The sequence below is a fragment of the Pavona decussata genome, unplaced genomic scaffold, assembly GCF_977016875.1.
Source record: "Pavona decussata unplaced genomic scaffold, jaPavDecu1.1 SCAFFOLD_11, whole genome shotgun sequence".
Classification (NCBI taxonomy): Eukaryota; Metazoa; Cnidaria; class Anthozoa; order Scleractinia; family Agariciidae; genus Pavona; species Pavona decussata.
Window position 1 is genome coordinate 1,572,674 of NW_028145434.1, and position 112,142 is coordinate 1,684,815.

The 112,142-nt window shown below is 38.8% G+C and overlaps 10 protein-coding genes, 3 long non-coding RNA genes and 1 other non-coding gene across 17 annotated transcripts in view; 6 read left to right on the plus strand and 8 right to left on the minus strand.

Moving 5' to 3' along the window:
- The window catches only part of LOC146488131 (uncharacterized), a 7,811-nt gene extending 2,521 nt beyond the window's left edge, over positions 1-5,290 (minus strand). Inside the window, exons 1-4 of one of the 2 annotated variants that reach the window (XM_085121288.1) lie at positions 5,141-5,284; positions 1,889-2,067; positions 1,050-1,218; positions 196-228 (exon numbers count right to left, since the gene is read on the minus strand). In XM_085121288.1, coding sequence (XP_084977414.1) covers positions 196-228; positions 1,050-1,218; positions 1,889-2,067; position 5,141 — 382 coding nt within the window. In that variant the 5' untranslated portion in view covers positions 5,142-5,284. Of the gene's footprint in view, positions 1-195; positions 229-1,049; positions 1,219-1,888; positions 2,068-5,140 lie in introns of both variants that reach the window. The other variant, XM_085121294.1, reaches the window with a different exon arrangement.
- Positions 5,291-17,642: 12,352 nt separating this feature from the next.
- LOC146488132 (uncharacterized) lies at positions 17,643-26,262 on the minus strand. The gene is made up of 5 exons (XM_085120655.1): positions 26,178-26,262; positions 21,167-21,345; positions 20,316-20,448; positions 19,169-19,201; positions 17,643-18,065 (listed from the first exon to the last, which is right to left on the minus strand). The coding sequence occupies exons 1-5, from the start codon at positions 26,239-26,241 to the stop codon at positions 17,800-17,802; spliced, it is 675 nt and encodes a 224-aa protein (XP_084976781.1). The 5' UTR covers positions 26,242-26,262; the 3' UTR covers positions 17,643-17,799.
- A 6,650-nt stretch (positions 26,263-32,912) lies between these two features.
- On the minus strand, positions 32,913-35,742 carry LOC146488133 (adenosine receptor A2a-like). Its single transcript, XM_085121318.1, has one exon. The coding sequence runs from the start codon at positions 35,133-35,135 to the stop codon at positions 34,179-34,181; it is 957 nt and encodes a 318-aa protein (XP_084977444.1). The 5' UTR covers positions 35,136-35,742; the 3' UTR covers positions 32,913-34,178.
- A 203-nt stretch (positions 35,743-35,945) lies between these two features.
- On the minus strand, positions 35,946-51,455 carry LOC146488134 (uncharacterized). The gene is made up of 4 exons (XM_085121307.1): positions 51,413-51,455; positions 50,306-50,661; positions 42,914-43,159; positions 35,946-37,362 (listed from the first exon to the last, which is right to left on the minus strand). Exons 2-4 carry the CDS (start codon positions 50,540-50,542, stop codon positions 36,865-36,867), a joined length of 981 nt encoding a protein of 326 aa, XP_084977433.1. The 5' UTR covers positions 50,543-50,661; positions 51,413-51,455; the 3' UTR covers positions 35,946-36,864.
- Positions 39,024-39,096, plus strand: Trnas-uga (transfer RNA serine (anticodon UGA)). Its single transcript has one exon. It is a non-coding gene; the product is annotated as a tRNA-Ser (tRNA).
- Positions 45,723-47,257, plus strand: LOC146488136 (uncharacterized). Its single transcript, XM_085121329.1, has one exon. It carries the CDS (start codon positions 45,782-45,784, stop codon positions 46,328-46,330), a length of 549 nt encoding a protein of 182 aa, XP_084977455.1. The 5' UTR covers positions 45,723-45,781; the 3' UTR covers positions 46,331-47,257.
- A 5,493-nt stretch (positions 51,456-56,948) lies between the features above and the next one.
- Positions 56,949-59,252, plus strand: LOC146488137 (macrophage-expressed gene 1 protein-like). The gene has a single exon (XM_085120666.1). The coding sequence runs from the start codon at positions 56,949-56,951 to the stop codon at positions 59,250-59,252; it is 2,304 nt and encodes a 767-aa protein (XP_084976792.1).
- Positions 59,253-59,671: 419 nt separating this feature from the next.
- Positions 59,672-75,430, minus strand: LOC146488138 (STING ER exit protein-like). Of its 2 annotated transcripts, none has more exons than XM_085121476.1 (8): positions 75,190-75,430; positions 70,510-70,624; positions 68,486-68,527; positions 68,316-68,380; positions 66,679-66,740; positions 65,595-65,684; positions 61,310-61,405; positions 59,672-60,510 (listed from the first exon to the last, which is right to left on the minus strand). In XM_085121476.1, exons 1-8 carry the CDS (start codon positions 75,380-75,382, stop codon positions 60,457-60,459), a joined length of 717 nt encoding a protein of 238 aa, XP_084977602.1. In that variant the 5' UTR covers positions 75,383-75,430; the 3' UTR covers positions 59,672-60,456. The 2 variants fall into 2 exon arrangements, with proteins under 2 accessions (XP_084977602.1, XP_084977598.1); XM_085121472.1 differs by having other exon boundaries at positions 70,510-70,627.
- A 153-nt stretch (positions 75,431-75,583) lies between these two features.
- LOC146488139 (uncharacterized) lies at positions 75,584-85,023 on the plus strand. Its single transcript, XM_085121342.1, has 6 exons — positions 75,584-78,924; positions 79,456-79,723; positions 80,719-80,914; positions 81,899-82,104; positions 82,976-83,224; positions 84,023-85,023. The coding sequence occupies exons 1-6, from the start codon at positions 75,732-75,734 to the stop codon at positions 84,471-84,473; spliced, it is 4,563 nt and encodes a 1,520-aa protein (XP_084977468.1). The 5' UTR covers positions 75,584-75,731; the 3' UTR covers positions 84,474-85,023.
- On the minus strand, positions 84,975-94,816 carry LOC146488140 (uncharacterized). The gene is made up of 2 exons (XR_014866940.1): positions 93,280-94,816; positions 84,975-86,129 (listed from the first exon to the last, which is right to left on the minus strand). It is a non-coding gene; the product is annotated as an uncharacterized LOC146488140 (long non-coding RNA).
- On the plus strand, positions 88,247-92,320 carry LOC146488141 (uncharacterized). Its single transcript, XR_014866939.1, has 2 exons — positions 88,247-88,526; positions 91,933-92,320. It is a non-coding gene; the product is annotated as an uncharacterized LOC146488141 (long non-coding RNA).
- A 156-nt stretch (positions 94,817-94,972) lies between the features above and the next one.
- LOC146488142 (uncharacterized) lies at positions 94,973-96,648 on the plus strand. The gene is made up of 2 exons (XR_014866937.1): positions 94,973-95,942; positions 96,134-96,648. It is a non-coding gene; the product is annotated as an uncharacterized LOC146488142 (long non-coding RNA).
- A 1,475-nt stretch (positions 96,649-98,123) lies between these two features.
- Positions 98,124-103,884, minus strand: LOC146488143 (uncharacterized). Of its 2 annotated transcripts, XM_085121558.1 has the most exons (2): positions 103,160-103,264; positions 98,124-102,819 (listed from the first exon to the last, which is right to left on the minus strand). In XM_085121558.1, the coding sequence occupies exon 2, from the start codon at positions 102,809-102,811 to the stop codon at positions 99,278-99,280; it is 3,534 nt and encodes a 1,177-aa protein (XP_084977684.1). In that variant the 5' UTR covers positions 102,812-102,819; positions 103,160-103,264; the 3' UTR covers positions 98,124-99,277. The 2 variants fall into 2 exon arrangements, with proteins under 2 accessions (XP_084977684.1, XP_084977675.1); XM_085121549.1 differs by having other exon boundaries at positions 98,124-103,884.
- A 5,136-nt stretch (positions 103,885-109,020) lies between these two features.
- On the minus strand, positions 109,021-111,491 carry LOC146488144 (transmembrane protein 163a-like). Its single transcript, XM_085119960.1, has one exon. The coding sequence runs from the start codon at positions 110,098-110,100 to the stop codon at positions 109,189-109,191; it is 912 nt and encodes a 303-aa protein (XP_084976086.1). The 5' UTR covers positions 110,101-111,491; the 3' UTR covers positions 109,021-109,188.
- Between the last annotated feature and the right edge of the window lie 651 nt (positions 111,492-112,142).

The following is a 112,142-nucleotide window of genomic DNA, read 5'->3' on the forward strand; positions in this document are numbered from 1 at the left end:
GATTTGTACTTTACCCGATTATTCTCTCCAACGACGGCATTAAGGCTTTATAATGACGGCGTTGGGAGAAAATACATAATTTAAAAAAGATTATTATTAATTATTGAAATAATAATAATAATAATAATTGACCATATTATAACAAGTGCCTTTTTTACGACGGCCATTTATAATCCCTTTAATGCTCGAACTTACCAATACTAGTCAAATGTTCTCTGTCCATTATATCTGAAATAAAATGCAAATAAAGTCCATCAGAATATTTTTCTTTTGGAGACAACTCTAATGTCTGTTTATCGTTCTCAATTGGACACATTTCATCGTGGAATTTTTGCGATTACCAAGCAATTACCGTCCCAGTAATACTCCCCCGGGGGGGGGGGGGGGGGCAGTATTGTGCGTTGGTTTGGCATCGTTTGTGTTCCGACGCGTTTCGTCAGCTAATCAAAGCCGATATGTGTACAGGAAAAAGGGAAGCGGACCTCTGTGATTGACTCCCAATTAATTAGCATAGCTTAAAAGTTTCTTTTCACTAATTCCTTGTGCACAAGAGAGGATGAACCATCATTATTTTACCTTAGAGTGTGAAAAAGATGTATGTATTTCTTAATTATCTTTAAAAGCATTGTCAGATATTTGCTTAAACAATCATTCAATTTATATCTGGTAACAAAGGGTTTTTGTTACCTTTAAAAGTTTTCTTTTACACCTGAAGAACCATCTTCATTTGCAGAAAAAAAAAAATAAAATTGGATCGCATCTGATTTGCTAGAAACACTCAACATCTCAGTTTAAAGGCTGATCTCCAATACTTTGCTTGATCTTCTTGGATACAAAACGCGCTATTCCCTCAAGCTATTAAGAAAATATAATTCTTAAACAGGGATCAAAAATCCAAGAGGAGAATTCTCAGTTACTACTCCCTTCGACCATGGGGAGGGTGGGGGACTTAATATCGAAGGTATTGGTTTCTTAACAATAACTTCTTTAAAAAGGTATTGGAAAAAAGGTACCTGCTGTCTTCTACTATTTCGCGAGCAGAACCTTACCAGATTGTTTCACCAGCTCCTTCAGTTTCTTGTAAGGTAGGTTGCAGCTCATCGATTCCCTGGTAAGAAAAACTCTTTCCAGCTGATAAGCACGGGCAAAATCCAATATTTTGGCTTCACTGGATTCCAGCGATGATTCCAAAGGTTCTGTAAGGCACACATCCACTTCCTGGTGAATAATGAAGATATTTCAGTCACTTTTCAATGATTATATACAATTAAGATAATTATTAATAGTGCCTCGTTTATTTATTTATTTATTTATTTATTTATTTATTTATTTAATTATTTATTTATTTATTTATTTATTTATTTATTTATCTTTTTTAAATATCCCCGCTAAGATGACTTTTAGCTGATTGTTTTGGCTGGCAAGAAATCAGTGAAACTACTCAGACAAGAAAGCCTCACAAAATACGCTTTCTTAAAACGTTTGGGCGCTAAAAGGCGTTAAAGTTAATACATTTCTGGTGGAACGTTTGAAATCTGACATTTCAGTTCATTTTTGACTAAATTCAGTTCCTTAGCTGGAAAATATAAAATAATACCAGTTGAACAAAATATCCGAAACATGCAACTTAGAGAAGTCTGAGATTTTCAACTTTCTGGGACGTAGTAAGGTTACGGATCGTAGAGCTTTCAAATTTATGTATAATTACAAAATTGTCAGATAATAACCTGACCCTTTAGAACTCGATACAGTTATGAATCACTGTCGTCCAATCGTTATCTTAATTTCGTCGGTTTTCTTTCTTTAATTATTCTTCTAATTGCAGAAAATCGGTGGCGTTAGTTTTAAATAACATGTTTTCTTTACATTGTTAAACGTGGCTCTACACCTTAAACCTATCACACATTTGCGTTTGAGATGGCAGGTTCGTTCCCTGATCTTCATGCATTCCTTTAGAAAAGCATTCAACAACTCTCTCATAGGCTGCATTAGTCCTTTCAACTCCTCTGGCACATGAGGAAAGCAACACGATGGCGGCGAACATGAACAATGGATTCATAGTGATCACTGAAAAAGAAACCAGCGTTACAATTTCTATCAGTTTAGACCTGTACAAGATAACAAAAAAAATGTCACTGAAATTTATACACCATTTAGTTAAAGTAGTGAAAACGAAAGGAGTGATTCTCGGTTTTAAATGTCTCGTTAAGGTAAACCTTGCATTTTTGACATATTACATGCAGGTATGGTGTTATTTTGCAACTCTTATCGGCAGTGGTTGATAGCAGATGTGTTGCAATGGAAGAGGGGAAACAATCCAATCATGTACATAAAGAGTTTGCCATTGTCTTCTCCTTTATGACACTATTTTTGTAGCAAAGAAGTCCCTAGAAATCTCCAACTAAGCAGCTGTCAAACCAAAACAATGTTTTCAGAAGTTTACTTGTGACAGCTGGTCGGAAAATTGAGCTGTTTGCAACGCCTTTTCAATGGGGAAAGCCTCGTCATTGTGGAATTATTTCTTTTCTCAGCGTTTAAATTGCGTTAATCGATTATTTGTAACATCAACACAAAATCACATATTTCTGCTTAGTACTCGCTCTTCTGGTAATTTAGTGGAATTCCTTCGCGAACTTTTTTCCACTAACTTGACTTTCGGGAATTTTCTTAATTTTCAGGAAATGTAATCTAGCGGTGAACAAACTCCGTGAGGGATGTTGTGACATTTTAAAAGTTCAGGTAGAGAAAAAAATGTGTACAGCTGCTTCCCTATAAACCAGTTAAAATACTCAGAAAACGTGAGATAGAATCCATGTATCGATGGTACGGCCAAAACTGTAGAAAAGACGTTGAATAGAGGGAACAAAAAAAACTTCAATTGAACGAAGTCCTTGTTGAATATGATTAACGGCCTAGCACTTTTCCAAAGGGGTATTTTTGTTTGGAGAAAGGGTTTGGGCTAGCAAATGGTCTCTAGCAGACAACAAACTCGGCGTAATAGTTTGTAATTTATAGTAAAGAGTGGGTTATCAGTTGTTCAAAGTGTTATTTGCCGATTGAATTTTTTTGTTTATCAACAGCCTAAATCGTGTTAATTTAAGGTATTACAGAAGGACAATTAGAATATATCACGAAAACAATTCTCGCTATCGCTATTAAAGTATACATTTTCTTAAAGCTACTAAACCCAGATTTCGGATATTTAATTTTTTTAATCGTTTTGACCATTTCAAAGGATGAAAGCGTATTCTTTCTCACCGAGACGCTTTACAAGATACGTTTCTTTGACGACCGTTAAATCAGCACGTATTTTTATGTTTAATTTCCGCGAACCTGATAACGGATGCGCTAAAGTGCTGACGACTATAATCCAACCCAGAGTAAAATAAAAGGCATTACATGGTTTCTAAAAGCCGAAAATTTAAGCATCCTCGGTGCGAAAATTCAGTGTTCTTTGGTAAAATATACTCTCATGATGTACAGACAGGTTGGAAGACGTGACTCGTCGAGTCAAGCTTTTGGCGATGGATGCTAGGAGATAAGAAACTCGGTTTGGTATTTTTTGATGTCTGATTATTAAAATTGAAAGTGACTTTAAAAGGCTAGCTATAACTGATTTCAAAAGACCTTCTTAAAAGAAATTTTTGTGAAAAATTTGTAAAAAAGAAGTTATAAAACAAGGATAAGACAACCAGGGGATGATACTGAATTATTTTGTAACATATAATTCGTATAGTTAAAGATTTACTGGAAAGCTTCGGTACAAATATTAAAATTAAAGCCATCCGACGTTTCAATGGATGCTAGGAGATAACAAACTCGGTTTGGTATTTTTTTTGTATCTGATTATTAAAATTGAAAGTGACTTTAAAAGGCTAGCTATAACTGACTTCGAAAGACCTTCTTAAGAGAAATTTAAAATTGCATCTTTTCAAATTCACACAGTAGAAAACGTCTTGTTATTTTTATGATATACGTGGTGAGTGCACGACCACTTCGCAAATTTGAATGCTTAGTCACATTGAACGTGCCGTGAAAAAAACAAAACAAAAAAACAATGAGCTAAAAGCCTAAGGGTATGCCTGTGAAAAATTTGTAAAAAAGAAGTTATAAAACAAGGATTAAGACAACGAGTGGATGATACTGTATTATTTTGTAACATATAATTCGTATAGTTAAAGATTTACTGGAAAGCTCCGGTGCAAATATTAAAATTAAAGCTATCCGACGTTTCGATGATGCTATCATCGTTATCAAGGCAAACTGGCCGTTTCTTCGTGGTTGAATATGAATAAGTGAAAACCATATAGTAGGCATTTAATTTCTTTGTTATTGGCGTGAGCCTGTAACCTCTGTTCACAAGCCGAAATATCGGAGACGTGTTAAAATCCAGGGAACCGAAACAAAAAAATCATCGATCAAGAGTGCGTTGTGCATCAATTTAAATGTGTTCCAAGCGATATGGACTATGTCCGGTACACCGACCTAGACTTAAGCAGCGTGTTGCCGAACACAGTTCACTGAATTCTTCAATTGAAAAGCACATGCACGATGTGCACGGGATACTAAAACCGAATTTAACTGACAACTATTCAGCGCTGAAAAAGTGCCGCAACAAGTTTGACTGCTTAATTCACGAAAACCTAAAACGTGCAAGCTGATTCCATCCGCGCCAATTTATTTATATAATCACAAAGAAACTAAATGTCTACTATATCGTTTTCACTTATTTATATTCAAACACGAAGAAATAGCCTCTTTGCCTTGATAATGATGATAGCATCATCGAAACGTCGTATAGCTTTAGCTTTAATATATTATTCGTATACTGATAAGTCATTGGTTACATTTTGATGCGTTGCACGATCTTTGGCAACATGAAGACCGCTCAAAAAATAAAAAATAATCTTAAAGTCTTCTTTAAACCCTTTCAATATCCATATTTCAATGTAGTCATGCGCACGTGTCTGCAGATTAGGCTTTTCACACGCAAAATTAGACTTAGTGGTTTCTTTGTCTGGTTATAAGGTCGCCCACCAAATATATCTTCTTCCTAGTTCTGTGTGCACAATGCACGACCGTATGGCGATGTGAAACTCACAGTTACCGAAAACTCGTTATAAAAAGACTCGTTACTTACTTTGCTCTCAGTGGGGTTCTTTTATGAGAATGCAGCTATGTGCCTGACTCCGTTAAACAACAGACCCGAGAAAACTCTGTTAACAATGCCTTGAAGTATATCATTACCTAAACCATGCTTTAATAACTTGGCAGGCGGTGTGCGTCACGAAATTGGACCAATCAGTGGTCTTCGCGCCCAAGAACATCAGTCTGGAGAAATTGGCGTGTCGAAAATTTACGAAGTCTGTGATATTTTTTCCCGGTTGAAATTCGCTTCAAAGTTAGAGGAACAAATTGGCTTAATGCTGGTTAGGTTACTTTTTTAAGCTGAAGCGTTTGTTCGCGTTTGAAGCCATTTCAAATTAAAGGTGACGACCTCGTGCGTGCCTCCTTGTTGTTTTCATCGTTGATGTAACTGTTTTTCTTGGGGCTAAAGCTACTTACTCTTGCTAGGTTTGACCAATAGTTTTGCACATTTAGCTAATTTATCCTTTCTACTTTAGAATTTTCGGGGTTTACCCGTTTCTACCCTTTACGGTTTTCCCGTTGAAAGCCGTTGAACTAATAAAGAATCTATGGAGAGATCGTGTAAACCAAGTTTAGCTCAACTACCGGGAAACCGACCGGAAAAGCCAACGGGCAAATGCTATTTTTTTTCTAAGAAATCCAGGAAGGAAATGTAGATCTCTCTCACCCTGAGGTAAAAAAGCAAACTAAACTTGAAAACGAGCGAAAGCAATGAAAAATAGTCTGCGAGCAGTCGTACTTTTTCCTCAGATCACGCGCGCGAAGTGATAGTAAAATATTGCAATTCGCGGCTTGCGGCCTCAACGCTCGCTAGATCCATTGCGTGGTACAGAACTTAGGAGAAAGAGACCGCTCAACCTCTCGCGGTCTAAATATATAAAAGCCTGGTTTGAATAAGAATAAACATCGAAAATTCTCGCCTTCGGTTTTCTCCGGACCGGGAGTAACTCAACGAAATCGCTTTGTGTATCCAACAAGAAGCATCTACGCCTGCCACTAGACCGTTAAAATTTGCCAAATTGATGTCTTTAGTGATACTTTTAGAAAAGAAAGCAAAGTCTGAATAACTAGTTTCATTGCGAATGTAAGTCGACCTAAGTCTTACGTTCGGGAGATGTTTACTCGATCGTGACCAGAGGCAAATTAACCATTCCATATTTTTACTCAGCACCGTTTGTGGGTGGTGACGCACACCGCCTGAAAACTAGGAATAGCAATTCTCGTCACAGTGATTTCCATACTAGGTAATTTTAATGGCCGCCTTCAGCTGTCAAACCAAAACAATGTTTTGATATGAGAAGCTTTAATAATCGTAACAGCTTGTCAGAATTGAAATATCAACAACACCTTTTTAATGCGAAAAGCTTCATCATTGTTCAAGTGTGTTAGTCCATGACTTACAGGTCAACACAAAATCTCATATTTCTGCTTAGCACTCCATTTCCTTGTAATTTTCTGCAAAGATGACTCCACCAACTACCTTTCTCATTTAATTTATTTTAGATTTCGTTCAGTTCTATGTTTTTTCTGTTTGCATTTTAATGTCTTTCATTGTTGTTTCATTGCTAATTAATTACGTAAATGACACATGCATTAACAAATTGATTTTGCTAAATCACACATTCTAATTATACCTCTTCGGGCTAAAGTTATGTACTGTTAAATACGGACTTACCATTAACGAAAATAAATTATTATTCCTGTACTACTGCATTTGCTATTTCGTCTAATGTTAAATCATTTTCATTGGTTTTCATGGCCACCGAGCACTCAGCAAAACAATCAAGACACTCTTTATAATAAGTAAGAAGACCAACGGGAAGTTTCTTCAAGTCTAAGTTACAACAAAGAACAAATTTGCCTCCCACAGATTTCAAATAGTAAGACAATATTTTTTTCCAATCGCTCAACTTCTCATTTGCATATTTTTTAAGCAACACATCAGTCTTTGTGTTTTAATTATTGATTCCAAATGTGGAGCCTTAAGACCTCCATGTCCGATGTCACTAACAAGCGAAGATCGTTTTAGATAGTCTTTACCTTTCCATATGAAATCAAATATGATGCTATTGGCTTCCTTTATTACTTCCTTTCCTATCCTTTTTGAAATGGCACGATACATTAATACTGGAATAATAAACGTTTTGACATTTTGACTTATACCCAAAACTGTTAAGTTCCTCCATTTCCACATCTTAAGTTTTCCTATGATTTAATCAATGATTTCTCCGAAGTTCAGTTTCTGTCTAAAGATCTTATCATACGTAAAGTTAAGTGCACACCCAAAATCTCCACTATTTTATTAACTTTATTTAGTTCCTCTTATTGTATCTTTGTGTACATGTATGGGAGTTAAATTACCTACAAAAAGTATTTTTTTTTCTTTTTTCCCAATCCCGATAGCCTGTTTTTTTGTGTGTTCGATAATTCTCCGACGTCATGTGAAGAGTTCAAGCTATCAACAAGAAGCCTAGCTAAAGTGTCCCAAAATGCGATGTACAACTCGAAGGTCAGGCCTTTATTTCCCGGCGATTTAATTATTATTTATTTGGAACGTTTGAAGGTTTTTCCAGCATTCTGAGACAGTTTGTTTCTCCTCACACATCGATACTTCCTGGTTCGATAGTTTATGTATTGCTTGACTTTCTAAGAAGGAATTTAGAAGGTTTTCAGATGGATAAAGAGGGTCCAATTTATACAAATCTGAATAAAATTCCTCTATTTCATTCATGATTTTGCGTGGATCAGATGTCAGGAAACCACCCTTAGTAAAGATTCTCCGAATTGCACTTTTGGCTTTCTTATGGTTTTCAAGGTTCAGGAAGTACTTGTTACTCTTGTCACCGAACTCGTACTTCCTGGCTCTATGTTCGGTATTTAAAGTTTCAAGTTTAACCATGTTTTCAGGTAAGGGATTTATGCTGCAATCCTCTTCACATTGTCGAAGTGAATTTTCAATATCTATTTTTTTTTTCTCTTCTCAAACGGGCTTTTTCTTAGCATTTATAATCGTTACTTGTCTTATCCTATACCTTATAAAGTCCCATAGTCGGCTCTTTATTATTAAATTCAGCGAATTCATTAAACCAATCAGAGATACTTTCTTTGATGAGCTCTAAATAATTAGTATCTTCTAATAGGCTAGCGTTGAACTTCCAATATGATGGCCCATAGTGTTGCTTTTCTGTGCTATTAAAATGAAGAAAAATTGGTGAGTGGTCAGAGTTAATCGACGGAATTATGTCCGCTTTTTCTACCTCTTCTTGATAAGTGTCACTTATCAGCAAGTAGTCTAATCTTCTTTGTATGAAAGGGCTTTTTTGCCGCCATGTAAACCGTTTGCATTCAGGGTTTATATGCACCAAATCAAAATCAGAACAATTTTCCTCGATACGACTTAACGAGTGTTTCTTTGTTGGTTTAACGCCGGAACAGTCGAGGTCTGAATCGAAGGTGACATTATGTTCACCACCTACAAAATTTTTTGTTGTTCATTGCTATAATCATGGTCTAACAGTCGGGTTCAAATTGTCGAATAAATTGCATTGCTCTTTGACATCATTCGGCGCATAAATTAACTGAGTAAGAGGTCAGAGCGTTGAACTTTAGCATCAAGCGAGATATAACTGCCTTCGCTGTCAGAACTAAGTGATTTGAGATCAAATTCTAAATTATCTCTTACAAGCACCAGCACGCCTCAACTGTGGCTTGTATTATGTGAGAAAATCATCTTACCTCTCCGTTTAGTCTTCCATATAACATCTACATCTTTGGTACTGTAGGTTTCTTGGAGGAATATGATGTCTGCATTTTGTTTGTTGAGCCAGGGAAAAAGTGCTTTCCTCTTAACAGAAGAATGAATCCCTCGAACATTCAAAGAAAGTAAACTAAAATCAACATTGTCTTTTGTGAAGGATCATCACAAAAAATGTCTACATAACTTGTCAAAACGTGCAAATAACGAAGTAGTACCAAATCAGTAATACTAACGCATGACAAAATAATAAAACAAAAAAGCATTCCACAAAAACACAACACAATAACATTTTACACAATGATCTAAAGGCAGCAGATAATTAGTACCTACGATGCTGCTTTGGAATTTAGAACTTATTACTCCTATGCTTATTCTGTACACGCCCTCCCGTTACACAAACGAAACAAATGAAAACAAAAAAAAAGTCGAACACAAATGATTGGCAAAATCTCCTGAAATCATAGATGATATCTACTTTGGCCAGAACGAATTCGCCATCAATAAACAGTTTGTCGTGCCCGGGTTTACTAAAAAAGGCTGTCTTCCCCTTTTGTCTCGCTTTCTTCATATTTGGCCATTGCTTTGGCCTTCTCTATCTGATTTCCTTAGGATAATCCGGGTAAACTTTGACATCGATATCCGTCCTCAAGCTTTAGCTTTCGCACTCTTTTGAACACTAGTTCACGTCCTGGGATTACCTCACAAAACGGACGATAACTGGTCTCGTCTCTCCCGCCTTCTTTTTCCCAATCCGGTGAGCCCTCTGAAATTCAATTTCACTTACGTTGTCGATATTCATCTCTTTACTGAAAAATCTGTGCATGTCACTTGAAACGTGTCTTCTGCGCCTTGGCTTGCTTCAGGAATCTCGAAGAAACACAAGTTCTCTCTTCTATTGTACACTTCCTGGTACATCAACTTATCCTCGATCTCTTTAATAATTTTTTTCTCATTCTCTTGATCTTTCTTCTTTAGGTCTTCTATTTCTGCGTTCGCGAACTCCATCCCCTTCTTGGTTTCATCAACTTTCTCCTTCATCGTGTTTGACTTGTCGGATAACGTGTTCACCTTCATTTTCATACTTTTAATGGTCGTCTCCAAAGCGGAAAATTTCTCGAAAAATTCGTCTATTTTCTGTATTTTGGTTTCCACGCTTACCAGCCTTTCAAGGATCATTCCAAGTTGCGAATAAATTCGTTCCGTCATTTTCAGCGCTGGCAGAGCTTGGTCTTCTTCGTCAAAAGATACTGGGCTTACAATGTCCTGTTCTGAACGTGGACTACTGCAAAGTTTCTTGCCTTCTGGGGAACAAATATCACTCTCTGGACTGTTGCTTCCACTTGCCTTTGTTTTACGCTTGGAAACTTGAGCCCTGAACAAAATAAACTGCAAAGTGGAAAAGAAAACTTGATATGCCTTTTTGTAATGAGTAATGATGAGGGTCCGCTTATCGAAGCCTAAATTACACCATCATCCTACTGACGTTTAGTTTGAAGAAACTTTAAAGTCACGATATTTATCAGTATTTCTGTATTTCTCAAATTCATGAAAATAGGCAAAAATCAAGCAAGAAGTTGACTCCTTTCTGGTCTCAAATTCGTGAAAATAGCCAAAAACTGATCAATAAGTTGACTCCTTTCTGGTCTTGAATTTGTGAAAATAACCAAAAATTGGTAAATAAATTGACTCCTTTCTGGTCTCAAAGTCGTAAAATTTGCCAAAAATTCATCAATAAGTTGACTCCTTTCTAATCTCAAATTTGTGAAAAAAGCCAAAAATCTAGCAACAAGTTCACTACCTTCTGGTCTTAAATTCGTGAAAATAGCCACAAAATGGAGAAATAAGTTGATTTCTTTCTGATCTCAAATTTGAAAAAATAGCCAATAATAGAACACTAAGTTGACTCATTTCTGATCTAAAATTCGTTAAAATAGCCAGAAATCAAGCAATAAGTTCACTCCTTTAAGGTCACAAATTCTAGGAAATAACCAAAAATTGAGATAGAGGTTCACTCGTTTTTTGTCTCAAATTCGTGAAAATAGCCGAAACTCGAGGAGGTTCACTCCTTTCTGGTCGAAAATACTAACCTCTTACTAACCGAGTGCGAGGGCCGTACTGGGGAATATTGGCCCGAGGTCGTGGCAGTACGGACCGAGCGCAGCGAGTTCCGTACAAAAACGACCGAGGGCCAATATTCCCCAGTACGGCTCGAGCAAGCTAGGTTAGTCAGTAGTTTATTATATGGCACTTGGAGCACTTCCGGTCACTTGAATTCAAAGGGTTTCCGTCGTGACGTGTTTTTGATGACGCGAGCAACTCAGAAAGAACAAGCTACGGTACCCCGAGTTTGAAAACAAATTTACTGAACGTTTACATATAATAATGTTGGTTATAGAAAAGACTTCAAGAACGATTTGTAGCGGAATTTGACGAAAATCTTAACAGCTGCGGTTGTGTTTGAAACTCACAAAAGGGTTTCGTCGATCCCAACAAAATTTACTAGCGCATCACAAAGTACGGATCAAGAAAAGGTTGCTGTAAAATTGTATTCAACTTCAAAAGAAGCAGCATTAAGTCAATCGTCCTCATCGCTCTCATCTCTGGCTCGGAAACCCAAGTGTAGGGATAAAAACCACCACACAGTTCTTCGAAGTGCAACTGGATTGGAGTCGCCGAATTCTCTTGCCTCAAAAAGAGCATCTTCTTCGTTTTCGTCAATCGCCTGAGCGGCTTGTTTCCTTTACCGTGCTTGTGAACTAGTGACTTGTGCTTCGCAGCTAGAACTCTTCTCGATTTTTCAAACTCATTATCCTTGAGTATGTTGAATGGATATTTCTTGTCAGATAAATATCGCTGTATATTGCGCTGAAAACTGGAAAATGTTGCTGGCTCGTATTCACCATTTTTCCTGCGCACGTTCATAAGCAAAACAATTGACAATAGGTGGTCAAGCTCGGACGCAGGTATAGGCTTTCAACTGTTTGACCATTCAAGCCATTAGCTTCAATAAAACGGAGTAGAGTGTTCATATCAGTAGACGTCTTGGAGCAAAATATTTTCTCTGGTCTCAGCGTGAAAATAGCCAAAAATGGAGTAATAACTTCACTCCTTTCTGGTTACAAATTCGAGAAAATATCCAACAATCAAGCAAGAGGTTCGCTCCTTTCTGGACTCAAATTCGCGAAATATCCAAAAATCGAGCAAAATCTACATTCCTTTCTCGTCTAAAATTCGTGAAAATTAAAAAAAAAAAGCAATAAGTTCACTCCTTTCTGGTCTGAAATCCGCAAATGAGCCAAAAATTGAAAAATAAGTTCTGCTCTTTTTAGTGTCAAGTTCTTCAAAATGGGCAAAAACCGAGAATAAGTTCACACCTGTCTGGTCTCAAATTATTCAAAATAGGCAAAAATCGAGCAACATGTAATTGTCTCCTTTCTGGTCTCAAATTCTTGAAAATAGCAAAAAGTCGAGCGCGAGGCTCATCCTTTCTGGTCTCAAATTCGTAAACGTAGGTAAAAATTGAGCAATCAGTTCACCCCCTAGTCTCTAGTTCTTCATATTAAGAACAAAAAATCGAGCAACGAGTTCACTCCCTTCTAGTCACATACAAGCGAAAATCGAGCAATAACTTCACGCCGCTCTGATCTCAACTTCGAAAAAAAAAAAAAAAAATCTAGCAATAAGTTGACTCCTTTCTGGTCCGAAAACCGTCAAAATATAATAATATAGCAAACAGCTTTTCAGTAATTTTCTTTCACTGGTAGCAGATCTATCTAACTTCAGTTTTTGACGGTTTCAGTTAACGAATTAGAACGATATCAAGATTCGCGTACGTTACCGACATAGAGTATACGTAGTGGCAGTAAAGTTTTATACCGTTAAATAAATCATTATCACACGATCCTTTAATCTTCATACAGGAATCGAACACAAAACGTTGTGCCTTTAAAACGTCCAACCGAAAGGCAGTTGAGTTTACTCAACAAAATGACGTTACACTGACTATTAAACACAATTTGCAATTACCGCAACGCACCAGCGAACCAAATTTGCCAAGAAACCTACCTATGGAAACTCTACCAAAGGTTGTTTCAGGTCGATTTTCAGAAGAATCTGTGATTGAATTTTTGTATTGAAATAGCTCAATATGTCTTAAATCGTAAGCATCTCACGCAAATTTATTTATTTTCTTATCTGGTGGGAAAGTTTACCAAACGCGAATATTTTCGCCGTTGTTGTTGGTCTTTGTACATTCTCTTTCTATTGTTTAGTCACTTAATTTAATCCATTTTAATTATGTCAAGTTCTTCACATTAATTATTTCTATTGCTTCTTTCCTGTTGGTTAATATGTGATGACTCCACTCGCTTGTGATTGGTTTGCCACCAAGCTATTGTTATTTGTCTATATAAGCGCGATACCACCCGGATGGTTGGGCGGAATCAGTAAACTAAGCGCTCAGTATGCGGAGCACAACACTAGAAGGCAAAACAATACAACACAAAGACACAACATCCAATCCAAAGAGGCAGTGCAACACAATAGAACACAAAACAATGCAACCCAATAATACAAAACATCAGCACACAACCAAACACAACACAAACGAAAAACAATACAAGATAATGACACACAACATCCAATCAATAGAGACTGTGAAACACAACAGAACTCAAATCGATCGCAAAAAAGAACAAAACAAAACAACAGAAGACAATACAACACAATATAATGACATACAACATCCAATCAATAGAGACTGTGAAACACAACAGAACTCAAATCGATCGCAAAAAAGAACAAAACAAAACAACAGAAGACAATACAACACAATATAACACAACACAACACAATACATCACGACATTCAATCAAAAGATCCAATGCAACACAACAGAACACAACACAAATACAAAACAACACAAAACACACAAAGTTATCGAACACAAAAACAACAGAAGAAAACAAACACAAAACGTTGTTCAGTTGCAGTTGTTCAATCACTTTTCAAAGTATCCATCACAACACAATGACACACAACATCCATATACAAAGAGGCAGTGCAACACAATAGAACACAAAACAATACAACCCAATAATACAAAACATCAGCACACAACACAAACGAAAAACAATAGAAGATAATGACACGCAACATCTAATCAATGGTGCCTGTGAAACACAACAGAACTCAAAACAATCCCAAAGTTACACAAAAAAAGTCGAGCAATAAGTTCACCCCTTTCTGGTGTCACTTTTGAAGATCTTGGCAAGTTCTTCAAAATAGCCAAAAATCGAGCATCGAGTTCAGTCCTTTCTAGTCCCATATACGTAAAATTGAGCAAGAGGTTCTGTTCTTTGTGGTGACAATTTCGTGAAAATTGCGAAAAATCGAGCACTAAGTTGACTCCTTTCTAGTCTCAAATTCGAGAAAATTGCCAATATTCAAGCAAGAGGTTTACTCCTTTCTGGTCTCAAATTTGTGAAAATAACCAAAAATCGAGAAAATAGCCAAAAATCGCGCAAGAGATCGATTCCTGTATTGTCCCAAATACTTTAAAATAGCCAGAAATCGACCACGAAGCTCACTCCTTTGTGGTCTTAAATTCGCACAAAAAGCAAGCCAAAAATGGAATGTACGTTAGATAGTCTAGAAGCACATATATTATTGCCAAACTTGAAGAAGAATACTATTTATTATATAAACACCAGTGAAATACCAGGTGAGCTTTCGCGCGAAAACATGATATCTTCACACGTGAAAAGATCACCGCTGCTATGGTTACATAATAAATCGCACCTTTTGTAATGATTTGGTATTTCATTGGTGTTTATATAATAAACAGAACATTGCATGGCCGCTTGGAGATACGAAATTTCTCTTCTCGTGTTGAAAAATATTTCACTTGTTCGCTGCGCTCACTCGTGAAATATTTTTCAACACTCAAAGAGAAATTTCGTATATATCCGCGCGGTCATGTAATATCCTCTATAACCGAAACGAATATTTTCAAAGTGTTCAAACCAGTCAAAAAGTATTATTAAACTGATAAAAAAAAAAGAAATGGTTAAGAATCATCTGCATGTATTTTATGATCTCCGTACTAGCAATAATCATGGATTAGTAAAGTGCATTCGATCTCTTGTAAAATAATATGGCACCCAGACCAAACCGAGTCAACCCGCGGGACTTCATTTAGCCAGCGGGATTCAAAGCTCTCGTTTGAAATCGAGGCGCCGTGGTCAGCCAGTCCAAAATGGCGCTCAAACCCTGAAATCGCACAGCATCCAGAAAGAAGCCACACGAATAGTATGCGTTCTCCTAACGTCGAACACAATAATTAATTTTAAGGGTTATATTATATTCTGGATTGGATTTATTAAAATATGGTAAATTCATCAGTACAGAATAAAATTGACGAAATTTGTCGTAAATATACTAGTTTTCCTTGGTCGTCCACATACTTCACACTCAAAGCATCTAGAATTTATTATAAGTTTTGAAGGTTGTTCTCCTTTGTCAAAAGCCAAAAGGAAGCCTAAAATCGAAGTGTGTAAGTAGTAGGGTGAAAGTTATACTTCATCTGAACGGAACCCAACACTAACTAGATCCCCAAACCGTCTAGAATTTATTAGGCACATGATAAGGTTTCCTTGGCCGTCCGCATCGCCAATAGCGAAAAGGAATCCCAATGAAAATAAGAGTTAACGAGCTCCAACACCAACTGGTCGCTCAGCCGTCTAGAAATTGTTATTGGCGAGATAATTAGGTTTTCTCGGCCGTCCACATCGCCAATAGCGAAAAAGACAAAGCCAACAAAAAGTTAGAGTATATAATATTAGTGGGAAAGTATGCCAAAAACTGCAATTTGATCCCTACAAGAATTTCTTATTGGCCATAGAATTAGGTTTCCTTGGATGTCCGCATCGATCACCAATACCTAAAAAGAAGGAAGAATTTAGAGTGCATAGTACTAAGGTGTAAACTTAAACTAGAACCAACTTAATTGAACCCCAAACCATCTAGAATTTTTAATTGACTACAGGATATAGGTTACCTTGACCGTGCACAGGGGAGAGAAAGCAGTCAAAAACAGTCTAGGAGTTTTTATTTTGCACAGAAGTAGATTTCCTTGGCAGTCCCCACGGCCAATAGCGAAATTAAATTGCGTGGTGTTAGGGTTAGAACTATGCTTTACCAACCTTAACCAACCAATTGATCGCCAAATCGTCCAAAACTTATCTGTAACTGGCCATAAAATTTGGCTTTCTCGTCCGTTTGCATCGCTTATAGCGAACAAGAAGCCGAGACTTGGAGAATATTAATTTTAGCGTGAAACAGCCACGTAAGATTGGGGATAGAGGAAGGAATACACGACTTCTAGTCGCATGTTTGCACGGTTTCCGTCTCGGTCTTTTGACCAGTGTAGCTTCTGGTCTGTTTTCAGTGGTTTAGCAATTGATAATTTACCGGGAGGATTTGGATTATAGATACCAAACAGCCATCTGCTTAACTGACGCATACCTCAGTGTGTTTTGATCCCGAACGTCATTTCTGGGTTATGGGTTGTGCTTTAATGCCTGTTTATTTCACCTCTTGCTGTGTCTTTTTAGCGCGACAGCCGTTCTTATGCCATATGGGGCATTTTATTTAGGTTTGGTTTGACTCGTTTCAGTGCGTCCGGTGAAAGTACAGCCTCTCTTGTTATCTTTGTAAGGACGGGATTCGGGCCATTCTTACGGATATTTTTTCTTATAATTCAGAATAAAACACCTTGTCAATTATTACGGGATATTCTACGATGAATTTTGGTTAAAATTTACCATTTAAATTTTACTGTGTGGAGAAATGGTAAAATAACCATTTTTATCAACAAAACCAAAACATAAGGACAAGGTTTACGTGTTAAAATAATCTAATTGTTATACCGTTGGAGGGGGGAGGTGGGTATGGAGAACGTCGCTAATATTCTTAGAATTTTTGCCATATCAACATAAAAAGGATTTTAAAGATTATTTCTCAGGAGGAATAAATCATGGAAAATTGTTCAAAAAATACAAATGAATTTTGGACAAATACCAATTACTACAATTCCTTGCTGCAGTACCCTTGAAAATTAAAAAACGAAACATTTTAATAAAAAATGCATTTTATTTTAGGTCGACATCGAAAGCTTCTCTGTTATCTGGTCGCTAAAAGCAGAATGTCAGCGGAAATTTCCACAAACGTTTTAATGTCAAAGGAAAAACGTCGATTGAAATTTCCACTTAGCCATATCCCACAAGTGTTATACTTTTACACATCATTTATGTTGATAAACGTGTGTTGGACCACGTAGTGTTGTAACGCCGAGGATACTTAAAAAAGGCCGAAACAGCTGTTCGTTGTGTAACATACAACTTTGATTCAACGAGACGGTGATCGCCTTGAAACTTTGAGGTGCTTCAAAAATTTTGCCAATATGACTTTTCTGCAGATTTTTGATATCAAAGCAATGTCCATTGGACTTCAGTTCCAGATAATTACGTGTGTGTGGAACTTTGAACCATCAAGTGGCCTTACGTGGCATTACACATCGTTTTAGTGGAAGAGGCACCTGCGAATTAAAGACACCTCAGTTCTTTAGAACAGGTAGTTCCCTAAAAAAATCGGATTCGGGTTTTCTATCAAGCATAAAATAAATCAATTGCAAACAGCCTTGCTGTACGCATCGCCCTGAACACAACATATGCCATGATGCATTTCCCTGTAAAGGGCACACAATACTTTATTCTTCAAACTATAACTGTCATATGGTTATACAATGTTTCAAAGTCAGAAAAAATTGGATGGCTCGGCTGTTAAAATTAAAGGTTCTTGTTACTCTCTGTGCATTTAATTTACTTTATTAGTTTTCAGAGTTCCTCATACATGTTAATCTTTTCTACCATACCACCAAGCAACCCATGTTTTTCTTGCAGATGCGTTTTGAACGCCTGCAAGACGGCGTTGTAATGCTGAGATATTGGGAAATTACATTCCTTTAGCTCTTCGTTGTAGCAGTCAAGGTAACCCAAGAACACATGTAGGGCATCAGTGGTATGGTGGATCCACTTTTCCGAAGAGAGTTTGATACATTTGAGGTTGATTTCACCTGCACATTCCACGTAGGTGTCCCCTTCTGAAATGTAGGAAACGTGTTCACATTTATGTGTGTAAATTTCTATTGTCCTTTAATCCATTTCAACCGTATCTAGACCGGAGGAGGGGAAAGGGGCTTATTGCGTCATCAGCGACTTTGAATAACTTTATTAATATTTGGTGTGGTTTGCTAGTGTTGATTAACTTTGATGTTACCATGGCAGTCAATTTTTGACAGGCGGGTTTTTTTAGTTAATGTAAATTCCCTTTTAAAAATTATTTCCTTGGCTTATTTTCATGTTCCTTTATTGTTTATGCTTACTTTTCTTTCAATTTGTGCACTTTCTTGAAGTTTTGAAAAAAAAAACCAGAAATCCAAGATGGCGGATTCAAGATGACCGGGGTTGACAATCATGACCTAATTACTATGTCATGTGACGTCATCACCTCGCGATACTGCATTTAAAGGAGACACCTGTGGACGTACTCTTTATGCTTTAAGTGTCACTGTCGGCTTTAATACTTGCAAAGTTATGGAGGGGGACAATGAGTCCCAGAAGACAAAAAAAAAAACGGTCTAGATAAGGTTAAAGTCAGGGAAAGGACCAAAAAGAAAAAAAAAACGAACAAACAAAGAAAAAGTAACAAACGCCATGCTCAGCTGCAGTAAATCATGTATTTTTGTTCACTAACCATTTTGTTAAAATCTAATATTTAGGTGGGTTGAAAAGGCTAAAATAAAGTTTGCAGAAACACTTTCCTCATAAACTTTTACGATGATGTAGCTCACTAGTAGCACAGACACTCCAGCTTCTCCAGTAGCTTCCTTTTTTTCTTTTTCTTTTTTGTTCTTGTTTTTGTTTATGTTTTTTTTTTGCTCAGGTTAGAAATAAAAAGAACGAAAACAAGAGGCCACGAATCATAGATCATCTTGTAAACGAGGACACATCTAGAATTACTCGTCTGAATAGTCTTCCTTACCATAGTTTAACGCACCCTCTACGGTGTTCAAAACGCAAATTCTTTTGATTCTTTATGACTTCTTTTTAATGATGATGATGTGTATATTTTGGAAAATGGCCATCGCATAACAAGTGCCTTTTTTAAGGTGGCCATTAATTATTCTTTAATGCTCGAACTTACCAATACTAGTCAAATGTTCTCTGTCCATTATACCTGAAATGGAAATGCAATTAAAGTTCATGATTCTTTTTCCTTTTGGCGACTGTAGTGGCAGGTTTTCGTCATCACTTAAACACATTTTTTTAATGAAATTTTCGTGATTAGCAATACCATCCCAGTCATACACCACCCCCTCCTCTGACAGTATTCTGACTTGGCTTGGCATCGTTTGTGTTCCCACGCGTTTCGCCACCTAATCAAAACGGATCCGTATACAGGCAAAAGGGAAGCCGACCTCTGGGATTGAAGCCCCATTTTTTTAGCTTACCACCGATTTCATTGATACGCGACCCTCGAATAAAAACTCCCGCGAGCATTTGGCGATTCGCTTCCGTCAATCATGTACTCCTAATATGGCGACCACTTTGTTGCCTGTTCGTTCGACATGGTTGCTTCTTATTCTTCAAGTTTACGTTGGCGACTGGTGTTTTGCTCGTGTAGGGGTTGAGCGCGATCGCTATAGCAAGACTTCTGAAAGTGGGGTTGACATTAATTTTGTGAAGAAAATTCGGAAAAAAACAGAAATACCTCCACAGTTGATTACACAGCCCGGACGGGAAAAGCAAGACAAATGGACGGTAGTTGAAAAAGAATCGCATAAATCGGCATAAACAAACGAGCATTCAGTAGATGACATTGATCACCTTTTATCGTTTACAGCACATGACGTGTTGTTTATAAGGAGAGTAATTGAGCAATATCCAGGAGTGTACGAAGATGAAAATCATACAGGGATGGCTCAGTTCAGTACGCAAGAGGAAAGACAGTTAGCGCGGTGGCTTCCATCAATTGATGTTCAACTCCATGCGCGAGCAAATAGGGTAGTAACTGATTAGTTAGAAACACTCAGCATCGCAGTTTAAAAGCTGATCCCCAATTAATACCTTGCTTGATCTTCTTGGAGGCAAAACGTACCATTTCCTTAAGCTTAAAACCCTAAAACTTCATCAGAGATCAAAAATCTGGTAGCCGAATTCTCAGTTACTATTCCCTTAGACCATTGGAAGGGTGCGAGACTTAATATCTAAGGGATAGGTCTCCTAACAATGAAGAAAGGTCTACTTATTTCGCGAGCAGAACCTTACCAGATTGTTTCACAAGCTGCTTCAGTTTCTTGAAGGTAGGTTGCAGGTCATCGATTTCCTGAAAAGAAACACTCTTTCCAGCTGATAAGCACGGGCAAAGTCCAATATCTTGGTTTTACGCGATTCCAAAGGTTCTGCAAGACAGTCATCTACTGCCTGTTGAATAATGAAGATATTGCAGTCAAATTTCAATGATGATATGTAATTAAAATAAATCGTGCCTCGGCCACTCGATCGTGACTAGTCAAATCCTGTTTTGTGTGACGATACAAGCAGGTAAAAGATGACACTGCCGGAAAACCTCTTTAAAATTAAAACGAAATGTTCTTCTCATAAAATATAATATCGCCAGAAATATATCGGCAAAAAACCGTATATATGGTAAAGAGACCTTATTGAAATATACCCGCTATGATGACTTTTAGCTGTTTGATTTGGTTGGTAAGATATCAGTAAAATCACTCAAGAAAGCCTCACAAAATACGCTGTCCTGAAAATTTTGGGCGTTAAGGGCGGCGTTAGAGTTAAGTAGACTTCTCTAGTGGAGATTTTGAATTGGACTTAAGTCAGTTTCTTAGCTAGAAAATATAAAATAGCAAAATCACGCAAACGACACTTTGCAAAGTCTGAGATTTTCAACTTTCTCAGGGAAGTAAGGATACGGATCGTAGAACTTCTAAATTTTTGTATGATTACAAAATTGCCAAATAATAACCTGACCCTATAAAACTCGATATAGCTCTGAATCATTGTTTTCTAATCTTTACCTTGATTCGGTCAGTCTTCTTTACTTAATTATTCTTCTAATTGCAGAAATTGGTGGTGTTAGTTTTGAATAAGGACTCTTCTTGACATGGTTAAACGCGGCCCTAACCTTAAACTTATCACACATTTGCGTTTGAGGTGGAAGGTCCGTCCCCTGATCTGTATGCAATCCTTTAGAAAAGCATTCAACAACTCTCTCATAGGATGCATTAGTCCTTTCAACTCCACTGGCAGAGGAGGAAAGCAAAGCGATGATGGAGAAAATAAGCAATGGATGCATAGTGATCACTGAAAAAAGAAGCCGACGTTAGAGTTCCTATCAGTTAAGACCTTCACAAGTTAATAAGCAAAATAATATGACTGAGCCACAGTAAGCTCTCATGGAGCTCATAGAATTTTTAAAAATGTCAACCGATTGCGCTCTTTTACAAGTAACGTTATAGGTATATTTAGCCAAATACAGTTAAAGCTGTCGTAAGCGGGCACCGTCAAAACGCGAACAAGGTATCCGTAACTGGTGCTGGCCTCTTACGAGAATGGTTCTCCAAAGCAGCCACTAGAGATACAAGGGATAGATGGCCGCTTAGTAATACGGGAACTTGCCCAGCTAACAATAAACATTGGGAGGGCAAAACGAACAAACATAAACCCTAACACCGAACAAAAAGATTTTTTTTTTACTTTATATTGCCTTATGCAATGCCGCGATAATGGTAATAACTGGAATGGATGCACAGTAAATCATTGTGACGAACAGCGATGTGAGGTTGATTGATTAAAATAACATTCAAAGGCTAATGGGATTTCCTTTGGGGTGTCTGTTTACAGGAGCTTAAAAACAAAGGAAAATTCTAAATCGTAAGCCCCGAAAGTACCCGCGGCCACTTACGGGAATGTGTAAACACATAGTTTGTATGGGAGTTCAAATGGGGTTTTGTAAAGGTGGTCATAAGTAAAGCTGTCTGCTTTCAAGAATGTCTGTTGAGACAGTTTCTACCGTACTGCAAAAGGTAGGGTTTTTTTCGCGACTTAAATCAGGATGACTGGACACGTAAGTTGCAAAAAAAAGGGAAACAAACTTGTTTAGTCTTGGGGATAAAGAGGAAACAGCTAAGAACGGGTTGACATTCTTAATTCACCGCCATATTTCTTTAAATAAAAGGGAACGCTTGCTTGGTGTGAGGCCCTTCATCAGGAATTCATCCGCCGAGGTCGGATTCTAAAGAAAATAGGTTTCGCTGTTTTTGTTTTGTTTTGTTTTTTTTTTCCCCATTTTTTTTTCCTTTATGTATTGGAGAAAAGACTATGACATTTAATCTGCCGCAATCAAGGCCATTCAGCGAATACTGCATAAATGAAGACTATCCGAGTGACAGAAGGGGAAATGAATGAACGAACGAATAAATGAAAGCGTAAATGGATGGATGAATGGATTGATGAATGGATGAATTACGTGCGAATGTTAAACACGACCAATATACAGTAAATTAATGATTTTTCATTGAATTTGCTTTGTTACCAAAGATCCAAATTGCTCCAACTACTGTAATAAAATGTTAAATGCCCTGTTAAATTTACAATAAAGTGACCTTTATTTCAGGGTGTCACTTGATATATGAGGATTTGTGATAATCAAGATAAGCCTTTCGAACAGGGATGTGTTTATTAACATATGTAACTAGATTAACAAGAAATCATGCAAATTAAAGTTTACGTCTAAAATGCAATAAAATTGCAATAAAAAACAATAAATAAATAGGTAAAAAGCTGAAACTTATGAAAAAGTAAAATTTTTGTGTATTTCCTATAGTAATTATTATTAGTAACTATTATTATTCCTTGATACCTAAGGCGCCTGATGAAGTGCACAAACTTATTCAAGTCATGAAAAATTAACCAATTTTCAAATGCAGGTTCAATTAGTTGCAAAAACTAGTTGATACACTCTTACGCAATATTTTTGCAGTATTTGGCGCCCTGCGTTCAATGTCACCCCCTCCCCACATACAGTGATGCCTTGCTACCCAGGCCACGTGTAAAACGTAAGACGACCACATTAAATGGGGGAAGGGAAATTGTATGGGAAATGTTTCCTTGTGTCTTGACTCGGGCCAATATTCACTATTCAGTGTTGGGTTTTTCCGATAGTGTCTCATCAATTTTTCAACTAACTGTAGTTTTTTGCCCATAAATTGTCTTAACTGTCTTCGTTATTGTTTTAGGACAGCTCAATTACGCCAAAAAAAAAAAATTAAATTGGTTTGTATTAGTTTTAATCTAGGGGTGAAAGTCCGATCTTCCTAATTATTCTTTCAGTCGTTTCGCACGTATCATCTCAGGTAAACCGATCGTTACAGCTACATCAATATTAAATCTCGGTCGTACTAGTATAAACGACAATTATTTTCTTCGGGACTCTACAAAGAAATCATCTTTCAAATGTACAGTGAAATACTGACTGAAAAAAAGAGGCAGCAAGATAAGTGTCCAGCGACAGACAACACTCAGTTTTCAAAAATGGTTGATATAATTAGACAAACAGACTTCGACAGAAAATCACGAAAAAGGTCGAATTAACTTACCACGCTTTCCGAGTTAATCGGCCCAACAAAGCGGTCCGTGCGTATGAGTGAGAATAGTAGAAAGCGATAGTAATATGCGATCATATATGATAATTCCAATTTAAATCGAAGTTTTCACAGCTAAATAAATAATAAATTATTTGTCTGTTCAAAGACGTGATCACTGCCACACAATGTCCAATTTTGTAAACGTGCATGACACGAAATCTGAAACACGGGAATCCAGACTGGAGACCAGAAAGGAGTGAACCTCTTTTTTCGATTTTTGGTTATTTACAGGAATTGGAGACCAGAAAGGGGTGAACCTCTTTGTCGATTTTTGGTTATTTACAGGAATTGGAGACCAGAAAGGGGTGAACCTCTTTGTCGATTTTTGGTTATTTACAGGAATTGGAGACCAGAAAGGGGTGAACCTCTTTGTCAATTTTTGGTTATTTACAGGAATTGGAGACCAGAAAGGGGTTAGCCTCTTTCTCGATTTTTGGTCATTTTCAGGAATTGGAGACCAGAAAGGAGTGAACCTCTTCTTCGATTTTTGGTTATTTTCTCGAATTTGAGACCAGAAAGGAGTTAACCTCTATCTCGATTGGGTGAGCGTTGTATCCAAGACTGACATCTGAGGTTAAAATGTTCAACCTCACCAGTGGCAGAAACTGGTTCTGAGTGAACGCTGTTTCCAAGACTGGCATCAGAGTCCTACTGCGCATTCTTACTAGTAGCTGAAACTGGTTCTGAGTGAACCCTGTTTCCAAGACTGACATCAGAGTCTAAAATGCGCATTCTCACCAGTAGCAGAAACTGGTTCTGAGTTAGCGCTGTTTTCAAGACTGACATCAGAGTCTTACTGCGCATTCTCACCACTTGCAAAAACTGGTTTTGGGCAAAGCGCTGGTTCCAAGACTGACATGAGAGTCTAAAATGCGCATTTCACAAGTAGAAGAAACTGGTTCTATGAGGTTATCCTTTGTGATTTGTTTTTGTCATGTTCGTGTTTGCTCAAACTAGAAGCTATATATAAACAAGTGGAGAATGCGTAGGTTCTGATCCTTGATTACAGCGCTGCGTTCTAGTTAAATACAAGAAAACAGCTTATAAAATAGAAAAGACAAAAAGGGTTTCTAAGCGGTCATAAAATAGTTTTGAGATAATTTTGATTAAGGAATCTAAAAATGTTCTGGCGGATTTTAATTAAAATGAAAATAAGCCATGGTGAAAACTAACAGCGTTTTGACATCCGCATTAGTCTTGAGAACATCCAAACGTTGTTCATTTTCATTTTTAAAATGTTTCTTAAAATCGTTTTTGATGTTAATTTAATTCGGAAAAGTAAGCATGCAGAGGGAAAAAGGCATATCTGGTGCTCTGACACTTTGTTTTGAATTTTAATTTAAATAATTTAATTGAAGTTTGTACATGTTGATTAGTAGACTGAGAACTGTTCGTCCTAGATTTTTAGCGGAGGTTTTCAGTTAAATTCTTGGTTGTTCGACGTCATGGTACATTCGCTTCAGTCTGAAGAGGTTTTGATAGCGCTTAAGCTAAGCGACGTACGCGCCGAAGAGTGCATTCCAAATGCAAATATTCATACGGAACACGTCAGGGGGTGACACTTTACGCAGACAAATAGACAAGTCTTCAACTTGCATGAAACCCATTACCATCTAACTATTAAAGGAGATGTTTTTATGCCGTAAAGGTGGTTGTTATCTTGTACATGACATCCTGTAAAAGCCCTCGACAACGATCAATCATTTTCATCCAACCAAATAATAATACAAGGACACCGTGCGTCTCATTTCAAGGGATATCCGTTCGGGATTAGACCTTAAACCGGCCTCAGAAAATTCGGATTTAGTTCTAGAGAAAATCTAACCGAATCTTCTTCGGCAAAATGTTAGCTCTGAAAATTTCATAACACTGGAAAACTTACAATTTCTTTCGTTTTCCGGGGCAGACTTTGTGTGGTTAAAATGCGAAAAAAGGTTCAGCTAGCACTTTAGTAAAGCCAGAAACAGCTCAGTTGTAAAATTAGGCCATAGGGCGCAGTTCCCTGAAAATTTCTGCGATGTAAATTTCAGCTGAAGCGATGCGAAAAGATCATACTAACTATTGGCTTCCACAAAACGATCTGGGAACACAAAAGATCGACAACATTCTAAGTATAAATTGTGCTTAAAGATTCTCGTTACTGTCTCGATTGGTACCCCTTCGCATTCCATATGTGTTTAGCCAGCTGTTCGTTCCTGACAAATGTGTCCCAAGACAAAGCTGAATGATGGAAACTATTCATCGCGTATCCGGGGCTATAAAGACTGAGATTTGGCTGTTGTGAATGAAATTCTAAACTCTCCTTAAACCTAAGCAGTAGGCTTCCCACAAGTACATATATTGTCCCTCAAATAAAAGTTAACTGACATTTAAACCTTAAGGTTGCGTTCTATTGACCGTACTCCGGAATTAGAACAAGCGGAATAGCAGTTGGATTTCTCGTTTAAGGTAAATTTTTTTACCTTACTTTTTCTGAAGCCCAATCTTTACCTTTTCTTTTAAAATGTGAAATGGGAGTCCAGGTGAGTCCAATATGAGTGTGGATCAAGATCATGTTCTCGACAAATGAAATGGACGAAACTAGTAATGTACCGCCTTGTTTACCGCCCTAAACAGTGGAACATTTAATAAAAGCAAATTAAATGACACCCTAGATTGACGTCTTTAAGGTGAAGTACATGGCAACATTTTAGGTCGTAACTGCCCACTGTGTGATCAAATGTAAAGAAGCTTTCTGAGGATCCGATTACGAAAACGTTTTAACGCCGCGGGAAGTTTCAGCCCGGCCAAGCAGCCTGAAAAACTTAGGTGAAAACTTACCAACCGGGCTGAAATGATTCTGTGATTTTTTATTTCGGTGTGTCAAATCGATATTATCGATTTTTCATGATTTTATCCGATTTATGACGTAAGACTGACATTGCTGTTATTTGGCATGTATGTAATAATACAACTGGGAATACAGTGAATAAATCAACAAACAAAGTATTCTACCATTCAGAAAACTGCGTTAATGTATTCCCACATTTAAGATAAAACCTGAGCTATAAACAAGAAAATTAAATGAGAAATGTGGAAATCTTTATATACACGCACAAATTGGTATAGAGGCACTACCACAGTCATCATGGACAAACAAGATAAAGCAGAGGAGGGGCAAGTCTTATTAGACAATAGGGTGTGTGCACGACGGCCATGCTGGAGGACCGAAACAATACAATGATTTTCCTTTGGGAAATATTTTCTATTTTTATGCAAATATCTTCTATTGTTTTAGTCCTCCAACATGGCCGCCGTGCACACACTCTATAGAAACAACTACACGCCCCTCGAAGAACCAATGGTAGAGAAAACTTCCTAAAAGGTCAAACAAATAACCGAAGTTGACGAAATGACTGTCAAGTGGTTATCACCAACTCCCAACCCTTCAAGAGTACCCGTGTTTTTGCACTCTCACAAAGATACACAAAGCAACCCCGTTTTGACGGCCAATAATAGGGACTTTAAGCAAGGACTACGTAAGTGTCTAGTACGGTGACCGGAAGTAATATGTATTCCCTCCACGCGTAAATGGCCTGGTTTCTAGCCGTAGTGCGCTTCCCGAATACGTAGGAGATCATGGCGGGACGTAGTGGAAAGTGCGTAAGTATTTTGTACTTTCCATGCTAATACGAACGTCAATGTTTGAACCTACATTATTAAATGGCAAGATATAAATATTTTATCCTTTTCTAGTCGTCCTTGGTTATTTCTTAAAAATTATTTGTCAATTTTGAGCTCAAAATTTGGTGGCAGGCTCGAAGCCCAAACAACGTGTTTTGGCGAGCTGAAGCTTTGTCAGCTTTCACCTGTTTCCGACCATAGCTTTCACGATTTTTCTGAGCTTTCACCATTCTTGGAGCGGCTTTTCACGTGTCTTTTCCCAAAATGGAGGTATTTTAACCATTTGCATGATTTCATATATCAGCATTTAAACGAGGAAAGCGAATGAGGAGATCAAGTTCGATATTTTTTTACGTTATGCCTATAATTTTGTTTTTAGGTGCCTGGAATGGAGTCGACAAAATGATGTTTTGTTGTATACAGAAATAAGGGATCGTGAACGAAACGAAAGGGGCAAGATTTGGACTGAAATTGCGTCGACGCTTAACGGTAGGTCTTATCACGGTTTTCGACGCCATTTTGACGAAAAGGCAAACAGGCTTGAAATAACAGTGTTTGTATGGAAATCCGATGTCAAATAATTTTCATAAAACATCGCTTCTGAAAAATTCATGAATTGGAAACGTTTGGCACTAGGAAAAGGACTTTAAGAAAAAAAATTGGAGGGATGTAGTTGTGCCAGAAAGCGTACAGTCGTGTTCTGAACTTTCCATACATTTGTCTGTAAAGCGAACTAGCCGTGAACTGCTACTAAAAATAGTTCGCGGGAAAAAATACAGGGAAATGTATGGAAAGTTCAAAACACGACTGTGCGTCGAAAACCGTGATAAGGCCTATAACGAAGAAGTCAAATTTCATGTTACTCAGAGGGGCGTTCGTGAAAAATACGAGGGAATCAAAGCAAAATATTTGGAAAACATCAAAAACGAGGAGAAAGCTAGTGGAATTTCCCCTAAAGTCACGGAGCTGGATAACCTGTTGGAAGAGTGTGGAAAAGACAAGTTGGCAGACTGAAATTTCTCGTAAAAAAAAAAATTCCTCTTCCAAAATAAATTAGAACCGTGCAAAAGAAGGAGCAAATCTCTTATTTCTCGAAAAGATGGCATAGCAATTACCAACCGAGAAAGAGCATAAACTTTCCGAGCTACTACGCGACGTACTACGGCTTGCTTAAGGTAAACAAGGGCTTTGAATTTTGGTGGGATTCTACGAGCTCGTCCCATTCTTGGAACAATACATTTTAAAATTGTATGCAAACATAAGCCGAAAAATAGAGCGGGTAAATCGGAAAACTAGGCGAAACTTTGATAAGATTTTGTTGTTTAGAGCCAGCAAGACGAGGCTAAATTAAAAACGTGAGCTTCTTCGGCGAACCTGAGAAAAACACGTTTCTGAACTGCTCTTAACACTTAACGCAACTTTCACTACGCTATGATTTAAATACAGTCATTGAAAACCTAGAGAACTAATCAATTTAGTACTGGACTTGAGACAATAAGGTTTACAAAAGCAATCTGTCTACACACAGAGCAACTCACCGATTAAACTCACATTCATTGTAGCTGAAACAAAATTTTCACTACATCAGGCCCCAGTAATGTTCAAAGAGGGGATAACTTTATCCACCGGATAAGTCACTATCCAGCGGTGCAGATGTGCTCCAACTAATGCTTTTGGCAAGTTTTCCACACAATCCCGTACTTAAATTTGACATATGCTTCTACTCTATTCACAAATTATGGGCTATCGGGAAAATCTTACGCACATTTCATTGGTCGGATAGCGACCTATCCAGTAGATAAAATTATCCGCTCTTTGAACAACTGGGTCCAGGATGATTCCATTCTCTTTCCTTTCTTCTAGGTAAATGTTGACAGTTTACCGAACATTTTAGTGAGCATTTTTCCCCAGAACAACGCGAAAATCGAACAAAAGAGTGCATTGTTGCTCGGGATTAAACTTTTGATGCCAAGCGGACGGGCAACGGGTAATCCCGAGAGGGCAGGATAGCTCCATCTTGCCCGCTCGGGTAGCCAATCATGGTGCATGCTTTGACTCATCTTACCCGCACGCGGAGCCGGCCATACAATAAAAAAAAGATTAAAGAGCATTGTGGTCTTATCCAAATGTAACCCTTAAAGGGGTATTATGACCTATTTTTAGCGTCACTTTGAATAGCCAAAAATATAGTTTTATCGCATTGTACAGTATAGAAGAATCAAACTTATAACACTGAACTCCCGTCTTACTCGTGACTAGAGCAATTCTCTGAATGGTCTTGTAAGTCTTGGAAACAGTGTTCACCCCAAACCAGTTTCTTCTACTCGTGAAAATGCGCATTTTAGACTCTGATGTGAGTCTTGGAAACAGCCTTCACTCAGAACCAGTTTCTGCTACTGGTGAGAATGCGCAGTAAGGCTCTGATGTCCGTCTTGGACACAACGTTCTGGATTTCCCCAGAAATTCAACGATAGGTAACCGAATCAATAACGGAATAATAATATGGGCAAAACGTTAAAATTAAAAGGAAAAGGTAATTTTTATTCATTTTCAAAATGGATTTTCCACCTTCTGAAAAAACATTACCTGTCTAACTGATTGATTATCATGGCAACATCAATGTAAATGACAAGTAACCGATGACATCAAATAGTTTTCAAAACCTCAGGAAACCATCCAACACATTGACCCCAAAAATACTCGTAATGAAAACAAAATGCGAAAATGAAATTGTAACTCTAACTGTAAGAAAGGTAATTTTTCCACATTTAAATTTTGAAATTTGGAATACGTGAATACCGACGCTTATCGCCGAGGAAGGGGGAGGGGGTGGGGGGGGGGGGGAGGTCGGGTTGGGTTGTCGGTGTGGAATTCACTACTATTCCCTCAAATATACAAATTTTATATTTTTAATTGTGGGGATGGTGGTTATGGATAGATATTTCTCGAAAAAAGTCAACGTTCCAGGATCCGCGTTACTGTAAGTTAAAAAAAGTGACACTAATACTTGAACGTCGATTTTTTCGCGGAAAAAAACAAAGCTAGAAAGGTGGGCTCTCGTATCTCTTGTACACTCTTTAGGCTGGACGAGGTCTTCATTAGCAGGGTAGTCGTCGCTTGGCCCACGAGCAGTACTTTCACTATTTACAGTTTCTAAAGGATCACGTGCGCGTCAGCCAGATCAGCTCAGTGAATATCGAGTTACAGTTGTTTTGTCACACTGGCTTATTGATTTGAGCCGTCGCTGCTAAAACGAATACTCAAAACAACACGGAAGGAACAAAGTCACACGTTTTTCTCCATTTTACTGATCGACTGCTTCATTTAAGAATGCCAGGATGAGGTGTTGATATGAGGTTTTAATTCTGAAAATCTGTTTATTTGCGAAGTTAAATATATTTCCGAACTACGGATGAAGAAAAATATTCTTCTTTTCACTTTAAGATGGAACGAGGTAAGAAAACAGCGTCAAAAAACATTTTTCGATGTTTGACGCTGAGGACTGTTCAAAGAAATTACCATTGTTCATCTTTATGTTCAGATACTGCATGCCTCCAATTTGTTCTTAATTTCATGATTTTATAATTGAATGAGTGGATATTCCGCCCACATTAGACACATTATATCTGACATATTAACGAAAAACTCGCGCGCGAAATCCAGTCTAATCGCGGGTGCCGGAAACTATTACGTAGCGTTTGAGCAGCCAATGATAACAATATCCACTAATTTTATATACAGTCATTTCAACTAACGTTGTCGGTTCAAAGCATGAAGCTAAAAGACAAGACCGAAAGTTTACGTGGGATTTTTATGAATAAATTCATCAAAATCAGCCATGCCTGGAGAAAACAAAAGGTTGTAATTAGCAGTACAATGATCTGCACGTGCAGGGATGATTTTGATGAAATTATTCATAAATAATAATCCCACAAAACATTGCGGTCTTGTCTTTTAGCTTGATTTTAATCCGACAACGTTAATTGAAATAGCTGTATACCAATCAATGTTATTCCTTTTCAGAGAAAATGGCGAGGGGAAATCTGAAAAGTATTCATTTGGTAAGTTAGCTTAGATAGGGTTGAGAAACAAACGGCTTGTTGTCGTGCGTGGAGTCGTCAGTTTTTCTTCAGATCCTACCCGCGCACAAGAATGAACAAATTATGCCACTGAAAGGTTAAATCGGGAAGGGATTAGCGAGAGGGCGATTACACCTTGGTTTTTCGGAAAGCAGCTTCAACGGACGCTCGATAAAACGCGTACTATCCACTGACTTGGTTTGTACGAAAAGTAGTTAATGTAAATGACAAATGAGATATGCATCTTAGAGTGCCTTATCTGAAAAGATTTTTAAAATTATCGTTATCTGATTCGATGCATTTTTTCTTCGTTTTCATTGGCCGAGAGCAAACCACGCGACCTGCAAATAACTGCCTACAAATAATAGTCTGCTCATGCGCAATACTGTCCAAATCACGATATTTTGCTCAGTTTCGTCCAATAATTGTTAATTATCATCTTCTTCATCGTCACTCTTATAATCATTTTGGTTGTTTGATTAACAAGAAAGTTTTGTTGTTTCTATGTTCCAGAAGGAGACAACTACGTCCCTTGCACCGGTCAGATCAACAGAAAGTGCTTTCCATTTTATGAGACTTTACTTTCTGGGAGCACCATTCCAATGTCTTCACTGTGATCATCAGCATCAGCATCAGAGAGACAAAGCAGTGCGATGTACCTATAACTCGCCACTACAAAAACGCTTTGCAGTTCTTCAAGGAACATAACTGTTGGCCTTGTTGGTGAAATGATCAAAGAAATCCCTCACTTAGTACCATAAGTAAAGCTTTCTTGAGCTAAAATGCCATAATAGTTTGTAAGAAGGAGATATACTGGTAATAAAAAAAAATAATCTTTCTGAAATGCGTTTCTAGCCGGAGACTGCAAACTCATTCAAATATTTTAATCACGAGGAAGCATAGGATACAGCATCATAACTTCAACAATAAAGGAATCACCTTACGACATGTGGTTTATGGAAGTGGCCACACAAGGGTGGATTAAACAGACCACACACCTCTACCAGAAATCTGAAGGACTTTCAAGTTCGCCGTTCATGCGAGACTATACAAAAAGACAATCGAAAAAGGCAAATTTATTTTTATGCAACATACCTACTTCGGAATGAAAGTTAAGTAAAACACACACGTCAGTTCTTTTCTTTGTTTTGTTTTGCATTTCAAATTGGAATCCTTTCAAGAACGGCTTTTCCTTCCATACCGATGAGAATAATCGCCATCTGAGGCTTTCATTCCTATTCTACATTTTCTGATTTTACTCACGGTCTGTAAAGTGGCCAATGCTAACCTTAACACAGCAATTCTTTACATATTTTCTTAAAATAACAACAGCAATTTAACGTACACTGAGGAAAAGGAAGAAGCCGATTAGAAATTAAGCAATCTTTCTAATTATTTTCCACACGACCACTTCTAAATGGATTTCGGCTTGTGAAGAAATTGTCAGGGATGGACCGTCACAAATAAAATAGTAGATCTCTTATGTATACCGCTAGGAGACTGAATCCAATTTAGATTTTTATTTTTATCCATCAAAGAGGTAGCCTTATCAGAAACTGTTTTATGTTTTAGTGTTTTAATATGAATCGAGTCCATTTTCTCGCACGTTGAAGAAGATAGAAATCAGAAATGACGTCAATATGTGGTAAGAGTCTGCTCACGAGACTTAGCCATTGGCCTCCGTTTTTTCTGACTTAAGTGCTTTGTTTACTGTTCTTTACTTTTTATGTTGAATTGTACAGGGTTTTTGGTTTGCCTTTACTTCACTTTAAAAGGATAAAACTGAGATCTAAGTTGAAATAATCGACGGAAACTACAGGACCAGCGCCCAAAATCAAAGGACTGGTTCAGTCGGGTAATCGCTTCATTGTAGATAAAACTGTGAAAAGATTTGGACTCCAAATGAAGATGTAGATTATGTAGATTATTTTACAGAGAATCGAATAAATTCTTGCATCTCAACTGAATAAATTCAAGACCACTTAACAAAAAACTTGAACCTTAAGCTTAGTTTAATTTTTCCCAAGGAACTTTTACAAGTTGGTGAAGGAAGTGACCTGCAACTACAAGGAAAATTTAATTGAAGGGCCATTCACGAATCCAGCATTGAAAACAAGCCAATTCTGATGCTATTCACGTGACTAATCTTGGAGCTTGAGTTCTTGGTGTTAAAGATATTGATAAAAGGTTCTTTCTGAAAATCACTTCGATGACAGAATCTCCTGGTTTAAATATTATTATTACGTACTTAAGACCTCCTCGTGCCTCGTAAAGCCAATAGGACCTAGTAATTAATTTAAATGGTGACAACCGTCTAACGCCCTCCAATTGCTATAAAGCTGCTTTAGTGATTCCGTTTGGCCTTTTGGTCCAAGTTAATTTATTTCTCGCGTTTCCTCATACTTCTTCTTCCCTCTCCTTCCGTTCACGTCATGGGAAAATTCCGCCAAAGGAAAAGGCAAATTCGCACACCTCACAAACCATAATGTTGGACCAAATGGCTTTTCCTCACACTTCATTTTTATTAATGCGCGGCTAACACAAAGCTGGAAAGGAAAAATATTTTAAATTTAAAATGCCTCATTTTTAATTTTCTGACAAACATCTCATCAATAAGTACCGTCGGTAAATTTCAACAGTGTCTGTATTTGTTGAAGGCGTAACAAATACCTTAAACTGAAGCGAGATGATCTACGGCCGCAAATATTTAACACGATTTTCCTATAATTTCATTTGTTAGCAGCATTAGTTAAAACACGCTATTTTCTGTTCTCTTTTGAGAGGTCCTCCTATCTTCCAGTGCCTCTATATCTATGATCCTGGTTGTGTTGTCGACCGTTCCTCTCACGCATTCTTCCTTCCAGTTCTTGAAGTGCTGAGTCGTCGCAATGTTACTTCTTGTTCGAGCTCGAGAGAATCCAAGTGTCTTGAACAGTGCCAGTCGAAACTTTTCACTCCTCCACACGTAAACACAAGGATTTAAAAACGAGCTCAAAAACATTGTCGTGAAAGCCCCGCGAAATCTCGTGCGGTCGCTGCTTCCCTTGAGTTGGAACACCAAATCGGGCAAGAACAAAACCACCGAATTGCCAATTAGAATTGCCAATGTTCGCGTTGTTAGGTGGTCGTGTGTTACCTTCCCTACCCTGTAGTTGTGAGAAATAGCCTCAAACTGGGAGGCGATCTGACGACGTTGCCTTCTGGCGATGGTGAAAATCTTGGTGTACATCATAAGAAACATGAGAAGCATCATTAAATGAAAATACGGTGCGGGTTTTTGCATAGGGGTTGAGGAAAACAATATCGCCATGACTATCGATAGCACCCATCCAAAACACACCATAACGGCTATGTTCTTCCCGCGCATCACGGTTCCATACTCGAACGACAACCAGACCGCAAATAGTCGGTTCACCGTCAGCGATAACAGATTCAGAAACGAAGCATGCAGACAAATGTACGAGACAATCTTGAAATATCCAAAGGCTTTGCCGCTCCATTCCTGGTTCAAGTAGTAGATGTACAACGGTTGGGCGACGGAGCACACGGTCAAATCTGCGACGCTGAGACTCAAGATAAAGTAGTTGACACCCGTTTGAAGCTCTTCATTCCGGTATATAACAAAACACACCAGCAAGTTTCCGATCGTTCCCGCGACGGAAGAAAATGCATTGATAATCGAGAGAACCGTTGAAAATGTTGCCATGACCAAGAAACGATTCGGGAAAAAGGACTGCCTCTTTTTCTTCTGCACTAAAGTAGTTTCTTGGCTCAGGGTTTCACGTTGGTGTTCGCAGGTTGTTTGAGAGATTTTAAAGACGGTTCCTTATTTATTTTTATTACAGGAAACTCACTGCGAACTCCCCTGGCGTTGTAATTAAAACAAAAAAATAGCGCTTCCTTTCCCTTGCGTATTAAAACTTTCTGTACTTAATCTGCGTCATCGGCCTTGCGTTTTGTTTTACATTTTAACTATGTGTTTTTATTCATTTTTATCCTGACATTTAACAGGTAATCTTAAAGACCTCCAAACCTCGCGCACCTGTGAATATTAATGAGAGCAAATCGCTTTCAAAACAGTTCGTTTCACTGACGGCAATAGTAAATAGACCAGACGTTTCCGGTCCATTCGAAATAACAAGTTCTTTTATGCCACTCTTCAAACTTCTTCTATATTTGGTCATTTCTATAAAAAAAAAAAACACATACAAGATAACATAAGTTTTGATTTCTGCCGCGACGTTCGGGAATTCACTAGACCACAACTTTGTTCAAGTGTAAAAGATTATTTTCCAAATCTACACTGCAGATTGATGTGTAAAGTAGTAATGTAGGATCTGAATAAAACCGTTGGGCGTGCTATATTTCTCTTGTAGATCCCCCTAATTTGCATTGACAGCTTCCCTTTTGTTTTTTTAGCTGAAAGCTGTAAACACGTACGATAAATTGGTATAATTTTGGGATTTTGATAAAACAAGAAGGTAAAATTGCACGCAAAGGGACTAAATTGGAAACTACGGGAGACAAGTTTAGCCCAGGATCTGTCACCTAGCTTCTTGCCAATCCCGGATCAGGCGAACAGCAAGCAGCAATTGTTCGTAAAAATACCACGATATATTGAGGAAACCAAGCGTATTTATTTAAGGTTCAGTAAATTGTACATCATGCAAAGGTTCATTCCGATTGGTTCTCCGACTGAAAGACCCAAATTGTATGACCGCTGCAAAAACGTCTCAGATTTGTGTGGACCTTTACGAGTTAAGGAGGACCTATTGTCGTGTGTCTAGCCTACACATGTGGCGGAAAATCTTCGAAAGAGTTATAACAAAAAAAGTTAATTGCCTTAAATTTCTACTTCCATATTATGAGTATTATGTGTGTTTGCCGTAGCATTGTACATGTACTTGTGCTCCTGGCATAGAAAATAGAAAAGCATAATAACAAAAACCTTATTAAACTCGATTGTTCTGTCTTTATTAAGGAAGAATGGTCTCGTTTCTTTACGAACAAAAACAAGTAAAAAACATTTGCCCAATGAAAACAATAGCCCAGTCACCTCTATATTTAACATGCGTCGCAAAAACAATTCTCGTTTCGAGGACACTTCCGAGAACTTAAGCTTGCAACGTAATGAAAGATGCTAAATAATCAAATGAAGAACATGAAACGCATGTCTTTAATGGGTGCTTGTTAGCTTTCAATTCTATTTGACACGGAAAATATATATTTACCATTTCAAAGAAGCAACACTTTTCAATTTGAAAATTTCGAATGTAAATCTACCCTCATTGGTTGGTTTTAAGGGTTTAGTTACATCCTGGGGATGTAAGTATTATGTTGTGGCTCTTTATCATCAGCCAAAAACAATCTTTTCGTAACAGGAACTGAGATCAGTAAAACTAAAAAGCCTAAAATTTTAATCATTAAAAATTATGTTATGGCAATGCTTCTTGTTGTTGGCCATTTTTCGTCTTACAATTCGATGTTTCACTCCAATCGAACACTCCATCTAAGTCAATTTTTAATTTCGACGCCAGCTGCCGAAACAGTCCTTTTAAATATTCATAATCTGGTTCCTCGTCGAATTTCAATGCCCTACAATAGTTAACATAATCCTTTAATTCACTGGGTAGCTCGTGACAAAGCCTCTCCACTGAAATGGAAAGCTTTTTGTCTTTAATCAGCTTATATCTCTCGTGGTCATTGCGAGCTTGAAGTCCCTGCCAAGGTAAGGATCCTTTAAGGAAGGATAAAAGGACATAGCCAATGGACTCCAAATCGTCCCTTCGACTCAGCTCCATGCCTTTATGTGCATTCATACTAGCGTATCGAGCTGTCCCTGTGATTTCGTGATCTTCTTTCTGCCTAAATCGAATGTGCCTAACGCGTTTGTCTCGGTATTTCTTTGCGAGACCAAAATCGATTAAGTAAACCTGAAATATGAAATAAATAGATAAGTTGATAAATTTCGGCAAAATTATTTTTGAAAAGGTTTAAAATTTGACGGCTTTCTGTTTACTTTAAACCTGATCATTCTGATATAGCTTAGAGGCTGTGCGCGCCCCGGGTGGCTAAAATATCATGATTTATCAGAGTACGAAGCATGAGAAAAAGGTGTTTATTGTATTTTCCGGGGTGCGTTCCTAGAGATAAAACATTTAGATATATTTTTTTGGCAGTATACAAAAGAATGTAAACAATGTGATTCTGAAAACCAAATTGATGTTAAGAACTCTTAAGAGATATGAAAGGCACTCGCACAGTTCTCTCATGGTCTCAAATAGCCTGCGAAACAAACATTTTGGTAGGGTTTTGGTGTACGTTTTTCGCTGTTTGAGTGCGGGGAAATTGGGATCCGCGCAGTCAAACAGCGAAAAGGACACAAAACCCAACTAAAACTCTTTGTTGCGCAGGCTAGCTCTCAAATATTACAAATTGAATTAAATACCTCAATACCCCAGACCAGCTCCCATCGACCCCTTAGCTCAGTTGGTTAAAGCGAGATCTAAATCCAGAGGTCGTGGGTTTAAATCCCGCCGCGGTAAAATATTTTTCCTTGACCACGACAAACCCAAATTCCCTCACAGGGAAGGCAAGTCTCGGGAATTGTTGAACAGAACTCCAATAAAAAAAAATTTATCATAGCTCTCAAATAACAGCCGTGTTTTCATACAATATATGGTCTGGCTTGATTCATTTTTTAAGGACATTGGTAAAGGCTTTAAATCATCTAAAAATATTTCTTCAGTGGTGCATGAAAAGCAGGAGAATTTCGAGGTACAATTGAAAGAAAGCGAAATGAGCTGAAAACCGAACCGATCACATTATTACCTCTTTGCCATTTTTGGCCGCCGCCTTTCCTTCCCACGGATACACAGAGCTAAGGAACTTTTTTTTCTGTCAAGCCTCACCATTTTATTCATGAGATTATCGCGCGATTCGATGATAGAGACAAAACATTTGAGTCATTTTGCAATATTTTGACTTGAAATGGAAAATCCGTGGAGAAAACGTGATCTCTTTTTATTTGCAGATACTCTTGGAATATACCGAAAGATTAATAATAAAATATTTATATAGTGGCAAATTAAAAGCCACCCATGGTACTTAACCAAAAAAATATCCAAAATTATTAAAATACAATGTTAAAAACTATGTAAAAGCCTAAGAAAATTAACAGTATTAAAAAGTTTTCAAAGCCCACTCGGAGAAGTTATTCTTAAAAAAAATGGTGGTAGAAATTACAATATTTCTCACAACATGAAAGTGAAAAACGTTTTAATTCCCCCTGTGCTCAGATAGCGCCGCAATTGACACCAGGAGATATCTATCTGTGTTATCGGATTTCGTAAAACATAAGCCTTCTAGTCAAAATTATGTATCACAAATACGTGACCAGCAAGAACTTCGAGACGCTGACTCAACTGTTGATATCACGTTAAAACTATTGAAGAACCTTCTAAAATGGGCGGAACCTTCACTTTGTCACAAAGTTAATTAGAGGGAGCTAAGACAAAACAGTTTTAATCCTTAATGCAGTCCAAACAAACACTTTTTAAGAAATTTGTTAACCCTTTGGCGCTTTCGCCAAGGAGGCGGCGTGGCCCAGTGGTAAGGGCGCCGGACTTGAAATCTGGAGGTCCCGGGTTCAAGTCCCGCCTCTGCCACGCTTGTAAATAGCCAACTGACTTGCCTCCTGCCAGTTGGGATTTTTAACATGTTATGTTCGATTTGATTATTATTTATTTTCTTCCTGGAATGCCTGTGAATTAGCTTTGGGTAGCTAAGTGTATTTCCACTATAAACAAACTAGATTTTTTTTTCGCTTTTATTTGGGGGAACATTTATCCTCAGGCATAAATTTTCAGCTTTCACGGAATACCTGAGCGCCATTGTGACTTACATTTCTAACTATTAACCTCGTATTCAGCGCTCTCTTTGCTTGGAAACAAATATATATGGCGAGGTCCGTATTCCCTTGTTTCCCAGTGAATAACGAAATCTAATTTAACGAAGACATGTACACATCATTTAAACATATCATCAGAACATGAAGCAATTTCAACACCTTTATGATGTACTCTGGAAAAGCGAATATCAGAAAAGAAAAGCCTTCGCTCAAAATTAATTATTCGTAGCTATTTAGTTTATTAACTCAGAAGGATTACGAAAACTAATTGTAATGAAATCTAACTGAATATCACAGAACAAACAGCAAGCAAATTTGCTATTTTGGTGAATTACCGAGGTATAGGATGTTTACTTTATAAGCTGATTGAAAGGCTTCATCGTATCGCGAGAGCACAGGGGACATAACTTTAAGCATTTTACAGAAATATTATCATTGGTGCTCCTGACAATTGCACGACGTCATTGATTAAGGTAACGTAACATGGTCTCAGGATTTAGCTGGAAAATACATGAAATCGCCATTGAAGTTTCCGTTACAAATAGTCAACTTAAGTTATGTTTAAGGGCTAAACTCGCCAGGCCAAATGAAGAGCCTTCATGGTTTCAAACAGCCAATATAAGAAGACGCAGCTCATTGTCCTTTCTGACTTTAGCCCTTTTCTTAATAGCACGGGTTTGCAAAGCTTACAAAGTTTGGAGAGTAAAGGAAAAAGAGGGTGATTAGTCTTTCAGCCAGGTTTTCACCCACGAGGTATATACAAGGGAGAATGACAAGCCATGGGATATGACTTCATACACCTCGTGGGCTTTACCTTATTGCAGGAAATTAAACGGCGCTCCATGGAATTGAATTCGCGTTAATTTAAGTTGCGTTATTTTTTGTTAGCTTTAATTTCTGCGACTTAAATAAAGCTTAGTGGAAGTTCATTTCTGTGACTGTGACTTTTAATTTCTATTATTTCTTTCCAAAATTCTTAGGCCAAAAGCTCTCTTGTTTTATCATATACCAACCTTCCAACAGATCGTTTAAGAAATTTAACTCTTGGATTAATTTCCCTCTTCACCATTCGTTTCATTGTATTTGGAAAGAAATTTCTTGGAATCATCAAGGTCTGCTCTCACGTTAATTTCTCTTACTTCAAACTAAATTTCCTTTCAATTCGCATTAATTTAAGTAGTCATGCGATAATTTTAAATCTCCCTTGATTAAAAATGTACTCGACCAAAGGATGAAAATGACAATTTCCTGAAGGAAAATGCGGCAAAGCAAAAGAGGAAAATAAATTTTCCAATAGGCAAACCCCCATAATAGGCTATTCCCAGGTTGCTTGGATCCTCATTATGAAAATCGAGGCCAAGTGCAAATTTTTTATTTTGAAAATTAGTTTTCATTTACAGGCAAACAAAAAGCTTTGCACTTACCCTCGCTTTCGAAACGAGGTTTACAGCAACTTGGGAATGGTTTTCTTTTTCCATATTTACTGTGAGGGGTCCGCCATTAAATGGACGCGGAAAACCTTAAAAGTGAGTAAAGTGGTCATTTCTATCGTCCAATATCTGCAACTCTTGAGAAAGATGCACGTTGTCTGTAAGTAACACCCATACAGTGACACTCCTGGAATAAAATTTTATTTTTTTCTAGTCGAATATTTCACCTCTAATCCTTGCTGTATGGATCTGAAGTATGGGTAACTTTACCACCACAAGAAAGGTGTAGTAATGAACTTCAACAGAGAGGAATGAAACAGAAAGAGGAGTACGATTCAGAGACAAAAAGGCGACTGATGTCCTCGCTATCAATGAAATGATCAACTCTCGTCAAATAAACTGAAATGTCATATTTCAAAAAGTAGAGCCTAAAGACGACAAATTTTACGAATCTGTGGAAATCATTGAGAGATGTTCTTTTTTCCTGTTCAAGAACCTAAACAGTCTACAAACGAAGTTTAGCTTTCCTTATTTGATCATCTGTACCGATAGTGGCACATTCACATTCAGAATGTTGCCTGTAATTGATTGAACGGACAGACACTAATCGTTGAACTTCCTTACAAGTCAAATGCTCATGACATCAAATATCATTTATTCCGTAAGAGACTGTTTCAAGCGGACACACTGTAATAAGGGGACACGATTAGAGCATTTTCGTGTACGCTGGCCTTAGTGCCAGTGCTTGCCCCCCTCTCTTGTCCTCCGATAAAAGGAAGGTTTCATTCTCAGCTTAGGTGTCCGTCCAATAGTTTGGCTGTATTGCAGTTCAAACTGCAGACTTTCTCAGAATAAGGTAGCGATGGTATACTGTGTCACATACCTTGAGTGGGGACTCATGCGATTGTTGCGATATCTACAAATGCCCGTGTTGAGTCCATTATAATCAACAATTATTCCACGAAAGCGCGTTGGATATGATATGATAGATAGCCAACGAGGCACATTCCGGATCCACAAATGACCCCCGGCCAGAAATCATCCCCAAATAAATCGCAGCTGATCCACATTTGCAAATGATCCCCAGAAAATTGGTATGAAATGATGACGCTGGATAAACAGTTTTAATTTTCGTTTTCATTTTCACCGAGACGCTCATATGACCTTTGATTTCTAGGCTTAATGTCTCTCGGATTTCTCAGTGGCTCTCGAGAGAAACTGATACTGCAACACCGAAGAAAGTACTCGAGAAATATTGAATTTGTTTTTTAATCTGTGGTCGGTTTGTTCCCTCAAATTCATGACTCATACGTAATATGCGGTTTGGTTCCCTTTTGTCACATAAGTTCCGATCCTTGTTTTTCCACGGGGTCATTTGTGATCCACTCTGCGGATCATTTGTGGTGCAATTTGGGGATAATTTCTAGTCGGGGATCAATTCGGCGGCGCGGTTCATAGGCCAAAGTTGGCTATAATATTCTCATATCCAACAAACGGGCATGGAATAATTGTTTTATCAAAAACAATCAACCCAATGTTGCTAGTTGCAGCTGATTTCATTTTGCAAGACTCCAAACAGAACACGATGTATTGAGCCGCTGTTTCTCCGGCATAGTCAGATATTGGCTTATATATTATGGCTGCTAAACCAATCAAAGCTTTGGAATTACAATGTACATGATTTTGGCGCTCGAGTTTTCCCTCTGGTTGTCCGAAATAAGCTGATTAATCCACCGTAAGGAAAAAAATTGCGGCTGTAATTTGTTACCACAATACCTTGCATAACCTTACAGAGCCAACAGGAACAAAGAGAGCCTTTTTTTTTTTTCGAAATTCGTCCCTGCACTAACAACATTCTGTATGCTAGGTTTGAAGTTTTTAGAACTTTTTGTACGTTTTTATGAACGTTTTTAGGGTTTTCGTTCCCTAAGGAGTATGGGTAAATGCACCATTCGCCAGCTGGGTAATTCCACTGGTTTAGTGTACACTAACATAAATTGAAGGGTTCCTATTTTGAAGTTTTAGGCCGATTTTTAATTTGCTCAACCTCCACTTTGGCCAATAATATTTATTAACATACGTCTGCTCGGTAGGTCATTCTACCAATCAACAATAAAACACCCACCAACCTCTTGTTAGGCTTACCTTATTCCTTTTGTCGCGTCGTCCCATCAGAAAATTTTCAGGTTTGATGTCACGGTGCAGATAGTCATTATTGTGAAGAAATTGAATTCTGTCGATCATCTGATCCGCTAACTGAATCACGGTTTTCAAACTAAACTTTCCCGTTCCCTTATGTAACAGTTGATCCAAGTTGGCTCCAAGTAGCTCCATGACTAGAATGTTGTTATTTATCTCTTGTCCGGACCATAGAACTTGAGGAAAGCCCTCCTGAAAACCAAACCCGCAACAAAAGGGTGAGAAATATAGCGCGAATCAAAGTTTACTGGAGATAACTACCCTCCCCTCCCTGCCCTTTTTCCTTTTTTGAAAGGGTCCTGGTCAACCACAGTGCTTTGCATCCAACCATCACTTTTTTGTCGTCATGAATTAGATATAATTAAGGTGAAATTATTTAGGTGCACGTGCGTTTGAGCGTAGCGTATTAGAACTTAAACATTTAATGTTTTTTTAGACAGTGACTAGTTAAAATCCCGTTACGTCTACGCTGAAACAGCCGGTTCAGAAAGCGTTCGAAACGTCAGCACTTGGATCTTTATGCGGTGACCAAATTACCTTATCAGCTCTTCAACCAAACATGCATTTCAGTTTACATTTACCTCAACTTTAACTCTCACGAGACTGGCTACGAAAACTGACTAATAAAATTAAGTTGAGTTAAAGTAACTGTTGTCAGTTTTTAGTGATCTATCTAAAGATATCATGGGTCAATTGCGGAATTGCAAATTTAAAAGAGAAAGAGATTATAGAAAAAGCTCCCATACATTCCTATTTATTGTAGGGGACTCAACGCCAGAGAATCATGGTTGAGAATTCTCGAAGTTCTGTTAACTTTCCGGACCCGATGAGTAATTTGATTTCTTGAAATTCGCAGCCGGTTTTTTAATTTAACCTTGTCAATATCTTGCGTAAAAATATAATCACTGAAAACTCAATAAATACTGAATCTATGATGAAAAATATTTTGTTCCCGTACTCCAAAGAAAAGGAAGAACAACAACAACAACAAGCAGAAGAAGAAGAAGAAGAAGAAGAAGAAGAAGAAGAACAACAACAACAACAACAACAACAACAACAAGAACAAGAACAAGAAGAACAACAACAAGAAGAAGAAGAAGACGAAAAAGAACAAGAACAAGAAGAACAAGAACAAGAACAAAAACAAGAAGAACAAGACAAAGAAGAAGAAGAAGAAGAAAAAGAAGAAGAACAACAACAACAACAAGAACAAGAACAAGAAGAACAACAACAAGAAGAAGAAGAACAAGAAGAAGAAGAAGAAGAAGAAGAACAAGAACAAGAAGAACAAGAAGAAGAAGAAGAAGAAAAAAAAAGAAGAAAAAGAAGAACAACAACAAGAACAAGAAGAAGAAGAAGAAGAAGACGAAAAAGAAGAAAAAGAAGAAGAACAAGAAGAAGAACAAGAACAAGAACAAAAAAAACAACAGGAAGAAGAAGAAGAAGAAGAAAAAGAACAAGAAGAAGAACAAGAAGAAGAAGAACAAGAAAAAGAGAAAGAAGAAGAAGAAGCAGAAGAAGAAGAAGAAGAAGAACAAGAAGAAGAACAAGAAGCAGCAGCAGAAGAAGAAGAACAAGAAGAAGAACAAGCAGAAGAAGAAGAACAAGAAGAAAACGAACAACAAGAAGAAAAAGAACAAGAAGAAGAACAAGAAAAAGAGAAAGAAGAAGAAGAAGAACAAGAACAAGAACAAGAAGAAGAACAAGAAGAAGAAGAAGAAGAAGAAAAAGAACAAGAACAAGAACAAAAACAAGAACAAGATGAACAAGGAGCAGCAGCAGAAGAAGAAGAAGAAGAAGAAGAAGAAGAAGAACAAGAATAACAATACGAACAAGAACAAGAAGAAGAAATATGTGAATGTACAAGAAATATGTGAATATACAAAATTCCATGTAAAGATGATGAAACCCGCAAAACTAAACCGTTGTCCCTGAAGTAAACTCTGAATTTATCGTGTTATGTAACTAAACGTTAAGTGAGTCATTCACATGACAACCTCGTGCAGAGACAACCCTAGGAACGATGTTGGAGTGTTTACATGACTGCTGGAAATTTAAATTGTCGGATGTCATACAACGAAGGTGATTTATAACTTGAGTCATCGAGAGCCTTTGTTTAGCGAACTAACAATTCCATTGTTTTGGACAAGATCTCTATTTTCAATTTTACACTGCAAAGTATCTCAAGGATTGTATTGTTTATTTTTATTTAGAAAGTCGTCGACCTAGAACTAAGCAACTAAATCAACTGTATCAAAGACTGGAGAATGGTTTTCCAGCTGAGAAGCAAATGGTTCTATCAGTTACAATTTTATAAATTAATATTATTTATCGACTGATCTTAGATTATTTGCTTATTTGTTTGTTTGTTTGTTTGTTTATTTCTTGCGTTGGTTTTATTTACGATCCCTCTTTGCTCGCGTGATCAATATTGATATACCAATAGTAAATGAATCTTATGCAATTGCAAACTGGAGATTGTTTTTTCCGTGAATGGTTTTTTTTTCCCTTCTTCCTGTTTTCTTTCCCTGTCTTATAACCGGCTGAAGAAAAACAAATATCGGAGAAAAAAATACAACCTGTAAAAACCTTCTTGTGATACAGGGTATAATTTAGCCCGAGGGCGTTATTCATCACTTTAATATCAAAAGTTCTTATATTGACTCAATGACCGAGCGACCACCCACATGGACTGAGATATGACAATTACCACAAAGGATCTTTGCCATGTTATTTCACGTTGTTCGTGTAACTGAATGATACATCGGGTGCTGTGAAATTCTCCTGCGTAGCTTCGTTAGTTAACGCGGCGAAATGAGACCGAGCGGTGAAGAACACGTTTTATCGAAAAGCAGCGCCAAGGCTCTTCGTGTAAGAAATGCATTCAATGCAGCAACTCTTAACAAAGAAACCCGGCAGTTACAGAAGGAAAAGAACTCCGAAGAAAGGTTATTCCTCAAGAAACGGGAACACATTTTACAGAGACAGTCGAGCTTAGTCGGAGAGTTAACTCCTAAATTAAGAAGGAAACAGATTGATGTGAATGGTAAGCAGCGATTGTTGTCCGCTTCTTCATTGCGTTTGTCCGACCAACACGAGCACCCATTTGGCCCTCGGTTTAGGAGCAGAGCGTTGTCACTGCCTGACTCTGAGGTGGGAGAGTCTTCGCCAGTTTCACTTCCAGATATATTTGCCACCGCTAAAGGGAAAACAGGAACAAAAACACTGAACAGTGAAGCGAAACTGCGGTGGAATGGTTACAAGAATGGGAACGCTGGAGAAGAATGCGAGGAGACGTGTTCAATTGACTACTGGAAGAAATTGAGAGACTGTAGATATTTGCGCACTTCGACAGAGAAATAACTCGAATTTCGATGATGGCAAGTTAGGAAAGGAAGACAGTCGAACACTTTTTGTTTTCTGCCTTCTCCAAATCGAAAACTAGTTGGAACGAGCAGGAACATTCATTACTGATTTTTTTGTCAAATAATTCTGCAGAATTTAACAAAAGCTGAACTACCTACCACTAAGACTGGCGACGTTCGTCGCGCAAGTTTTCTTGCAAGTTTTTCAACATTAATTGTATCAAAATTTATTTGACACACAACTCGATCGTAGTTTCATTCTGTGTATATTACATAAGAGATAAAGAATAAATGTAATTCTGAGTGAATGCATTGTTCAAAGATGGTGCTGAACGCTTGATATGGTAGGCTTCTTTGTATAGTTGTATTTAAATCATAGCTACTGGTTGCCACCTTAGTCTGAAGATGATATAGTATCATATCGAAATATAACAATCAAGTTCACCAACGTTTCCTTGCATTTGTTGTCCATATCATTGACACAATGCATTTACTCGGAATTACATTTATTCTTTATCTCTTAAAATTATCAGCGGGTGGTGATATTACATAAGGTAGATAATGCATTTTATCTTTAGTTTTTCATTTGCTTAGTTTTGTATAGTTATTTTATCCTATCTGAATTTTAATCCTGCGTACTCAGATTGCAGGAAATAAACATTCTTAACGACGATATTATTGAAATTGCTGCTGTTTATATAAAATAGAAGCGAGGGAAGTGGATATGTTGTCTTTATTGTTTTCTGCGACCTTAGTTTGCTTCCCTTATGACTTGTACTGCAAACATGAAAAGACCAGTGTATTAGAGCTTTTAAAACGTTCTTACAAAGCGTTGCTTCTTCTATAACTTGCCGAAGAATTAAGATTGCAGTTTTAATCGCAATTGGCTGCAATCAAAATATGCCTTTACCCCTATGAACCACAAAATTTCTTAATTGCATCCTATTTTCCCATATTTTACGGAATCGCTCCGGCTTTTTTAATTTCTTAAAGATGTCTTTTACTATGTAAGTGATTACAAAAGTCTCTAGTTATCTTGAGAAGAAGAAGAAGAAGAAGAAGAAGAAGAAGAAGAAGATAGCTTTCGCTGCATATTTGATGCACGGTTTGTTACAAGGCGGCCTCTGAAACTAAAGCTTACACGAAACCGGCTTCATTTCAAGCTTACCTTAGCGAAAAACAAGTCAGGCAGAAAAAAATCAAATTATATCTTAGCGGAGTAGTTTTTAATGATGGTCGTAACTTTCAGACTGTTCAATGTATATATTGTGTACCAATTTGTATCCTTTACTTTTGTTAAAAGACCTGATCAAGATATGGGCGCAAGGCAAGTATATATATAACTACTGAGCTGACATCAGCTTGAACAAGCTCTGTACTAAACAAATGCAAATAAAGACTAATTTAGTGACGAAATAAAACCTCAACCAGCAATACAGGAATTATGATATAATTATGTTCGAGTGCTAAAGACCGCTCTCTGATTATGCCGTCAAGAACAATTTGTTGTCACGAAAAAAACACATATATATTGGGTTTATTGCGGTTCGACTACTTACGTAATGCACAATATTGACCAAGCACTCCCGTGGCAATGCACGTGCACCGTCATCTTGGTTTAAAAATAGTAGAGACAACTCCGTGAACCAAAGCATGGGCGAACTTTGTCGGGGGGAGGGGTGGAGGGGGATTGTGCCACCCAGTTCTCCAAATCCTTACCCTTTATCAGACCATATTAAACATAATTGCGCTACTCCTTTTAGGCCTGACCTCTAAAATTCATATCCAAGCATTTTTTAGGGCAAGCCTAAGAAGTCTGCTAGAATCGATAGCCATTTTCGGACCTCAGTCGGTCCAAAATGGCTAAAATCGATCGCCATTTTCGGACCAAAAGGCTAAAAAATCCATAATCTTTAGAACGCCACAGTACCCTTAGAGCTTATATGAGGGAGTATCTACGGGGGAACTGGTTTCATGTTGAGCTTAGTAACGAATAACAAATCATGCGAAAAGAAATTATATCTCAGCGGAGCATTTTCTAATAGCGGTCGTAAATCGCAGACAAGTTCAATATATTGCATTCCGATTGGTATTTACTACTATACCCCAGTGAAAAGACAGCGTCACCTCACTTCCTGTCCTTTTAAACCCACCCAACCATGATGATGTTAACACAGGATGGCTCAGCCGCTAAGTAGATATTTAACTACACCACTTTAGTTTATATAAATTGTCTGCCAAACAAATGCAAATGAACGCTCAAACAAAAACAAAAAGCAAAAACCTCAACAAACGATTCCGACAATTGATATGCCTGAGTACTATAGACCCAGATTATGGTGGGCTGTGAAGTTTATTACAAGTGAATCTCTTAGACTCCGGCCTGTTGATTCGAAGTAGTGCGCATCAACACTAACGTTACATGTAGAGTTTAGCTGTTTTTGTTTTGTACCTTATGTTGACGAACAAAAATAACACAAAAAGAAATCGTATACTAGTCTCAGACTGTTCAATATACTGTATACCGATCTCTACAAATTATTTGCTACAGAAATGCAAATAAACACTCATTAAGTACCAAAATAAAACCTTGTCAAACAAAGCTGGCAGCATTTTGAATACTAATAGCCGTTGTCTCGCTGTGTAGTCAAGAAAAACGAGGTGAACTAATTTTTTTTTTTTATAAACATATTTTATTGTCGAAGTTTGCCCTAAGAGAAAAAAAAACTCATCGAGAGGGCTCACTTCGAAATAACATTGAATTGAAAAAATTAACATTAAACAATAATTAGTCAAAGCGGCAGCGAAACAAACAAAAACCAGCATTAAAAAATGCTAACAGGTGGAAAATACACATCTAGGTACTTTTATAAAATCTCTTCGATTCAGATGTAAAAGACTGGACATGAAAAAATGACCTTAATTTTTGTTGTCACGAAAAAGTTAAAGTTGAGTTCATTAGTCTAAATCGCTCAGTTTTTTTTTTCTTTTAACCTTTTTAGCCTTTAAAATAATGTTTTGAATCTTAAGCGAATATTATAGACAAAAAACAACGATTGAGTGCATTGCGAACCGTCTATGTACGCCTACTATCCAATCAGCGTGTTTAGCAACTCGCGTAGCCGTCTACAACCAACGTCGCCATGAAGCGACTTCAGTTGATCTGATGATGTATAAGTATTGCTATCTTTTTTCTGTTTCTATCCGAATAAAATCGTTCCCCCTCCCCACCCCCCTAGTGAGTGTCAGTCGATTGCCTAGAGAGAGGAAAACCCCTTTTTTTTTTCAACTTAGGTGTTGTCGCACAACACAGATTTCTTCGGTGATGTTTGGGATGGCTTAACTCAACACCTAAGTGACAAACTTTATAAACTACAAAATTGCGCTTCTATAGAGTTATGACTAAATCAAGTGGCTATCACACGAGCTGTAGGCAACATCTTAACTTAACTCGTTTGACTGGGACGCCTTATGTGTGCGAAGGGCGATCTAAGGGCAAGAAAACGTTTAAAAAAAAAAGTATTAGCGATCTCGCATCAGTGTACCTTCAAATATTTCTCAAGTATTACGTCCGTACATTCTTCACGAAGTTACACAAAATTGGTTTTATCGTTGAAAACCAAGAATTGACAACTGAAAGCGCAGCGCGAGCTCTTGCCATTAACAAAAAGCTGTTCTCTGGGATAATCTCCCCAACGAACTTAGAACGGTTACTTCCCTGGACAACTTTAAAAGAGGTATAGATGAATGGTTTACTGTTCCACACGGCAAGCTAGTTAAAAGAGTTATTCTCCATTGTAAATGCTGAATTTCTTTTCACGCATGTCGAATATTAATTAAACGACAGCTTTTATACTGCTGATTGTTGTTGCTGTTACAAAAAAGTGCCGTTCCCTGAGTAGTTTCATTCATTTCGTACTAGTCTGGGTGATTTCATTCAGACTGTTTTATGTGAATGCTATTCTTAGCTTACCGCTGTCCCATGTTCGCAATCGCGATGCAATGCCGTAAGCAAACGAGCTTCCTCCAAGAGCGTCTTTGGTTGGGCAGAATGGTGAGATTCAATTTTTATCGCCACTTGCTCTCTGCTATCCACGTCTTTTCCTAACCATATAACTCCAAACGATCCCTCGCCAATCTGACCCAGGAGACGATACTTTTTAGCAATAAGACTTCCACCGGACAATGATGAGCTAGATGGGCCAGCCATGTCGTTGTCACGGGTAAAAGGCTGCCATTCTTCAGGTGCATCCTATTCCTTTGAATTTCATGTAATTTGCGCATGCGTCATAATTGTCTTTGTGCTTTCGTGGACGCACGCGCAGTTCCCTATGAACAAATAGGGAGTAATTAATGAATATTATGCGTTAACTTAAATAAGAAGAAACAAGTGTAACTGTTCAGTAGACACGAAAATTCAAAACGGCAGTTGGAAACTTACTATAACAGAACAACCAACACCCTTTGTGTATGGAGTCTAATGGGCGTCGATTTTTTTCACTCTAACTCGGCATTTGGTTCATCCCGTATCGTCTAATTCCGCTTAGTCAAAAGGCCCACTAGGCACTTGCATTCCACGTCCGGCTTCAGTCGAACAAGCCAGACTTTCATCACGGTCGGTACACTGGCGCTTCTGGAAAGAGCACCTTAAGGAACCCGGCAGCAGTTTTTTCTGAGCTGGGAGTAGATCTTTAAAATCAAAATTTCGCGTAGAAGACAACATCTGATTTCCTTTTACTAGACCACCTCCTTAACCAATGACCGAAGTTTAATTTTCTTTGTTGTCCAAGCAACAGGTGTCACCATACCAACGGTAACACATCGCTCTTCATTTTAAATGATGTCTAGAATTTCGAATTCTAGTCAGGCACTCAAAACGAACGAACCTTTGAGGAGTGAAGTACTCATTCTACTCAACTTCTTGGCGAACTTAATAAGAAAAAGATCTATGAGAGCGTTTTAGAGTAAATCAAGAATCCATTGTCACCTATTTACGAATTATTTTGAGTTAACGTATACAGAAATGTGACGTTTGCCGTTCGCCATAAATACGACCTAAACTCTCTCTTTATATTAATACCTCGAGAAAAATAAAACTTGTCACTTTTTTGGCACAACCCTTTGTCAGGCGATTCCCGTACTTTTATAATCGTGATTGGTTATAATTAGATTGTTTACGTCATAATTATTCTAATTACCTATTAAGAACTATAATAGAAATTAATGTGACTAGTCTAATTGGTGTCACCCATCGAACAGCGCATTATCATCAGAATTTAGAACTACTAGAGTGACATCTACAAAGTAAATTACGTCCAAAGGAAAAGGAAAACACAAGGTGAGCAGCTTGACTCATCAAAAGACGCCATTGCAGGCGTTAGGTTCCCTTCCAAATACATATGGACTGTGCCATTCACGATGGTGGAACAACATCGAACGAACATGCCGCAAGCAGACGGTGTTACATCACGAACCTTAGCAACGAAATTCTACTCTATGTTTGCACATACGCCGACGCGAAATCAGTGACGAGACTTTGCCAAACTTGCCGACGTCTTCGTGAAGGAATCGTGTTTAGCGACCCGTTATGGAAGGAACGCCTTCGGAGAGACTTCGAGCTTGATCTCCGAATGAAGCGGCCGTTCAAGTCCTTTTACGATATATATCGGTTAGTATCGATGTCCCGCACCGTAACAAAGATCTATCTCTCGGAAAGGTTTTATTCTTCAGGTAAATACGGGTATTTACCCGGTTGGTTATGGACTTGGGTGATATTAAATACAAGCGCGCCAGAACTGCCATCGTGGATTCGGAATCACAGAGAAGCATTTTTGCGCGTGAAAGTGAGCGAGATGCCGCTAGGGCGAATCCAGCGCGTTTGGAATCTAGCCGCAGGAGATTTTTCAGGGGTTCGAGAGGTACGCAATGAAAGAGGCACTATCTACTACAGCTGGCCAGATGTCCACAGAGTATTTTTTGCTAAGTACGGCGGGCTTGATAAGCTTATCGCACACTTGCTGAAGCGATGCTCACGGGCAAAAAGACATTTAGAGAGAAGTTTCACGCAACTCACCACTCCTGAAGAAATAGAGCATCAACATCAGCCAGAACAAACATTTATTGCTATATTACCGCAAGATTTCTTCACCTCAACCTGCGAATTAAGTCATCTCTTTCAGCCGCTATGAATGTCAAGAAAAATGTGCGGATAAAAAAACTTCAAATGAGAAATAGAGAAGCTTTAGTGTTTGATAAATTCGAGGTGTTACAAACCTTAACTCAACGTTAGTTGCGTCATCGTGTATGATTTGGTTCTGGAATTCTACAGTTGCGCGCGCAACTTCTGGCCATGAGGGACAAATCAATTTGATAGAATTCGAATATTTACGTGTTTTATTTTAAATATTAATTTAATTATATCCCATTGCGAAGAAAGCATATCTCTGTAAGTAAATGCAAGTCCACTACAGTATATATTTTTTTAATGAAAGGGGGCGTAGACAGATGTATGCTTTCTGTGTTGCCTTACTGATTATCAAAATTGCATTCAGTTACTCAGCAGTTAGCTAGGTAATTGATCCAAGCCTTCTCTCCATTCGTAAAGTACACTACGATATAGGGACGCTTGTAAAGCAAAAAAAATCGCCTTCCGCTCCCATCAGTAAGGACGTAGACCTTTATCTACACTTTTGGCTACTGGCTTAAACAAAGGACATTATTATTAAAAGGTAGAAGTGTGAAAATGTAAGCATACTGCGTTACTCAATACAAGTACCACAAGTATTGATTTTCTGCGGATCGGCTGCAATATGTTTAAAATTAAAACGCATAAGATTATGTGTTGTTTTGGTACTCTTGTCACGTGAACATTAAATGCCGGTTGCAATCGATCCAGTAGTATTGAGATGCATGTTTATCCGCCGTTTAAAACTATCGAAACTCTTTCAGGCGGCGAGCAATGCTTCTTTACGACCGGGACTGGGAGTTTTGAGCAAAGTGAAATCAGCACTGACCGGACAAACGGAGGAAATGATTGCCGGAAACAACGAACAGAACGAGGACAAAAAAATCACCTTCTTATGAATTGGTGATTTTTCCTGAAAAGTTCTGAAATAGGGTCAAGGTTTGGAGAACCGAGCTGCACATCCCGCCAAAGATTTTAGAGAGTATCTTTTGGGAAGTATCACTAGTGACGTACCAAGACCAAAATATGCAATATTTCCGGTACCCTATTTCAAACTTGGTCTCTCAAATCATACCTATTCGCCGACCAGGGGCGGGATGTTTGAAAGCCGATTAACCCTAATCTACGATTAAAAGTTAATCGAGGTTTTCATCTCGCTCTTTAAAAGTGATTTCATAGCCTAATTTCAAGCTAAAGGTAAAGTAAAGTCTACTGAGTCCAAACTGAGGGCCAAAACTCTTCTGAAAGAATTTTTATTGATTAGTTATTAAACTCGAATCAAAGTTCACGTTAATCCAGGATTTGCTTAATCAGGCTTCGAACAACTGGGCCCTGGATTCTACAATCCGGCCGTTTCTGTAAAGAATAAACTGCAAAGGACCACAAACGAAAATGCTTTAACCCGTTATCCTATTTCAGAAAACCCAAAGGACTGCAAAACAAAATATAAAAAATGAAAAAAATAAGAAAAACCTTCGGCGACGCACATGACGCTATTTGGCTTGTATAGGGGACAACCCCTAGAAAGGGGGAGGGGGGAGGGGTGGTGGGGCGCCGATCATGAACATGCTAATTCACATGAGTCGGAAATATCCTTTCTTCCTTCGTGTACGAACGCAGGTAGCCCAAGCTCTATGAGCGTTTGTACTGGGCCTTTGTTTGACCTTCATTGACTCGGAGTGTATCCAAATACAATAAAAATCTACTAACCAAGGCTTTTTTTTTTTCACACACGCACGGAACAGAGCATTGCCATTGACGATGTTATTAAAGCATTTACATATTGCTATGTACAATCAGCCATTTTACATTTCTGTGAGAACAGATGTTTCAAAAACCTAGCACACTGGTGTAACGCATTCTTCCGGTTATTTTTTCATCATGTTAGCACACAGGCAGCCCAAGCTCAAGCTGTGAGTTGTGGTGATCATATTGCGTAATAGCGGTCACGGCGCAAATTTGAGAGTTTGTATGGGAACATTTACAATCGGAAAATTTCTCAATAAAAATGACATACCTTGTGTATATGGTGTACTGTTTGTTGTTTCTCTGTCTCCTTTTGCTCATTTGAGGTCATTTTAGCGAGTTATCGTTTCCTGGGTTTAACACTCCTAAGAGAAGGGCAAGGCATCACAGTCCGTTTCGGAACGTCCCTTCCAAGAAGCGAAAAATCTCAGCTCAAAATGATCGAGCAGCCACAAATCCAACGCAGAATCTCAGCACAAATGTCCCAGTTTCATTTCAGATAAATAGCAACGCAATCCGGGTCCTGCAGCCGACGTCAAGCGGCAGTTTAGTTCCAATAATCTCAGATATCAACAGTGTAAATGCCTGTGTACACATTCAACACGACACACGACCGTTGAAACCCCGCTTGGTAGCCCGGCCTTCTTTTCAAACTAAGCCTCGCAGTGGATCACACCGTCAGTTCGCGCTGTCAATTTCTTTTTTTGACCTCGGGTGCCCTCAGGTCGAATCGACAAGAGGCCATTGTCTCAATGGCCCAATCAAATTCGCTGCCGGAAGTGTTTACAAATATTGTGACATGTGGCGAACTCAGTAGTCTGAAATGTCAGCCGTCTCCTCCCCCTAACCCACTGTCATCCTCGCTAATCAGACGAAACGGAATGCACCATGTTCAAGCTACCTCCTCTTCTCTTATGCTATATCCACGGGCTTTAATCCTTACGTTTTAGCTTTCTTCGCCACTCGACATGCTATCATTGCCTTTACCTTTTTGTTCTAACGACTCCAGAACCCTCTCTGCGCTAAGGGAAACGTTCACGAACGCTTCAAAACCGACGCCAAATGTTTTGATTCGAAAAAATAGTGACTCGCATAATACATCGGGGTGAGGGAGGAGGAGCTTAGGAAGCGAAAAAAATGAGGGAGTTCGGGACCCTCCCCTCCCCTTCCCCGATTACTTAACTCGCGCCTCACGGCCAGAGTACAACGGAACGCGAAGAATTTGATAACGCCACCCAAAACTTTACTCGTGCCACTCGAGTACAAAAAAAGAGACCGAGAACAATAACTCGTGGCCCGAAGTCTTATCTCTCGGCCCATCGCGACCCCAAAAAGAAAAAAGAATTTGATAATGCTACCGAAACCTTAACTCGGTCCGCCTTACGGCCCGAGTAATTAGTTTTCATTCAGTATGCAAACAAAACTAATTTTCGTGTGAAAAGATTAGCACTTAGCCTCGCTTTCGATAATAATGAGGTTTACAGCAACTCGGAAATGGCCTATTCTCATAGGTGAATTCTTGCAATTGCAGCTGGTTCCAAACCTCTTCGATGAAGGAGACTTCATGTTCTATTCTCCTTCGTTCGACTTCAGCATTCCTCATCGTTTTGGCTTGACCAAGTTGATGCGTCAATCGGAAGATGACAAGGAATTTATATTAGCTCTCGAGGAGATAAGAATGAGACAATGCTCAATTTCATCAGAGCGCTATCTCTCTTCCCTAGACAGAGCGTTACCACCGACATTAAAGGAACTAGCCACGCAAATTTTTTTTCGAGAAGTGCCTGTGCAGTTGTCCAACAGACGGGAACTAGATGCATTACCTGGCGAGTTGTTAACCAGTCTCTTAGGAGTGTGAAACCCAGGAAACGATAACTCGCTAAAATGACCTCAAATGAGCAAAAGGAGACAGAGAAACAACAAACAGTACACCATATACGCAAGGTATGTCATTTTTATTGAGAAATTTTCGGAATTTTTACCTCCTAAACCCGATCGTAAATGTTCTCATACAAACTCTCAAATTTGCGGCGTGACCGCTATTACGCAATATGATCACCACAACTCGGATCACAGCTTGAGCTTGGGCCGCCTGTGGTTAGCAATAAACAACAAGGTCGGTTTTGCGGGGTTGCAGATCTAGTGGTCTCTAGTGCAAAGCTTTCCCCGGCGGTGCTTTCAGTGAAAGCCCCAATAGAAAAGAACTCGGCTTCAAATTGCGAACTGTTGTTCTATTGCACGTTGGTGTGCCTCTAGAGTCAGGCACAGGCAACCGCGACCAGTACAAGCAACCTGCGTATCAAATTTAACTATCACAAGATCACCATCACAATTCTCCTTACATAAGAATTAATTCTAGATAAACCACCACGGGAGAATTTGGTTTTCGGTCGGGGATGAGTAACACGTGAGTAATACCGGTAGCCTAAACTTCACTGCTAGTCTCTTGATAAAACCAAACCAGAAACATGAAGGTCGACGAAAAGTTATTTTTATATCTCCTCCAAAAAGGGTAATACAAAATACACGGGTATGGCGTCACACGCCACAGGAGAATCGTGTCACAGAATATTCAGATTGCACAACAGTCTTTCAACATCACACATTGGGGATAAATAACCTGTTTTCGCACGTCTTAATTTTTATATAGCTTTCAAAGCATTTTGTAGAAGCAAGTCAGCAAGTCATGGGGACTGCCTTTTTAATTGTTGTTTGTGCTGTTTCTCTGTTGACCACGCAGTCTGTTTGTGATGATGTCCCTGAAGAGCGCTCAGCCCAAGTAGCGCGATCATGGCCAGGCTGGAATTCATATCCGGCTGTCGGAGATCCGAAGGACTGCTTTTCTTACCGCGATCAAATGAATCGCCTCGAGGTTCTACCCGGCTTCGGATGGGACAATCTGCGAAATTTAGAAATGGGACAAGTGCTGGCAGCGAATTATTCGCAGTGTAAAACCACAGCGGACGGGAAATACCTTCTACCAAACAACGCTTTCGTGATTCCAATCAAACGCAGCAAAGTGGACATGTTCTCCGAGGTTTTTGATCACTGGAACAGCTATACCAGTGCTACGGCTAACTCGGTTAACCTGGAAGCATCTTATTCAGTAGCCAGCGGCTCGTTCTCCGCAGATTTTAAGTACAACAAGGAGAAACAAGTTGGAGATAAAGCAGTCACGTCGCGCGTTCAAATACGGCACATGTTCTACGTGGTTAAGACACACCCCGAGTCAGCTCTTCATCCCGTGTTTAAAAGCAGGTTAATGCAGATCGCTGCTGAACTACAAAACAACCGCACGAAACAAGCGTGGTACAGCGCTCAGTTGCTTGTCAGAGAATACGGAACGCACATCATAACTTCTGTAGATGCTGGCGCGTCGCTCGTCCAAGAGACACAAATAAAGGAAAGCGTCATCAAGGACAAATCGCTTTCTGCGCACGACATCAAAGTGGCAGCCAGTGCGACCTTCTTCAAAGCCCTGAATATAAAGGCGGCTTTTGGACATAACGAAAGCAAGGAGAACATTAACAAATACGAAAACAGCAAGACTGCCTCGCGCGTGATAACGTACGGAGGTCCACCCTACAGGACGAATTTTAGCGTGCAGGAATGGGAAGATGGACTGGCAAACGAGCTCGTGGCTATCGACAGAAGCGGTGACCCTCTGTATTACGCTGTCACTACCGCAACCCTCCCTGGTTTGCCAGAACCAACAGTTTATCGTTTGGCTAAAATTGTCCAGCGAGCTATTCGCCTATATTATAAAGTGAACACTATCGCTGGATGCACCGATGCAAGTTCACCCAGGTTCAATTTCGAGGCCAATCTTGACGACGGTAGTTGTCACGCAAAACAAACAAATTTCACTTTTGGGGGCGTTTACCAGAAGTGTTACGCAACGCGATTCAACAGCGCAGGGAACTTGTGCGAGAACTTGCAACAAAAGAATCCCCTAACGGGGGATTTCTCCTGCCCCGAGGGATACCAACCCGTGGAAGTTTTAAAACCCCAATCTGGAGAGAAGCCCATTGTTACGAAATCGTATCACCAGACACACTGTCGAAAGGTTTGTCGGCCGTGCGGGTTCCTTTTTCTAAAAGACTGCTGTCACACATCGTGTCAGAACATTTTTCACTACAGTATGGTGCATTTCCGAGCGTTTTGGTGCGCTGCTGTGGCGCCAGTGGAAGCCAACAGCGGGATGTTATTTGGCGGCGTTTTCTCCGCAACCGAACCAAACCCTGTGACTGGATCACAGAGTTGCCCCCATAGATTCTACTCCATGCCTTTCGGGGGCCACTCTCACGTCTGCGTGAGCGACGACTACGAACTTGGATTTCAGTTCGCCTTGCCGTTTGCAGGATTCTTCAGCTGTACCTCGGGGAACCCCCTCGCCGTCCCAAGCACTAAACCCCAAGGGGACAAGGCACCCCAGGGCAAAAACGTGAAAAGAGTTCCCCCTGTTGAGCATTTCTTACAAAGTGACTCTGCGGGAACTTTGAAAGGCCCTCAAAGCTGCCCGCGGGGATACACCCAGCACCTCTTGTCCGTAGATAATGAGTGCGAAATAAATTATTGCGTGAAAGCGAACTCCTTGGCCAAACTGTCCAGTACAGCAGTGAAGCGTCCTCCATACAGCCCTCGCCCGGGGGTCAACCCAAACGCAACTAAAACGCTAATGGTTGTTGGGGTGAACGGCGAAGTTTGGTACAAGAATGACTCCCAAGCAGAATGGACCCTGGCCTCTTTTGCGGCCCATGATGACGACGACTCCATGGACCCCCTGGTCTCCGAGGACCAAACCAAGCCCATGTCCCAAGTCGCCGCTGTTGCTCTAAGCGTGTGCGCTACAGTTTTGGCGGGAATCTTAGCCATGGCAGTGTTCACCAGTTACAAAAAGCGCAAGCGTACAAGGCAATATAGGGACACAGATTTAACGGAGATACTGATGCCCGGGGAAACAACCCCACTGAACCCTGACAACTCTTAAACTTGAATAATTATAGTCGTTTTAAAAATATAAACTGACACAAACTCGTCAAACCCGGGGAATACTAAAATTATGTATGGATTTTTAATGTAACAGTGGATTTCAGAGTGGTAAACCGCAATTAAATTATTAATTTTAAATAGAACTATGGAGCACAATCGAATAATGTCATAGTTCCCGGCCAATGCGCACTTGTGCAAAACTCGAACTTGTAAAATAAAGGCTCAGTGGACTACATGTAGTAATTGTGCAAGGAATTCACTAGAATTTGATGTACATAAAGAAACCTTCAGACTTGAAACTATTTAATTTGAATTTATTAAATTTGGTTCAATTTGACTTCGTTAGAGTTTCGTTTCTCAAAGAGATGGGAAATCGAAAGGAATCATACACAAACAACTGTATTACGTCATTCTAAATTATCACTTCACCTCACTTCACTTTATTTATTTTTGCCACCTTTCTTACTTCCATCGATGCATAATTATTTTATGAAATGCCTGTAGTCAAGGCAATCTTGTTACAATGTAGAAAATGGGAAAACATGACGATAGTTTTGTTTTTCTCAACAAAATCAGACCTGTCATGAAAATCATATCAGACAATTATAACTACATCCTTTGATACCTATCGTCCAGCATGTGGCTGGGCTATGCTTACAACATGGATTCACTTGCACCCCCCGGAAAGAGGCAACCTTAAAACACAGACATACTTGTGCTCCACTGAAAGGGGCTAGCACTGAATGATCCTAGTGTTGGCCACCAGGCATGGTAAATGTAAAGGAACAATTTAGGTTATACTACATGTACACTGTACAAACTTGGCTGATGTCAAAGCTTAAACTGAGATCACGTGGAAATTATTTGTGAACGAGAATCTGATAAGTTGAAAAGCTCAGAAGCTTAAACGTACACTGACGTGTACATGCATGTATGGCTTCATCTGTAACGATGATAGTTCAGCATTCAAATTCAATGTAGAGTACATGCTGAGTGAGTTATACAATGGATGACCTAGCACTGTGGCAATAATGTTTGGTTCAATTCCATTGACCATAACAGAAGAGACTTTGCCAGTGGATACTTGTACAATAGTACTTGACTGAGTAATTGTCTCTGATAATGTCAGCGCAGTTTGGTTTGCACCTCCTGGGCTCAGCTGATAGAGTACTGTTCATTCCACTGTGAGACTTGCAGGTAAGCTAGTCTCTATCAATGAGGGTGCCTCTGGCTTTCTTGCTAGCATCCTGTTTGAGCTGAGGGACAAATATGAAGACATTATTTAAAGGAAAGTACCATTATATGTATGGCTAGGGATCTTTGTGGCCCAGTTTCTACAAAGGCTGTTTCACAGTTTCCCATTCTACAGGGTTGACAATAAGCATTGGCATGAAGTTCTTTAAGTGCAAATTGTACACTCTAATTAATTATGATTATTTTGATGTCATACAGCTGCACCTCTTCTCTTAAATTGAACAAATCATTGACCTACTAAGGGCCATATACATGTTCTAGTACATGTATAACAAAGTACATATTATGCACTATTGCTTATGATAAATGCTTTTAAGGGGTTAATCATTAAAGGACTTTGCGATCTTCCAGTTTGAAGACTATGAGACCTCCTTTATGTCAGAATCAAATTTTCTGCTATTGCACACACATACAGTCGTGTACTTTTGAATATAGCCATTTCAAATGTAACATTAACAATCCAATGGTGTCATCACCATTAAACAACTCCATGAAGAAATATACAGTACCAGACTGAAGTAACCTAACAGGGAACGCATTACTGGACACTTAGGGTACACAAAGAGGAACGTACATGTATAGGGAACACTTAGGGAACGCAAAGAAGAACACTTTAAGAATGTGTTCAGTGCAGCGTTCTCTGTTAGGTTACTTCTGTCCAGTACAGTAACTGACATGTAAGCCCCTCTTAAGGTACAATGTACAGCATACCAAGCTTGGAATCAAATACTTCAGGTGCTTATTCTTGAAAGTAGATAAAAGTTTTGCTCAATAATTATTAATGTCATTCAAGGTAATTACCTGCTCCACAGCTGCTCTTTTCTGTGCTGTTGTTTTCCTCTCAAGTTGTTTCTCAATGATCTGAGCATTGTGGGCATATGATGATGCTACTTCATGCTACAGCACAAGAAAGAATATCAGTGCCAAACAATAATTTAATTATTCACGCACATAAATCCACAACGTGTGTAATGTTATCCTCTTTATAGAGTGTTTTCACATGACGTCATGGCGGCCATGTTGGTGTCCAAAAACAAAGAAATGGCGGCCATGTTGGTGTCCCAACCTAAACCTCTGGGAATTGAACTCTATTTTTATGCAAATACTTTCTTTTGTTTCATTAAACCAATATAGCCAGTGGTCACGTGAGTGAAAACACTCCATAGGTCATTAAAACAGCTAAGTTCCATGTTAACCAAATGGATTTACAGTGTAATGCTGCAAAAGACATAAACTTACAGACATGCATTAAAAAAAAAACATGATTCCTAACACATTACCCACTGGAGTACAATCATGGAAAACTTAACAATAACAATATAATTGAGAGAAATGTGATGGTATATTTCCAGCCTGGTGAATGAATGAGAATGATGATTATTCTAGAAAGTGACGCAGGCATACTCGGAAAAAAGAAATCCGAGTGCTCCTATCAGGAGTCGAACCTAAGACCTTCCGATTACTAGTTCGGATGCTCTACCACTGAGCTACAGGAGACTCGTGGGGGCTAAGGCCATTAAACTAGGTTCATGGGACAAACATTCTGCATACTGCTAGGATTTGAATGTCGAACGTGTGGTATATGAGAGAAATGTGATGGTATATTTCCAGCCTGGTGAATGAATGAGAATGATGATTATTCTAGATAGTGATGCAGTAATATAATTATATTACAATATAATTATAATTATATACTTGTGACCTTCTTTGGGAAAACGTACACTAACGATATTCCGTTAAACGGTCTAGGCCATTAGCTATCCGTTAGTCATCCGTTAGATAAATTAATGAAAACCATTATGGGCGTTAGTCAATCCGTTAGTATCTAATCCGTAACCGTTAGGTTATATAGGCACCAAATCAATACTTGCTTGTGGCACTTTACCATTGAATAATGCTAAAAAGATGGATCGGAATATTAAGTTAACAAGATGCCCCTCTAATGGCATTACACGGAATGCTTAATGTAGCCCCAATTATTCTCCATTGTATGTTTCGCAGATATTTAAAAACTATCCTCCCTTGGCAATTGAAATAAAAAATTGTCTGAATGGTTTTATTCAGATATATTGCGTGATACTAATCGTTGTGTTACTAGGAATCATACCAGAAATAACTATGCAATAACGTCATGACCCTGCTGAACTGGTCTGGCCTCCTCTAGCTCTAATCCTTTGCGTTAATTATTCGATCTGTTTTTTAAAGCGGAGTTTCTTTGCTGTGAACTCTCTCAATTTCCACCGTTTCAACTGTCGAGTACTACCTAGAAGTTATTATTTCGATTTACAGCTTGAAAAAAGGTTTGTTTTCTCCCTGAAAACGGCAGATCAGAGTCTTAAATTCAGACATGTGGCCGCCATTGAACAAAAACAACTTTTCGAAATGATGAGTTGCTTTGACGTCACACAGGTAGAGATAAGTGGGTCCCCTCCCTCGTAAAATACGCGCCGATACTAGATTTTGATTGGGCCGTTTTTGTCCAAGACAATCAGAACAATAAATCCCTTCTGGGAGAGGGCAGAATTTAATCTAGGTTTAATGAATAAATCAAATGATGATTTGACGTCACACAGGAAGGGATGAGTGGGTCCCCTCTCTCGTGATATGTGCCTAAATAATAGATTTTGATTGGGCCGCTTCTGTTGAAGACAATCAGAACAATACATCCCCACTAGGGGAGGACATACTTTAATGCATAAATTAATGTGCACATTTGTGTCTACAATGAAGAAAAAAACAAGATGCCTGTTATACTGGCATTACGCGTGATGCTGGGGCTGATTCATTTATTCCAACTGTATGCTTCGCCGATTGATAAAACTATCCTTGCTAATGAAATAGTTTGAGTCACGATGATCGTGTTACGTTGTTTCCCTTGTGTTACGCGACTCAGACTATCACTGGAAATTTGTGACATTCCAATATGATAACGTAAGCTTCTCAATGACCTCTTTTCAGTCTCGCGTCGTGGTCTCAGACTGTCAAACAAGGCACGGCTCCTTCGCCAGGAACTCACCAATCTCCACCGTTTTAAATGTCGGGTGCTTCTTAGAAGTTATTCTTTCGATTCACCGCTTCAAAATGGTGAAATTTCCGTTTGAAAACGGCACACTTGAGTCCAGAACATGTTAACAATATGGCACTACAATTTAATCCGTCTTTAATAAATATATCAAATGATGCGTTGACGTCACACAGGTAGGGGTGAGTGGGTCCCCTCCCTCGCGATATAAGCCACAAGAATGGATTTTGATTGGCCTGCTGTTGCTGAAGACAATCAGAACAATACACCCCGAGTAGGAGAGGGGAGAGTTTAATGAATAAACAAGATGCCTGCTATACTGGCATTACGCGAGATGCTGGGGTTGATTCATTTATTCCAACTGTATGCTTCGCCGATTGATAAAACTATCCTTGCTAATGGAATAGTTTGAGTCACGACGATCGCGTTACGTTGTTTGCCTTGTGTTACGCTACTCAGGGTTTCAAGGGAAATTGCGGGAATTCCATTGCGATAACGTAAGCTTCTCAATGACCTCTTTTCAGTCTCGCGTCGTGGTCTAAGACTGTCAAACAAAGCACGATTCCTTCGCCAGGAATTTACCAATTTCCACCGTTTTAAATGTCGGGTGCTTCTTAGAAGTTATTCTTTCGATTCACCGCTTCAAAATGGTGAAATTTCCGTTTGAAAAAGGCACACTTGAGTCCAGAACATGTTAACAGTATGGCGCCAAATTTAATCTGTTTTTAATAAATAGATCAAATGATGCGTTGACGTCACACAGGTAGGGGTGAGTGGGTCCCCTCCCTCGCGATGTAAGCGACCAGAATGGATTTTGATTGGCCTGCTTCTGTTGAAGGCAATCAGAACAATACACCCCGAGTAGGAGAGGGGTGAGTTTAATGAATAAATTAATGTACCGATTTGTAGCTACGAGGAAGAAAAAAAAAAAAAAAACAAGATGCCTGCTTTACTGGCATTACGCGTGATGCTGGGGCTGATTCATTTTTTCCAACTGTATGCTTCGCCGATTGATAAAACTATCCTTGCTAATGGAATAGCTTGAGTCACGACGATCGCGTTACGTTGTTTTCCTTGTGTTACTTTCACCGGAAATGTGTGGAATTCCATTACGATAACGTAAGCTTCTCAATGACCTCTTTTTAGTCTCGCGTCGTGGTCAAGGACTGTCAAACAAAGCACGATTCCTTCGCCATGAATTCACCAATTTCTACCGTTTTAAATGTCGAGTGCTTTTTAGAAGTTATTCTTTCGATTTGCCGCTTCAAAATGGTGAAATTTCCGTTTGAAAACGGCACACTTGAGTCCAGAACATGTTATAAACAATATGGCCCCAAATTTAATCCGTTTTTAATAAATAGATCAAATGATGCGTTGACGTCACACAGGTAGGGGTGAGTGGGTCCCCTCCCTCGCGATATAAGCGACAAGAATGGATTTTGATTGGCCTGCTTCTGTTGAAGACAATCAGAACAATACACCCCGAGTAGGAGAGGGGTGAGTTTAATGAATAAATTAATGTACCGATTTGAAGCTACGACGAAGAAAAAGAAATCGTCCCGTTTTTAGACACGGTATGCCCCCTCAGGGCATCCCGCGTAAAAAAAAGAAATCGACCCGTTTTTAGACACGGTATGCCCCTTCAGGGCATCCCGCGTAATTAATGTACACATTTGTGGCTACAACGAAAAAGATACCCGACCGAAACCTAGACACGTCATGCCCTGCGGGCATTCCGTGTAAAATCTAAAATGTGATTGGCTGGTAGCAGTCACATGAGCTATCATCATAATGTGCATTTCAAGAAAAATAAATATCCATACCCTCACCCCCACAGAGGGGATTGGTAAATCCAAGGGGGTGGGGGATCCTCAAAGACTAAGAAATGTAAAGGAAAGTATGAAGCTAAAATTAATTGTAGGGTAGGGTGGGGGAGTAAATGAATTTAAATACAATACAATTTGTAATTTATACATGTACATTTTAATTATCCCTATGTGGTCCATCAAGTACACTATTACGCCCTTGGCAAAATAAAAATTATTATAATTGATCTTAGCTTACCTGTTCAATTTCCTCTTCTTCTTCATCAATAGTCGACACTGTCACAGAGCTGAATTTACCAAATTCTTTTGTTCTTTTTGTCATCATTACCTGCATTGAACCACTTTTGGTTAGATTACAGTACTTCCTAATAACTTGACCTTCAATGTAAAGTATTAACACTGTATTAAGTATGCTGCGTACAACTACATGTAATTCACTATAAAGATAAAATTCACTAAAAATGCTCACACACTGTACAATGCACAATCCAGGGATCACTGCACACTGATAACAATTATTCTTCAAATAATCATGTTATTGAAGTAAATTGTACAGGTGTAGCTTGGATTTGTAGGACTTATTCAGTTTCCCATTAATTTTCTTCTAATCCGGCCCCAATACACTGTACTAGATATTTATCCCTAACCTCATGGCTCAGTTCTTGGATTTGTAGGACTATTCAGTTTCCCATTTCTTCTAATCCAGGCCCCAATACACTGTTGTCTGTACTAGATATTGATCCCTAACCTCATGGCTCAGTTCTTCACAACAGGGTTTACTGCTATTATGGAGTGTGCCCCAGAATTTACATTAATTTTACAGCTGTATAGGAGTATGGCCAAATATTGTTAATACATACAGCTTAAGCAAGATAGTGTGGACTTTGTTTGCAGTTTGGTGACTAATCAAAGGTAATTTACCAAATTAAATATTTTTACCCTTCAGTTTGACTGGGGCCAGAACAGTTACACGTACATGTAGCACTAAATAGCTTTCAAACAACCAGGCAAGGTCATCATTAATAATTGTCGGGCAGCCAGGTACATTGTACTGTGGCTGGTTGATAAAGTGAAGTTACATGTATGCTGAGCTACATCCAGTAAAGTTTGAAACAACTAAAACAAAACAAGAATGGTAGAATTTCCTCTTGTTCATTGTGAAACCCAGCTCCAATAAAGCTTAACAGCAGCCCAGACCAGGCCCTTGTTTTTGACACCTGATCCCAAGAAAAAAGCTGCACAACTTATGTCAGCTGTATTAATAAATATTAACCATTATAAACCATTACACTGACACACATTATAAAAATCATACACTGTACCTTATTTGGCTTAGGTTTAACTGTCCTTGTTGTTTGACTGTCTCCACTATGAACCAAGGCTCCTAAACAATGCATAAATGCATTGAAAGAGAAATGTGAAGGTCAAAAAGCTTTAAAATGTATGTTCTGTAGGTGCAATCCAGTCATCAGCCATCCCCTGAGCACAGACTACAGTATGTACTTGAATGTACATGTACATGTGGGTAAAATGTCTTTTTGGCTAATTCTGAAGAGCTAAACAACAATGTTGTAAAAAAGAAAGCAATCAACTGCAATGAGGGGCCCAAACCAATGAATCATGGAATAAGTTAGAAAAAGTTACTTAGAAAAAGTTAGTTTAAAAAAAAAAACAGCAACAACAACAAACAAACAAACATTTGTATATTTTCCTTGGCGTAAAGCAATTTCTAAAACCTACAAAGTAGGATTCTACGTGTATCCTGATTGTACAAATTACAGTAAATTAAAGTGTGAGTCATAACCTACCATTAAATTTAGAATTTACAGTACAGGTACACACTGGACATTGTAAGCTCTGGTATGTACATGTATTCATTTACAGTGCGACTACTTTTACCGGGGTCACTTAAAACTGGCCAATCAGTTCACATTATGATACAAACAGTCAATAATTCCAAAATTGTGGGTTTTAACTGTTGTTTTCCATCTACTCGTGATTGGTTCAATCAGCTTTGGTTGAAATTCATTGTCCTTGTCCTGCAATCTGATTGGCCAGTTTTGTTTACATGACCCCAGTAACAGTAGTCGCACTGTAAGGTCCAAACACTAAGCTAAAAGCTAGCTAACTTTAACAGTCCATGGGTTTGTATTTGAAGAGGGAAGGGGAAGGGGGAGGGGGAGGGGGGAGTTGTAAGTTTTTACAAATTGTTAACAATACTACAGTGTTGCAGTGCGTGGATTTTTTTTTTTTTTTGCAAAGGGGGGGGGGGGGGGGCTTACTTTCAGAGTTTTATGGTACATTGTAAATACATGTACTTATAAAGTGCAAATGAGAGAATTATTTTACATGTATTTGCTTGATCAAATCTTCATGCTCTAAATACATGTACATTGTCTACAAAATACACAAAACAGGCAGGTACAGACTGCGCATCAGGCTCCAGGTGTTCAAGCTAATCCTGGATAAACGTAAACTTTTGATTCAAGTTTAATGAATAATCATCAAAGATTCTTTGAAAAGAGTTTTGTCCCTCAGTTTTGACTCAAATGCTTCTGTAACATTTAGCGGGCAAGATGAAAACCTTGGCTACATGTATCTCTTAATCATGGATTAGCATTAATCGGTTTTTAAACAACCGGGCCCAGTATAATACAGCTGTATAACCCTTCTTCAGTGTGGAGAAAACTGTTGAAATATGCTTCTGGACACACACGCGCATATGAATAGTAGCACACGCTACTATTCATATGCGCACATGTGTCCAGTAGCGTATTTCAACAGTTTTCTCCACACTGAAGAAGGGTTAATTACACCCAAAATGTCTGTGTTTTATTTTTAATATATCAATCCTATCTGAAAATATTTTCAAGTGTCACGCATCTCCAAGGAACTTTCCCTTCACCTTCATTAAATAAATACAGCTGTAGTTTATTATGTAACATGTAAAGGCCTTTACCATCTACTACAAATGTAACATTTTCATCTTTCTTTGAAGGTCTGTAAAAAAGCCACAGGCTGCATCTGTTAAGATGGGAACAAAACTTATTAATAAATTAGATTGCTCAAGAAACATATTAAATAATCATTAAAAAGAACGAGAAACAGTACACACTAGCATTTACTCACTTTTTGCACTTTAAACGGAACTGTCTCTCAATACCACCAGGCCTGAAAGTTGCAGAATAGAGGAATAAGAAGTACTTGTAATATACACCTTCACTGTTCAGAAATCACACTACCAAATGAACTGTCTAGCAAGACTAAACGTTTTCCAATTCTACGCTCTGATGATTTTTCATTAATGTTATTTACAGTACAGTATATGAATTCCATGAGTTGCTAGTTTTGTGATCCTTTTGTCAAAATAAGTGAACTTAGAGTTCAATATCTCCAAAACATTAAGCCTTCCAGCTATCAAATAAATTGAAACAAATCAAGGTTCATCATTAACAAATGAGCCTGTATGCAAAAATTCAGTGATTTTTGAGCCCTTTTTTCCCCAGCAAAATTAGCACAAGTTTACACCCATTTTCCACCAAGCCCTTTACTTGATAGCAAGAATTCGTATATGTATTATAAAGTAGCTGCACTGTACATCCAAACTTGATTTTTTTTCAATGTTACAAATTTGTAAAATTTTATAAAGCTGCATGTGTACAGTTGTAAAGTTGAACAAGTTTTAAAACTAAAAGAAGACATTAATTTTCACTGCTGTATAAAGGAATGATGCATTCTTTGTTTTGCCATTTGGGTGTAAATTGCATGCTTGGCCTGTATGTCCAGCTTCAAAATACAATGAAAGTCAAAATGCATTACCACAAAAAAAAAATTGATACATGTACTGTACATGCAGGATTCAAGTTTAATCATATCTGTATACAAGACTTAACAATGAGTCGGGAGTCTAGTCCACCATTTTTTTCATTTTCTCTAAAGTAAATCTGTTTTTAACTGTTTCCCTTGAGTGGTAGTACATGTATTTTCTCATGAAAACTTGTCTAATTTAATCAATAAAATTCTAAAATTTTGATACTCAAAATCATGAAAAACTGTACATGTTGCCTGACAGGTTGTTGCGCCTGTACCAACACTGCTCAGATGAATAATAATTATATTACCAAACCAGTGAAAAGCCAGTCACAATAAATTACAATGTAGTTTCTGATAAATAAACAAAAAACTCACATGTCAAAAATCCAGGACAATTCTAGGATATGAATACAATATTATTATACCCAATCAAGAGTCCACAAAAAAAACACTATCCACTGGTTTGGTACATATTAATTTTTCTTGGCTAAAGACGATCAACAACAATGAAATGATGCTGAGGCCTAATGCTATAATATTAGAGGGATTTAGAATTACATATACATTCAAGGAAAACAGCAAGCGGCAGAAATGAGAACGCAACCATGTTTATCCTTCATTTGCCGCTTCTCCCACTGTTTTCAATTTCTCTGCAAGAATTGAGTAGTTTTGCATTTGCACCAAAGGCCAGATTTATTTTGCACTATTCTCATCTATGTACATGTACATCGTACTATTTTTTCTCAAGAAAACATAAATGTGGTGAATCCCATATTTGCCATTTGCTGTGAAAGCAATTTCACATCTCTCTAATACAGTGTAGTTTTAATACAATGTACATTGTAATAATGCTAACTTATAACCCTGATCAGAAATACTCTAACACTGTACACACTTGGTCATGACAAGCTGCCATCCCCCATACAGATGTACATGTATTTGAATTGTGCACATCTGGTGACTTAATTCACCCTACTGCTAAAAAAACAAGGAAAATTATGAAGCTGTTCTTCTTAGAAAGAGGGACTACCCCCTTATTTATCATGAAGGTATAAATGCCAAGGGCCCTGTTGTTCAAAGCCCGATTAAGCCAATCCTGGATTAACAAGAACTTTGGTTCGAGTTTAATTACACAACAATAAAGATTTTTCAAAAAGATTTTTGTCCCTCAGTTTTGACGTTGACTTTTCTTTGCCACTAGCTAACACATAAGAGTTTAAAAACAATTTTAACGAGCAAGCAGAAAACCTCTGTTAACTTTGATTCGTGGATTAACATTAATCGGCTTTCAAACAACTGGGCCCAGGTGTACTGTATTATTAGTTATACAATCCATGTACCTTTTCAAGAAAACAGTATCTCCGTCAACACAGTTGAGCTTATGAGCATGTTTTGATCCATCAATGACCCTAGCATGATCAGTTCTACGCAGTGGAAGCTTCTCAAGAGTGCTATCTACTGTGGATTCAAAAACAGATTACAAACACATTAAAACAGTACAGAGATCTTCATGTACATTATTAACCATTTCACCGCTAAAGGCGACTAATGTCGCCGTTTTAGAGGCTACCACTTTCAAGATCGGCCACGTTCTCAAATCCAGAAATCTGGTTATTATGGTCTACTAATAGTGTTAATTAGTAAGTGTTTTAGGCTTTAAGAGCAAATAAACTGAGTTTATCTTCCATTTGCCATTCCATATCAACATTTATTTTCAAGCAAAACCAAAAATGCCCGTTTTCTGCAGCATCGACAAAGCTGAAAAACACACATCTTTGCTTCCAATTTTTTAATTCAAAATCTCATTTTAAAACCAAAATTCCTTCATGACAGCAAACCTTAATCTCATGACTAAGCATTTATCTCCAATTTTGCCTCTCACGCGCACAGCTGTTCGAACATCAGCCATTTGATTCGAGCCACTTTTCAAAGCACTTAATTTCCCCATTGCCGTCCGAGTTGCATTCTGGGTAATTTCGATACAACAACGAAATGGAGGTCCCGCCATCTTAATTCAGTAGTTTTTTTATAAGTGTCGAGCCACCCGGTCCTACTGGCCAAATATCGCAAACATCGTTTTCTTTGCAAGTCAAATCTCCCCCAAATTGCCTAGGTAGGTCCGAGAATCCACCCACAGAACGGCCAGAGAGACAACTTCACTCGTGAGCCACCATGACTCGATACGAACACTTTTGGCGTCCCAGTTGCTATGAAATCATCTCTCACCTCTGGATTCTTTCAGAGGATTGCCTCTACTCTCCATTCCAGCTTTATGATGCCAGCCTGGGAGCTTCTGCAGTGCAAAATGGCCCGAAAGTACACTTATAAACTGACAACTTACCGATTAGAATGTGTTTGTGCTCGTGAGCAAAACAACAACGGTTCAAATAGGTGACGTCACAAAAAAACTTGAGTCCTCGTTATTGCAGAGCAGCGAACATTTCAAAGGAGATCTTCATATAGGACAACTAAATCTGTTTTGGTCATCTACATCGAGATAATTGTCCAGAGAGACCAAGAAATTTGGCAGTGAAAGGGTTAAACAGTAATGACCACAGGGATACATGTGGCAGACCATGACATAAATAAAATGTGTGCAATATACATGCATCAACCGAAAAGATATATTATATGCAATTGTACATATTTATGCCATGTGTTTAAAATTACAAGAGCCTTTACATGTGCTATTTAACTACAGGTACAGGTACATGTACCTGTAGTTTGGGTGTATTGAGAGGCAAAAAAGAAATCATACAATTATTCATGCACCATGGACAAAACATGCATAGCACATGTTTGTTTTCCTTTTACAAAATAGTTTGTCAAAGACTTTGTAAAAGCTGTTACAAAATTAGTACAAATAATTGGTCAATTAAAATAGTTCAATTTTTCAGTATGAATTTACAATCAAACTTGCTATTTTTTTTGTAAGTGGATTCCCTGAGAAGTTAACAGTGCTCAAACATGTCCAAGAAAAGTCTGCAGCTCCAGTGATGATTTGTGATTTTAAATTCCTTTCAAAATTGTACTTTGACAAAACCTCAGTCTGCCTTCTAAGCATGATTTACTTGCGAAGAACTCTTGAATTTTCACTGTTCAAGCTGTTGAGTATTATTAGTCATTGAATGTTCATAAATAAACAACAATTATACATGATTTTATCAATCCAAGAAGCCATAACACTTGGTAACAGAGGTTTGCCTAAATTTTAAGTTGGCAAAACTAAAAGGGTGCTTATTATTTTCTTTTTGCAGTGATACTGATCAATCTGACATGGTGTTGATTTCAAGCAAGTTCAGTTTACAAAATCCCTGATTAAACCAAACTTACCAAAATATTTTCCCTTGAAAATGTGAAAATGAAAATGTGTTTCCCTACATTACATGTATATTAATTTGTTTACATAGTTCTACATGAACATGTCAACTCACCTAACTAAGACGAGACAGCCCAAAATAAAAGGTGTGCATATTGGGCAATTCCAGAAAATATCCATACCCAACAATGGACGGCTTCCATGTTTTAACCCCCCCTTGCCTTCGGAAATTCCAAAATGCGTTACCCTCCCATGCCCTCAGAATTCCATAATCGTGAACCCCCCCTCCCCTTCAGAATTTCCGGTTTTTCTGGGAAGTACATTTTCGACTTAAGCAACGCCTATATGAACAAACGAACATGAATTTATGCCTCCTCAGGGCTGTGTGATCTGGCGGCGCTAGGCGACAAACTTTACTCTTCAGCGACAAGAAAAACCTACCACTAGTGGCCAGGCTGTGAAATTTTCTTTTTAAGTCTGAATTTGGCTATAATAATAAACGCCATTTACGGCAGTTTTACTCCTCTTTGTTTTCTTGTGCCATTCAACTCCTTTAAGAAAAGAAGGAAACTAGAACAACGCATTGGATGAAAACAAAAATTATTTCTTTTCACCCCTTGTTTTATACACGCACAAAATCCATAGAATGTCTGGTATCCCAGGACTCCTCGCATACTTCAGTCGGCTTCAGTTTCTGAACCAAAAATTCAATTAAATTGTATTTGTGATTCCAGGCGCTATCAAGAGAAAACTTGTGGTTTCAATTACCACATTACGAATACCTAGTCTTAACTATTTCAAACTCTTATAGCGAGGAAGAAGAAAACCCATTGTCAACAACATTGAAAACAACTTTATGCAAATTTATCAGTGATATGTAATGCGCGTCTTGAATGTTCGATTCCACGTGCCCGAGTCCCTCACGAGTAAACATACATCGTTGCTGTTTTGTAATTATCTACTTTATTTACAAAATATTACTGAAAAAAGTAGCAGTCATTAACCGGGTTAAACCCTCATACAAGAGCAGCCTTCCAATCGATCGACTCTTACGCCGGAGCACGTGGACAAGATTGCGGCTTTTTCGCGGAATGTAACACGATCGCTTCTGAAATATCTTTGCTGCGCAAGCAGTACGCTGCGCAAGATTATACTTGATTGTGCTTGAATCTTTCGAATGAAAACCTCGGAAAAAGCATTTCCTAATTAAAAAATGTACAACGTCTACGGTAGAATTCGGCAAGGAACCGGGCAAACTTCAACGTGGCCGCTCGCTTGCCTTTGAGCAGACTTTGTTTACATCTTCGGCGTAGCGTTACAAATTTGCATAAATATTATCGAGTTCATCGAATCTCAAAAGGCGATCTCACGTTTCCTTCATTTCAAATTGTAAGCGTGTCTTACTCTCAAAGATGACTGGAATACCTGTCCCAGTAGTAAACAGTGAAGGAAGCGAAACTAAAAGATTGCGACTTTTTCGGCCGCTGTTTCACAAGCTGAGAATGGAAACACGCGCGATCGCTACCAGTACGCTGCACATAATTATGCTTGATTGTACTTTAATCTTTCGAATCAAAACTTCGAAAACAACATTTCCTTGATTAAAAAACGCGCAATAGCCCCCCCATGCCCTCAGAATTCCATAATCGTGAACCCCCCCTCCCCTTCGGAAATCCTAAAAGCCGTCCGTGGTATGGTATGGATATCTGGAATCGCCCATTTAACTGGGCTACAGTTTTTGGGTTTACAATAACACAATTACATGTATTTATTTTCATGAAATGAAATTTAAATAATATTACATATTCCTACAGCCATTAAATAACATTAATATTAACTGGGATTTGACCGAGATAAAATCGCAACAAATGGGGAAAACTAATAGTTTTGAGTGGCACTGTAACTCATTGATTATAAGCTTGAAATATAACGATATAACAATAGTCTCTCCACAAGACTATTATTTTATAACCTTCATACATGTAATTAGGAATGAGAGCATGTGCCCCGGATGATAGCTCTTAAGACAGGGAATTTTTCACCCGAAAAATTGGCATTTCTATGATGGCCCAAAGGTGACATTGCAAATATTTCAATTTCATCACGGCAATTTCAATTTCACCATGACAATTTCAATTTCATACACGGCAATTTCAATTTCACACACAGCAATTTCAATTTCACCACGGCGATTTCAATTCTATCGTGGCATTTTTTTTTTAACCTGTCTAACAATCTGAAATAGCCGCCTTGATTCTAGAGTCCCATTACCATCTGGGTAATAACCGACAATGGGCCATTCCATTTATTATTCGCACCCCCCCCCCCCCCCTCCAATTGAGGTCTTTTGTGTCTACTCCCATCAGAAATAACTTTTCAAGACCCCTTCAGAAATTAAGATCAAAGTGCCGACACATTCCCCCTCAGGAAAAAAAGAAAGAGTTCAAAGATACCGACATAAATATCCCCTCAGAAATAACTCTTAAAGACCCCCCCCCCCCCCCCCCTCTTTCCTCAGATTTCCCAGTACCTCAATAGCGGGGGTGCAGATATTAAATGGAATGGCCCAATGAAGTTGAAATTGCCGTGATGGAACTGAAATTGCCGTGAACGAAGCTGAAATTGCCGTGATGAAATTGAAATGCCGTGGCACTTTTGGGCCGCCATACATTTCTATCATAAGATCGAGCAAAATGCTTACCCAAGATCAAAGCCATTTGTCCGCACAAGCAATGATAGACAGTTAAGGCTGTTGCTCCCTGGTTATATTCCTCTTTATCCTTTGTGTCAGAGCAGACAATGCTGCGGGAAACAACTTTCGGCATTTTGACTGTGAGACCGACGAATTTGTGAATTACGAAAACCGAAAAAAGCGAAAAATTACTGTGGATCATGGAAGAAAGAGGACCGCCATGATATCTGCCAAGCTGCCAAGCCTTGTAATTACACAGCGGTTTCTATGAGCATCCATCACGTCAAGTATTCATATTGTAGTATCCCCTATGAGTACAGTACGTTTGGCCAGGAATGGCCAGGAATTAAACTGAATTTCAGAATAGCAAAGAGCACTTTTCCACTCTTTATGTTTCTCAAAATTTTCCTACAAGCTTCCTTCAGCGTTTTCCTTATTTTACAATTCTTCTGGTCGTGTGACAAATTTGCCCTTCTATACCCTGCTCGGGTAATGATTGTCGATTTCTTGGAAAGCGAGATTCTTTGGGATTTCAGTCCTGCCGATGCAATATGGCGGAGTCAGACGTGGCTGCCGTGAAAGTCTTCAATTATATTTGTGGACTTGGTGGATTTGCCGAGTTTTCACAACTCTTGAAACAACCATCGCCTTTGGCTAAAAAGACCGATGTTCCTTCAGTGGTTTTTTGGTTCGAAAAAGAGAAAGCACTCGGTTCCTTTGATTCAGCCCACTCCCTGGTTTTGACCAAAAACCGATTTGGGAAAAGTTTTGGTATCCGAATCGACTTGAAGAAACAAATTTGCCTGAAATATTGTACTCCAAATTCTTGTAGGATGGCGAGCGGGTGTAAATTCTGGCATGTCTGCAAAGAGTTTCTCGAGGGAACTTGTAAGGGCAACTGCGAACGTTCGCACGATTTTCACAACGACGACAACAAAAGCAAGATTGCTGAGCTTGGATTTGAGAAGAAATCTAGCGCGAATTTGAGGAGCATTGTCGCTGGAAGTTTGCCTCAGGTTTGTCTCAGTTATTTACAGGGTGAATGTGGGACTGTCAATTGCCCGTATCTTCACATTTGTCGAAGCCAGGTCCAAGCAACTCCCTGTGAATGTTCTCTATCACATGCGTTCACTGATCCCCATAATAAAATCATTCTGGAACAGTTTGGTTTTAACCCCCCGCGAACATCGCAGATAGATGTCGTACGGTGTAATATTTTGGTTCCTAAACAACAAAAACCCATTGAAGATAACAAACGTCTGGCTGAACTTTCCAAAGAACACGAAAGGGCGGAAAGGCTGAGGCAACTTCGTGAAAATTCACGCAGGCAGACTGCCCCAAGAGATGGCCGAGGTGGCAACACTGGAGTTTTTGGTAGCATTCCAGCCTCTTCAGAACACGAAAGGGTGGAATGGCTGAGGCAACTTCATGAAAATTCATGCAGGGAGACTGCCCCAAGAGATGGCCGAGGTGGCAACACTGGAGTTTTTGGTAGCATTCAAGCCTCTTCAGAACACGAAAGGGCGGAATGGCTAAGGCAACTTCGAGAAAATTCACGCAGGCAGACTGCCCCAAGAGATGGCCGAGGTGGCAACACTGGAGTTTTTGGTAGCATTCAAGCCTCTTCAAAGGTGAAGGGTACCAAACCAGTTACACTGGCTGGTTTGATTCAGGAAGCTAGTATCTCAAGAGAACCAGCAGTTGTTCCACCGCCACAGCAAGGTCCAATTTCAGCAGAAGCGGATCCTTTGTTAGAGAAAGTGTTCAATTATATCTGTGGTAAAGGAGGAATTGTCACATTGTCAGATCTGCTTCAACATCCCTCACCGTTGGCAAAGAAATTCCCTGCACCAGGAAAAGAGTGTGATGCGAAGATTTGGCTGCAAGTCCAGGCACAGTCAGATCAAAGCCCAAGGCTTAGCTTGTTGGAGAATGAGGATGGTGACGTACTTGGTGCACAAGTTAAGTTGAAGAAAAAGATGTGTTTAAATTATGCTTCTAACGGGGCCTGTGGAAAGCCCTCATGCCAGTTTTGGCATGTTTGCAAAGGCTATCTGGAAGGAAAGTGTGGGGGTAAGTGTGGTCTCTCACACGATTTTCATGATGAAGGCAACATGAAGAATGTTCAGAAGTTGGGACTTGAAAAGCAGCCAAGTGGAACTATCAAAAAGGTCCTTGCTAACAGCTTGCCACAGGTTTGCCTCAACTACCTGAAGAATGAATGTTTGTCCAGTAGCTGTCCATATCTGCACATCTGCTGTTCTGCTGCCCAAGGCAACCCATGCAGTTGCAGCTCATCACACGAGCTTGCAAATTTAGATACCCATAATATGGGGATTCTTAAGCAGTTTGAGTTAGTTCCCCATCCAAACAAGCTAAATATAGTGTATAGCAACATCTTGATCCCTAAGCAACAGAGAACTTTTGAAGACTCCTCCCTGTCTTCCACCTCAGAAATACCCTCCCTTATGAGCTTGCCATTGAAAACAGAACCGCAAAGTTCAGAGGAAAGCTCTAAGAAGAAGAAGAAGAGGAATAGGCAGCGGCCAAAGAGGAGAAATAGACAGAACAATCAACACAGTGAACAGATGCTGGGAGAGACACAAGGTACACACTCAAATAGTTCAGATTCAGATTCAGATAATGAAGACAGTGAAAAACCAGACCTCTATGCCAGCTCCAAATTTGCTGTTGATCCCAACAAGTGTGAGTTGAGAAAACATGTTGTGACTCAACAGGAAGGGAAGGGAAAGAAAAGATCAAGCATCAGTGAAGAGCAGCACATTTCTGCAATGCATGTCACTGAAGGTGTGGAAGAAAATTTAATCAATCTCTCTGATGATGATGATGATAACTGGCAAAGTGTGGAACCAGTGGATAACTTCTCTACCTCAAACTATGAGCTGCTTTCACAAGTTGATGAGATGTTCTTTAATGACTGGTTTGGATCTACAAATATCACAGAATCATTGTCTCAAGAAAGTGGAATTTCCTTGACATCAGAACAGAGTACAGAGGAACAAGAGAGTGCTGTCTCCGAGAGGTCAACAGCAAGTTTGGTTTTTGAGTGCATCTGCAAGGAATATGGAGGCCAGGTACCCTTCTCAGTCATATCCAAACGAGAAGACCTGTTTCCATTAGATGTTGATATTGCCACTTGGTTCAGAGAGAATGGAAGCAAATTCATAACTTTTGAGAACAATGTTGGAGAACTTGAAGCAATCAGAGCTTTCAACCCCAGAGTACGCATCTGTTTCCGATACTTGTTGACCAAGAATGGTTGCAAGGATCCAAAGTGCTTCCGTTATCATGTCTGTAACCATTATCTAGCCACTGGTGTTTGTCCATTTGGAAAAAAGTGCAGATACAGCCACAGCCATAATTTGAGAAGCCCACATAACAAAAGAATCACAAGCCAGCTGAGGCTCAAAACCTACTCCGAAGATCAGCTGCGCAGCCTCATCTCAGCTTCTGTACCTGAAGTTTGTCTTGACTACAACAATCATTCCTGCCAGAGGGGTTTCAGGTGCAATGGTATACACATCTGCAAGAATTTTGTCATGAAACAATGCAACAAAGGAGACAGATGTCCATTTGGTCATCAGTTAAGCCTTCAAACTAAAGCAGCTAAATTGGTTTTAGGCAGATATAATTTGACAAAGGTTCCTGCTCATGCTGTTTTAGGGGCACTGCTAGTTCGTCACCCACTTCTTGATGTGGAAAAGACTGCTAAACCCAAAACTGGTGAGTTGGCTTGTTTTTAATATACTGTTGTCTTTGTTGCTTACTGCTCCTATCATCAACCATGCCCTGGGTGGGGGTGGGAAGGGGGGGGGGGGGTGGTGGGGGGCTTGGCTTGTAAGGGAAGCCCCACACACCCAAAACCATGACAAACAACAAAATTATCAGGAACATACAATAATATACATGTACATTGATTTTGTTAAAGCAATGACATGTAAATAACTAGAGGTAAATGGCTTTTAAAATGCAGTGAGTACCCAGTGGTTTCTTACCGTAATTTGTACGAGTAGCCCAATGTTACTGCAACACCATTTCCCTCATAATTTATTATAAAGAACAAGTGTTGTAAAGAAATACGAATACCGTGTACTTTCGAATACATGTTCAGTGTTGGTGCATGTACTGTAGACTATCATTGATAATTTTCCTTCCTTTATACAACCCAATATTTTACTGATCTGAAGTGAACAATAATTGTTCAAAAAGTGGTTTCTTGGATAATAACAGCTTTATCATGTTGTTGTCTTTCAGAGCAAGCCAAACAAGAAAGAAAAGTTTCATGTCCTCCTTTGATATGCCTGGAGAACCTTCTGGGTCACTGTGACAAGAAGCCTTTGTGTGACCACAATCACTGCACCATGCCGTACATGTGGCAGTACAGGCACCTTGGTGTTGATGGAGACACCTGGAAGGCATTTACACCAAGTGAAAATGAGGCCATTGAGCGACAGTTCTGTGATGTTAATGTTAGTGTTGCAGACATGGAACACATCATGATTTCACCTCCGCCCTCTGTGCTGTGAGTACATATACATACATGTACAGTATACGTTATATACCGCACACCTCCAAGGAAGATCATTTAACCCTTTAACCTCTAATATCAAAGAACAAATTCTCCTATCTGTCTCGTTACTTTTCTTATAAAAGTGCCGTGGAGAAGTTATTTAAAATTAATATCAAGAAAATCACCTTGGGTGATCATATCCTTAATTCTCATGACTTTATGGGTTGAATAAGCATGGATATTACAAGGAGAAATTTGATGCTGATCACTGTTAGGGCTTAAAGGGTTAAAATTAAATTGTGTATGTGGGGCTGGTTGGGGTGGGGGTTGTGTTGTTAAAAACATACACATACAGGTGTATGACCAGCCAATCTATTCTGTGACAATTGTATACTGAACCAGGGGGAATTTTCTATAATTTAACCAAGAAATTGAAGGGGTGCATGGAAAAATTAGCCCTTAGTGACACCTGATAGACTGCTAGATTCTCCTAACAAATTCCTTGTTCTACCTTCTATGAACAAAGGAGAATTTAACATGAGATCAGGAATCACTTAGGGCACGCACTCCTTCAATTATTGATAACAACACTCTTTACAACAACTTTATCCAGTAATAATTTCTTCATTTAAAAATAGAAAACCGTATCTGCAGTTTCTAAACAAGATCTAAACAAGTTTCCTCTTCTTTCAAACTAGCTTGATTTGGTAGAAAATCTTGGTGATAATTTGGCATAATTTTGCAGTAGTGCACTAGTTCATCCAGAGTTTTGAGTGTCGGAGAGGGGCTGAGTAGTCTAGTGGAGTTAAAATTTCGGAGAATGTTTCAGAATTAAAAGTTAAAAATGTGTTCCTAAACAACTACATGGACTTGTATGTGTGTAGTCAAATTTCAGATTTCAGTGAAATAATGGAATGTGGAAATGTATTGACCGGTGAACTCCAAGCTACCATGTCATTTCATTAACTTTCTTGCATTCGTTTGTTTGTTTGTTTTTCAAATGATAGGATTGATCCCGGTGAAGGAGAGTTCAAGGTAAACTTTGATGACATGATTGCTGAGACCAGTTTTGGAAACGTGCAGCTGCAGCGACTGTCCACTAAGTCAGCAGTCTTGCCCACTGATCATGCTCTGTCTACTCAGTGGTTTTGGTATTGGTTGGGTGACGGCAACAGTTGGAGAGAGTATGGGTATGAACCATTGGTAAGTCTCTACTCATACATGTACAAATTTAGATCATGTGTTGATGTTTGAAGTAAGCTGTTACAACAACTTTGTCCTTGGATTTAGCGCTTTCTGCCTTCTACGCACATTGTGTTGCCTACTACAGTGTACATGTGCATGTACATGTTCATGTACATGTACAGTAGTAACAAACAGTGGAAGAAAAGGTCTACTATCTTCATTCAAATTAAATTTTGCAAGCAAGCTTGGTTTTTGTAATAATGATTAATTTCAAATGGGATCACACCAGACTAGTTCCTAAGCTTGGGTTTCTTTTGAAACACCAACTTTCTCCAGGTTGAGGTTTGCTATCCAGAGGTCGTCTGAGTTATCCCTCTATGATGGCTGTGTGAATCATTCATTGATTAATTGGTTGGTTGATTGATTGATTGCCTGACTCACCGGCTTATAATTAATAAGTCACTATTTTTTCCTGTTCCTTAATTGATCCATGGACTTATTCATTGATCAATCTCCCCACTCATCCAGCCATACATTCATCCACCCACCTTAAATGTACCCACTCACTCACTCACTCACTCGCATATGCATGCACAGACTTAATCCCTCAATAGATCATTCAAAGGATCAGTCAGTCAGTCGTCAGTCAGTCAATCTGTCAGTCAGTCAGTCAGTCAGTCAATCAGTCAGTCAGTCAGTCAGTCAGTCAGTCAATCAGTCAGTCAGTCAATCAGTCAGTCAGTCAGTCAGTCAGTCAGTCAGTCAATCAGTCCGTCAGTCAGTCAGTCAGTCAATCTGTCAGTCAGTCAGTCAGTCAGTCAGTCAGTCAATCAGTCAGTCAGTCAGTCAGTCAGTCAGTCAATCAGTCAGTCAGTCAGTCAATCAGTCAGTCAGTCAGTCAGTCAGTCAGTCAATCAGTCAGTCAGTCAGTCAGTCAGTCAGACTCAATCGGTCAGTCAGTCAGTCAATCAATCAGTATGTTAATTTTTTTTCTCACTTTAGGAAATGGCCAAATCAGAGCAAATAGAATCAGTGTTTGTCACAGGAAAGCCGTTTTTTGGATTTAAAGCAGGCAGTGATGTCCATTACAAGATCTTCTTTAATAAAAAGCCCATGTGCCAGAAGAATACTAAACCACCAATATCTACAATAAAAGTGAGAAGACGACCTTTGTTTCGATCCTTATCGGAAATACAGAAACTTCAAAGGTGAGGAAAATGTCTCTTACTCTTTTGCACAATATCCTCGGGATATCTTTATTCCTTTTCTACAAGAAAACAACGTTGTTTTGATGACCCCTTTCCAGACTACGTCAACATGCAAAATATAAAAGATTACAATTTGTTTTCAGGTCTAATGGTAAATATAAAATCTAGACGTTTATTACCCTTTACCAGATGGAAATGTACAATCATTTTTTTTAATTCTTTACTGAATGATAGCATGACATCCACCAGTGCAGAACTCATGCACCAAAATAACCATCAAACCAAACTTTTTCCTCCCTACTTATTTATGTTATCAGCACAACAAAGTAGCAACAAATGATTTTTTTTCTTTTAATTTTTTTTTATTTATTTTTAGTGTAGGGGTGATATTATCCTTGTGTGTTTAAGCGTTTACAAGTCACTTTGTAGCGCCCAACTGCTCCTGCTCTTGTGATTTCATCTGAAAAATTGATGGTTCGACCTTCACTAATTGACCCCACCATTAGTGACAGTTACATGTAGTTGTTCATACGTTGGCAGAGTAAGACAAATCCAGTACAGTAGTACCACTTAAAAATATTTGCCGTTACTGATTGCTGCAAATTCACCGCGGTGAGACGAAATCTCTCAATCACGTCACGGACAAAAGCAACCAAAAGCCCGGGCGCGTTAGACGCGGTAATACCTGGGTAATGGCACAATGCTGAGTGCCAGCAGTTACGCTCTACATTGGCATGCACCTTTGCAAGCTGATGCACTACTCATCATCTCATTAAATCTCATAACTCTCTGTTGTGAAGTGCTTTTAAAAACGTAACGCCTCAACCTTCATCATATAAACTGTGATTAATTTTCGTCATTTTCTTTGCAGACCCCTTGAATTACCAATCCCCATGGAACCAGAGTCACCATCTTTTACAACTGCGACTGCAAGCCACCTCCCTCCTCAGTGGACGAGTGTTCCTGAAGACGAGGAGTACATTCGCGTCCCACTTTCAGCGAGCTCCGATCAGTTTAAACTGGCTGAGAGTTTGTTTCGCCAGTCCATGTCAGAGAACAAGGCAACGATTTTAGCCATTGAGCGAGTCCAGAACCCGTTTATGTGGGAGAAGTATGCAAGGTGGGCACCTTTGCGTTATGTTGTTATCTCCATCCGTTCGTTCGTTTAGTCAAAAACAAACGAAATGTTAATAGGCAGATGGAAAAACAAACAAACGAAACAAAACAAAACCAAATAAAAACTATTGCTTATACACACGTACGTTTTGGGGGAATTGTCAAAATCTTGTCAGAAGTCAAATGATTTCAATGGCTTTTCTTTGATTGACGTCCACCAAATGGCTACTTTATCCGACCCTTTGGAAAGTGGTACGTCGCTTGTTATTGGGAACCGCTGTAAGCTAAGGTCTGACTTCTCATGAGGGTAATCAATCATCGGAAATTTTTATTTAATTACCATTATAAGTCCAAATTCAATACTGAATATACGGGACTGCGCCAATAACTAAAAAAGGAAATAATAATAATAATAATCATCATCATCATCATCATCATCATGATTAATAAAATATACAAACTGTGAACTAATAAATTGTAGAGATAGCTTTCTTAAAAGACTCAAGCGATTTTGCCAAAGCTACTTGTCTTAGCAGTCTGTTCCATTTCAGTAAGGTTCTTGAAAAGAAAGAAAACTTATTGAAATCACACTTTGTAATGGATAACTTAAAAGCATGCCCAGATGAGCGTGTAGAAGAATATGTAACTGGGTGAAGTTCATCTGTTTGTGCTAAGTTTTTTCTGAACTTGTAAAGCAAAGAGAAGCGGGCAATTGTTCTGCGAGATTGCAATGTCTTCCAGCCCAGGCAATTCAGGTAATGCATGGAAAACCTTGAGGATAATTTTAATTCTGACCCCGCAGGAAGAAAGAGCAATTCGAGAAGAGGTTCCGCACCAAAAACAACCCTGTGAACGAAAAACTCCTTTTCCATGGAACCGACTACAAAAATGTGGACAGCATTTGCGAGGAAAACATCGACTGGCGAGCGCTAGATGAGGGCCGGGCTGCCGCTTTTGGTCAAGGTGCTTATTTCAGAGCCGAAGCTATCCTGAGCAATCTCTGTTGCCAGCAGGACTCGGAGTCGGTGCGGTTCATGTTCCTGGCTGAGGTACTGGTGGGGTCGTTTGCCCAAGGTGAGGCATCCATGAAAAAGCCTCCACCCAAAAGTGATTCGTCCGCGTCCAAGAAAGAGCTGTACGATTCATGTGTGGATAATGTTGATAGGCCCTCTATTTTTGTGCTGTTCAACTCGGATCAGTATTACCCCACCTTTTTGATTCAATACAAAATCAAATCTAAGGTAGTATGTTAATACACTACAATGGGACACCTTGAAGCGGACACCAAACGAACACACCTGATCGATTGTGTTACATAGAGTTACAGTTTGTATGGCTGTTGGTCTCTTTATGACCAAATGTTCTGTTCATATTCTCCGTCCTATGAACGTGTTCGCTAGAATTTGTTCCTCTGTAGGTGGTTATACTGATAATCCATGTGTTTCTGCGCCAAAATGCGCTGCCAAGTGTTGTCCTAAGTTGTTCGTTTTGCCCGCTGCTTCAGAATGTCGTTTGAGAGTCGAATTTTTGATGGTAATTCGTCCCGCATGGTCATCCGTCCAGTTTGACATTGAACGGCAGACAGGGAAAAATGAAGGGGACCGTTGCAACAATTTATGACTGAGCGCATGGGTTCATATTGATTGATTGACTTATATTGGATCAAGAACGACATAGTGTGATAGAGTAACTGCATGATTGCCCAATGGATATCGGTAACATTTTAAGTTGGCAGATATTGCTAACCTACTGTATTTGTAGTTGAACAAAGAAAATGGCATTTTTGTTACTTCACCCCCCCCCCCCCCATGAAAAAAACAAACAAACAAAAAATTGAGTAAACAAACAAGCGAAACAAAACAAAAACAAAACTATTCTTTAGAGAATAGGATCTAAGATAAGAGCGTAAGTAAGAGATATGATTCCAGTTGGAATGTCTCTTCTTTCTCTTTCCGAAAAACGTTTTAAGCTGTGATACTTGGACACTGAAGGAAGGAGTGAATTGACCGTCGTTTTATGCAGCCTTGAAGATTTTCCTTTAGAAGGCACAAATCTTCCTAATGAAAAGAGAAAGTGTTGCAGAAGATTTCCTCAAAATTGTATCTGGCCGATATCATCCAGTATAATTATTCCACAAACAAAAGTGTCTCTCATGTTTTATATCCTTGATGAGCTATGATAGCTTCCCGTTTGGTTTCTTGTTTACCGAGGAGGGGCTTTCCAGCTAAACTGGACAATCTACAAGTACTAAGATAACGAGAGATACCAAAAGTCACAAAGAGGTGTGATAGACGAGTTTGAAATCCAGTGAACGTTCCTTTTTTCAGATGAATCGAATAGGTTAATTTCCTGTGCGTAATAAGGCCAATTTACTGATGTGATCTTTGCTTACAGTTGTTTCCCAGGTCGTGTAATCTAATTATCCTGAATTATCTGACCTGTTTATAGGAGAATATCTGTTGATGAATCATTTCACTCGAGCTGTTTTGGGGGAAATTCACACCAATGTCTTTGACTGACACTAATAACGTTTCGGTGAAGCGCTTATGATATTTTATGGGACAATAGAAAGTACAATTGCAAAATCTTTGCCGTATCAATTGAAGGATTTTCAAGAAACCCCTCTGTCATTATGTGAAAAACATTTCGTGCTCTTTTGATTGCCATGGGAATGTGAATTCGTGAGGTGACGTTTTTGCTGTACAAAGAAACTGGTTATCTGAACAGGCTTACGCTGAATGGCCTTATCATTATCCTTGACTGCCGAGCAAAATAAGCTTGGCTCTGTCGGGTGTCGCTGATTAGGCGAGATTTAAATAGTCCGATTTTGTTTCATCGTGGTAATCTTTAGACGGACCCTAGACGGCCCATTTGGTCAACATACGGGAGAGAAGGAATCGAATGCTACACTGTAAAAACTGACTAGTTAAAATGACTATTTTAAATAGTCACGACTAATAACAATGGTCATTTTAACCATTCCTAACAGTTGAAATTGTCAACAAATTAAAATAGTTAAAACAACCTTTAATAATAGGTGTTTTAACCATAGAGATTAGTCATTTAACTCTGACTATTTTGATTAGTGTAAACGACCAAAATCATTAGTCATAGTACAAGTGTTTTAATTTTTTTTCCGCTTTTTTCCGTGTTCTTCGGGAGGTGTATCTTCAATTACAATTTCCATGCCTTCTTCTGCTACACTGTCTTCACGACGCACGACCGGTTGATGAAGATTGACTTCTTTATGCGCTCTTCTAAGATGGCTTTTGTAGGCATGCGTGTTCTTGAAAGTGCGTTGGCAACCAGCGAAATCACATTCGGATGAAAAAGTCAGGATTACTTTGGTAAACTTTAAGCAAATGACTCAGCATTAAAGCCATTGTCAACGAGTAAAAAGTGGAGCACATCTGGCACCTAAGTTTGCGCGCCATAGCGCGCGTAGCCGTAGTTTAGTGAGATAGTCCTGGCGGGTTTCCCGCTTTTTCTAAGCTTTTCCCGCCAAAGATAAGATATTCACGTTGTTAACACTACTATTCGGAAGTTACAATATACATCAGTGAAATATTCCGGTTGGTTGTAACTGAGACATGATATCTAAATGAATAAAAATTTACTGTTACTGAAAAAAATACTGAACGTTTTCCATCCTCAAGATCACCAACAAACTCTGATAATGATCCTGACCATCGAAAACGAACTAGTGGGTTTTTTTAAATAACATTTAGTCCTTCTCATAGGTGAAATAGGACTGTGAGAGCTAAATTAGTGCTCTGTTTACACACAATGCAACCCACTTGGCGATAATGGTGTAAATAGAGGATTAGTAGGATAAATGCATCCGAATAATATACAGCCGCTTCCTCTGTTCGTTTCTTTGGCTGTGGCTTTCCGTAACCTAATATGTTTGAGTGCTTTTGCGATCAATAAACATCGGTCCCTAGCTGCTTGACAAGATTACACTGAACTGAGTCGTCCTAATGTATGATTTTAGGGCGATGGATTTCAGCCAATCTGGGTGCCGGATCTAACGCCAATGGTGATTGCAGTCGACACAGTGCTTGAAAGTTTTTTTTTTTTTTCACTCCGACCGGGATATTCGGTGATTATGAGGTTAGCGTGGGAACCGCCGCTAGTAGTGACACTTTTCAATTCTTTTACTGATTTGTTGAACATCTCGGCCTTGAGCTTTGAAGCTAAGTTTTGAATAGAAACCGGCTTTATCAAAAAACCGCACAATCTCTGGAATTTCCTTTGGTATTAACCAAATGACACTTTAACGGAAACCGCTTTTATTTTTAAAACAATGAACTTTTGGTTATCAAATAATGCTGTTTGGTCACGTAATTATATATAATGAAAGTCCCTTTGTGACATGTCATTCTTATGACTTGTACTTGCCAAGTCTTTCAGTTTGTGAGAAACGTCTATCCGGTGAACATTCTCCGCTGTCGATAGAGGTTTTTTCGTCCGTTTTTGTAATGGCATCAGTCCTTGATCTGTCAAAAGATTCCACCATGGAGGACATAATGGACTTTTTAAAGGAAAGAGAGTTTCATGAGCTGATAGAAGCATTCAAAGGTAAGCCGAGTTGAACTATATCCAAATGATGTCCACCTCTTGAGGGTAGTACATACAACAGCAAATTTCATAATTGCCTCTTTTATCGTGTTTTGACCCAAATGTAGCTAATGAAATAGACGGAGAAGATTTCTTTGAGTTGGATTATTTGACGATCAATTCCATCATACCGAACCTGAAAACAAGAAAACGTTTCATCGTGGCATGGACAGAGGTGACGCACGTGGTAGGTGGCTTCTCAGTGTTACTCAAGTTTTCGTTTACATACATAAAATGAGAAGTTTTCCGAGAGAGGATCTTTCATTTCTTGTATATTTAGAATCTCTCTATGGATGAATTACAGATCGTAAAAAAAAAAAAAGTTCCCGCCTAAAAGCGTTGGGGCATCATTACTCACATTCTTACGTGGTTACAAAGCCATGCCTGGTTACATTGCTGCAAGCAGACCAAAAGTCACCTTGCAGCGATGTATAAACCTCGAAATATGCTTCGAAAAAAAGCGATACAGAATTGAAAATCTATTGGAGATTAATTTCGTTTGAACTATTTAACTTGTCAGTCGATCGTGATGTCTGTATTAATTTATCTTGTTTTGTTATTTGTATTCTTTTTGCAGACTTTTGATGTCAATAGTGTTCGGCAGCCCGTTGAGAAAACAAGAAAAGTCTTCGAAAAGTGCCAGCTGATCATTAAAAAAGGGAAACGATAAAGACACGGAAAGCTTGGTAGGTACTTTCGTGCTGAAAACGGTACTCAAATTTGCATGTGTTGAAAGAAGCCCCGCTTGAAACCTTCCGACATTGCATAACACAATCATTGTCATTCACTGAAATTTTTTTTTCTCATATTTTATATTCTGTTGAACCAACAATACCTGAGAAGAAAAATTCACATATTACTTAGTATCAAGTTTGTTTTCGCCCAACTGAGAAAAGCGTGGCTCTCTTGTTTTCGTACTGCACATATACACCTTGCAATTGTGTGCTTAAAGAATGCCTTGCTTGTCCCCTTGCCATCTGGCGGTCCAAAAAAATTGGTGATTGTTGCCGGACACTTATCGGAAACCATCAATTGGGAAAGATAACACGAGATCCTTCAAAATCTAATTGATTGATTACCACAGTAAATTGTTGTTTTTTCTTTTGGTACATTCAATGTAGGGTTTTTTTAATAATTTGTGCACAAGTTTGCTTGTTCAGTTTTACTTTGATTAAAATATGTCATGCTTAAGAAAACATGAAAAACAAAATTGACCGGAGGATCTCAAATGGATATTTCTCACAAAAAAAAGAGAAATCAGTTTAAATCTTTTATTTTGAATTACTTGGAGGACTGAATTGTTGATAAATGAACTGAATGTTTTTTAAGTTATTTTTATTTTGTTTGATATTGTGTACATTTATGTACATGGCTTACAGTGAATTTGAATAAAAACTAAAGTGTGATAAGGGTTGAAAGGCTGAACTCCAGCAGAAGCCATAGTTTTGTCAAGGCAAGATTTAATTGCTTGCCTACTGACAATTTCCTAGCTGAGGTTGTCCCTTGGGTCAGCCTTGCTTGGGCTATAATCTGCAGCCTACGGGTTCTTGCTTTCTTTTTTTACCTGGCTCACATTTTTATAGAATAAATTTCCATCAGTGATACCAAATTCAAAATTAATTTTCTATTCCAATCAATATCTTGCCTGATTCTAAACATTTGAGCTGCAACACCACTCAGAAGAAACCTGCAGTCAACATTTCAGTGCTCCAAGAGTGGAAAGAAAAAGAGAAAAAGTAGGCAAAGGAAGAATCACATAAATCGAAAAAAACTCTCAACATTTTTGCAATCCAATGCAGCAAAGAAAGTAAAAGAAAAAGTAATTGACCTTGAAAATAACTGTAAGATCACCAAGCAAATAGCAAGTGGCTATTTTTATAAATGGAAGAAAACAAAAGAAGAAAATAATAGACTTCTATATTTTGCTAGCGGTACATTGAAGGACGTAGACATTCCAAAAACCATGTAGAAGAGTAGAAGTAGAAGAGGGCAATGTTCTAGGAAAGGGTACATTTGGGAGTTGCTTTAAAAGTAAATATAAAGGTATAGATGCCTGTTTGAAATTTTTTTTAACGAAGAGCGTTTTGTGAGATCCATCTTGATTAATGAAGCAAAAGCCATGTTAAATCTTATTCCTCACTCTAGTTTTCCCCCTGTTTTTGGGAGTTTGCATGGAGAATTTATTGGCATTAATAAGGAAAGTGTAACTTTAGATGACTTTTCCAGGAGACTTAAATCAGTGAAATGGTTAGAATCATGTTCACCATTTATTTATTAATGACAATGATTGAGGGGCTGCATGCAATTCACCTTTCAGGTTTTATTCATAATGACATGAAGCCTAATAATGTTATGGTTGATGTAAGAGGTCTTCATTATAATGCTGTTGTCATTGACTTTAGAAAAGCATGCCCACTTCACAAAGGAATATTTTACAAATTACCAAATAAAATGGAAAAGCAGAAACATTTAAAAAGGTATCCTCACATGGAACCTGAACTGATAGCTGGTGATTCACCACAAAATGTTTTGACTGATATTTATTCACTAGGCTATACAATAAAGAAGGTTTTAACTGAAAAATTTGGTGACAGTGCTCACCACCTAAAAGACATTTCTTTGAGTTGTATGAGCTGACAGGCTGGCAAATAGACCGGGACTTGATTATTTATCAAGAAAAACAGCATGTTGTTTGTATGTTAGTAAGATAGGTGTCCAAAAATAAATTGTTATTTGAATTCTGATTGTGTTTTGTCTGTTTCAACACATAGCGGGAACCTGATGTTAAGCAAGGCTTAGCGAAGGGCTTCCTCTTGCCAGGCAGAACAACAAAATTAACTTGTTCATCAGTTATGCACAACAATAATGGCCCAGACACCAGTTTTGCACGTCAGTGAGAGGGAGCATGTTGCCATGCTGTTGGTACAGGCCATGCAAATATTTTTATAATTCCAGACCTTTAGCCCTAATGTTACCAGACCAATTTTCCTTTCTGATTTTCACACATTGTTTCTAAAAATAAATTAGACTTTTATTTCTTTGATGATGATTACCTTAACCCTTTCACTCCCTGGGTAATTTAATAAGGGAGACGTGTAATGTAGCACCAACATTTGAGTATGTAAGCAAAATCCTGATCATCACATTGGCCTTTAACAGTTTGCACTCAAAGCTTTGCCAACTGTTCCTTTTATTGCAGTCTTCACTCAACTTAGTCTCCCTCGCAGCCGTTCTGTGTCTTATCAAAAATGCTCCTCCCCACAAACTGCTGCTCACGTTCCAGCCACATTTCTTTCCCGATTTTAGCCAATCACAGCTACAGTTCCACTTACTGGAACTGCCTCTCACTAAATTATCTCTTGACAACTTGCTTAATCATAGCCCGTGATTTATCGTCAGATGATAGATGTAAGAATCACGTTTAAATAGCCCACTTTGAAAAAGAGTGATGGTCTGGGTCAAGAGTAGATGCCCAAGCGATTGCGGGAAGGTTTGGGGGACGTTGCTTATTATTATCATCCCCCCAAACAATCCCACAATCACTTGGGCAGTTACTCTCGACCCAGGCCATCACTCATTTTCAAAGTGGGCTATGGGGTTGAAGTTGCATATCTGTGCGACTCCCACTTTGCATCCGTTGTGTTGATAAAAGCCTTTTCAGTTTTGCTTTTACAAGCGTGTCATAAAGCGATTTTCCTTTTGTATATTAAGAGATTCTTCCCTTTTGATCAAAATGCAATGCCACCGCTATGCGTATGCGTAATGGTGTTTGTATTGATTGCCAGGGGGAAAAGGAATAAAGATAGGCCTGTGCGACTCCCACTCGTGTATTTTTGGCCATGTTCAGTTATAGTGTTGCTCTAATGAGTATGTCTTTTAGGGAACGCCCTCTCTTGTATGAGATTAGTGGCCGTTCCTTAAAAATCTCTCTGAGCTTTGGTTGTTGCTCTATTAATGCCATTTGCTCATTAGGATTTCCTTTAAGTTTGGCACTGATGGATGATATTGTGTTACAAATGGCTGTTTGTAGTTTGTGGTTGTAAGTAATGTCCAGGATTTACAGTCACAACAAATCATTTTTTGTTGTTGCAGAATGACTCAGATTTGGGTGCAGAAGATGAAATAGCGGCAGCAACAGCACCCCGTCTCATTTCGACGGGGGCAACTGTTGATGATATCCAGTCACTGGTGTTGGCAGCCGTAGGAATGGTAGTCTGCCGTTTCCAAAAAATTCAACATTTTAGGTGCTGTCAACACATTGATTGCAAGCTACTATAGCTTCAATGCTGACTACCCAAAGGGCCAGGGTGGTCAAAGCAAGAATGTTTATTTATTTCTTGAGTATATTTTAATACCTGAGTCAAGACGGAGCAGTCACGCACTGCCGTTAAGTGTTAAAGCAGTGGTAGGCAAGATGAGTAGAATGGCATAGAAACCACTCCACTTTCTTCCATAGAATTGAGTCTGAGATTGGCCAAATGTATGCAGTTTGAGATATATTGAAGAACGTTGAATTTTAGCAAGTTTACAATGAAAAAAGTAAAACCTTTGTGCATGATCAAATTGAATTTTTCTGGTGAGCTGAACCAAGTGACAAAGTGCTTATATCCAGCAATTCCTTCTACTAAACCTTGCCGCTTAGGTTTCAACAGAAAGAAGTAGTTTAAATTGTTCAGTTTATATTATGTGAGCCAACAAGTAGACATACATGTACACTATTCTCAATATCATTATATAGTTTTAGGTTGTTTATTATATGAATATTAGCAGGTAAAAGAGAGCAAAAAAGTTCACAGCCGATATATTTCTTGTAGATAAGATGTGATCATTAATTTCCCTTTCTATGGAACCATTGTTTACTGCATATGTATATATTTGACTGCTTGGTCATTCAATAAAGATGCATGTAGCCGAAATTGTTTGCCAATATGATCCATTTAAATGTGTTATTTTAACTCTTTTACATGGGTTAAATGAACTATTTATTTGTGGTTAAATTAACAATTTATTGTAACCTATTTCTTTTAGTTAAATTAACTAACAATAACTAAAAAGAATGGGTTCTCTCAGATGCACCCCGGGTACTTTTTTAAATGGTTGAATTAACTAATTTTGGATGGTCGCTAACTAAATGAATTACGTTATTTCAACCAAGGATATTGGTTATTCTAACTCTATAAAAAATGGTTAAAACTAATATTTTTAGTGGTTAAAACAACATATATATTGAAGTAAAAACAGCTAAACAAATAGGTCAAAATGACCTAATTGATAGTTATTTTAACTTATTCTAAATTAGTTATTTCAAACCAAAAGAATCCAGTTAATTTAAACCTTTTTAAATTGGTCAAACCAACTAAAAAAAAAGGGTTCTCTCAGATGCACTTGGCGACAATTTTAATTGGTTGTTTTAACTAGTCAACTTTTACAGTGTAGGACCAGCACTAAACTTGAAGTCTCACTTCATGAAGATAATTGTTCAGATTCAGTGTTGCATTCGAGTCATTTCATAAATACATGCTTCCGATCAAATCTGACGAATTTAAGAGATTCTAAGCATTTCAAACAAAATAGAAACTAAACCTACCAAACTCTGGAACGTTTCTATTTACGTAGCTGTTCTCGAAACTTTTAAAGTCAAGGAGAGCAGTTGAAAAAACTAAAATGACATAAAGCAAAGGCCTCGAACGTGGTTATAAAAGGACTCTGATTTTCTCCCATGTTAATGTTACTATAAAGATTACTCTATATTGTTCCTGGAAAAACTCAGGACGTTATTAACACCCTCTAAGGGTTCCAAAAGGCTTCATCGTTACTCTGAAATCTCGTTTTGAGGACAAGTTTTTAAAACTTGTTTTAACAGATACTGCAAAAGTTCAAGTTAAATTATTTACGAAATTATTTATCGAGGTTCGGGTAGAGCATGGAAATCTCGAATTTAAGCGTTAAATATTCACGTCCAGTGCTGGAAAATATCGAAAATCCAGATTCATCAAGGAAATATTATACTGCAGGCGCCAAATGAATTTTTCAATTCACGAGAATGTGGCTTTCTGGAAACAAAGATGTAAAGTTTTGATCAGCCATCCAGAGAGTAGATTATTTCATTTTGGTGGCCCGAGGTCGCTGAAAAATGAAACAAACTCATGAAGTGATGTACAAGGAATTTGTTATCTGTGGAGCTTCAAGTTTTGCTAACATGTACTAGTGCTTCACAGCTTATCTTAATTTGATAATTTAACGTTCAGCAATACAGTTATCGTCGTAATACACTTTAGCGTCAGTAGTGCTTTATAGTTTGTCTTAATGGCACAGCTAGCTGATAACCTGTGTGGTAGGCTTTGAAAGTCGAATTACCTTTCTCCGTCGCCTCTTGGCAACCATCCTTCAAGACAAATCATCCTGTTTGAACTGTTTTTGTGAGAATACTTCGGTGATTTTCAGTACGTTTTCAAAAGATCTTGAGTGGCAAATAAAATCACCACACTTATGTCACATTCACACTGGTTAAACACGTTTAATTAAACCGATTTTAGCAAAACAAAAATCAATGACCGAAAACTTGAAGACTGAAGTTTACGTAGAGGGTTTTAAGTAAGCTCCAATTTGTATTTTTGATTGTGCTAAATTCGAAGGGGAAAAATCAGTAAGTAACTTCTATGGGCAGGACAATTTTAAACCATGTTTAATGGAAGCGTTTTCAAAAGTTTTGTAGATTTGTTGTGATCGAGGCCTTGCTTTTAAGGAGCAGTTTCACGAAACACGTAAAATCCGTTGATGGCTGTTTTACATTAAAATAATAGGCCATTTTCATAATTGTGTCATTTTACCACAACTACCAGAATTCATTTGCTTTCTCTTTGTAATCCCAGTAGAGAGTGAAATGACTATGGCATTGCTAAGCCTCAGAAAACAAAACAACTGAAGGATTGTAGTAGTTGTACTCAAATGACGCCATAATGAAATTGATTCTACCAGAATATTGGGGTTATTTTAAGCTGTCTTAGGTCGTGTTCGATTGAGCGTATTCCGGAATACGAGTACGCGGAATAGCTGTTAGAGTTCTCTTTTCGGGTGAATTTGGAAAGACTTATCTGCAAACGTTCGCTGATGCACGATAATGTAAGAGCCATTTTGTGTTCCAGTAACGCCAAAAACCTCTTATAAGGGATTTCTTGTAATCAAATGCATTTCAATTCGGGAATAGGGTCAGTCGAACACACAATTGAGTGGGTACTTTTTTGGCGTTGACTGTTTATTGAATTACCTGTAACACTTATTACAATGTGGTCAGTTGAAAAGCCTGGCCTGCTCACCACGACCACAAACCAATCGGTTGCAAAATCATTTTAGCATCGATGTTTAGGAATTCAGGACAATTTCACGAAAGAAAGAAAAGTTACCCGTACTAACTGGAAAAATTTCATGAAGAAAAAAGCGCGTCAACCTGAATGCAAAATTCGTGGTTGAGGGTAAATCTTGGATTAAATGAATGAACCGGGTAAGCCAGTTAATGAGAAGGTTTGCTCGCTGAATTGGCGAAAAACGTCAAGTTCGGAAATAATCTCATCAAACGGGAGCCGGAAATATGTGCATGAACAATGAAATGTATGGTTGTGGACCGTTTGTGCCCACCCAATATAATTTCTTGTCTTGAAGCATTTTACTTACCAGCCGAATTTTCTTGTGGAAATGGTGAGCACACCTGACTTCATGAACATAAAATCTCCTTACTGCTCACTTTGCAGTACAGTCAAACCTGGAGTTAACTCCTTTTATTGCGGACACCCTCGGGACCACTAGTTAATGCCCTTAATGGCGAAAGTCCGTAATAGCGGGAATTTATTTCAGTCAAACATCTGTCCGTATTGTCGGGATGTCCGTAATAGCGAGGTGTCCGCAAGGAGAGAGTTGACTGTAATTAAGCGGTCTTACCCGGTGGATGGCTCATAGACCTGCATTTACAAGACTTAGCTTGACTTATACATAGGAGAAGACAATAAGAAGATTTGGCCAAAGAGAGTTTCATATCAGCCTTTGTAGGATTTTGAGAAAAAATTACGGAATTTGTTACCAGTATGCGGCCATACTGCATGTTTATTGTTATGTTCTACATTAAAGTGCCCCTAACCCTTCAATTTGTTTTCTTTTGGTAGATTTCCATATCTGTGAAGAACTCATTTTCGAAAAATGTTTTTAGAAATATTGAATTGGATTCAATATTTCTCAAAAATGTTTTCGAAAATGAGGTCTTGAAAGATATGGAAATCTACCAAAAGAAAACAAATTGAAGGGTTAGGGGCACTTAAACGAAGTCAACATTTTTTAAATGCAGGTTGCGGTAGCTACAACTCAGTACAACGCTTTCCATTTTACATTAAGAACATTGAATGGACTGGTCCAACAGCTAGAAATTACTAATTTAAGCCGACCTGTCATACCTTAGTCGCACGTTGTAAAAAAATAATTGGTGTCGTTTAAAAGATTCTACAGGAAACTTGGAAAGGAGGTTTTGGGACTTGTGAATAGAGAGCCGCTTAATACAGGTTTGACTTGACTTGTAACCCTATTTGCCCTCGTTTTTCAATTAGTTATGTCCTGTATGCTTAATTTATCATCCATTTGTGAGGAAGAGCGACAATTTGTGCCTTTGTAAAGGATATAAAAACGGGTAATTTATTCTAGGTATTAACAACGTAATATTTTTGCCCACATGCATTGGTGCTACTTAGATGAATATTTTGTTTGAAGTTTTGACGTGTTGAATTAAAATCATGTTAAAATAAAATAAAATTATATTTAATTAGAGACTACGTGGTGACGAAATCTTTGGATTTTTGAGATTTGTGGGATTACAAGTGAATCGTAAGGCGCCTATTTTAATAAGGATGCCGCAGGTAGCACCAGTTTTCCCAGATACCCGTAAACACTGACTAACAAACCAAATCGACCTTTTCTCATGGACTGCAGATCCCAGGATTTCATTGCGGGGGGGGGGGGGGGGGGTTCAGCGACGTGAAGCCTATGAAAGGGCCGGGGGAGTACTACTACAATAGTAAATTGTGAGAATTTACAATCGGTGAATAACGAATTTATTTAGCTTTCAACTTCTCATAGTTAGAGTTGTAACTCACTTAACCCTCCCCCTTGATTCGCCCATTTTCTACGAGCATTTTTCGACCAATCCTTGTGAAGAGAATTTGGAACTTGTATCTCCCATTGTGAAGCATACTTATTTCACAGGACGCTGGATTCAACACCTTCTATGAATGTACCACCTCTCAATTTTGTTTCACTCCCTATTGGTGTGCAATGAAGGTGCTACTAAACATGTTTAATAGTCTCCTCGCCTTGTCAATAACACTAACCTGATTGGTTTGAAAACAAAACTGAGTCGCGTTCCAATGTACGTTTGTTTCCCCGGATGAAGTTTTTGAGCCCTTCAAGAGCATAAAACAGTCCAAAATGGTTTCCTAAAACGTCCACCAAATAGGACGATCCCGTCGTCATCTTGGATTTCTCAATTTCACCAAAACCTCAAAAAACCGTTCAAATTCACTCAACAAAATGTTAAAATGCTATAAAAAAAATTAATAGTTATGACGACACACATTAAACGTTTTAACAAAAGTAAACAATCTAAGTTTCGAGCAGCATGGGTGTCAAAATCTTGTCTCCAGTGAAACATCAAGTCACGTGAACATTTAAACGCGATACCAAATCATTTGCAGACAAATTTTAGGAAAATTCGAAACGTCTGGTGGGGTTTCCTTTAATATTTTAAAAATGTCCAAAATTAGTGCGAACAGTTGGTGCCCACCCTGGCCCGGGCTAAATAGGTCTAACATCAAACGAAAGTTAATCATTTTTGATTGAATTATGTACTCTATCTTGATCAATTTGCCGCGCAAAGTCGAAATTTTAAGGTATTAAAAACGGCCCATTAAATGTACCGCGTCTCAACTACGCCTATTTCATGTTGTTGTTTCTTAATTCTAACCCTATCTTCGGTTAAACAGGGCAAACGTTTTTGCTTTTTCATTGGGGATATTCGACGGCGCGTTAATAAAATGTCCAAGCCTTTGAAAGGAAAAAAGTCCTCCGTAGCCTTCGAGTGTGGCGACTAGCTATTGAACTTGTGTCCCTCGGCGTTCCAAGGAACACATTCACGCTGTAATAGGCTTCGTATCGACTCTGTTGAAATTAGCTGGTTCTCTTCAACAAAAAGATTCAACTGCTTTTCTGTGACTCTTCTTTATTGCTCTAAGGTCTTACAGTCTAAGGTCTTACAGCAGTTCAGCTTACTCTGTCCAACTAAACAGTCAATTCTGCGTTAAACTAGATAGCACGCATTTTAATACTGGCTAGACAACTACCTGCTCAACGCAAACTAAATCTTACGCAAGCCTTCTGTGATTGGCTAGAAGGAGCGTATTAGCATCCATGTCTTCTATCTGTTAGCTGAGCGTAAGACATTTTTCTAGTGAGAGATCACCATGAAGCTTGGTTTGTCTAATCAATACAAAACAGGGATACCAATATAAAAATTACAAAGTTCAGACGAAGGTCAAGTTGAGCAAAAACTCCTCAAGGTAAAGTAAACAAGGTGTTATCATTTGTGGGAAACTTAATTGGAAATATCTTTGCGATTGAAAGTGTTAACGCAGAAACGAACAGCTGCTCTTACCGAATTCATGACAGGAGAATTTATACCTTAATCACACATTAAGAACAACTAAGTCGAACTACAAGGTATAATCTCTAGAGAGCTGCATAACGAAGGAAATGAGTCAACTGGTCTTTTTCTGTGATATTCCCCAAACCGAAATATAATTTGTAATAAGTCCCAACACCAAATAAAATTCCTTTAACTATTTTAACCCAAAATAATTTTGTTGTAAATATTTTTCATCGCTGACAATTTTTATCATATAACACCTGTTTGCCTGACATCACCACGTTAACAAAACGAGTCACGAATTTTGATGAGCATTTAGCCAAATAAGCCCATTTAGGTTACACTAAACGAATTTGGAATACCCTTAAAAAAAAATGTCAAAAAGATCAGTTGTCAGGAACTCTGCACTGTATTTTAAGCTAAAGAACAAAACTGTTGGGGTCAATTTAATATGCAACTATTCAGTGTTTTAAAGAATCAAATGGCATTATGGGTAATAAGAGGACTTCTTTCACTGTTGAGAAAATTTTGATTTTTTTACACCGTTTTTAAAGTGATGCTGTCAGCTTTGTTCCAAAACGCAAGTGGAGGTGCGTCATGTTCCAATATGTTTAGTGGAACGTTTGCACCAATTACGGAACTCGTACATCAGATCCGCCCTGATCAGGGGTTAATAGTGCCAGCACTTTGGGGTAATGTAAAAACTGATGTAACAAATAAATCAATAAAATACTTAATTAATTATGTAAATTAATGAAGTTAATTAATTAGTAGCGTAAATGAGTAAACGTACAAGCCAAAAATAATGCTACCCATCATGATAACAGTCATAGTTCTAATAGTCTTCCACTTAAGTTTGTCTGAGGTGTTTTTTCTCATGGACGCCCCCAAGTAATCACGTGCATTGTAAAATGGCTTAACAGAGGTGTTACTGCTGATTGGTGAGCCCCTGCTCCACGAAGAAATTGTGGATCTGTAGGGGTAGTACGATGAAATGTTGGCTGATTGGTGTGCTGAATGCATTAAGGTCTCATGGCTGGTGACAGGTTCGTTACGAGCCTTCCATGATGCTCCAGGTGTGGCTGGAGTTGGGTAAAAAGCATCTGACGTACTACAACTGTTTGGATGAGTTAGTATGCTTGACGGGTGCGACTGAAAAGTGCTATGAGACATTCGCGGCTGTGAAGGTGACAGCGTATCCATTTCTACATCAGATGGTGACAGCTGAGACGCTTTTGTCTGTGACGGTGGCGTCAAAAGTACTCGGGTCTTTAACGGTGGCGTTTGGCATAGCTGGCTCTGTGATGGCGTAGCCTTAGAAACTTGGATCTGTGACTGCGAACGTTCGGTCGCTTGTTCTTCAGTTGGTGGGATAAGAGACATCTGGGTCTGTGACAGCAATTCCTGACATCCTTTGGCTGGTAAATTTGACGCTTCAGATATTTTCGTTTGTCTTGATGTTGATTGAGATGCTTGTGATGATGACACCAGAGATGTTTGAGCTTGAGTCAGTAGTGCTTGGTACACCTGGTTCTGCGACAGCAGCATTTGAGACAATCTGTACTGTGACAGTAGTGCTTGAGACAGCTGACAGCTCGATAACATTGCTGAAGGCACTTGCGTTTGAATCAGTGGTGCCTGATGTACTGGTTTCTGTGGGTGTGGTACTAGATTTATGGGCTGTGATGGGCGTGGCACTTGGTTCACTAGTGCCCGCGTGGATGGCACTTGATAAACCTCAGCCTGTGCGGGTAACACTCGAGGAAAGTGAGCCTGTGCCAGTGCTAGATGAGACACTTGGCGCTGTGGTGGTGGCACCTGGGGCATTTGGGTTTGTGAAATTTGAGCGTTGCACGCTTGCGTGTATGTTGTAGGATCACCAGGGACTTTGATCTGCGACCGTGAAACTTTGCACTCTTGAGTGTGTGAAACGGCGATCTCAGACCCATGGGTTTGTTGCGTTGCATATTGTGATATCTGGGTCTGCAGTGACACGCTAGGCACTTGAGCCAGTGGGGATTCAGGTTCAGCCACTTGACTCTGTGGAGGTACAGATGTAGACACATGTGTCTTTGATAATGAAGTTTCACACGGATGAAACTGTGATAAGGATGCTTTAGACACACTAGTCTGTGACAATGCAGATTCACTCAATGTGGTCTTTGGAGGTGTAGATGTAGACACTTGAGTCTGTGGCATAGGACATTTAGTCTGCGATGGTGAAGATTTATACACTTGGGTCTTCGACGTTGTAGATTTAGATACTTGGGTCCGTGGTGGTGCAGAAACCGAGACTTGTATCTGTGGAGCTGCAGCTTGAGACACTTTAGTCTGTGAAGGTGCAGATTTAGACCCTTTCCTCCTTGGAGGTGCAGATTTTGACACTTGGGTGTGTCTAGCAGATTTAGACACTTGAGTCTGTGATATTGCAGATGTAGACTCTTGAGTCTGTGATATTGCAGATTTAGACTCTTGAGTCTGTGATATTGCAGATTTAGACTCTTGGGTGTGTGATGTTGTAGATTTAGACCCTTGGGTGTGTGATGTTGGAGATTTAGACCCTCTGGGCTGTGAAGGTGCAGATTTAGCCACTTGGATTTGTGGCATTGCACATTTAGACACTTGAGTCTGTGGCATTGTAGATTCAGAGCCGTGGTTCTGTGAAGGTACAGACGTAGACAATTGAATCTCTGGAGGTTCAGATTTAGACACTTGAGTCTGTGGTGTTGTCGATTTAAGCCCTTTGGTCTGTGAAGGTGCAGATTTAGACCCTTGGGTCTGTAGAAGTGCAGACGTAGACACTTGAATCTCTGGAGGTGCAGATTTAGACACTTGAATCTGTGGCGTTGTCGATTGAGGCCCTTTGGTCTGTGAAGGTGCAGATTTAGACCCTTGGGTCCGTAGAGGTGCAGACGTAGACACTTGAATCTCTGGAGGTGCAGATTCAGACCCTTTGATCTGTGAAGGTGCAGATTTAGGTACTTGAGTCTGTGGCGTTGTCGATTTAACCCCTTTGGTTTGTGAAGGTGCATTTTTAGGCCCTTTGGTCTGTGAAGGCGCAGATTTAGACCCTTGTGTCTGTAGAAGTGCAGACGTAGACGCTTGAATCTCTGGAGGTGCAGATTTGGACACTTGAGTCTGTGGCGTTGTCGATTGAGGCCCTTTGGTCTGTGAAGGTGCAGATTTAGACCCTTGGGTCTGTAGAGGTGCAGACGTAGACACTTGAATCTCTGGAGGTGCAGATTCAGACCCTTTGATCTGTGAAGGTGCAGATTTAGGTACTTGAGTCTGTGGCGTTGTCGATTTAACCCCTTTGGTTTGTGAAGGTGCATTTTTAGGCCCTTTGGTCTGTGAAGGTGCAGATTTAGACCCTTGGGTCTGTAGAAGTGCAGACGTAGACGCTTGAATCTCTGGAGGTGCAGATTTAGACACTTGAGTCTGTGGCGTTGTCGATTGAGGCCCTTTGGTCTGTGAAGGTGCAGATTTAGACCCTTGGGTCTGTAGAGGTGCAGACGTAGACACTTGAATCTCTGGAGGTCCTTTGATCTGTGAAGGTGCAGATTTAGGTACTTGAGTATGTGGCGTTTTCGATTTAGACCCTTTGGTCTGTGAAGGTGCAGATTTAGACTCTTGGGTCTGTGGAGGTGCAGACGAGGACACTTGAATCTCTGGAGGTGCAGATTCAGACCCTTTGATCTGTGAAGGTGCAGATTTAGGCACTTGGGTCTGAGGCTTTGCAAATTTAGTCCCTTGGGTCTGAGGCGTTGTAGATTTCGACACGTAAGCCTCTGGCGTAGTAGATTTAGACACCTGGGCCCTTGTCGTTGCAGATTTAAACTCTTGGGTCTTTTGTGTTGCAGATTCAGACCCATTGGTCTGTGGTGTTGCAGATTTAGACACTTGAGTCTGTAGAGATGCAGACATAGACACTTGAATCTCTGGAGAACTCGCACTAGTATCATTGTTTTCATTCGAAGAAGCATCAGAGAAATTGTCTCTCTCTTCAATGTTAAGAAATTGAGGAGTGTCCGTGCTACCCGATAATACTGAATTACTGGCCAGATTGTTTATGGGGTGAGTTATATTAATTGAATTACAGTTTGGCCTTGGTCCGGTTGCTTTCATCTGACCTACTTGACTTTTCATTCTTTTTCTATTTCGCTTTTTCTTTCTTTTTCCTGTCTTCATTTCTGACTTCACACCGGAAACGAATTCAGTTTGTTTGGGTTGACAAGTAGTTGAAATTATAGAGGAAACCGTCTCTGCTGCCCCATTGCTTTGGTCTTCTTTCATACGATAATCTGTGTTGAGGGAAGGCGAAGAAACTGATGTAACTTCGGGAACCGTTGCTGTCGTAAGTGCGTTACTTGCACGCATAGCTATTCCTTTGTCACCAGATAATTGGCATTTACTTGTCAGTTTCGGTTCATTTAGAACTAAAATATTACAACACACAAAGTCTAACGACATCAACTGAGATGGCAGTAGATCGTATCGTTTGATGATACCTTTGTTATGAGTGTCAACAAGGCAATGAGAAAAAGCGCAATTGCACAAACATCCCAGCACCATCCCAGGGCAGAGATGAAGAAATGGACATTTCACCCGCTCACATTCGTTCACTAAATACAACTGACAAACCTGTGGTAGACTCCAGAGAACAATCTTCCTCACGGTTGAGTTCGAAAATTTCTGAAGTCCCACCTCTTTTGTCTTTTCTATGTTATCTTTGTCAAAAAAATTGTGTGAAAGGTTACATTTTCCGTTGCAGTTTCCTTCGATGAACCTTTTGCAAATGTGCCAGAAAAAACACTTGCCCTGTGTCCGCCGACCACAACCTTTATCAAGATAATCTTGGCAGATTTTCTTTTTCAAATTAACTCGTACTCCTGTGACTTCTCCACTGTGATCTTGAATTAAGACGAAACGGCCAGCTTGAGATTCCAGCCAAGTTTGTGCCTCTAGTTTAGTTTCTATGCTTGCCAACGGCAAAGGATGTTTTAGAAGCTCAGATAACTCAACAAAACCGCCACTGTGACAAATTTTGTTGAAGACTTTCTCCAGCAAGGTACCATCCTCCATGTTGCTGACAAAATGTCCCAAATATGTGATCGTCACGAGTTTCCCGACAGTCCATGTAGCTGGTTATGTCAACAAATGTAATTCTGAGAAAATGCCTATAATTATCGCAGATTTCGCAACGCCTACACTCACTGTCATTAACCGGAGCAACACAGAGACTACTCAAACTCTTGGTATGTGGGGTGATATTTCTGTTGTTTACGATATCATAGGATGAAACTGATAGTGTTAAACTCTGAAGAAATTCAAGCGATATCCAGTCTGGTTTAAAACGTCAGCTTTTGGATCCGTTTGTACAAGTATCATTTGAAATTTGGAAACAAAACAAACTGTAATTATATAAACAAAAAAATGATTTCGTGATATACCTCTCAGTTGGAGGAAATAAACGTTAAAGCCTATTCATGCAACACTCTTAAAGCGGAGTCTATTAATCAATGAATCTTTATTTTAAATTGGGTCGTGCTGTTCGGCTCCTATTAGTGATGGCTAATGTACACAGTAAAATAATTGAAAATATCAGAAACCATTGAGTAAATGTTAAAATTGGATCTTAATGAATAATTTAATTAAAAGCGTACTATCCGAATTGAACGAATAAGCTTTTCGAAATTAAAACGACTTAACTTCTCAGTAAGTTCCACGCTTCAAGACACGCAGGATAGACAGTAGACCGAAAGGCAAATTTTGTGGTGTCATCACTTTGCCTTCACCAAACCATTTTGATGACGTTGCATGCTAAGGCCCTTGAGCACTCACTCTTCAACCTTGAAATATTCCTGTTTTTGATGAAAACCACAAGCTTAAAGGGGCAGTATCACGCAAATTTGATGTCATTTCAAAACCCAAAAATGTTTGTCTGTCAGCCGAAATAGCGAAATAATTGTCAAGATTGTTATAAATTATCACCTCAGTGCAATAAAACTGTCAATTAGTGCCTCTATTGAGACTTGAAAAATGTTAGGCTAATGTTTTTCAAGTTCTCGTATTTTTGTTTCCAAAATGTGCTAGAACAGATCGCGAGTTGTTCCTTTCAAGAATTTACTGTTGATTTCTTTCCTCTCGTCATTCTAGAATTATTTGGCAGATGATTGAAGGTCTTATTTCATCATTTTTAACAAAAGATATCAAAAACCCCATTATACCTCATCAGTAACCCGTTAAAATACCTCTATTGTTCGTATTATGATCAACTCCTTTATCACTTAATTCTTGTAAAATACTAGTGCGACAAAGATTTCAATGTCGAAAGTAGACTTTCCGACCCGAGAAAAGTCTTCGCCTCGTCCCGACAGTCTACCCCTGGGTCTAACGGGGGATGAGGTTCGCTCCCACAATCCTCTATCATCATCCCATAAGAGACGACCGAGAATTTGTTTTGTGCTGTGGTACCCAAAAACTGGCTACTTAAACACGGAGCGATCCTATAAACGGGAAGGACACGCCCCCTTTGAAGCGCTTTGTTGGCTTCCAAACGGATCAGTATAATGGTGGATGACGTCGGTAACGGTCGAGGAAAAAAGAGAGAAGAACTATCGTTTGTAAAATCGAAGAGGGAATCGATTTATCAATAAAAATAAGCTAAACGCTAGCTATATATCTTGTAAGACACCAGAAATTAGCGAGATTAACGATAATAACGGAAATAATCAAGTTTCGTTGCCGCAATCGAAAGATTGTACGAAACTTACCTCGAAATTCGAAATCCTTCTACCAAATACACAGTACAAAGATCGAAACCATTATTAACTGAAGCTTGCGACGAACTGGACATCTGTATCCCTCCATCTGAACATGCTGATAACCAAAACGAGTCTGTGTTGTTCGCCAAAACTGGCAGAATTTTCAAAATTTAGCAGATGTTTTCCGCTAAACGGCCGCTCGAGTCGTCATGTCGGGTTCAAGTTTATTACCGCTTGTGTATCTATCGATCACGTACGTGAAAACTAACTCTACTAATCCGCTGGAAGTGGCAGCAATAAATTCTAAACTCCTATGCACAAGTCAAAATAAAAACATCTAAACACATTTCGTACCTGATCATGAATATTTGCTAATTCGAAAAATCACCAAAGATATAAACAAAACACGACCCGATGTTGCTCTCATGTATCTTATTGATGAAATGATAATGGCAATGGCTCTCACATCAGTATTAAAATTAGCCAGTACCAAATATATTCTAAGTTTTATTATATACAGTAAGCAATAGAGAGGCCGGCTTCAAAAAGATTATCAGCTCCGTCGTCTTGCGTGCGATCGCTCGCCGCTTGAGACACTTCACTTTTCTCCTTCGTTTCCCGCTCCGTTGTTTCTTTTAGGCTTCGCTTCCGCGACTTTGTGTCTTTACTTATCTCTCCCCCACTAAACGACACAAAGGATCGAAGCGATTCCATCTCGGAAGCCGGTTTCAGAAGAACAACCTATTTCGAGACAGAGTTTGTTTACGAACTTTATCCTAATCATTTCGGAAATATCTCGAAAGGATAAGATTTTACCAGCCGATAAATGAATTTCCGATCTCAAAATAGACGGATAACTTAACTTTCTAAATTCTTCTCCTGTAGCCATATTCGTTGGATTGATTTTCAACAAAATAATTCGAACTAAAACAGCTTTTCCGTCACGTCCTTTCGAATTAATGTTGCGGGAACTTGAACGTGCTAAAATAAGATTTTTGGTAATCAACCAATCCGATACGCGCGTTTTGGATTTTTGATTGACAGTCTGAACCGTTCAGCCTGGTCTTATAGGATCGCTCCGTGTTTAAAAAATATGTGTGAAGGAGGGGTATATAAAGTGTAAAACTCTCCGAAAGGACGTTCAAAACTGTCATTTCGGATGGTCTGTCTTCTGAGGGAAGACGATCGAGTTAAATGAACACGAACATGCGTGACTATAAAATTAGAGGTGTTAGTCGTCGTGGTCTGAAATGGTATCCACGTTGCTCAGACTAGAACCTATTTTCTCAGGTAGCTGCTTTGGTATCGATAAGCTATTTTGGTATGTGATCGTGGGCATCTGCGCTTCTGGAATTTCGATTCCAGCATCCCTATTAATGTTGTTAAGGATAAAGTGTTATGTGAATAGTCTATTTAACACTAGCTGTGTACCAGTGTCGGTCACGGTCAATAAACTTAACCTTGCCCCGTGAAAGGATAATGTCCCGTTCTCATTAGTGTATTCTGAAACGGCTGAGGTTTGAGTTCAAGCAACTCATATGTCAGATTAAGGTAGCTAGCCACAACCGATACTAGAGTAAACATGAGTATAATGAGCATTACCCGAGATCTTCAGTGGGAAAAAAGGAGCATTAAGCTGAAGCATTTTAGCGAGGAAGGAAAAGCATAATCAAAACAAAAACCTGCATTGGAGTGGGACGTAGGGTGTCACATACGTGTCATGTAGTGTGATATGTGATTATCCGTATTTTATTTTTATTTTTTTCCGTAATATTTCGCTTTGGATGTGTGCTATTGATTACGAAAATACCTGCAACAAGTTAACAAGCCCTAACCAGTCAGAGAAAGCATATTCTTCTTAGTTTTGCCTGTTTTGTTGTTGTTGTTTTGTGTTTTTTGGTTCTGCATGATCGTTTCATTACGTTGAGTTTGTTTTGAATTTTTACTTGTAGTGGTCTTTGGTTTTGCTTCCTCTCAATTCATTGTATTTGGAAGAGTTTGACTGTCTTAACGTGGACGTTGCTGATTGGCAATCACTTTCCTTGTATGACGATAAAGAAATAAAGAGGGTAAATTTTAAGATTAAGCTCGGTGGATAGTGAAATGTTCATCTCGTCAAGACGATGGGGTAAAGAAAGTCCCTGATGAGAATCGAACTGATCACGCGTTTCATATAGGGTATGAACCAAGTAAACCGCCTAGCTCGCCATGAGTCCGCCAATAGCTCAGGAGCTAGAACAACCGACCAGGATACGGAAGGTGAGGGGTTTTATCACCATGGTCAGTCATGATCCTAGACTGCTTGTGGCAATACAATCGCTTCCTTTTTTTTCTCAATCAGTTCCTTTATTCCACTTTATCAAATTGCTTTCAATCATCCGTGTGTATTTGGCTTTCTAAAGGCCCATTACTTATGGGCAGACTTGAAACAAAACTACAATCTCAGGCATAAAAACGTTTAACAAAGTTACTGTATTTTCACTATGAAGAGAAAGATCAGGAGCCCGGTCATTTAATCAACAGGAGGTAATACTTTATTTTAAAAGGGTAGCTCTAGCTATTTACAATTAAAACATTTGCAATAAAACATTTCTAGAAATCAATCAATAAATAAGCAAGCAAATAATAAATTAAAATTGTGAACAATAGTCGATAAAATGGAAATAATGATTATTTTTAAGATGGGTAAATTACATACACTTAATGTATGGTCCTGAGGGAAACAGTTAGTTTTGAGAGTTCGGGAAACATCAAGACTCTCGGGAAAACAAAATTAACTAGTTTCCCGAGGGACCATACATTAAGTGCTTTATTATATGTTTAGCCTTTCCCTTCAACAATCACAGCGAAAAAAACAAACAAACAAACAACTGAGAGGGCACCAACTGCGGAATTGTATCGCGGTCGGGATACATTTGTATTTGATCAGGGGCACGTGAAGAATCAACCAATCACAATGCTCGCTTTGTTGAGTGAAAGTCTAGGTATACAGCTATTTCAATTTACGTTGTCGGATTAAAATCAAGCTAAAAGACAAGACCGCAATGTTTTGTGGGATAATTTTTATGAATAATTTCATCAAAATCATCCCTGCACGTGTAGGTCATTGTACTGCTAATTACAACCTATTGTTTTCTCCAGGCATGACTGATTTTGATGAATTTATTCATAAAAATCCCACGTAAACTTTCGGTTTTGTCTTTTAGCTTCATGCTTTGCACCGACAACGTTAATTGAAACAGCTGTATAACAAAGCTTATTATTATAGAAAGCTATCTATTTACAAATGTGATTTCATTCGAGTAATAGTTCAACCTTACTATGAAAGCGAGGCAAAGTACAAAGTTCAGTTGTATTATGAAAATTAGTTTTCATTCATATGTCAGTACGAAATACTTTACACTTTGGCCTGCTTCCAGAATGTGTTTCACAGCAACTCGGAAATGGCCAATTGAAATCACGTGAATATCATATCGATAAGACTGGTGTTGTCTTATTTAATAGCAAACGATCCCTTTATCTTCTGACAATTTAATATTGATTTCAATAATTCTGATCTGTCTTGATAGCAAATCGTATACTGCTTGTCAGGAGCATAGAATAAGGACATGAGTTTCGGCAATGACTGTCGGACTATGAACTTCTGATTTAGGAAAACGTTGCATGAGTCATCGCTCGATGCGTAAATTGTCAAAAAGGATTTTAAAATCGAGGTAAAACGGCGGCCAGCCAGTCGGCTACTGCATAACAGTGGCTGCTTTAATCTGAAAATATCTTGTTACGCGGTATAAATAACAGGTTAGCCGGCCTACAGTGCTTGACTAGAATGTACATATCTTTCCCCCAAACGTTTCTGATAATTACTACTCCGATCATAATTGTATAAATTATAGAGTCATCAAGATGTCAACCTTGCATATCTAAAGGAAGGGCTTTGTAAACTAAAACTTCCACGAGAATTTGCGCCCCGGCTAGCATAGATACAACCGATACTAAAATGGCCATTGAATGGTCCAAATACCACAGATCCGTATGGGCAAGGATGTAGGTGCAGTCACTGATCAACAGTCCCGCCATGAGAGAGGCTGAAAGTGCAGAGTCTAGTGAACTACTCAGCATTGCAGAACTTCGCAGTTTCTTGGATATGTAGCACTGTATAGCGGCTAATACGAAGTATAACGAACAAGCAATTAACAGCATTGCTGCGACACAAAATGATTTAACTGGGTGGTCTTTCTCAATAATTCTCTTAATCGACAATGCCGTTGTGAAAGCTCCACTCAAAATAAATGAGACAGCGAATACCATACAAGATAGTCTTTCCTTCTTGCGACCAAAACTTCCGTTCTCTGTGCCTTTAAACCTCCAAAGTAGAACAAGAGAGCAGAGCAATGCGTTTCCTGTGTCGAATGCCAAGGCAAGGGTTGATGAACTATCGTAAGTACCAGCCGTCTTAAACGAAGCAATTGTAAAACTCAGTGAAACCAAAATGCAAATCACCGTCACCCAGACGGCAGCCTTCCTCCATCTCTTTCGCGTTTGTTCGGGTAGTTTTCTCTTGGACTGGTCTTTTGATATCTTCTCGTCCATAACCGAAACACAGGGCCTGTTGCCTTCGTTTTCTTTTTCAAGTTCATTCTTGTCTGGAGAGAACTCCGCAACAAAATTCCGTGAGATCTTCGGCAAGAAATTGTAATGATCATTCGACTGTCGCAAAGAGCGTAAGTTATGTTCGGGATCCAAATTGGTTACGCTAAGTTTCTCCTCCTCGCTGTCGGAGTTGCGTTTACTTCCATTTCTTCGCCACGGGGAGTTCATCAACTTCTACTCACGAGTAAATGTTGGATACGATTGATTCCTTCCTCTATTCGCCTCTTAACGTTTGCAGTACATATGTAGTTTTACGTGTACTAGATCTGTTATTCACAATTTCAGGCTTGGATGATCAAGTTGAAAAGAACAACGAATTGCCGGCGTAGACAGAGGCTCAATTAGCATACTTTAGTGGAATGCAAAGGCGGAGTGGGCGCCAAAATTTTGGATTGAGAACAATATTTATGTACATTAGCAAATTAAGGCAAAAGTAAAATACTTAGTCTCATTGAAACTGGAGGAATTTTTGAACCGATTATAAAGTTCAAAGTTTCAAGAAGATAGTCACACATGATGGACGTGATGGAGCGCTTAATCCCAATCAATCCCCTTAGTAAACAGCTGATGTTTTAGAATAATTAGTTTCTCAATTGTAAATACCGTAATAGTCCGTTTGGGTTTTCTAAATCTTTAGTTTCAAGACTTTGTTAACTTATGTACGTAACTAATTACAAAAGGTTTAGAAGTCCCGCGATTGATGTCATGTGAATTATTTACACTGCTTCCTTTACACGCTTCGCTTCATTGCCGCTGGTAATTATGCGCATGAGAATTCGTTAACGCCATCTTGTCGAGTTGGTCTGGACCCCAAATACTAACAAACAAGCCTACGGAAGGTTTCTTTTTAGATGTCTTGTATACTTTGTTTGTTATGAAGTATTCCAATTCGAGAACAATATTTTCTTAGCAATGACACAGTTATAACATGTTAGTCAACTAAATTCATCTAAGACGACAGCCGTGCTCACACTATGCCACAATTATAATCGAATTACATTTGGAGGGCATTGACACTAATTACAGTCCATCAGAGGGGTTATGAGCCATCTTTATACGATTCAGCTACCTCGTACATTCATAAAACGTTGTTGAACTTATTTTTTATCTCAGTTTTCCAATCAGTAATGATTTGTCTGTGTATTTGTTTATGATGTGGTTGTTTGTATTAGTGCTACTGTTTGTTCTTTGTGATGTGTTTGAATAAAGAATTAATAAGAACAATAACACTGGAAATAATGTGATGGGATATTTTTTGGCCTGGTAAATAAATGAGAATGATGTATTTAATCAGTAAATGACACAGGCATACTCGAAAAAAAAAAACCGAGTGCTTCTCTCAGGAGTCGAACCTAAGACCTTCCAATTACTAGTGTGCCTGTGTCATTTACTGATTAATACATGCATCATTCTCTAAAATAACACTGTTAAAATTTTCTTCGTGATTGTGTGTGAATAGAGCTTTAGAATGACGTTTACGGCAAATTTAACGGCAGAAATGAGCACGTGACCATGACCTCATTTGCCACTCGCTGTTTTCAGTTCGTCAGTAAAATTGAGTAGTTAGTTAACATCGAAGGCCAGAATTATTTTGCACTTTGCTCAGTTGTTAACTAATTCCCCCCCCCCCCCCCCAAAAAAAAAAATAAAATAAAACCGCGAATCTCATGTTTGTCGTAAAAGTTAATTTTTAATCACTAATATCCCTTCCAACATTTACAATACGACTTATGTAATCGGAACCAAGGAAATCCAACAACAGTGCGGTCCGGAATAATGTTCTATTGAAAAAAAAACAAACAAACAAAACAAAGAAAGCGCTTATCAAACATTCAAATCGAAATTCGCTCTTTCTGCTCTGCAATAAACTTATTTTTCTGTTAAATTATAGCACATCGCACGTGGACTGCTGACTAGCCCAAGAAAAAAAATGAAACGAAAACAAAGAAAACAGAACAAAAAACATGGCACCTTTATCATGGTAATACCAAATTTTTAGGTAGGCCACTTGACTCTGAAGATGACTTCCGCTCAGGTTGTCGAAACGTCAGTCAAAGTCACCACAAACAGTCCTTCTCAGGACTACACTAAAAATTAGTACAAAGGCCAAGTTTGACAGTCTTGATGTAGTTCCGTAGGTTCAGGATATTTTTTGGCAGACTTTTCTATGGAGACGGCCAAACCTTGCCCGTCTTCATACCAACGTCTAT

Bases quoted from the DNA above. Each gene is read 5' to 3' on its own strand.
- LOC146488132 (XM_085120655.1), bottom strand. From the start codon at position 26,241: ATGATCTTGATCCACACTCATATTGGACTCACCTGGACTCCCATTTCA. The intron at 20,449-21,166 runs GTTAGGGCCGCG...ATTATTCAACAG, and splicing joins AAATGTGTGATAAGTTTAAG to GCAGTAGATGACTGTCTTGC. The intron at 19,202-20,315 runs GAAGCAGCTTGT...TTTCCATTTCAG, and splicing joins CAACCTACCTTCAAGAAACT to GTATAATGGACAGAGAACAT.
- LOC146488133 (XM_085121318.1), bottom strand. From the start codon at position 35,135: ATGGCAACATTTTCAACGGTTCTCTCGATTATCAATGCATTTTCTTCC.
- LOC146488136 (XM_085121329.1), top strand. From the start codon at position 45,782: ATGAGACCGAGCGGTGAAGAACACGTTTTATCGAAAAGCAGCGCCAAG.
- LOC146488134 (XM_085121307.1), bottom strand. From the start codon at position 50,542: ATGGCTGGCCCATCTAGCTCATCATTGTCCGGTGGAAGTCTTATTGCT. The intron at 43,160-50,305 runs GTAAGCTAAGAA...TTTGGTTTTCAG, and splicing joins ATTGCGAACATGGGACAGCG to GAGGGCTTTCCTCAAGTTCT. The intron at 37,363-42,913 runs GTAAGCCTAACA...TTCATATTTCAG, and splicing joins GACGCGACAAAAGGAATAAG to GTTTACTTAATCGATTTTGG.
- LOC146488137 (XM_085120666.1), top strand. From the start codon at position 56,949: ATGGGGACTGCCTTTTTAATTGTTGTTTGTGCTGTTTCTCTGTTGACC.
- LOC146488138 (XM_085121472.1), bottom strand. From the start codon at position 75,382: ATGATCCACAGTAATTTTTCGCTTTTTTCGGTTTTCGTAATTCACAAA. The intron at 68,381-68,485 runs GTGAGTAAATGC...CCATCTTAACAG, and splicing joins TTCCGTTTAAAGTGCAAAAA to ATGCAGCCTGTGGCTTTTTT. The intron at 65,685-66,678 runs GTACAGTGTATG...GGTTCAATGCAG, and splicing joins TTAAACCTAAGCCAAATAAG to GTAATGATGACAAAAAGAAC.
- LOC146488139 (XM_085121342.1), top strand. From the start codon at position 75,732: ATGGCGGAGTCAGACGTGGCTGCCGTGAAAGTCTTCAATTATATTTGT. The intron at 82,105-82,975 runs GTGAGGAAAATG...TTTTCTTTGCAG, and splicing joins GAAATACAGAAACTTCAAAG to ACCCCTTGAATTACCAATCC. The intron at 83,225-84,022 runs GTGGGCACCTTT...CTGACCCCGCAG, and splicing joins ATGTGGGAGAAGTATGCAAG to GAAGAAAGAGCAATTCGAGA.
- LOC146488143 (XM_085121549.1), bottom strand. From the start codon at position 103,600: ATGGAGGATGGTACCTTGCTGGAGAAAGTCTTCAACAAAATTTGTCAC.
- LOC146488144 (XM_085119960.1), bottom strand. From the start codon at position 110,100: ATGAACTCCCCGTGGCGAAGAAATGGAAGTAAACGCAACTCCGACAGC.